The 140,730-nt window shown below is 34.6% G+C and overlaps 16 protein-coding genes and 1 pseudogene across 21 annotated transcripts in view; 16 read left to right on the top strand and 1 right to left on the bottom strand.

Annotated features, from left to right (window-relative positions):
* LOC135841683 (probable cytochrome P450 6a13) overlaps positions 1-1,712 on the top strand; it is a 3,233-nt gene extending 1,521 nt beyond the window's left edge. The window contains exons 4-6 of the mRNA XM_065358791.1: positions 67-288; positions 869-1,120; positions 1,195-1,712. Coding sequence (XP_065214863.1) covers positions 67-288; positions 869-1,120; positions 1,195-1,355 — 635 coding nt within the window. The 3' untranslated portion in view covers positions 1,356-1,712. The remainder of the gene's footprint in view (positions 1-66; positions 289-868; positions 1,121-1,194) is intronic.
* Positions 1,713-10,225: 8,513 nt separating this feature from the next.
* On the top strand, positions 10,226-14,733 carry LOC135836053 (cytochrome P450 6k1-like). The gene is made up of 7 exons (XM_065350637.1): positions 10,226-10,836; positions 10,920-11,024; positions 12,783-13,034; positions 13,358-13,647; positions 13,756-13,977; positions 14,150-14,401; positions 14,497-14,733. Exons 1-7 carry the CDS (start codon positions 10,478-10,480, stop codon positions 14,655-14,657), a joined length of 1,641 nt encoding a protein of 546 aa, XP_065206709.1. The 5' UTR covers positions 10,226-10,477; the 3' UTR covers positions 14,658-14,733.
* A 4,083-nt stretch (positions 14,734-18,816) lies between these two features.
* LOC135841627 (probable cytochrome P450 6a21) lies at positions 18,817-22,477 on the top strand. Its single transcript, XM_065358673.1, has 6 exons — positions 18,817-19,283; positions 19,396-19,669; positions 20,837-21,126; positions 21,215-21,436; positions 21,871-22,122; positions 22,199-22,477. The coding sequence occupies exons 1-6, from the start codon at positions 18,911-18,913 to the stop codon at positions 22,357-22,359; spliced, it is 1,572 nt and encodes a 523-aa protein (XP_065214745.1). The 5' UTR covers positions 18,817-18,910; the 3' UTR covers positions 22,360-22,477.
* Positions 22,478-25,403: 2,926 nt separating this feature from the next.
* LOC135841635 (probable cytochrome P450 6a13) lies at positions 25,404-30,212 on the top strand. Its single transcript, XM_065358702.1, has 6 exons — positions 25,404-25,873; positions 25,975-26,248; positions 26,518-26,807; positions 26,905-27,126; positions 29,644-29,895; positions 29,960-30,212. Exons 1-6 carry the CDS (start codon positions 25,501-25,503, stop codon positions 30,118-30,120), a joined length of 1,572 nt encoding a protein of 523 aa, XP_065214774.1. The 5' UTR covers positions 25,404-25,500; the 3' UTR covers positions 30,121-30,212.
* Positions 30,187-33,767, top strand: LOC135841668 (probable cytochrome P450 6a13). 3 transcript variants are annotated; one of them, XR_010557971.1, is made up of 7 exons: positions 30,187-30,327; positions 30,442-30,928; positions 31,030-31,303; positions 32,316-32,605; positions 32,693-32,914; positions 33,131-33,425; positions 33,514-33,653. XR_010557971.1 is itself a non-coding variant. In XM_065358767.1 (7 exons), the coding sequence occupies exons 2-7, from the start codon at positions 30,556-30,558 to the stop codon at positions 33,672-33,674; spliced, it is 1,572 nt and encodes a 523-aa protein (XP_065214839.1). In that variant the 5' UTR covers positions 30,187-30,327; positions 30,442-30,555; the 3' UTR covers positions 33,675-33,767. The 3 variants fall into 3 exon arrangements, 2 of the variants coding, with proteins under 2 accessions (XP_065214839.1, XP_065214850.1); XM_065358767.1 differs by having other exon boundaries at positions 33,174-33,425; positions 33,514-33,767; XM_065358778.1 differs by lacking the exon at positions 30,187-30,327 and having other exon boundaries at positions 30,370-30,614; positions 30,697-30,928; positions 33,174-33,425; positions 33,514-33,767.
* Positions 33,768-36,716: 2,949 nt separating this feature from the next.
* Positions 36,717-46,193, top strand: LOC135836046 (uncharacterized). The gene is made up of 12 exons (XM_065350624.1): positions 36,717-37,164; positions 37,266-37,539; positions 37,609-37,898; positions 37,987-38,208; positions 39,797-40,051; positions 40,129-40,286; positions 41,882-42,302; positions 42,415-42,688; positions 44,183-44,469; positions 45,178-45,399; positions 45,478-45,729; positions 45,846-46,193. The coding sequence occupies exons 1-12, from the start codon at positions 36,792-36,794 to the stop codon at positions 46,004-46,006; spliced, it is 3,189 nt and encodes a 1,062-aa protein (XP_065206696.1). The 5' UTR covers positions 36,717-36,791; the 3' UTR covers positions 46,007-46,193.
* Positions 46,194-49,832: 3,639 nt separating this feature from the next.
* Positions 49,833-52,630, top strand: LOC135841696 (probable cytochrome P450 6a13). Its single transcript, XM_065358816.1, has 6 exons — positions 49,833-50,870; positions 50,984-51,257; positions 51,364-51,650; positions 51,715-51,936; positions 52,017-52,268; positions 52,365-52,630. Exons 1-6 carry the CDS (start codon positions 50,498-50,500, stop codon positions 52,523-52,525), a joined length of 1,569 nt encoding a protein of 522 aa, XP_065214888.1. The 5' UTR covers positions 49,833-50,497; the 3' UTR covers positions 52,526-52,630.
* Positions 52,631-55,562: 2,932 nt separating this feature from the next.
* On the top strand, positions 55,563-60,323 carry LOC135841688 (probable cytochrome P450 6a21). The gene is made up of 6 exons (XM_065358804.1): positions 55,563-56,039; positions 56,177-56,450; positions 58,537-58,826; positions 58,923-59,144; positions 59,617-59,868; positions 59,958-60,323. Exons 1-6 carry the CDS (start codon positions 55,667-55,669, stop codon positions 60,113-60,115), a joined length of 1,569 nt encoding a protein of 522 aa, XP_065214876.1. The 5' UTR covers positions 55,563-55,666; the 3' UTR covers positions 60,116-60,323.
* A 2,454-nt stretch (positions 60,324-62,777) lies between these two features.
* On the top strand, positions 62,778-65,359 carry LOC135841632 (probable cytochrome P450 6a13). Its single transcript, XM_065358687.1, has 6 exons — positions 62,778-63,286; positions 63,393-63,666; positions 63,785-64,071; positions 64,162-64,383; positions 64,468-64,719; positions 64,838-65,359. The coding sequence occupies exons 1-6, from the start codon at positions 62,911-62,913 to the stop codon at positions 64,996-64,998; spliced, it is 1,572 nt and encodes a 523-aa protein (XP_065214759.1). The 5' UTR covers positions 62,778-62,910; the 3' UTR covers positions 64,999-65,359.
* Positions 65,360-69,025: 3,666 nt separating this feature from the next.
* On the top strand, positions 69,026-70,985 carry LOC135841782 (cytochrome P450 6k1-like). The gene is made up of 5 exons (XM_065358969.1): positions 69,026-69,524; positions 69,632-69,905; positions 69,999-70,285; positions 70,377-70,598; positions 70,672-70,985. Exons 1-5 carry the CDS (start codon positions 69,149-69,151, stop codon positions 70,899-70,901), a joined length of 1,389 nt encoding a protein of 462 aa, XP_065215041.1. The 5' UTR covers positions 69,026-69,148; the 3' UTR covers positions 70,902-70,985.
* A 5,203-nt stretch (positions 70,986-76,188) lies between these two features.
* LOC135841608 (probable cytochrome P450 6a13) lies at positions 76,189-80,618 on the top strand. The gene is made up of 6 exons (XM_065358642.1): positions 76,189-77,006; positions 77,093-77,366; positions 77,458-77,744; positions 77,821-78,042; positions 78,507-78,761; positions 78,860-80,618. Exons 1-6 carry the CDS (start codon positions 76,628-76,630, stop codon positions 79,018-79,020), a joined length of 1,578 nt encoding a protein of 525 aa, XP_065214714.1. The 5' UTR covers positions 76,189-76,627; the 3' UTR covers positions 79,021-80,618.
* Positions 80,619-81,301: 683 nt separating this feature from the next.
* Positions 81,302-140,395, bottom strand: LOC135841419 (multidrug resistance-associated protein 1-like). 2 transcript variants are annotated; one of them, XR_010557920.1, is made up of 32 exons: positions 140,208-140,395; positions 139,113-139,289; positions 137,625-137,741; positions 137,373-137,510; positions 136,893-137,018; positions 136,610-136,803; positions 135,653-135,865; positions 135,353-135,527; positions 135,107-135,275; positions 134,854-135,005; positions 134,579-134,716; positions 134,355-134,501; positions 134,159-134,240; positions 133,879-134,075; positions 133,604-133,780; positions 133,360-133,527; positions 133,098-133,275; positions 132,869-132,980; positions 132,666-132,774; positions 132,342-132,564; positions 132,027-132,247; positions 131,845-131,934; positions 131,677-131,767; positions 131,453-131,561; positions 131,220-131,346; positions 130,197-130,448; positions 129,918-130,076; positions 129,550-129,716; positions 129,257-129,451; positions 128,960-129,160; positions 94,120-94,225; positions 81,302-81,423 (listed from the first exon to the last, which is right to left on the bottom strand). XR_010557920.1 is itself a non-coding variant. In XM_065358371.1 (30 exons), the coding sequence occupies exons 1-30, from the start codon at positions 140,274-140,276 to the stop codon at positions 129,049-129,051; spliced, it is 4,584 nt and encodes a 1,527-aa protein (XP_065214443.1). In that variant the 5' UTR covers positions 140,277-140,395; the 3' UTR covers positions 128,804-129,048. The 2 variants fall into 2 exon arrangements, 1 of the variants encoding a protein (XP_065214443.1); XM_065358371.1 differs by lacking the exons at positions 81,302-81,423; positions 94,120-94,225 and having other exon boundaries at positions 128,804-129,160.
* LOC135841469 (esterase FE4-like) lies at positions 81,388-89,035 on the top strand. The gene is made up of 10 exons (XM_065358442.1): positions 81,388-81,525; positions 86,452-86,592; positions 86,774-86,930; positions 87,018-87,203; positions 87,291-87,496; positions 87,669-87,831; positions 87,928-88,097; positions 88,173-88,326; positions 88,477-88,609; positions 88,750-89,035. Exons 1-10 carry the CDS (start codon positions 81,388-81,390, stop codon positions 88,913-88,915), a joined length of 1,614 nt encoding a protein of 537 aa, XP_065214514.1. The 3' UTR covers positions 88,916-89,035.
* On the top strand, positions 94,190-98,888 carry LOC135841488 (esterase FE4-like). The gene is made up of 10 exons (XM_065358465.1): positions 94,190-94,327; positions 95,771-95,911; positions 96,013-96,169; positions 96,302-96,487; positions 96,589-96,794; positions 96,909-97,071; positions 97,180-97,346; positions 97,430-97,580; positions 98,377-98,509; positions 98,652-98,888. Exons 1-10 carry the CDS (start codon positions 94,190-94,192, stop codon positions 98,812-98,814), a joined length of 1,605 nt encoding a protein of 534 aa, XP_065214537.1. The 3' UTR covers positions 98,815-98,888.
* On the top strand, positions 100,665-128,711 carry LOC135841654 (probable cytochrome P450 6a13). 3 transcript variants are annotated; one of them, XM_065358757.1, is made up of 6 exons: positions 100,665-101,154; positions 127,065-127,338; positions 127,408-127,610; positions 127,678-127,899; positions 127,973-128,223; positions 128,299-128,656. In XM_065358757.1, the coding sequence occupies exons 1-6, from the start codon at positions 100,779-100,781 to the stop codon at positions 128,347-128,349; spliced, it is 1,377 nt and encodes a 458-aa protein (XP_065214829.1). In that variant the 5' UTR covers positions 100,665-100,778; the 3' UTR covers positions 128,350-128,656. The 3 variants fall into 3 exon arrangements, with proteins under 3 accessions (XP_065214829.1, XP_065214810.1, XP_065214819.1); XM_065358738.1 differs by lacking the exons at positions 127,065-127,338; positions 127,408-127,610; positions 127,678-127,899; positions 127,973-128,223; positions 128,299-128,656 and adding exons at positions 101,258-101,531; positions 101,619-101,905; positions 102,478-102,699; positions 102,779-103,030; positions 105,953-106,228 and having other exon boundaries at positions 100,708-101,154; XM_065358747.1 differs by lacking the exon at positions 100,665-101,154 and adding an exon at positions 126,355-126,921 and having other exon boundaries at positions 128,299-128,711.
* LOC135843053 (uncharacterized) lies at positions 110,069-117,336 on the top strand (annotated as a pseudogene).
* LOC135843031 (uncharacterized) lies at positions 118,366-126,052 on the top strand. Its single transcript, XM_065360762.1, has 12 exons — positions 118,366-118,840; positions 119,263-119,536; positions 119,607-119,893; positions 119,964-120,185; positions 120,268-120,519; positions 120,620-120,780; positions 122,953-123,496; positions 123,860-124,133; positions 124,216-124,502; positions 124,578-124,799; positions 124,869-125,120; positions 125,761-126,052. Exons 1-12 carry the CDS (start codon positions 118,468-118,470, stop codon positions 125,922-125,924), a joined length of 3,312 nt encoding a protein of 1,103 aa, XP_065216834.1. The 5' UTR covers positions 118,366-118,467; the 3' UTR covers positions 125,925-126,052.
* Positions 140,396-140,730: the final 335 nt, after the last annotated feature.

The raw sequence follows: 140,730 nt of genomic DNA, 5'->3' as shown, positions 1-140,730 counted from the left end.
AGGTGGCCTTTTTCATCTAGGTACGTATTTCGACGCAGTTTTTAAAGATAATTCTACCGTTTTCAGAAATGTCCACCGAATTAATGGCCGCTCAGTGCTTCATATTTTTCCTGGGAGGATTTGAAAGCGCCTCGAGCATAATAATGTTCAATTTGTTTTGGCTAGCTGAAAATCCACATATTCAAAATAAACTCCGCCAAGAAATATTATCTGCATTGGAAACCAACGGCGGTGAACTCTCCTACGAGATGATGAGAAATATTCCATACTTAAATATGGTTATGGATGGTAAGAAATTCCTTCACGATGATCTTTTTGGTGTGGACATTAATACATAATATTATTATCTTCATGATACAACGCATGTAGTTCTTCAAGAGAATTCTACTATTTTTAGAATAATGTTCGTCTTGGTGGGAGGCAGAGTTGAACGCTATAAAAATTATAAAAATAAATATTTTTTCGGCCCAAAACCCAGAAAGTACTTGAATAGTGAACCTCTAATAATAATTTCAACTTTAAGGAGCCCATTCAAGTAAATTAATGTGCAACAAAATTTGCTTCACATAGATCATTTTTTTGGTTGAAAAATTAACATTGATGAGACCTAAATTATTGAACAAATTATAGGTCATTTAGGTATACTCCCTTCCCCAGCCCAATCCAAGGATTTGGCGGATGAAAATTTGATGCAAAAACAACAAAAAGCAGCGATTTTTTTCTTTTTCATGTTCAGGATGAAGTATTTTTTTGAAAAGTACATAGTTAACTCAAACTCGTTCAGGAGTAAATTTTGGCAACAGGCCAGATAATTCATCAAAGAATATTAAGAACCAAAATCGTATAACGGAACGAATTTTCATTTCAGAAACCTTCAGAAAGATCCCGATAGGAACAGTTCTTTCTCGCTCATGTACCGAAACCTACAAAATACCGGAATCGAATGCGGTGATTAAAAAAGGTACTCAAGTAATAATTCCTGTCCTGGCATTACACAGCGATAGAAAATACTTCGAAAAACCAGAGGAATTTTATCCCGAGCATTTCTCTACGGAAGCAAAACTCAATCGACATCATTTCGCATTTCTGCCATTCGGCGAAGGCCCTCGAATTTGTATAGGTAAGAATGTTTCCCGATTATACCAGCAGCTTGACGTTTGAATAAAGAATTAATCTTAAATTCTTCCCTAACAGCTGAAAGATTTGGAAGAATGCAAGTCATCGTGGGATTAATTTACTTATTGAAGGATTTCTTCTTTGAGCTTTCCCCAAAGACAAAGGTTCCATTGGAGATTGAAAATGCAGGAGTACTAAAAATAAAAGGAGGAGTGTGGTTAAAATGTCGACCATTATGATTCACCGGGTGTCCAAAGAATAAGGGGTTTTGATGTTCTGATGAACCAAAATGGTGAAAAAATTTACCCAAGTAATAATTGAAAAGATGAATAACAATCTGAAAAAATGTGCTTTTGAATTATTGTTTCGATGAAAAATGAAATATTCTTTCGTGTTTCATTGAAACAATCACTCAAACGCCCATTTTTAAAATCATTAATTCAATTTTCTAATTTTCAAGTAGGGAATTTTCTCTCCTTTTTGATAACATTAAAATCTCGTATTCTTGGACACCCGGTACGAGTATAAACCTTATCATGTTTTTCATCTTTTATTTTTGCAATTTTTATTGAAATACATGAAATATCATAGACAAAGAGTGTTTTATTTTCTTGAAATTTTGATTATGTAGGTACATGGTTCTCTCATTTTCTACAGGCCCTTTAGAAGAATTTATACATAGGTACTAAGCATTCGTATGTATTTCTTTAGAGGAAAAAAAATTCAAACAGGGGTCTCAATCAAAATTCAAAATGGAAACTTGGTAAATACATTGTGTTGTGCAATTTCTAATGACCATTTCTTCCTTATTATTCAAACAAAACCTGCGATTTTGTATACAGTATGACACAAAAGTAGTGTTCGGTGGCTTTTATTTCTAAGTGGAAAGAGCTAGTGAGATTAATGAAGCGGCGTTGAGTAGGGAAAAATAAGGGCTTTCAAAAACAGCCTTGAAAATTTCAGGCCCATGCACAGGGTGTCCACAAATTGTAAAACCGGTTTGGTCAAAAAATTCAAACTGGTTTTTATTGGCGCAATGTATTCTACACACTAAGGCGACAAAAACGTGATATGAATTTTTTGAAACCGGTTCATTAATTTGCAACCAGTCAACAAAAAATACCCAAAAATTGTAGATAGATACAAAAACTTGAAACAAAAGTTGTACATAGAGCGTGAAAAATTACACAATTCTGTCCAATCATATTTTGAAACCGGTTCACTGGTTCGCATTTAGCAACCAGTTTTTGAAAATCAACTAAAAATTAGAGATAGAGAAAAAGCTTGAAACATAAGTTGTAGGGCGTGAAAAATTGAACTACAATACGTATTTCCGCCAATCAGATTTTGAAACCAGTTCATTAATTAGCAACCAGTCATCAAAAATTACCTGGTTGCAAATTAATTAGCCATTTTCAAAATCTGATCTGCAAAAATAGTTCAATTTTTCACACTCTACAACTTTTGTTTCAATTTTTTTTCTCTATCTCCAATTTTTAGGTGTTTGTTAAAAACATGCTTGCTAAATGCGAACCAATGAACCGGTTTCAAAATGTGATTACACAGAATTGTGTCATTTTTCACACTCTACAACTTTTGTTTCAAGCTTTTTTCAATATCCGTAATTTTTTTGAAATTTTCAATGACTCGCTGCAAATTAGTGAACCGGTTTCCAAATCCAATCAGCAAAAATAGTTCAATTTTTCGCGCTCTAGAACTTTTGTTTCAAGTTTTTTTCTTTATCTTCAATTTTTAGATGATTGTCAAATATTGGTTGCTAAATGCGAACCAGTGAACCGGTTTCAAAATGTGACTGAACAGATTTGTGTCATTTTTCACACTCTACAACTTTTTTTTCAAGCTTTTTTCTCAATCTCCAATTTTTAGGTAATTTTTGATAACTGGTTGCTATAGACACTGGACTTGTCCGCTCTGCGGAGTAAGACAACCAACTGACAGCCTGGCAGCCATCTTGCCAAAAAAAACCTGTGTAGGGAAAATTTCTCCCGCTGAGTGCTCTTGCACGGAAAAAAATTTTAACATAAATTACCTGTTAAAAAATAATAAATGTCCGCCAAAAAATATATTTTACCCAAAATTAGGTAGAATTTACAAACCTCATAGTAAAATTTACTAATCTCATAGTAAAAATCACTCAACGTGTGGTTCAATTCGTGATGAAAGTAAAAATTACATTTCTGTATAGTATTTTTTCCCACAAAATTCAATGTAATTTTTACTATTTACGGATGGTAAATTTTTACTATTCTGTTCTGGTAAAAAATAAAATTGTATGATTGAATAAAAAGTACTGCACCAGGTGGTATTATCTGTTGCGATTGTAACGGTAATTTTTACTATTCACGGATAGTAAAGTTTCACTATTCTGCCCAAGTAAAAATTACTCAGTTATAAAAGTAATTTTTACTATTATTTCTAAGTAAATATCACGCATTGTGAGAGTAATTCTTACTACATGGAAAACAAGAATTACTATGTCAATATTAATAGTCCGGCATATGACAATAGGAGTAATTGCACCCCCCCCCCCCTCCGCCGATCCTCCGGGACAGCTTTTTTCTTAAAGGGGACATCCTGAAGAACATTTTAAAGCAAACTTGCCAAAAAAAAAGTTGGCCTTACTTACAAAATGGCGGCAATTTTGATTGACAGGTCAGCCGAAATCGCAGATTTTGCGTTTTAACATAGGACTTGCACGAACTTTTTCAAACTTTACAAAGGTAGATCGAAAGATCATGCAAAAATTTATCACCTGTCAAAATTTCAAGGTCTAAAGTGCGTTTTTCGATTTTTGGTGAATTTTTGAAAACCGAATTTAGGCTAAAACTGAGGGAAAAAATCAAAATTTCACCAAATTGACCAAGAAAGCTGAAATTTGGAATATACCCTATTTTCGACATGCCAAATCGATTGGAAACGGTTTCAAGCCGTTTTGAGCAGTTCTGAAGCCTCCAGCAGATTTTTGAAACTTTAAATTTTCACAAAATTTCATCAAATGGAGATGTAAAGCTGAAATTTACTCTACACTCCAATTTTAACACCCTCTGAAGACGACTTCAGGTGGGTTCAAGTAATTTTAGGGCATCCAGCGACTTTTTTGAAAATTACTGGAACCTCCAGTAGATTTTTGGAACTTGAAATTTCCCCAACATTAAATTATCAAATAGAGTTGGCAAGCTGAAATTTACTTCGCAGATTACATGATGGTTTCAAATGGTTTTGAAATTTCAATTTTCCAAAAAAACGTCATACAACCTTTCAAAAAGTTGCTGGAGGCTCCAAAACGACTTGAAATTCACCAGCAGTCAACTTCGTAGCGCATTGAAATTAGTTTGCAGAATGAATTTCGACTCTCCATCTTGGTTTGATGAAATTATGGGAAAATTTCAATCTTCAAAAATCTACTGGAGGCTCCAGTAATGTTCAAAACAGTCGTTGGAGGCTCTAAAATGACTTGAAATTCACCAGCAGTCAACTTCGTAGCGTATTGAAATTAGTTTGCAGAATGAATTTCGACTCTCCATCTTGGTTTGATAAAATTTTGAGGAAATTTCAAGTTTAAAAAATGTACTGGAGGCTCCAGTAATGTTAAAAAAAGTCGTTGGAGGCTGTAAAATGACTTGAAATCCACCAGAAGTCGTTTTCAGAGGGTGTTAAAATTGGAGTGTAGAGTAAATTTCAGCTTTCCATCTCTATTTTTGATGAAATTTTGTGAAAATTTAAAGTTTCAAAAATCTGCTGGAGGCTTCAGGAATTTTCAAACAGTTGCTGGAGGATCCAAAACGACTTGAAATTCACCTGCAGTACTTCGTAGCGTATTGAAATTAGTTTTTAGAATAAATTTTAGCTTTACAAACCAATTTGATGGAACTTTGTTGGGAATTTCGAGTTTCAAAAACCTGCTGGAGGCTCCAGAACTGCTCAAAATGGGTTGAAACCGTCTCCAATCGATTTGGCATGTCGAAAATAGGGTATATCCTAAATTTCAGCTTTCTTGGTCAATTTGGTAAAATTTTGATTTTTTCTCTCACTTTTGGCCTAAATTCGATTTTCAAAAATTCACCAAAAATCGAAAAACGCACTTTAGACCTTGAAATTTTATACGATATACCGGCAACACAGAAAATACACACACAAACATGTGAAAAAGTGCTATCCAATCAAACTGCACGTAATAAACAGTAACGTGATTTGAAATAGCACCACGCGTTTGCAAACAAATATATTCTTTTAATCCTCGTTTTTTAGTAGCGTGGTCATAGCCGAGTAGTTAAGTTAGGTAGTTAGGAAAACGTAAGGTACCAGGTTCGATTCACTAATTACTAGAGACTAAGGATACTTTTCGGCATCGTGTGCTGTCGAGTGCTTTCGGCTACGCTCGTTTGACTTTATTCTTTGTAATGATTCAAGTTCCCTGTTCCTGACGTTCCTGTTGATGAGATTTTTAATTTTAATTAAAAATTAATTATAATATTCGAATATTACATTATCTTTTACGTATTCTTCATTGTATTTCTTGTAGAATGCAATTTGGGTTAAATGCCTTGTGAGCAGTTGGAAATTTGATAAGATTTTTTCGATTTTGACTTTGACTGATGTGATATCAATCTTCTTTTGAAAAACTTCCAAGTTCCAAATGTTTGTACAACAACGTCACTTCTGTTAAAGTTTTACATTTTCTTCAAATTGAATCCGAAAGTGTCTATATAGACTAGTATCATCACAGCTGTTTTTTCTTTTTATTTGCCATTTGGTAATGTTCGGATCGGAAACCAAGTTGTCTAACAAGAGTACAAGACTGTCGACGAAATAATGAAACAGATTTAAATTCAAAAGAAACGGGACTAACACGAGTTTTATCATTAAAATACGTACAATATTCGTATGAATATGATTATGAAAAAGAAAGATTTGTACAAAAAGGAAACAGGAGTTTCATCTTTGATAAGGAGAATATTTCATTTTCATGGAGACAAGTCAAACGAGCGTAGCCGAAAGCACTCGACAGCACACGATGCCGAAAAGTATCCTTAGTCTCTAGTAATTAGTGGTTCGATTCCCCGTTAGGTTATTAGGTTAGGAAATTTTCGTAAGAGATTAAAATTGTCAAAAATCCTCCACATCGAGTAGAATTCAACGGTGCAAAAAAAATTCAAAATTGCACATCCCTTCCCCTTTATTTTAATTTTTTAAAATTTCATTTTGAAAATTTATATCATTGCTCAAAAGTAAAAATTACCTCACCACAAGTACTTTTTATTTATCAAACAGTAAAAATTATCTCAAAACGAGCATTTTTTACTTCAACGCCTAATAATCTTTGCACAATTGGTTCGAGTATTTTTTACTATTGAAATATAGTAAAAATTATTACGATAGAATAATTTTTACTTTTCAAATAGTAAAAATTACTTCAAGTGGAGTATTTTCTTTCTTCACCACACATTAATTTTTACATTATTGGTTCGTGTAATTTTTACTATCATGGTACAGTAAAAGTCATTATGGAGGAATAATTTTTACCATGCCATCACATTAAAAATAATTTTGTGTGACCAGTTGAAAATACCAAGTTCTAAAATAAATTCTACTGTATTTTCGAATGGGATCCGGTTATTGTGCTAAAATAATAAAAATTACCTATACTTTTTTTTTTCCGTGTGGCTGCGCTGCTGTCGATTTCAACTATGTAAGTACATGCAAAATACAGCGCAGCCAAGAGCACTCAGCGGGAGAAATTGACTCTACACAAAATATCACTACCATCCCTTTCCCCCGTTGCCTGCAGATTGAGGTACAGCGCAGCCAAGAGCACTCAGCGGCATAAATTTTCCCTACACAAACGGTCTTTACCGTTTCCGTTCCCCTCAGCCTGCAGTTGGTTGTCTTACTCCGCAGGTCCAGTGTCTATACTGATTGCTAATTAATGAACCGATTTCAAAATCCAATCGGCGAAAATGGTTCAATTTTTCACGCCCTACAACTTATGTTTCAAGCTTTTTTCTCTATCTCTAATTTTTAGTTGATTGTCAAAAACTGGTTGCTAAATGCGAACCAGTGAACCGGGTTCAAAATGTGATTAGACAGAATTGTGTAATTTTTCACGCTCTATGTACAACTTTTGTTTCAAGTTTTTGTATCTATCTACAATTTTTGGGTATTTTTTGTTGACTGGTTGCAAATTAATGAACCGGGTTCAAAAAATTTATATCACGTTTTTGTCGCCTCAGTGTGTAGAATACATTGCGCCAATAAAAACCAGTTTGAATTTTTTGACCAAACCAGTTTTATAATTTGTGGACACCCTGTGCATGGGCCTGAAATTTTCAAGGCCGTTTTTGAAAGCCCTTATTTTTCCCTACTCAACTTCGATTCATTCATCTCGCTAGCTCTTTCCACTTAGAAATAAAAGCCACCGAACACTTTTTTTGTGTCATACTGTATAGTGATAAATAGAGATGGATTGAAAATCAAACAACAAGTGCACTGAATTTTGATGAAATTTGTAGGGAAAAGTTCAATTTTAAATTGAATTGTTTCATCAAAACTTCTAGCCTCTAATCTTAATCAATGTTGCACCACAAACACTCGAATTTCAAACTCGAATTCGCAGAAAATTCCTCAAACTGAAAATTCATGGAACTTTTCAAAAGGACCAAGTTTTATGATCCGATTCCATTCACGTACCTAATTTTTGTAAAATACTCGCAAGTTCCTCTGCTTCCTTCAACCAACAAAAAATTAAAATTCGACGTTGTATCTTTTCAAACGATTCCAAAATAAATCAAGAACAACAAATCGCGTAGCAGCCTAGATTTTTAGGCACGAAAAATCGACATTTGAGATAATTTTTTGAAAACTCTCAACTCTGTATAATGTATGATTATTTCATGAAATGGTTGCTTAAACGAAAATTTTCAAGAAACGAAAAAAAGAATCATTTTTGCACACTACAGTTACTTTAATACAGTATGTAATAGGTATTTCATTCACAACGGAGAGGACGGCCCCATTCACCCCTCCGCCATTGAGAACATACGCGAACAATAACATGTTGCGAATTCTAATGCAATACATAGGTATTTTCACCACATTCGCACACATTATTATCATAATTAATTACGTAAGTACATACAGTAAGTACCCACTTCGCTCCAATTTCACAATGTTACTTAAACGTGACAAATATCAGAAATCAATGAAATAACCTAAGAACTCATAATTATTCAAAGATATAAAGACGAATTACTCACCCATAATTTTCAGCTTATGGCATTTTCTGCACTGGTGATCATACTGGATTTGACAGCAAAGACCCAAATCGACGCAGGATCTCCAAAATCAATCACATTAGAACTGCGTCATATTTTTCCTAAAATAAGATTGGGTGATTAAAATAAGAAAAATCACGAACAAATTCATAGAAAAGATGAGACAAAACGGTAAAAAATTATGTTTTTCGACCGGACGGCCGGATGTGGCCAATGATGGTATGAGTCAATCGGGTATCTAAAAATACTGTCTTTGGCCAAAAGAGCTCCTGAAGTTGATACGCTAGAGATATGGATATTTGCAGATATCTCAATTGAATTTTAAAAAAACTAGACAGCTTAAAAGTGTGCGTAGCTAGCTGCCTTTTCTACAGCTATAACCGCTATTACATACATATCTAGGTAGTGCATAAGTGACTCAACCATGTCACAGTGATGAGAAATAATAATATTTTCGAAACTCTGATTGCTTCAAAATAATAATTGTTTTTCAGTGTTTTCATATCTTCCAAATTACAATATTTCAGAATAATTTCTAGGCTTGCATTGCTTCTAAATTAAGAAATTTCTAGTTTACAAAATTTTAAATTAATTTCCCAAATTCCCCATTGCTACAATTTCATAAAGTTTTCAATAAATTTTCAGAATTTTGCATTGCTGCTGAGTTAGGAAACTTCCAATCTATTTTTAGAATTCACATTGCCTCTAAATCACCAAATTTTGAATAATTTTTCAGAATTCTTATTGTCTTCAAATTCTGTACTCCAATGCAAAAAGGATGGAAGTCCTATGACCTGGCATAAGGAAAGGAGGTTAGTGTGTTCAGTGCAGTTTTGAGAAACAGGAATTTTAAATTTTGAACTAAAAAGTTTAAAATCCCTGTATCAAACTGCACTGAACACACTAACCTCCTTTCATTATGCCAGGTCATAGGACTTCCATCCTTTTTGGATTGCAGTACAGAATTACAAAATTTCAAATTCAATTTTCAAGTTCATATTGTCCATAAATTGCAAAACGTTTACTTAAATTTTTGGAATTCACATTGGCTATAATTTTTCAGAATTCTCATTATCTTAATAAATATTACAAGTTACATATAACTCATATCATTTTCAAGTTCACATTATCTACAACTTACAGAACTTTTAATCAATTTTTGGAATTCTCAGTGTCTCTTAATCCAAATGACAAATTTTCATATAGGCGAAATCTGAGTGCACCATTCGATTTCTCGTGAAAAAGTAAGTCGGAATCGTCAATAAAAAAAAAACATCGAATCACCACAAGGGCCCATATCGCAAAACGCCTCCCATTTATTTAATTTTTAGAGGTTTAAACCCCTCTTCACCTGTGTTATCTGAATGTTACTCAAGTAACAGATTGAATAAATATTACTACTACTACTACTACTACTACTACTACTACTACTACTACTATTTTACTGTACTTTTTTGTTTCCACTTCTACGCAATTTTTTCTCTTTTTTATAGGTACATACAATTATAATTTTTTTCATGACGAGGGAAAATCATAAAAATAAGGACCTAAAAAGGACTTTCTGAGAAAAAAGGACTTTTAAGGACTATGATTGAAAATGAAATAGTCAAACACTGCCCACCAAGTACACATAATTATTTTGGACAAGTTGGAAATCAAGGATACCGACGTATTTGTACTTCCAGGAATAATATTATTATAGGTACTCAACGCTATTTATTTTTTTGTAAGTTCAATTCACTTCAAGTACGAGTATTACGCCATACACCAATATTTTCACTTTTTAAGCATATCGTCGAAAACATAGCAATTAGTGTTATACGTAAGCGTCAAATCGTTTAACGCGAGTTGCAACAGTAGTTCAATACAATTTCACTCTAACAAACGTTCCCGTGCCGGTTCTATCACAATTCACAAGGTATATCCTAAATACGCTAATTTTGCTCTCCATTTCCGTGCTACTGTACGTTTACTGGTTCTTAAAAAAATCCCATAAGTTTTTCGATCAATATAACATACCGTATGCTAAACCGCATTGGCTTTTCGGTCACGCCAAGGATCTGGCCTTGATGAAGAAACCATTATGGGACTTGTACAAAGACATATACGAGAAACATGCTTCGAACCGATTCGTCGGAATGTACAACATACATAAACCCACGGTGCTGATACGAGATCCGGAATTGTTCAAAATGATATTAGTTAAAGATTTTTCCTATTTTCAAGATCGTGGAATTTCTCTTAATAAAGAGGCCGATCCGATGTCAACGAATTTATTCAACTCATCAGGTAAACATGTTTATACACTTCGCGGCCCAACCCCCGGCGGAGAGCTTCGCTCACCCCCTTCATTGTACACTTGCTCATCATTTAAAGAGCATTATTGGACATATTTTTTTGGCTCGAGCTTTCATAATGAAATTCATCTGTAATGTATTCTTGTATCTGTCATACTTTGTGAGGTAGTAAAATGGACCACGACAATAATTCCTATTTTTTGATTTGATTTAGGCAATTGCGAAGTAATTTGATGCAATCTTCTCAAACTAGGCATATTTACCTATCATTTAAGCCCTCGATGACCAATAATGGTCAATTTGGTGAAAACTGTGAAAAGTAATCACAAAAATAAAAAAAGCTAAGGTGCTCTATTGTTCTACCATTCAAGTGTTTTCATGCATTTTTCAAGTTTTTTTTTGCTGTGGTCCATTTTACTACCCCACAAAGTCAGACCCCTTTTTTTGATACCTTCGCTAAAATGAAAATTGTTCCACCTGTACATAAATTGTGAGGTAGTTTTATTAAATACTCGTATTATTAAACTAGACAGACACATGTATCTATCATTTAAGCCCTCAATGACCAAAAATGGTCAATTTGGTGAAAAGTAATCTCAAAAAGGCTGAGGTGGTCCGTTTTACTACCACTTACTCTACTCATTAGCTATTAGCTATTGGCTTGAGCTAAATTTTTTCATTAGCTAGCGATTAGCTGGCTGTTGGCTAATTTTGACCAAAGTGAAATGACCCCCTCAAAAAGCTCGTAATGAAACTCACATCATGTTTTCAACATCTAAAACTTGTTCCAGTAACAATTATGGAAGCTGTGCAAATAAATTATAAAATTATTCCAACAAATGAAAAATGTCACGTTACTAAAAAGCTCACTGAAGTATTTTTATTTGTTTGGATCATTTTTTATTTTTTATTTATTCATCAAAAAAAACAAAAAACATCAAAAAAAAATTTGTTTTACTCAATAAATTGAAACTAGCTAATCCATTAGCTAGTTGAATTTTCATTGGCTTAAAGCTAGCTATTGGCTGGCTACTCGTCGCATTAGCTGGCTATTAGCTATTAGCTGAAATAGCATTGGCTAGCGTTGGCTAATTGGCTGTTGGCTATTAGCTATGTGTGCGCATGTGGAAGTGTGCATGAGTATGGAAATGTCCCCCTTTCAGCACGTCAACATGTATTTCATGCATTCTACCACCAGAGTGCAACACTTGTTCGTCAACTCCGAATTAGAGATGTGCACTTTTCAGAAAAGTAATTTTGGTGAAATGAAAAGTGAAAAGTTCATTGAAAAGTGTGAAAAGTTGTGAAAAGTGTGAAAAGTAAATCGTGCGAATCTCATATTAAAGCTCTCTGTAAGAGCTTCAAATTGATGTATTTTTTGACTATCTAAAACACACGAAAAAACAAAATCATTTTTTTCACCTACTTAATCAAATAGTGGTAGTTTTGAGCCTTTCTAGAGCCTCTGACATTTTTGGGTTTTTCAGTTTTGAAAAAATGTTGTGAAAAATATCAAAAATGGGCGCTAAATTGCGAAGGTGGAGGAGTGGAGAGAGATGAAACTTGATATTTGACCTCATCAATGAGGTCAGTGATCTCTGATGAGTAAATTGATTGGTCACTCGCTTTTTTTTCAAGTGAAAACTGAAAAGTGTAATGAAAAGTAGGAACTTTTCTTTTCAACTTTTCATTGAAAGAAAAGTACTTTTCACTTTTCACTTTTCACACTGCACATCTCTACTCCGAATCAACTTAATTTGAATTTTGATTGAATCAAAATAATGTTAGTATTGGCAAGTCCGCTACCAAAGTACGCGCTCTACAGATCTTGGTTGCAGGCTGTTGGTTATGGGATGATTTTACAATAAATATTAGGATTACAATGGGTTTATTGTAAAAGTTGGCATACATCTCGAGAACGGAGCCTCCTAGGACTAACTGATAACCTTAATCTGAAAGGGAATTTTATCTTCTACAATTTTGTTCCTTACCATTTTTTCCCTGGGATACACCATTCGTCAGGAAAGTCAACTTTTATGTCAAAAAACATGAATTTCACAAAAAAAGAACAATGTTGAATCAGGGGTGCTAACCGTAACCGCAAAAAACCGATGAAATTGATGTTTCCTTTGCTGAAAAAATGCGCCGAAGACATTAAACCAGCATTAATGAAATACTACGAACAAGGCGAGGATTTCGAGGCGAAAGACCTCAGTGCAAGATTCGGAACAGACGTTATAGGCAGTTGTGCATTTGGAGTAGACACTCATTCGTTACTGGATCCCGAATCTGAATTTCGCAATGTAGGCCGATTGATGACCAAACCGAGGTAAAATCAATTGCCATGTGTTATTTATGAATTTATTCGTGGTAAAAAATGAGGGACTTCATGGAAAAGGGGCCTTAGACCATTTTTTTTCACTGATTTTTACAAGTTCAAATGGACTTAAACATTTTTTCTACAAGTAAACATTTTCCAATTTGTTTTTTTTTCATGGAAAACAACTTCCATATCACTGAATATGGTGAAATTAATTTTAAAAAAATTTTTAATACATTCAAAATTGTAAAAGAAAAAAAATGACGAAGGCCCTTTTTCCATGGAACCACTCAATTCATCAGCAATTTTTTTGTGTGAAAAAACAACTACAGATGGCAGCTCATATTTCGGATGCTTTTTCCAAACCTACCAACAAAGGTAATAAAACTCTTCAAGCTATTCTTTTTCAATGAAGAGATGTGCAATTACTTTGAAAAAATCGTCAAAGACTTGGTCAAGTACAGAGAAGAAAACAACGTCACTCGAGGTGATTTTCTCGACATACTAATTGCCTTGAAAAACCAAAAGGAACGAGAAAAACTCGAAGATCAACAAGCCGAGGCCGATTTGGCCAAATTTATGGCTCAAATAGGCAATAAAAAAACAATCAAGAGTGATGTCGGTAAGTCACAGCGGACATGCGACACATTCCTGTCCACTTTTACTACGGATGTTATTAATGTACCTTCATTCAAGGCAGTTCTTCACAAGAGAATTTTACCATTTTCAGAAATGTCCATCGAATTGATGGCCGCTCAGTGCTTCATATTTTTCGTGGCAGGATTCGAAGGCTCCTCAAACACAATAATGTTTGCTTTGTTTTACCTAGCTGAAAATCCACACATTCAAAATAAACTCCGCCAAGAAATATTATCCGCACTGGAAACCAACGGGGGTGAACTCTCCTATGAGATGATGAGAAATATTCCATACTTGAATATGGTCATCGAAGGTAAGAAATTCCTTTACGATTATCTCGTAGTTCCTCGAGACAATTCCACCGCTTTTAGAAATGTTCATCGAGACTTACGTGCCACCCTCAAGAGGAAATTTTGGCCAAAGGCCACATAATGCCTCATGAGATAAGAACCAAAATCGCATAACGAAACAAATTTTCATTTCAGAAACCTTCAGAAAGATTCCGGCAGGAGCAGTTCTTTTTCGCTCATGCACCGAAAACTACAAAATACCGGAATCGAATGCGGTGATAAAAAAAGGCACTCAAGTAATAATTCCTCTCCTAGCACTACACAACGATAGAAAATACTTCGAGAAACCAGAGGAATTCTATCCCGAGCATTTCTCTTCGGAGGCAAAACTCAATCGACATAATTTCGCGTTTCTACCATTCGGTGAAGGCCCTCGAGTTTGTATTGGTAAGCATTTTCGTATCTAGGTAATCATATTTTCAGCTATGTATACTTAACAGTAAGGTTACAGAAAAATCAACTTTGAATTTTTTTTCTGATAGCTGAAAGATTTGGCAGAATGCAAGTTATCGTTGGATTAATTTACTTATTGAAGGATTTCTCCTTTGAGCTATCCCCAAAGACAAAGGTCCCATTGGAGTTAGAAACTACAGGAGGCGTAGCAGTAAAAGGAGGAATGTGGATGAAATGTCGACCATTGTAATTTATTACGCGAGTTTTACAAGTTTTCGTCTTTCATTTTTGCAATTTTCGTTGAAATACATGAAACACATCATAAACAGTGTTTTATTTTCTTTAAATTTTGATTATGTATGTAGGCAGTGGGTCCTCATTTTCTCAAGGCCTTTTAGCTGAATTTATAGCAAGCATTCAAATGTATTTTTCTTTTTTTGGGAGAGGGAGGGGGATTCAAACAAAGGTTTAATCAAAATTCAAAATGGAGACATTATCCCAACAGAACCTGCAATTTTGAAAAGTGATAGACGGATTGAAAATCAAACAACAAGTGTACTGAATTTTGATCAAATTTGCTGGGAAAAGTTCAATTTACTCGTAAAATATAAAAATTCTCCCACCAAAACTTTTAGCCTCTAATCGTAATCAATGATGCACCACAAACACTCGAATTTCAAACTCAAATTCGCAGAAAATTCCTCAAACTGAAAATTATTGGAACTTTTAAAGTACCTACAGAAAGCTTTATGATTCGATTTCAATTAGTAAGTACCTACTTCGCTCTAATTTCACAATCTAGCAGAAAATGCGACTTTCAGGAAATTAATAATTGGCATTTCTAACAATTTTAACAAAAACAGTACGTTTTTTTTTTTTAGCGATTTCTAAGGCAAAAACAGGGGTTTTGGACAGTTTCGAAAAAAATGGGACTTTCTGTCCATTTTGGCAAAAAAATGAAATTTTCCGACGATTCTGACAGTTGATTTTTTCCTTTCCCCTTCACGATCAATTTTAGTCAAATGACCTCATTAGGATCACATGATGTACACAGACAATACCGATGCGCAATATGAGCTCGTATAAGAAGCTTGGTGGCCGTTTTTTGCGAAATAAACAGTAGCAATTCTCTTTGGCGGACATAAAGAACGAGTTTTAGCCCTTTCAAAGCCTTGAGGTGAATCCGAAGATGGTTTCTTGGAAGTATTTTACTGCTTGCTTACAGTGGCCTTATTAGGAACACACGCTCAAATTAATATGTCTAATTTATTTATCTCTTCAAAAACAATTACAAAATATCAATTTTTTTTAAAAAACTGAATACACCATTGGAAAAAGGATAAAATGTGCGACCAAATTCCCTTAACTGATGACATTTTTGCATCAACTTCTTATGACTTGTTTTCTTCACTTCATAAAAAAAACCATATCGCTCAACTCGACAATCGTATTCTTTGAATACAGGACTAAAACTCAAATAATTTCTGATTAAATGTTTCTACAAAAGTAAAATCACAGAAGGGAGGTTAGATTAGAATGGTCTTTCGTCAACTAACGCTTTTTTGCGGTTTGAGCACGTTACCGTGGAGAACCCGGGTGATGGCCTTATTAGGACAATACTCGTATATGTCTTATTTCAAGTATCCAGGCACCACATTATGAAACATTCATTCCGTTCACATCAAAAAGATATCATTTTTGAACAAATATTTCCCATTCTGGTGCAATATATTTACAATATTTTATCAGGTGTCAGTTAAAGTATTATTAGTTCCTCTAAACTGATAAAATTATAAACCGAAATACAGGTATACTTGAACGAGAATTCAACTCGAAAAAGGTAACCGAAATTTCTTAGAAAACCGTACTTCACGCAAATGATACACTCGAGTAAATCCATTTTGATAAAGAAGATCATACACGAGTATCTGATAAAACAAAATATTTCAAAATTAAAAACATGAATTATCTATAGCACAACAAGCAACAAGCATGCTAACAATCTACATACAATAAACTATGTACATATATATCGATCTTGCTGATGATCCGAGGCCCGCGTAGAGGTCTTATGAGTATCGATATTTATTGATAATATCGATACTTCCCAGTATCGAAAAGTATCGATACTATTCTGTATATTTACGTTGTTACGTTCTTATCTCTATTATTCACCTTTTTAGCCAAATTTTTGTAAAAAATGATGGCTATTGCGGTAGGCCCAACTTTGGATAAAAAGGTCGGGGGTCAAAAATTTTGATAATTCTCGACGTCTTGAGCTCAAACTAGACAATTCCTGGTGTGTCAGTTTTTATATATATAGGCTATATATTTATTTATAAGTTTCAGCACGATGGCAATTTTTACAATTTATGACCTCTAATTGATCAAATAAGGTCTAACTCGGGAAATGGGATTCTTTTGGGAGGTGAAGTTGACCCCTGCAGTGGGGAGGGTGGAAGTTGAAAATTACAGAAAAGGCATTTTTTGGAGCGGCATAAAATGACCCCAAATGAACAAAAAGGATCAAAAATCATACCATTGGTCAGTACCTCCATTGTGATCAACATATCCAAATTTCAGCTTCGTAGGTCATCCCCACCCCATCTTAGGTGAGAAAAACCACCTTTTACCCTTTTTTTTGACCCCCCTCACCCTTCAAATCGATCTAGGGGGTCCAAATTTTCAGCATGCAATGAGAGAGTGCCTTATGAGTACTTATTGCAGGTTTAAACCTTTCAATCCCATTTGACCCCTCTCCAGGATCAAAAAAGTGGATTTTTGCATGTTTTTTGACGTTTAGCCAAACCTACAGCCCCTCCAAATTGACTAGAGGGTCAAAATGTTCACAGTACAATGAGAAGATGTACTCGAAGTGCCTTTTGCAGGTTCTTCCAACCCCATTTGATCCCTTTCCAGGGTTAAAAAAGTGGATTTTTTCCTCAATTTTACGTGTTTTTTGAAAATTTTGACGTTTAGGAAAGCCTACAGTCCCTCCAAATTGACTTAGAGGGTCCAAATTTTCACAGTACAATGGGAGGATATACCCGAAGTGCTTTTTGCAGGTTTCAACCTTCCAACCCTATTTGACCCCTCTCCAGGGTCAAAAAGTGGATTTTTGATCTTTTTTATGTTTTTTGACGTTTAGGAAAGCCTACAGTCCCTCCAAATTGACCTAGAGGGTCCAAATTTTCACAGTACAATGGGAGGATGTACCTAAAGTGCCTTTCGCCGGTTTCAACCTTCCAACCCCATTTGACCCGTTTCTGGGTCAAGACTGGTTTGTTACCATAGCGAAGCGAGGGTACGAGTAGTTCAAGAGCTCTCAATGTTTCTGGCACAAAAATTTGTCTCTTACGTAGCGGCAGACTGCTACGACTCTTTTTGGTTTGTAATTTGTACTTGAGCATTAATTTTTGGTGTCAATAATGTAATTTCTGTTGACACTTGAAAAAATTTTAAAGAATTCCTGGTAAATTCGTTCGCGCATGCGCCTTAATAGCGGCTAGAGACGTTTTGGTGCGATCTCCAACGGGTGATGTTTACAAGAATGGCGTGAGTGTGAAGTTTCTGTGTGGGGTGATGTAATGGTAAGCTGTATAAACTGAAGGCATGATACCTACTTATTTGTCTATAGCATCCCTAAGGTGAGTACATCATAAAAATATAGTTTTTAATAGGGAAACGTTCCGCGGGTCTCGGATAGTCGATGTCACTTCCAGAAACGGGCCTGTATAAGCTGGAGCGTATCTGTATTGGTAGTTCTAGATGCTCTTTAGTCTTGACAGCCGTTTCAAAAGGCACAATCAAAATCAGTTAATGATTTTCTACATGAATTCTATCGCATTATTAACCTACATGAAATCAAAATCAAGAAATAACATTGGCATTCTTAGGAAACCAAATCGCCCGTCCAATGTTCACAATTATGAAGGTGGTTTTGTACATCGCATCTGATTAGAGTAAAATTTTGCAACTCGACATTCAAACAATGCCCAGCAAGACGTATTACTTGATTACTGTACCTTCAACGTTTAATTGAAAATTAATCCCTCCATCAGAATTTTTTAGCAAAGACGATTTGGTGATTTGACCATTAACCTTAATTATGAAGTAGGTACTTATTGTAAGAAAAAACATCGCAGCTGAAATAATCTCTCATCATCACAATTTACTAGTCGGAGTTCGACTACTTACTACCTTGAAATTTTTTTAGCACCACTTCACAAATAAAGTTGGACGTATAATTTTGAGCATGTTATAAGTCAACGACACCGAATATTCGTACTTCAGAAAAGATATTATAGGTACTCATCGGTACTTATTTTTTTGCAAGTTCAATTCACTTCGAGTATTACGCCATACACCAACATATTTTTTACTTTTTAAACATCATCGCAAACATAGCAATTAGATGTGTAAGCGTCGATTCGCCAAACGAGATGCAACAGTAGTTCAAAACAACTTCGCGTCAACAAACGTTCCCGTGCCGGTTCTATCACAATGTACATCCTAAATACGTTAATTTTACTCTCCATTTCCGCGGTTCTCTACGTTTACTGGTACTTTAAAAAAGCACATAAGTTTTTCGATCAATGCAATGTGCCTTATCCCAAACCACATTGGTTTTTCGGTAACATGAAAGATATGATCACGAAGAAAAAAACAATATGGGATGCCTACGGAGATGTATATGAAAAACACCCTTCGGACAGATTCTTCGGCGTGTACACCTTACACAGGCCAGCTGTTGTTATACGAGATCCGGAATTAATTAAGGCTGTTTTAGTGAAAGATTTTTCCCATTTTCACGATCGAGGATTTCCTGTAAATAAGGAGGCCGAACCGATGTCCATGAATTTATTCAACATGGCAGGTAAAAATTATACTATCACGTGCATAAATTTTTTCCATCATCTATTTAGATTTCATTTCATTTCATGCAATTATTTTTCTCTTCACTGATACATTTCTGATTTGCGTTTCAGGTGACGAATGGAGAAATCTAAGAATAAAGCTGACAAGTACTTTTACCAGCGGTAAAATGAAAATGATGTTTCCGTTGTTGAAAAAATGTGCCGAAGATATCAAACCGATGCTGACCAAACACTACCAAGATGGCGAGGATTTCGAGGCGAAAGACTTCTGTGCAAGATTCGCGACAGACGTAATAGGCAGTTGTGCTTTTGGAGTAGACACACATTCGATAAAAAATCCTAACTCGGAATTTCGCCAAGTGGGCAGAAGTGTTTTCAAACAAAGGTAAATTCACTCAATAAATTGCATCGATCATTTATGCTGGGAATGTGTGATTGTGTACTGGGTATTCACTGTTCGATTGGGGTTGTCGAAGCAGTCGCCTGATTAATACACCAACCCAAACTATGCGAGTGTTGATTGGTCTATCGACTCTAAAAATTGAAGGGGCAAGGTGACTGGGTACTCCGTATTCATTCATTCGAGGTTGCATATCACGGTTCGCCAACTTTCTCGTTTTTTTTTTGAAAAATTGGAGAGAGATTCTATAAAAAGTTGTTGCAGGAAAAACTTTGGGAAACCTTCACTTTTCTACCGAGTTTCAAATTTTAAAAAATTCACATTGCAATCAAAAAAATGTTTTCGAAAAATTTTTCCTGATGATGGTTGATTAATTGATTATAAATTTATAATACTTACAAATGAGACACATATCCACTTGGAAGTGAGAACGCCATTTTTGATTTTTTTTTGTTTTACTCTTTTAGACATCTTTTGAATATAGATTTAAAATCGTATATTTTGGTAAGTCATGCAGAACCCCTGGAAAGTAGAAAAAAATTCAAAAACTGTTTTTTTTTTTACTTCATGGGTGGATATAATAATAAGATCAATTATTATCACGGATAAAAATACAAAAAATCATTTTTTTAAATTTATTTTTAATGTGAATTTTGAAATTTGAAGCCATGGTAGACAAGTGATGGTTCAAGACGGGGATTCGAAAATCTGTCGAACCATCTTTGAAAGTACCACTCAACAACTTGAAAAAAAAAGGAAGGTTGAATCATCATCATCATCACACCATTATGGTTATGCCCGAAATTAAAGACCTTAGAGCACGTGACATTAAACTTGAATTATAAAGGACTTCGCATTTGACCTATTTAAAAAAATTCGAGGCGTAATGAATCTACCAAACACCCAATAACTTTAAGACTCTAACAAGTACACATTATACATAATTATTTTTAAAATTCGGTAAATAAATCTACACGGACGCAATTTATGATGTGACACTACCATGGCAATTGTTTAACGCATTAATGGAACATCCGGAGTTCCAATAATTGATACCATAGCAGCGTATTCTATTCTTACTAGGTACTAAATTACAAGTTATTATTAATTTACCTACTTTTTTTGTAAAAAAAAAAACAAAAAAAATCACAGGTGGCAGACCTTATTTCGTATGTTTTTCCCCAACATTCCGACATCCATGATAAAACGCTTGAAATTACAATTTTTCGACGAGGGAATTTGTAATTACTTCGAGAAAATCGTCAAAGACATGGTCAAGTACAGAGAAGAAAACAACATCACTCGAGGCGACTTCCTGGACATACTCATTGCTATGAAAAACCACAAAGAACTGGAAAAACTCAAAGATCAGCAAGCCGAAGCAGACTTGGCAAAATTTATGGCTCAAATAGGCAATAAAAAAACAATCAAAAATGATGTGGGTAAGTTGGTGGAGATGTGGAAATAACAAATATCCCCTGTATTACCTCAATTCGACGTATTTTTTAAAAAGAATTTTACGGTTTTCAGAAATGTCCATCGAATTAATCGCCGCTCAGTGCTTTATATTTTTCGTTGGAGGATTTGAAGGTGCCTCCAATACATTGATGTTTACTTTATTCGCGTTAGCTGAAAATCCACATATTCAAAGTAAACTGCGTGAAGAAATATTGTCCGCTTTAGAAAGTAACGGAGGCGAACTCACCTACGAGATGATGAAAAATATCCCCTATTTGGAAATGGTTATCGATGGTAAGAAATACTTCTTGGACAATTTTTTTATACGTACAATTGTACATCCTCATCATGGTTCTCTCAGGTCAAAACAAATGAGTGAATATACATGACGGGGAAGGGGGGGGGGGGTTAAGTCAATTTTTCATATTTGCTTCAGGAGCTTCAGATTTACTAAAAGTGATTAAAGTTGGCGTTTATAAGTTACAATTTGATCAGGAAACAAAATTTCAACACGAAAATTCTCCTGAATAAAATTTATATTCAAAAGTTTTGAAATTACTCATTGCAAAGATTCGGCGTTTGTTCGAAAAGGCACAGGACAATTTGACTGGCTCTAATTTTAAAATTTCAACTGACACTTTCATTTTCTGGTACACGATTCGTGTGATGAAAAAAATCAATTTTGGCACACCGAAATCAAAACCAACAGCAAAACATTCTCATTTCAGAAACATTGAGAAAATTTCCCTCTGGAGCACTTTTGTTTCGCACATGTACCGAAAATTACAAAATACCAGATTCGGATGCAGTAATACAAAAAGGAACCCAAGTAATAATTCCTACAATAGCACTACACGCTGATAAAAAATATTACGAAAAACCAGACGAATTCTATCCCGAGCATTTCTCTGCCGAAGCGAAACTGAATCGTCATCATTTTGTGTTCCTACCTTTTGGCGAAGGGCCTCGAGTTTGTATTGGTAAGATTATTCCTAATATTATACCAGCAGCTTGACGTTTGAACGAAAAATTAATCTCAAATTGTTCCCCAAATAGCTGAAAGATTTGGAAGAATGCAAGTTATCGTGGGATTAATTTACCTATTGAAGGATTTCTCGTTCGAATCATCTCCCAAGACAAAGGTACCATTAGAATACGAACCTACAGGATCAATATCCATAAAACGAGGAATTTGGTTGAAATGTCGACCACTGTAATCTTCGAGCAGACTTTCGAATTGTTTATTTATTTCCCTTTCACCATTTTTGTACTTTTCGTTGAAATATATATTACTACACCTACACTTGAAATATATATTACTACACCTACACAAAATGTTGAGTACATCATTTAACAAGAGAAATATATTGGTCTACCTATCTATACCTATCCATTCGTTCAAACTATCGAATGATTAAATAAAAGTTACATACTTACATATCTATATGATACATTTTCAAGGACAACAGAAAGATGACGCAAGTACAGATTACATAGATGAGCAACCCTTTATAAGCTAAATGTTTTTTTTCTGGCAATTTTTTTCATGAAGTTTGAATTGCAAGATTATTACACCCGCGAAAAAAGAGTTTTAGAATTAGTTTACCTATCAGATTGATGTTGTTTAATAGACTTGTAAGGTGGCATTATGGCCTCACTGTCCTCTCAGTGCATCTTGTAATGATTCTTAAGTTGGTGAAGATCCTATAGGACTTGGTTATTCCATCCTTTTGGTCTTGACAACTTAGGGATCGTTTGATTTTTTAAGGTAAGATGTAGGTACTCGCGAATTCGAAGTATTATCGAATATCAGCGGGGGTCCGTGCTAATATTATTATATCAGCAGGGGGTTCGCATTGTTACATCTTTAATACTATTGGTTATTATATTTCCCACATCTTTTGGTAAAAGTAGCAGAACTTTTAGGTACAGTAAAAATCGCTTAATGTTATAACTATTGTACCAGCCCATTTTAATAACATTAAGCGGCTTATAACACAAACCGATTGAACAAAAAAGTGATTTTTTTCAAAAATTTTCATATGGTTGATGTTTTTACTAAATACAGGGGACGGCATAAGTTGGTATTCCGATTTGTACAAACGAAAAAATTTTTCAAATGAAAATGAATTTTTTTTCTGAAGTGACATAGCGGGGAAAAAACTATTATTACCAAAGTATTGGTGGGACTTCCACGAACACAACGCACTACCTACAAGACATTCTATCTACTCATTACACACAACAGGGTGTTAAAAAGAACGCATCAGTTTTTGAATACAAATAAGTACTAGTAGTCATTGAACTAAAATTTCGCAAAAATTGTGAGAAAAAGTGTTGAAAATAGGTTGAAACTTCAAAAACTGATGAAAAAAGTATCAAAAAATGATGTCAATCAGAAAAAAGTCTGAAATTTCAAAAAAATTAGGCAAAAACTGGGTGAAAAAGTGTTACAAACATTTTAAAATTACATAAAAATGCGAAAAGCGCTTAAAAATCACTTGAAAATTATACTTAACATTATCCGATGTTCTAAGTACAATAACCGATGGAATTTCAATGTAATGACGTAATGAGATATATGTAAAAGATCGGGACCGGACAATCATAAAGCGATTTATAACATTGACCGTTATAATAATAAGCGATTTTTACTGCACAACTTTAGTTAGGTTCGATCTCGAAATCACTTCTTGTTCGTCCATTATGGTAGATATGTGAGTTTAGTACAGACCCGTACTTGGGCGATCTATGAATCGTTGGACTTGAGCATTTAGTCAGCTTTCCTTCAACTTAATTGTTTGAAAATGTATTTTTATACTCTGTTTGCCCTTATTAGGGATTGGTGAATTTATACTTAACTAAACAGTCAAGCATTATAATATTCTTAATTTCCCTGTAGTGCCACTGCTTTAATTAAGTCTTCATTGGTGGATTTGAACATGATTAGGCGGTCGAGCATAGTGTCTCTGTTCTAATTACGGTATTTGGTGAATTTGTACATTATAAATGGTGAAAGTATACATTTGTGAAAAACCTTATATTTAAGAGAATGTTATTTGATTTCAACGATTACATTGAAGTAACTAAGGAATGTGTTATTATTTCACAAAAGTGAGCCTAATTAATACATTGGTTGGTTTATTATGTTGACGTATCCGACACTAAAGTGGTATCCACAGAGCTAGCGACAAAGAGTCGTATAAGGCTACTGGTAATCTTTCACTCGCTAAGGAATATTTCTCATCCTCTACACTATCACATTACTGCTTGTATACAGTCTAACAGGCTTATGAATTTTTAGATTTCAGTAAGGCTGTCTGGAATTCACAGAGCTGGTACTGAATCCCCCCCTCCCTTGGAAAAGGTGGCTCAAGTAACCAAAAAAGTTACAAGATGTTGGCTAAACATTTTTGGCAAAAAATTTAGCAAATTCTGGAAAAAGTGAAACCTTTTTCAAAAATCTCTCATCACTATTTACTGGTAGGAATTGGAATGATCCCTTGAAAATTTTTTAGCACCACTTCAATACAAATACCAAGTGATGGTATAATGAAGAAAATCCTTCCTTTGCACCTCAGATCGCCAGCATAGATCACGTTACCCCTTTCCCTTTCTAAGTAATGAGTATCATAGCAACCACCTCAAGGATTTATTCTCCCAATAACCCCTAAGGCGGTCAGGGCATAACTGCTCCTTACAAATTCATAATAAAGACTTTTGTGGTTGTTATTAAAATCCAAGAAAGATTCATGGTATCACTTGATATGTTGTAATGGGGATGCCGTTCTCGTTATATTGCGCAGAACCAACCCCGGCAAGCTATGTTGCGGTTCCTGCTACGCTGTCGTGGGAAGTATTGTGCTTGCCCGCACTCGCAACTCTCAACATTCAACGCTTGTGCGCCACCTCTAATTAATATGAATATTTTTCAACAAAAATTGTATGGTGTCATTTTTTCTATCAAAGGGAACGACTTTAGCGGGTAAGACCTTAAGATTTCAAAAAAAAAAAGTTACCTGAGGCACCCTTAAGTTCACGTTCATGTTATGTGAACGTTACCTTCATTTACCAATCAAACCCGTAAACGTTGTCAACACTGCCATAGACATTGAATATATTTTGTTTGTTCAAACTTCAGAAAATTTATTATAGATTAGGTACTCATTGCCACTTATTTTTTTGCAAGTTCAATTCACTTGAAGTATTACGACATACACCAACATATTTCTACTTTATATAAACATCGTCGCAAACATAGCAATTCATTAGTAAGCGTCAAATCGCGTAATACGAGATGTAACAGTAGTTTATTTCAACTCCGCGTCAACAAACGTTCCCGTGTCGGTTCAATCACAATGTACGTCCTAAATACGTTAATTTTACTCTCCGTTTCCGTAGTTCTTTATGTTTACTGGTACTTCAAAAAAGCACATAAGTTTTTCAAGCAATACAATGTTCCAAATCCTAAACCACATTGGTTTTTCGGTAACATGAAAGATATAGTTATGAAGAAAAAAACAATATGGGATGCTTACAAGGATGTATATGAAAAACATCCTTCGGAAAGATTCGTCGGAGTGTACACCTTACACAGACCAGCTGTTCTGATACGAGATCCGGAATTAATTAAGTCTGTTTTAGTGAAAGATTTTTCCCATTTTCACGATCGAGGATTTCCTGTAAATAAGGAGGCCGAACCGATGTCGATGAATTTATTCAACATGGCAGGTAAATCTTGCATCAATTGCACACATTTTCCAATATTCATTTATTCAGATTCCATGCAAATATTCTTTTCTCTGCCGATACTCATAAATTGCTTTCTGTAGGTGACGAATGGAGAAATCTAAGAATAAAGTTGACAAGTACTTTTACCAGTGGAAAAATGAAAATGATGTTTCCGTTGTTAAAAAAATGCGCCGATGACATCAAACCGATGCTGACCAAGCACTACCAAAACGGCGAGGATTTCGATGCGAAAGACTTTTGCGCAAGATACGCGACAGATGTGATAGGAAGTTGTGCTTTTGGAGTAGATACAAATTCGATAAAAGATCCTAACTCAGAATTTCGCCAAGTGGGCAGAAGTGTTTTCAAACAAAGGTATGAATTCACTCAATAAATTGCATCGATCATTCGTGCTAGGGGATGCGTGATAATTATACTGGATGTTCCATCGGGCACCTACCTATCTAAATTATGTGAGTCACAATACATATGGGTTTGTCGGCTCTGAACTTCCAACAATTTCGGCGGAGCTTATTTTTAGCTTCGACATATCAAATAACGCAGATTTAGTTTGGCTTATTACGAAGAATAGGAATAATTTTACTTATTTTTTTCGTTGAAAAAAAAATTGAAAACAATTACAGATGGCAGCTCTTATTTCGCATGTTTTTCCCGAACATTTCAACTTCGATGATAAAACGCTTTAAATTACAATTTTTCGACGAGGGAGTCTGTAATTACTTCGGGAAAATCGTCAAAGACATGGTCAAGTACAGAGAAGAAAACAACATCACTCGAGGTGATTTTCTAGACATACTCATTGCCATGAAAAACCACAAAGAACTGGAAAAACTCAAAGATCAGCAAGACGAAGCCGACTTGGCCAAATTTATGGCTCAAATAGGCAATAAAAAAACAATCAAAAGTGAAGTCGGTAAGTTGAAGTGGACGTTGAAATACATATTATCAAATACTTATCCCGTATTATAAATTCGATGCATAGTTTTTCACTAGAATTTTACGATTTTCAGAAATGTCTATCGAATTAATGGCTGCTCAATGTTTTATATTTTTTGTCGGAGGATTCGAAGGAGCCTCAAACACGTTAATGTTTACTTTATTTGCGTTAGCTCAAAATCCACATATTCAAAGTAAACTCCGTAAAGAAATATTATCCGCGTTAGAAAATAATGGAGGTGAACTCTCGTACGAGATGATGAAAAATATCCCATATTTGGAAATGGTTATCGATGGTAAGAAATTCTTTCATATACCTATATATATAGGCATCGCGGTAGGCTTATGAGCCAATTTTTCAAAATTTCAAAATTTTTAAAATCATTTTCAATTTTTGTTCTAATTAACTAATCGAAATTCTAATTGCACAGTCATTGAAATATATAATTTATCTGTATCAAGAAACAGAATAAAAAATTTTTGGAGAAAATTTTTTCAAAAAAATTTAAAAATTTTTTGAACTATATTGAATTTTGTGAAAATTGCTTGGTTGTCAAAAAGTCTGAACCACATCAAAATTTTTGGTACCAACAGTATTCCCATAGAGCAATAAAATGCAGAAAAATCATTAGTCAAATTTATCATCGTGCATACCCAATTTCAACAGGGCTTTGGGTATGCCGACCAGTACTTCCTATTCTATAGGCCTCATGTTAGTACTACATCTAGCGAACATCTCTGAGAAACATTTGGTGCGCGCAGCTAACTTTGACAAAACTAGTTTGAAACAGGTGGCTCACTTGTTATGTAACTTTAGCCTTTACGAAGTGAGCCAGGCTGGTAAACCTACTGGTTCACTTCTTATGCAAGATTAACCCATACATGGGTTCATAAGTGTGCTGTCGTGAACATGTACATATGTACTTAATTATCAATATCCATCGCCTTATCACGATTTCCTCACACCTAAACAAATGAGTGAATGTATGTCATGAAGGGGGGGGGGGGGAAGCGTGATGTCAACTATTCATCAAACTTGGTGTTCAGTTGTCACGATTGATCAGGAAACAGAATTTCATCAGAAACATTTTCCTGAAATAATTGAAATTCGAATGTTTAAAAAAAATGCTCATCAAGTAGTGTCCGTTGGCTTTCAAGTGGAAAGAGCAGGAGAAATGAATGAAGCGGCGTTGGTGTTGGTATAAAAAATAAGGGCTTTCAAAAGCGACCTTAATAATTTCAGGCTGTACTCAGGGTGTCCACAAATTGAGAAACCGGTTTTTACTGGCGCAATGTAATCTACACACTAAGGCGACAAAAACGTGATATGAATTATTTGAAACCGGTTCATTATTTTGCAACCAGTTACCTGTCAAAAAGAACCCAAAATTCAGAGATAGAGAAAAAAGCTGGAAACAAAAGTTGTAGGGCATAAAAAATTACACAATTTTCTAATCACATTTTGAAACCAGTTCAGTGGTTCGCCATTAGCAAACAGTTTTGACAATCACCTAACAATTGAAGATAGAGAAAAAAACTTGAAACAAAAATTTTAAAGCATGAAAAGGTGAACTATTTTCCGTAATCAGTTTTCGAAACCGGTTCATTAATTTGCAACCAGTTATCAAAAACAACCCCAAATTGGAGATGGAGAAAAAACTTGAAACATAAGTTGTAGGGCATGAAAATCAAATAAAACAATTCTGTCTAACCACATTTTGAAACCAGTTCTTTGAGGACGCATTTAGCAACCAGTTTTGAAGATCACCTAAAAATTGGAGATAGAGAAAAAAACTTGAAACAAAAGTTGTAAAGAGTGAAAAATTGAACTATTTTCGCTCATCGGATTTGGAAACCGGTTCATTAGTAAAATTTCAGATGAAGAAAAGAGCTTGAAACAACAGTTGTAGAGCGTGAAAAACTGAACTACTTTTTCCTAATCGAATTTGGAAACTAGTTCGTCAATTTGAAACTAGTTATCGAAGATTACGTGGTTGAACCGGTTTCAAAATCCAATTAGCAAAAATATGTAGTTCGAATTTGCACGCTCCACAACTTTTGTTTCGAGGTTTTTTCCATATTTCAAATTTTTAGGTAATTTTTGAAAACAGGTTCCAAATTTACGAACAAAATGGTTCAATTTTTCAAGCTCTCTAACTTTTGTTTAAGTTTTTTTCTCCATCTTTAATTTTGGGTTGTTTTTGATAACTGGTTGCAAATAAATGAACCGGTTTCAAAAACTGATTACGGAAAATAATTCAATTTTTCACGCTATACAACTTTTGTTCCAAGTTTTTTTCTCTATCTCCAATTTTTAGGATATCGTCAAAACTGGTTGCTAAATGCGAACCAATGAGATCTGGTTTCAAAATGTGATTAGACAGAATTGTGTAATTTTTCATGCCCTACAAGTTTTGTTTTGAGCTTTTTTTCTCTATCTCTGAATTTTGGGTTATTTTTGATAACTGGTTGTAAAATAATGAACCGGTTTCAATATCACGTTTTTGTCGCCTTAGTGTGTAGATTACATTGCGCAAGTAAAAACCGGTTTGAAATTTTGGACCAAACCGGTTCCTCAATTTTTGGACACCCTGAGCACAGGCCTGAAATTCTCAAGGTCGCTTTTGAGAGTCCTTATTTTTTCCTACCAACGCCGCTTCATTCATTTCTCTAGCTTTTCCCACTTAGAAATTAAAGCCACCGAGCACTACTTTCTTGACATACCTATACTGTATAACATTAAACTGAAATCAATTCCAACTCTTCTCAGCCACACAGATCTGTTTATCTCATGGCAAAAAATATCATTTCAGAAACTTTAAGAAAATTTCCATCCGGAGCGCTCCTGTTCCGCACATGTACCGAAAACTATAAAATCCCTGATTCGGAAGCGGTAATCACAAAAGGAACCCAAGTTATAATTCCTACATCAGCACTACACACTGATAAAGAATATTACGAAAAACCAGACGAATTCTATCCCGAGCATTTCTCTACCCAAGCGAAACTAAATCGTCATCATTTTGCCTTTCTGCCGTTTGGCGAAGGCCCTCGAGTTTGCATTGGTAAAAATTTCTTGTAATTACTAGTATACCAGCAGCTTGAACTAATCAATTTGTTCCCCAATAGCTGAAAGATTTGGAAGAATGCAAGTTATCGTGGGATTAATTTACTTATTGAAAGATTTCTCGTTCGAGGTATCCCCCAAGACAAAGGTGCCTTTAGAATTCGAAACTGCAGGATCAGTAGCCGTAAAAGGAGGACTTTGGTTGAAATGTCGGCCACTGTAATATTTTATCAGACTTTCAAACTGTTCATTTTTTAATTTATTTTGACCACTTTTGTAATTTTTCGTTGAAATATATACCACACCTACATAAAATGTTGAGTATAAGTATTCTTTAACAAGACAAATGTTGGTCTGAATAATTTACCAATGAACGCAGTACGAGTTTATCAATGTGGCCAACACTGTTAAACACACCGAATATTCATATGTAAGTACTACAGATATGATAATACTTATTAGGTACTCTCCGCCACTCATTTTTTTGCAAGTTCAATTCACTCAAACTATTACGCCATACAGCAACATATTTTTATTATTAAAGATCATAGCGAACAAAGCAATTATTTATATGTGAGCGTCGAATCTCTTAACAAGATGCAACAGTAGCTCGAAACAACTTCGCGTCAACACACGTTTCCGTGCCGGTTCAATCACAATGTACATCCTAAATACGTTAATTTTACTCTCCATTTCCGCGGTTCTATACATTTACTGGTACTTTAAAAAAGCACATAAGTTTTTCGATCAATGTAATGTACCACATTCTAAACCCCATTGGTTTTTCGGTAACATGAAGGATATAATCACGAGGAAAAAAACAATATGGGATGCCTATGGAGATGTATATGAAAAACACTCTTCGGACAGATTCTTCGGAGTGTACACCTTACACAGACCAGCTGTTGTGATACGAGATCCCGAATTAATTAAGGCTGTTTTGGTGAAAGATTTTTCCCATTTTCACGATCGAGGATTTCCTGTAAATAAGGAGGCCGAACCGATGTCGATGAATTTATTCAACATGCCAGGTAAAACTCATATCAATTACATAAATTTTTCCAAGTTTATTTACTAAGATTCCACGTAATTATTCTTCTCTTCGCCGATACATTTATAATTTGCTCTCCAGGTGACGAATGGAGAAATCTAAGAATAAAGCTGACAAGTACTTTTACCAGTGGAAAAATGAAAATGATGTTCCCTTTGTTGAAAAAATGTGCCGAAGACATCAAACCAGTGCTGATCAAACACTATCAGGATGGTCAGGATTTTGAGGCGAAAGACTTTTGCGCAAGATACACTACTGACGTGATAGGAAGTTGTGCTTTTGGAATAGATATACATTCGATAAGAGATCCTAACTCTGAATTCCGCCAAGTGGGCAGAAATGTTTTCAAATCAAGGTAAATTTACTCAACAAATTACAGTGATGTATGACATTTAGCTGGAGCTGGGATTTTTATGCTTTGCATATATTCTTCTATGGACTAGAAAAAGATGCATGCCTATTTGATAAGAGCTCCGCGAATTATGAAATTTTCTGACGAATGAGCCAACATTATTTTGCATATTTCAGACCAAATTGCATATATTTGCATATTTTCGGAGCAAACCTGCATATATCTAAATATTTGAGCTTTTTCTGATTTTTTTCAATTTTATTTTTTTATATTTACCTACTAAAATTTTGAAAAAAATTGAGATTTTTAAAACATGTTTTGTTCAAAAAATCACAATATTGCTAAAATATCACCAACATCCCCCCCCCCTCCTTCCCAAAACATTGAAATATTTCATTTTTACTGGCGCACTTTTTCGGATATTTTTTCCATAATTGTCAAAATTTCTCGATTCTAAATTCCAATTTTTTTTCTTTTGTTTTTTGATTTTAGGAAGTATGAAAATCACTTTCTTTGCCACTTTCGAAATGAAAAATGTATTTTTTGATCACTGGATTTATTTTGTTTTGAATTAAAAGTTTTCATGTTTTTCATCTCAAAAAATCATTTTCAGGAATACGCCACTCGAACCTGAAATTTTTGCATATTTTTGCACAATTTGGGTGAAAAAATTGCATAAAATATCGCATAAAATCATCATATTTCTGCATAAAAATCCAAGCTCTAATGATAATTATACCGTTTGTTCCATTGGGGTACTTGAATCATTCGCCTAATAAATGGGCTACACAAACCTGAACTATGAAAGGAACAATTTGTTTTGTCGACTCTATGAAACTGAAGGGGCAAGGTGATATTTATACCGAACACCTAACAACTTTGAAGGCGCTTATTTTCAGGATTAACACAGATTCATTTTGGCTTAAATGGAACATCCGGTATACCCGCACCAATTACGAGGAGGAAGGATAATCTTCCTTATATTCTGTGAAAGTAAAAATGAATACAATTACAGATGGCAGATGTACTTGAGAATGTTTTTCCCAAACATTTCGACATCGATGATAAAACGCTTGAAATTACATTTTTTCGACGAGGGAACTTGTAATTACTTTCAAAAAATCGTTAAAGACATGGTTAAGTACAGGGAAGAAAACAACATCACTCGAGGCGATTTCTTAGACATACTCATTGCCATGAAAAACCACAAAGAACTAGAAAAACTCAAAGATCAGCAAGACGAAGCCGACTTAGCTAAATTTATGGCTCAAATAGGCAACAAAAAAACAATCAAAAATGATGTGGGTAAGTTGGTGGAGATGTGGAAATATCACATAAATCACCTATACCTTAATTCGACGTATTTTTTAACAAGAATTTTACGATTTTCAGAGATGTCCATCGAATTATTGGCCGCTCAATGTTTTATATTTTTCTTGGGAGGTTTCGAAGGCGGCTCAAGTACGATAATGTTGACTTTATTCGCATTGGCTGAAAATCCACATATTCAAAGTAAACTCCGTGAAGAAATATTATCCGCGTTAGAAATTAATGGAGGTGAACTCTCATACCAGACGATGAAAAAGATCCCATATTTAGAAATGGTTATCGATGGTAAGAAATTCTTTCATGATAACTTTTAAAAATATATTCTAATTAATAGTCATTGCCTCATCATGGTTTCCGCAGACCAAAGCAAATGAGGGAATGGCGCTTCAGATTTACTTAAAGCGATTAAATTTGATGTTTAAAAGTCACAATTCAACACAAAACCAAATTTCATCAAAAAAAATTTCCTGAAAAAAATTTTATTTCAACTTTTTGTTACAGCCAAGAATTATCTGGTTCTCACAGCAAAAAATTTTCATTTCAGAAACTTTGAGAAAATATCCAATCGGAGCAGTCCTGTTTCGTACATGTACCGAAAACTACAAAATACCAGATTCGAACGCGGTGATCAAAAAAGGAACCCAAGTAATAATTCCTACAGCTGCACTACATACTGACAAAGAATATTTCGAAAAACCACACGAATTCTATCCCGAGCATTTCTCTGCCGAAGCGAAATTGAATCGTCATCATTTTGCATTTCTACCGTTTGGTGAAGGGCCTCGAGTTTGTATTGGTAAGAATTCCTCCTAATTACGAGTATACCAGCAGCTTGAGTGCTTGACGTTTGAATGAAGAATTAATCATTAATTGTTCCCTAACAGCTGAAAGATTTGCAAGAATGCAAGTTATCGTGGGATTGATTTACCTATTGAAGGAATTCTCGTTCGAATTATCCCCGAAGACTAAGGTACCATTAGAATACGAACCAACAGGATCAATAATCGTAAAAGGAGGAATTTGGTTGAAATGTCAACCACTGTAATCTTCGAGTTGATTTCTAAACTGTTCATTTAATTTCCTTTGGCCATTTTTGTAATTTTCGTTGAAATAATAAATGTACCACACCTACCTAAAATTTTGAGTACTACATTATTTAACACGAGAAATATATCGGTCCACATCGACATCCGTTGGTTCAAACTAAATGAATGAATCAATAAAAGTTACACATCTATGTACATTTTTAAGGACAACAGAAAAATGACGAAAGTGCAGACTACAAAGAGCATCCTTTTATAAGCTAAATGTTTTTTTTTCTGCCAATTTTTTTTCAGGGCGTTTGAATTGCAAGATTATTACATCCCACGAAAAGAGGGTTTAAGATTTGGTTTATCACATTGATGTTGTTTAGTGGGCTTATGAATTCATGGATTTCAGAAGAATGTTCTGGAATCTACAGAGCTGGTACTCACTCCCCCTCCCCCTCCAAAAAATGGCTCAAGTCACCAAAAAAGTTATGTACAAGACGCGGGCTGAACATTTTTGGCAAAAAATTAAGTAAATTATGGAAAAAGTGAAACCTTTTTCAAAAATCTTTCATCGTCACTATTTACTGGCCAGAATTTAACTGATGCCTAGAAAAATTTCTACACACTTCACACATAAAGTTGTAGGTATAAATTTGGACATGTTAGACGTCAAATATCAGTGTTGGCAACCTTCACGAAAAAAAAACGCCTTCACAAAGCGCTCTCACGCTTTTTGAATTTTAAACCTCAATAATAATATGCAGTTTATTCGATTTTTTTTGCAATTTCAAGCAGTTTTTCATCAATTTTTGAGAATTTTCACTCAATTTTCATGGATTTTCAAACAATTTTTACGTAATTTCACGTTCATGTTCACTCCGAACTTCATTCACGTCCACCAGGGTGCTTCAAATAACAATGGAAAAAACTTTTGGTTATAATATTGGTAGCTTACTCCCCAAAAGTGTTACTTACATTTAGTCAGAAAACACCACACATAGAATTTCAGGTCAAAAAAATGATATTTAAAGGTCGCGCACGAGATTTAAATGTTGAGAAAGTACGAGCGCGTCGAGCGAAAACTTCCCACGGTTGCGCGGCGGGGAATGCAGCGTAGCACTCCCTCATAAGATCGAAGTAGTTTTACAAAACGTTATCCTCTCTACGATGCATGAGTAAACGTAAGCCTAGTCATTGGTGGGATTTTAAAGATGTTATTAATGAACATTAAAAATGAGGTACTAAGTAAATTTCATTTCAACAACTCAATTGGGTAAAATGTCGTGGAAGTTTCAATTTTCAAAAATCTGCTGGGGTGCTCCAGAACAACCACTGAAAATAGTTCGAAACCGTTTCCAATCGATTTCGAGGGTCGAAAACAGAGCACACGCCAAATTCCAGCTCTCTCGGTCTACTTGGTAAAATTTTGATTTTTTTTCCATTTTTGACACAAGTTTGATTTTTTAAAAATTCATTAAAAATCAAAATCGTTTGTGAACTCAGAAGTTTGATCTACTGTTTCCAAATTTGTATTCAGAAAATCAGATCACCTCAAATCAAACCTGAAGGACAATTTTTCAAATTTCGTGATTTTAGAATTTTTGTTGATTTTCCATTGAAAATAAAAGGTTACAGGTGTAGAAGTGATTTACATAACTTTTCTCAAAAGGATTATAAAATTACTTACTTATTCTCATATACGTGAGTTCATATTCTATCATTTTTGGAAGGAAATTTGTACTCGCCTGAAACAAAAAAAAAATTAAGGCGGATTAGTTATTTATAAAATTATTGATCAATCAACAGATATATGAAATAATAGTGGTCGAATGCCAAAGTAAAAATTCTGACGATCTACAAGTTTGATAAAGAGTCAGAAATGAATATTCACAAAGAATGTAAGTATCATAAAAATTTTTAAATCGATTGTGAAAATCACTCAAAAATATCAAAAATTAATGGACCACCAAAAACGACAAAAATTTGAGAAAATGTCTCGTTTGGGTAAAATTTTGCACAAACTGCTTAGATTATTGAAAAGTTCCAAAAATTCAATTCTCAACATTTAATGATGATTTGTCAAAACTACAGAATATACTGAAATGAAATTCGTCGAACTGAATCCCTCTCCCTCTCCCCCCCCGCCCCCCAATAATTGACAATTACCAGAAGTTGATCATGGTATGTAGTGACGGATTTTTTTTTTTTTTTTGGAAAAATCATTACCTACTTTTTTCACTACCTTTTCCAAACAAATTTTCAGAAAGCTCTCCACTCGACCTCCCCCCCCCTCTCAAACACACAAGAAAAAAATCTACAAAGTGAAATTTTTACAGGAAAATTGTCAAAAAAATTGAAATTGGAAGAAAATTTGTACATAAAGTATTTCATAATTTCAATCGAAATTATTTTTTAAAAACAATAGAAATGAACGCATTAGTGAACTTTTTCATTTTTTCACTACCTTTTAGACTTAGTTCACTACTTTTTCACTACTTTCACGATCCATTTTTAAAATCACTACTTTCACTGCCTGTTAGATACTCTGTTAATAAGTTGAAGTGGGGATGGCGCCCTCTTTATAGTTGCCCAGGATCAACCCCGGCAAGCTTCGTTGCGTTTCCTGCGGCGCTGTCGTGGGAAGTATTGTGCTTGCCCGCGAACATTAAATATTGATATTTTTCAACAAAAATTTTATGGTGTCATTTTTTCATCAAAAGGAAAAATTTTAGCCGATAAGATCTTGAAATTTCAACAAAAAAAATGTTACCTGAGGCACCCTAACGTTCACGTTCATACTTATTGTGAACGTACAGTACGTACCACACACCTTCATGTACGTACCAATTAAGGCCGTAAACGTCGCCAACACTCCAAAGACATCGAATATTTTGTTTGTACCAACTTCAGAAATTTTATTATATTAGGTACTCATCGCCACCTATTTATTTGCAAGTTCAATTCACTTAAAGTATTACGCCATACACCATCATATTTTTAATTTTTAAAGATCATCGCAAACATGGCAATAATTTTTATGAGAGCGACGAATCTCCCAACAAGATGCAACAGTAGTTCAAAACAACTTCGCGTCAACAAACGTTCAACGTTCCCGTGCCGGTTCTATCACAATGTATATCTTAAATACGTTAATTTTACTCTCTATTTCTGCGGTTCTTTATGTTTATTGGTTCTTCAAAAAAGCACATAAGTTATTCGATCAATGCAATATCCCAAATCCTAAACCGCATTGGTTTTTCGGTAACATGAAAGATGTAGTCATGAAGAAAAAAACAATATGGGATGCTTACAGGGATGTATACGAACAACACCCTTCGGATAGATTCTTCGGAGTGTACAGTTTACACACACCAACTGTTGTGATACGAGATCCGGAATTAATTAAGACTGTTTTAGTGAAAGATTTTTCCCATTTTCACGATCGAGGATTACCTGTAGATACGGAGGCCGAACCGATGTCGAGGCATTTACTTAACATGGCAGGTAAAACTCATATAAATTACATAAATTTTCCTACGTTTATTTATTAAGATTCCACGCAATTATTCTTCTCCTCGCCGATACATTTATGAATTGCTTTCTAGGTGACGAATGGAAAAATCTAAGAATTAAGCTGACAAGTACTTTTACCAGTGGAAAAATGAAAATGATGTTTCCGTTGTTGAAAAAATGTGCCGAAGATATCAAACCGGTGCTGACCAAATGCTACCAAGATGGCGAGGATTTCGAGGCGAAAGACTTCTTCGCAAGATACGCGACAGACGTGATAGGCAGTTGTGCTTTTGGAGTAGATACACATTCGATAAAAGATCCTCACTCAGAATTCCGCCAAGTGGGCAAAAGTATTTTCAAAATGAGGTAAATTCACACAACAAATTGCATCGATCAAAGAGAAAGAATAAAAAAAAAAAATGAAAACAATTACAGATGGCAGGCATTATTGCGAATGTTTTTCCCGAAGATTCCAACATCGATGATAAAACGCTTGAAATTACAATTTCTCGATGAAGGAACCTGTCAATACTTCCAAAAAATCGTCAGAGACATGGTCAAGTGCAGAGAAGAAAACAACATCACTCGAGGTGATTTCCTAGACATACTCATTGCCATGAAAAACCACACAGAACTGGAGAAACTCAAAGATCAGCAAGCCGAAGCAGACTTGGCAAAATTTATGGCTCAAATAGGCAATAAAGAAACAATCAAAAGTGACGTGGGTAAGTTAATGTAGATGTGGAAATATCAAATATCCTCTATTATTCATCAATTCGACGTCTTTTTTAACAAGAATTTTACGGTTTTCAGAAATGTCCATCGAATTAATGGCCGCTCAATGCTTTATATTTTTCGTGGCAGGATTCGAGGGAGCCTCAAATTTATTAATGTTTTCTTTATTCTCGTTAGCTGAAAATCCGCATATTCAAATTAAACTGCGCAAAGAAATATTATCCGCTTTAGAAAGTAATGGAGGTGAACTCTCATACGAGATTATGAAAAATATCCCATATTTGGACATGGTGATCGACGGTAAGAAATTCTTTCTTGACGATTTTTTTTATATGTATAATGTATTATAATCAGTAGCCATCGCCAGGAGTGAAGTCAAATTTTCATCGTTTATCAGGTTTATTACTCGTAGCATTAGGGGCTTCAGATTGACTAAAAGTGATTAAATTTGGTGTTTAAAAGTCACGATTGATCGGAAAGCTGCCCCCCCCGTTTTTGAGAAACCCCCCTTTTCTTAAATTACAATAAAAAAATTTTCTCATCCCCATGTGAACCGATTTTTTTAATTTTTTAGTAAGTTTGTTGTAAACATTCATAAGAGGTATCCCCACAAAAATTGTCACCTCCCTCCCCCGCATTTTTAAGTGTGTTCTTGACCCCTGAAAAACATATATTTTTTTCAAAAAAAAATGTTGGTGGGTCGTGGTCATGGTCAAAAATTGAAAAAACTTACAGAGGGGGTAAAATGGATTCTGACGTAAATGATTTTTTTTTGGTAAACGAGGTGTCGTTTCCATATAAATCGAACCCCCCGAACACGAATATGATGTCCAATTTAATGTTACCCTCATCCACGCCCCTCCAGTGCCTCTGCCCCCACCTCAATTTTCACCATATTGAAAATTGAGATATTTTCGTAAGTATTAAGGATGGGCTATACTGAACTTAACCGTAAACTTATTCCCTTAACTTAAGAATAAGACTGGTTTATACTGAACTTAATGTACATTAACATAAAAGTTGCCTTTGTTCAACTTCTAGGGTTAAGTTTAAGGTTACGGTTAAATTCAGTATAGCACCGCCTTTATAATGTTGGTGTCGTTTCCATTCCATATGAATCGAACCCCGGCCTGCGCGAACACGAATATATGAAAATGACACCAACATTATGAAAATACCTCAACTTTCAATATGGTGAAAATTGAGGTGAGGGCAGAGGCACTGGAGGGGTGTGGATGAGGGTAACATTAAATTGGACGTCATATTCGTGTTCGGGGGGATTCGATTCATACGGAAACGACACCTCGTTTACCAAAAAAAAAACATTTACGTCAGAATCCATTTTTACCCCCTCTGTAAGTTTTTTCAATTTTTAACCATGACCACGACCCACCAAAAAAAATGTTTTGAAAAAAAAAATGTGTTTTTTAGGGGTCAAAAACACACTTAAAAATGAAAAAAAACTCCATTTGTAGGGGAAAATATGGGGGGGGAGGGAGGTGACAATTTTTGTGGGGATACCTCTTATGGATGTTTACAACATACTAAAAAATTGAAAAAATCGAAAAAAGTGGGGTTTTTCAAAAACGGGGGGGGGGGTCGGCCGGCGCGGCGGGTCTGAAACTTTCCTGACGGAAGTTGCTCAAGGGTATTCACCTCCCATGTAAATATCAACCCTGAAGTCCTGGGGGGCAAATTCACCATACTTATCCACCTATAGTCTTTTAATTCGAGGAATTTTCATTTTCCAGTACACGATTCGTGTGATGAAAAATTTAATTTTGATTCAATTTCGGCACATAACATTAAACTGAAATAAAAACCAACCCTTCGGCCTTCGCAGCTAAACAGATATGTTTCTCACAGCAGCATAAAATTCTCATTTCAGAAACGTTTAGAAAATTTCCATCCGGAGGATCGCTCCTCTTTCGCACATGTACCGAAAATTATAAAATACCGGATTCAAACGCCGTGATCAAAAAAGGAACCCAAGTAATAATTCCTGCAGCTGCACTACAAACTGACAAAAAATATTTCGAAAAACCAGACGAATTCTACCCCGAGCATTTTTCTGCCGAAGCGAAAAAGAATCGTCATCATTTTGCCTTTCTACCGTTTGGTGAAGGGCCTCGAGTTTGTATTGGTATGCATTTTTTCCAATTATGCTTGCAGCTAGACGTTTGAATGAAGAATTAATCTTTAATTTTTGTTCCCCAATAGCTGAAAGATTTGCAAGAATGCAAGTTATCGTTGGATTAATTTACTTATTGAAGGATTTCTCGTTCGAATTATCCCCTAAGACAAAGGTACCATTAGAATACGATACTACAGGAGCAATAGCCGTAAAAGGAGGAATTTGGTTGAAATGTCGACCACTGTAATCTTTGAGCAGACTTTCAAACTGTTCATTTAATTTTTTTTGACCATTTTTGTAATTTTCGCTGAAATGTACACCACGCTTACATAAAATACTGAGTATATTCATTAAAAAGAGAAATTGGCCTAAAAAAATGAATGAACACATGAATAAAAAAATATATATGTTTAATTATTATAAATTCTTAAAGACCACAGAAAGATGACAGAAGTGCAGACTACAAAGACAGCCAATATTTTATAGGCTGAATGTGTGGTTTTTTTTACGAAATTAATTCACAGGGTCGGTAGCTACTCAATTCTTTCTCCTCTCCTTCCCCCAAAAGAAGAAGTGGGTTACATCAATGAAAAATGTATTTGTCAAAAGAAAGAATCTTAAAAAATTTTAGTGACAAAATAATTACGAAAAAAAACTATCAAAAAAAAAAATTTATAAAAATGAGAAATTTTACAAACGCTTTGGGAACTTTTTTTTGTTTGAAATTCACTATTCAGGTACAGTTATTTGAAAACTATTTGGCTGATCCTATTTCTTTTTTCTTTTTTTGAATTAGGTACGGGTACCGATACATGTCTTGACACAGGAAATAAAGCTTATAGCAACAAATAGGTATGGAGTCCTTTTTCTTTGTCTGATGGAAACAACTTTCGGCATTGACACTTTAAAATAAAAAAAATGAACCACGAAATGAAAACAAAAACGAAAAAAAATATGTAAGCGGTACTTTTAAAAAAATAATAAAACACAAAATTAACAAAATTAGAAAGAAAAATTGACTAAAAAATACGCGAAGGGCACTAAACATACAACACAAAATTAACAATTACCTAAACAGAAAAATTAACTCAAATTCGCGAAATTCTTTGACACATTCGAACTCATTCACGTCACTGGCGTAGCATAAAAAATATTGTAAACAATTCTGCTCAATTCGCCTTCTATTCGCCGGCGAATCGCATTCGGTGTGTTTGGTACCGGCCTACCGGGTCTCAACTCAATATGAAGGTCTCCACTGAATTTGTACATTGATGCAACTAACTACAAAAAGGTGTAAGATGTTCTTTTATAGGTAGGTACCTTATCCGTCTTCTACTTCTTCTAACCTACCAACCAACCCGCGAATCAAAAACTCAAAGTTGCGTCATTTTACAAGCTATTAATTCATATTAAAACCATTACGAATTCTGATGCAATATTTTCTAAATCAAATGTACACAAATCATGATATCTAAGCAAGTACATGTACAATGTTGACAATGTTATTAAAAAGTGACAATTACCAAGAATCAGAATACTTACTTAAACTACCATTTGAAAAAATGAAATGCTGGAAAAGAAAACTTTGAAACGGAATTCAAGTACTCATGACTCCTCGACATGAATACCGCCAATTACCGGCTCAAAGCTTATCTTTGTAAACCTCAATTTTCGCAAATAAATTTTCATTAATCCTCAAAATCTACACACTTATAGATCGCGCCACACCAAAACGTAAATGTTACAACTACGTTGTAACTAATTACATCATTCACACTTCGATTAGACCAAGTTTAAGTATGACGAGTGTCCGCTAATAAACATCAGTAGTTGTAAACACTTGCGCGTGATTTACACTCGTCTCGTGCTGGTACTCCTATCATAATGTATATTACATTAAGCACGTTATTTTTAATCATCGTAACCGGATTATTATACATTTATTGGTTTTTAAAACAATCACATAAGTTTTTCGATCAATATGGTATCCCATATCCTAAACCTCACTGGTTATTTGGTAACATGAAAGATATGATCTTATGTAAAAAAGTAGCATGGCTCGTCTACAAAGACTTGTACGACAAACACGTGTATGACAGATTCATCGGAGTATACACTTTGCACAAACCCACTGTCATGATACGAGATCCTGAATTGATCAAGTCGATTTTGGTGAAAGATTTTTCTCATTTTCGTGATCGTGGTTTCCCTGTGAATAAAGAAGCTGAACCGCTGGGTGATAACTTATTCAGCATGACAGGTAACTTTGAACAACTTCTATCTACCGGTACTTTTTCATCGAAATCTCAAGATCCACTCAGGCCTGAAAACTATTTGTTATTTTACAATTCTTTGGAATTGAATTTCAATAGGAGACGAATGGAAAAACTTGCGAATAAAACTGACCAGTACATTTAGCAGTGGAAAAATGAAAATGATGTTTCCATTGTTGAAAAGATGCGCTGAAGACATCGAACCAGCTTTGAAAAAGTACATAGAAGATGGTCAGGATTTCGAGGCGAAAGATCTCGCAGCGAGATACGCAACAGACGTGATAGGTAGTTGTGCTTTTGGAATAGACATTCACTCGTTACAAAATCCCGAATCAGAGTTCCGAAAAATAGGAAAAACAATTTTCAAATTAAGGTAATTCAACATAAAATCTACCAAATGAGTATCTACGTACCTACTGACAAGGGAACCTCTTCAGGTGTCACACTCCGATTTGAACGAGACCACAATTTTTGGAAAGAGCATAGTCTAAAACCCCCAAAACCAAATTTTCAGCTGCCCAAGTTCATTTTTCGATTTTTGGCGAATTTTTGAAAATTCAAAATTGACTTGTTTTTGGCGATTTATGCTTTTTTTTAAAAAGTACGTACTTGATCAATAAAAATGGTCAAAATAAGTCCCAAAACTAATAATAATTACCCAACTCCAAATTTCACCATTTCCAGGCATTCTGGAGCCTCCAGCCCGATTTTTCAATTTCTCCAGAATTTTGAATTTGCTCCAGAAGGCGTGAATATGAAGTTAGGCAGCTAAAAATCGAGTTGTGTATGTATTATATGTACTTGACCTGTTTAACGAGTTTATCTACATTTCAGCCGATTTTGGGAGTGACACCTCAAGACCAGCTTTTTTCAAAATTGAAAAATCAAAAAAATCAGAAGATAACCGTTTGTGAGAAAATTTTTGAAATTTGCGCGAATCGCTATATTTCTTCAAGAACTAACCCCCGGAGCGCAAATTCTACCTTTTCCAGCCGTTTTGGAGCGAGAGTGACACCTCAAAAAACCAATCTTGAGGCGTCACTCTCAAAATCGCGTCGGCTCAAATGTGGATAAACTCGTTAAACAGGTCGAGTGTAATATACAACTCGATTTTTAGCTGCCTAACTTCATATTCACGCCTTCTGGAGCAAATTCAAAACTCTGGAGAAATTGAAAATTGCGCTGGAGGCTCCAGAATGGCTGGAAACTGTGAAATTTTGATTTTTGAGGGGTTAGTTACGGACAAAATACAGCGATTCGCGCCAATTTCAAAAATTTCCTCACAAACGGGAAACTTTTGATTCTTTGGATTTTTTAATTTTGAAAAAAACTGGTCAAAAAGCTCTTTTGAGGTGTCACTCTCAAAATCGGCTCAAATGTGGATAAACTCGTTAAACAGGTCGAGTATAATACACAACTCGAGTTTTAGCTGCCCAACTTCATATTCACGCCTTCTGGAGCAAATTCAAATTTCTGGAGAAATTGAAAAATTGCGCTGGAGGCTCCAGAATGGCTGGAAATGGTGAAATTTGGATTTGGGTGATTAATATTATTTTGGTACTTATTTTGACCATTTTCATTGGTCAAGTACGTACTTTTTTTTTAAAAAATCATAAATCGCCAAAAACAATCAATTTTGAATTTTCAAAAATTCGCCAAAAATCGAAAAATGAACTTGGACAGCTGAAAATTTGGTTTTGGTGGTTTTAGACCATGCTATTTCCAAAAACCGCGGTCCCGTTCAAATCGGAGTGTGACACCTCAAAAGATTCCCTTGTGAGATGCAAAATTACGAAAAATTTTATGTGGTCAAAAAAAATTATTGCTTTTTGTGCAGTATTATTTAAGATAAAATATCATTCAATAGGTGGCAATTATTTGCACGCGCATTATTTCCAAAACTGCCAACCTCTGTGATAAAATACTTCAAATTACAAGCTTTCTCGATGGAAACGTGCGATTACTTTTCAAAGCTCGTCACAGACGTTGTTAAATATCGAGAAGAGAACAACGTTACTCGAGGCGATTTCCTCGATATTCTTATAGCCATGAAAAATCACAAAGATCTGGAAAAACTCAAAGACCAGCAGGATGAAGCCGATTTGGACAAATTCATGGCTCAAATTGGTCTGAAAACTATAAAAAGCGACGTTGGTAAGGCAAAAATATACATGGGTCATTCCACGCCAAATCGGGGGATTTTTGCACGAGAGGTCTTCAATTTTTTTCAATATCATATCATGTTTCGAGGTCATCAAACGATGACAAATGATGCTAACCGGACATTTTTTCGATTTTTTTTGGCGGAGCTGTGGGGCTTCAAAGTTCTCCATCAAAATGGCCAAAAATGGAAAATTTCAGTTGCAAATTGCTCAGGTTAATTGTAAGTGGTATAGAATTTTGAACTTTTTTTCAAATTATAGTACTTTGAGAGGGTGATTGACGAATGATGTCGAAATCAGTGTTGCCACTTTCAAAAACCTGACATCATTTATTTAAAAACTTATATTTTAAATACAACCACGATATCCGCGAGTAAAAATTCTGAAAAATTCTCAGTTTTAGTCCTTTTCATAAAGAATAACATATCAAAAAATTGGACTGGTATTTTTTTCAACTGAAATTTTCCCTTTTCGGCCATTTTGACGAACATTAAAGCCCCATAGCTCCACCAAAAAAATCGAAAAAATGTCCGGTTTGCGTCATTCGTCATTGTTTGATGACCTCTAAACATGATCTGATTTTTTTTTTTAAATCGAAGACCCCTCGTGCAGAAATTCGCCGATTTGGCATGGAATGACCCTATGTGGATACGTAAGTATTTCCAGAGACATATTTTTCAAGGCGAAATTTCATTTTCAGAAATGACCATCGAACTAATGGTTGCCCAATGTTTCTTATTTTTCATCGGAGGTTTCGATGGCGCGTCTACTACTTTAATGTTACTGTTGTTCGAAATGGCACAAAACCCTGATATTCAAACCAAACTGCGCCAAGAGATAATATCAACTATCGAAAGCAACGGAGGCGAATTAACATACGATATGATGAAGAAAATGCCCTACTTGGAAATGGTCTTGTCAGGTACAAAAATGAACCATTATTATTGCGGTTCTTAATAACGAACATTTTTTACCCACTGAAAAACAAAATATCCCACAGAGGTCTGGAGAAAACACCCTGCCGGTCCGATTATTATCCGCGAATGCACAGAGAACTACAGAATACCCGGCACAGATGCAGTCATCAAAAAAGGAATTCCTGTACTAATACCTAGTCTAGCACTGCAATTGGATAAAAAATATTTTGAAAAACCAGACCAATTCTACCCTGAGCATTTCACCGTGGAAGCGAAACGTGGACGTCATCCGTTCGTATATTTGCCTTTTGGAGAAGGTCCTCGTGTTTGCATTGGTAAGGTTATTCATTTTTCATAAATGATAACGATAAAGAAGCAGGTTTTGTTGATAACAATTTTCACCAATAATGTACTGAATATTATATGCCAATTTTTTTTTATCATTGAATAGCCGAACGTTTTGCGAGAATGCAAGTTTTTGTAGGAGCAGTCTATTTACTGAAAGATTTCGCCTTCGAATTATCATCCAAGACAAAGGTACCATTGGAATTCGCACCCGGAGGACCAATAATTGTAAAAGGAGGAGTTTGGTTAAAATGTCGAACTTTATAATCAACGAATTTTTGCCAAAGTTTTTACATTTTTACAGCACTTTGATTACCTACGTTTTTTGTTAAATTTTTACAACAGTATAAAAAATTTCAAAAAAATTGTACCAAAATAGGCGTTTATTTTGTAGGTAGGTATGTGATAAAACGATTATTCCATAAATACATTGTAATGAAAAATTGTTTGAATATTTAGGTTGGAAATACTGTTTTTTCAAAACACAATCGAAGCATCTAACCCTAACCTAATAAACCTCGAGTCAGGTCAATTTTAAACTTTTTCTAAAATTTTATAAAACTCAAAAAACTGTAACGGAAGCAATTACTTACATTAAAAATATGGGACAAACATTTGAAATAATCAATCCAAACTGATCGTTTTCATTAATTTAACGTTATCTAACACATTGAAGGAAGAAAATCCACACCCTCTTTCAAAAAAGTACTCGTAAATTGAATCATGCAATTTTTAGATCTTCAATACTCACGAAGCACGTCGAACGTCGCCCACAGTTTTTTGAAAGGTACATACCTATCTTACCTACCTATGTACTCGTAGTTGCGAATTCAGCAAAAATAACAACGACTACCTCTAGCAACATATCGAGATGATGACAGAGGACTATCTTTTTTCACCTCCTATATATAGGACGCCAAAATTGTTGTTAAAGTTGGAAAAGTCCAAGCTGTTCTTGGATATTGTTACGCAGTGGTTCTTATTGAAACAACACATTTTTTTTTCGAGCACGTTTTTCATGAATGAAAAATTAATCTCAAATTATTCCCTCGTTCAAAGTATTTCCTAAGACAAAAGGTACCATTGGAATTCGTAGGTACCTGGAGGATCAATAGCCGTAAAAGGTGGACTTTGGTTGAAATGTCGACCACTGTAATATTCGAGCAGACTTTCAAACTACTCGTAATTAGGTATTTAATATTCCTCGATCATTTTTGTAATTTTTGTCAAAAAACTTAAGTATATAAAATAAAATATTGAGATCGACATTCTTTAACAAGAGAAAAATATTTGTTTAAAAATTCACATCTGTTCGCTAGAAAAAATCTACACTAATTTTGAATTTCATTGTGACCAATAAATGAATTTCTAAAATATCACAAGTGGCTTATCCGTTCACGTCAGTTATGGAATTTCAATTATTCGAAAAAGTCCTTTTGCCACTTTTGATCACTATAGGTAGGTGTACCAGTACCTACATGCAAGTGAAAAATATATCTTTTAAAAAGCAAATTCCCAGAATTCTTTTCTCATTTACCTATTCAAAATAATTTGAAGCACGCATCAAAAAACAATTTCCTATTTTAGGAACCAGAAAAAAGGTTGAATTGTTTTTTAGCCTTTATTATTGCCTGTTTCTCGCACCGGCCACGTTCAATTAAATCACCATGCTTCGATATTGCACCATTTTATAAGCTTTAAAATTGTATCAAAATTATCAAACACTATAACGAATTACGAATTACGAGAACGCAATATTTCCCTCATATTTACACAACTCATTAAAAAGCAGACACCTATTTCGGTTGAAGTTGACAAGGTTATTAAAAAATGACAAGTAGATGCCAACTAAGTCTTGTTTTCGAAGCCTGATTTTTCTGTTTTAACTTTTTTGGCTGATCCTTGCTTTGCTTAGAACACCATCTTTGCCTCTTTCGAGTGACTGTCACTTTTGGAGTTGGACATATTTCCATACACGGTTTCAACTTGAACGTTTCCTATCCACTTGGACCGCCCCTACACCCATAGGATAAACTCATCCGTGGAGAGCTCCGACATTTCAAATTGATTTTTATTACCTCACGGAGCTCGCCTTTGCGTCCAAAAAATGTATCGAAGTTCACCTACAATTACGAGTATATAAGAAAACAGAACCGAAATAGGCAAACATCCACTTCTTTGTAGCTGGAGAGCCGTCGGAAGGGGTTAAAAGGTTGAAAATACCTAAATGCATACCATATTTATTAAGAGCGCGCTTCAGATACCCTATACATGCCCAACTTCTTGGTAAAAAATGATTTTTTTTTGAAAACTGTTAACAATAATCAGTTTTGACAAAAAATCAAGACTTTTTCGCAATTTTTCGAAACAAAACGAAGCTCGTATACACGTCAATTTTAGAGGAATAAGTGAGACATTTAAAAATTTTTCCAAAGAAGCGACACAAATTAAAAAACTCGTAAGTTGCACCGTTTTCAGAGTGTCTACCGGAATTTTTTGACCAAAAATCACTACCTTTTCCACTACCTTTCAAAAAAAAATCACTGCCTTCCAAAATATTTACACCCCCCCCCCCCCCGAAAAGATTTCCAATTTTTTTTTTCGTTTGAACTTCGTAATTTTTTACATTGAAGTAAGTAAGTACACTTTTTCATCAATTATTTGAAATAAATTCAATGATTTTATAACCATTGCTACATTATTCAAGTTGTTACAATTTATCACGTGTTCATGTTAAAAATACAAAATGAGCGAACCCGAAAAATTAACAAATCAACTATTTCGAGAGTAAAATGGTTTCAAATATGTACCTATGAAAGATGAAGGACTTTTTTTTAAACAGTGATCTTTCTGGGTGTCTAGTCCAACAAAATTTCAAAATAAAAAAGCAGGACAGGACATTTTTTAAAGATTTGGGATTTTTCAAAAGAGGGAGGGGATGGACGAGGCAAAATTTTACATTACAATTTTTCGCTTTTCCAATGTCTTCAAACATCCCAAGATTTATTTCAAGCAAGCGGAAGTCGAAAATATAATTTTGTCATTTCAACTTTTGATTTCATTTTCACCTTTAAAGTTCTTGTTACCTGCTGTAATGAAATTGGACAAACAAAGAACTTTTTTCAAAATAAAAAATTAATGGAAAATTTAAACAACATTTTAAAAAAAAATATACGCACCAATTTTTCGAAAAAGCTATCAAAAATTAGTATTTTGAGGGATATAAAAACGTTGTTTTCTTGGGTACCTAATGAATGAAGAAGTTATTTATCATTTTTGCTTCAAAATTTCAAAACTTGAGTGATCATTTTAAAAAAAAATCAAACATGGAAAAAAAGCCCGAGTGAAGCGAGGCCAAGAAAGCTTTCAAAAATTCACGTTTCAAGAAGTAAAAAAAAAAGAGTCATTTTTATGGAGGTAAGAGCGTATTTTTCTCATTGAAACTTCGAACATTTCTTGAATTTGAACAATAAGTTTTTTATATTGAAAAAGAAGAGCACATAGCTCGAGCGAAGCGAGGGTAAAAGCATTCAAAAATATGTAATTCATAAAAAAGTTAACAAATGAGCCATTTTCTACAAAATTTTTCTCGTGTACGTTTTTTTTTCATTTTTCACTGCCTTTTAAGCAAAATTGCTGAACATCACTACTTTTTCACTACTTTTACTACCTGGTAGATACCCTGATTTATAAGCATTAAAATCATATTAAAACTATTAATTGCGGATTCTAATGCAATATTCTTTTAATCAAACTTACACAACTCATAAATATATTTCGTGCAAGTAAAAAGCTGACAATGACATCAAGAAGTGATAAGTATGCCAACCATCAGAATAATTGAGCTATCATTTAGAAAAATAAAATACCCAAAAATAGAACTTTGAATTGGAATTCAAGTACCTACTCTTGCCTCTTCGACATGAATATTCGATATAACACAAATTTTCAGCTTACATAAAGCATTTCTAATACTTAATTATTGGCAAATAAATTTTCATCAATCCTCAAAATCTACACACGGTACTAGTTAGATTGCGCCACACCACAGCATAATGTTACAATTACGCCGCAACTGATAACACGTTCACATTTCGATATGACCAAGTTTAGTAAGACGCGACCAGTACCTATCCGTTAACCCTTAAATGCCACTATAAAAAATTGATATTTTTTCAAGAATTTCCTGCGCTATACTGACGAGTCACATGATATTATAGCTCCCTGATACATGTGCGTAAATGTTCACCCTTTCATTTGACGTGTTTGACTCATTGCCTACTTTCGTATTTTAAGGGGCAGAATTTTTTGAAAAAATTCCATTTTTTTCATATTTTTTGACAATTTTTTGTAGCCGATCGAAAGCGGCTGGAATGAAACTACCACCTGGTAAATATTTATGCATCCATGCTCCACCAATTTATATACAACAACTTGCCTATCTTTCTCATTTAAGGGGCAAAAAAAATGCAAACATTCAAAAATAATTTTTATTTCACTCGTCTTAAAAAAATTCTGCCCCTTAAAATAAAAAAGTATGCAATATGCTCAACAGCGGAATTGAAGCGCAAGACATACACACACATGTACCAATAGTCGTTACCACCTGAGCACTCTTTCCTTCTAGCGTAACGCACGAAAAACTCGTGTGGTGAAATTCACCACATAGTGGCATTTAAGGGTTAACTAAAAATCAGTTATAAACAATTGCGCGTAATTCACACTCGTCCCTCGTCCCGTGCCGGTAATACAATTATAATGTATATATTAAGCACGTTATTTTTAGTCATCGTTACCGGATTATTATACATTTATTGGTTTTTCAAAGAATCGCATAAGTTTTTCGATCAATATGGCATCCCATATCCTAAACCTCATTGGTTATTTGGTAACATGAAAGATGTGGTTTTGTGGAAAAAAGCAATATGGTTCGTTTACAAGGATTTGTACGACAAACACGTGTCCGATAGATTCGTCGGAGTATACACTTTGCATAGACCTGGCATCATGGTACGAGATCCTGAATTGATCAAGTCGATTTTGGTCAAAGATTTTTCCCATTTTCGTGATCGGGGATTCCCTCTGGATAAAGAAGCTGAACCGCTGGCTGTAAACTTATTCAGTATGACAGGTAACTTTGAACAACTTCAGTAATTTTCCAATACATATTTTTTCATCTAAATCTCAAGATCCGCTCGAGGCTGAAAATTACCTCCAATTCATTCGAATTAAATTTCAATATAGGAGACGAATGGAAAAACATGCGAATAAAACTGACCAGTACATTTAGCAGTGGAAAAATGAAAATGATGTTTCCATTGTTGAAAAGATGCGCTGAAGACATCCAACCAGCTTTAAAAAAGTACATGGAAGAGGGTCAGGATTTCGAGGCGAAAGATCTCGCAGCGAGATACGCAACAGATGTGATAGGCAGTTGTGCTTTTGGAATAGACATTCACTCGTTACAAAATCCCGAATCAGAGTTTCTAAAAGTAGGAAGAACAGTTTTCGCATCAAGGTAATTCAGCACAAATTCTAATAAGTACAGGGCAAAAAAATTTTAAGGAAAAAAAATATTGCATTTTGTGCACTTTGCTTTAAAAAAAATCATCATTTCAATACAGGTGGCAACAAATTGTCCGCGGATTGAATCCAAAACTGCCAACCTCTGTGATAAAATACTTCAAATTACAATTTTTCCCGGTGCAAGCGTGCGATTACTTTTTAAAACTCGTCACGGACATGGTTAAATATCGAGAAGAGAACAACGTTACTCGAGGCGATTTCCTCGACATTCTTATAGCCATGAAAAATCACAAAGATCTGGAAAAACTCAAAGACCAGCAGGATGAAGGCGATTTGGCCAAATTTATGGCTCAAATTGGCCAGAAAACTATAAAAAGCGACGTTGGTAAGGCAAAAATATATAGCTCTACTTGCAGAGACATATTTTTCAAGGCGAAATTTCATTTCAGAAATGACCATTGAAGTAATGGCTGCCCAAAGTTTTTTATTTTTCATCGGCGGTTTCGAAGGGGCGTCTACTACTTTAATGTTACTGCTGTTTGAAATGGCTCAAAACCCCGATGTTCAAAACAAGCTGCGCCAAGAAATAATTTCTACACTCGAGAGCAACGGAGGCGAATTCACCTACGATATGATGAAGAAAATGCCCTATCTGGAGATGGTTTTGTCAGGTACAAAAAAACATCATTTTACAATTTACAGTTCGCAATAACGAACATCAAATTTTACCCACTGAAAAAAAAATCCACAGAGGTGTGGAGAAGATGTCCTACTGTTCCGTTTCTTATGCGCGAATGCACTGAGAACTACAGAATACCCAGCACAGATGCGGTCATTAAAAAAGGAATTCCTGTAATAATACCAACTTTGGGACTGCAAATGGATAAAAAATATTTTGAAAAGCCAGACGAATTCTACCCAGAGCATTTCACCGAGGAAGCAAAACGTGAACGTCATCCGTTCGTATATTTGCCTTTTGGAGAAGGTCCTCGTGTTTGCATAGGTAAGGTTGCCTACAAATTATAATCTGATTCTGTTTATAATAATTTTCACCAATGTACTGAATGTACTTATCCTAATTTTTTTTATCCTCGAATAGCCGAACGTTTTGCGAGAATGCAAGTTATTGTAGGAGCAGTCTATTTACTGAAAGATTTCTTCTTCGAATTATCACCCAAGACAAAGGTACCATTGGAATTCGCACCTGGAGGAGCAGTAATTGTGAAAGGAGGAGTTTGGTTGAAATGTCGAACTTTATAATCAACAAATTTTTGCCAAAGTTTTTACATTTTTACAGCATTTTGATTGCGTATTTTCTCAAATTATTACAATAAATATGAAAAATCTAATAAAAAGTTGTACCAAAATTATGAAGCATTTTTATGATATGTGATAAAAGTTGTTCTAAATAAGTACATTGTAACGAAAAATCATTCAAATATTAGGTTTGTAATGCGAAATACATACACAGACCTGGTACTCAATTCCCCTCCTTCCAAACCCCTAAAAAGTAACTCAAGTAACCGAAAAAGTTCAAAAAATGTAATCGAAAAATTACAAGACTCGAACAAAACATTTTTGGCCAAAAAGGTGATACTTTTAAGCAAATTTTGGAAAAAGTGAAACTTCCTAGCCATTTCCTTGGTAATTTATGGTATTTTTAGGTAACAAAGCAAGATTTTTTTGTAGCAATTAGGCAAAAAGCAATACTTTTTGGACATTATTTGCAGAAACTGATGTGTACTTTTCTGAAATTTTTGTCGAAAAAGTGAAACTTCCTAGCAGCTTTCTGGTAAAAAATGATTTTTTTTGGAAGTTGTTCACAAAAAGCAGCTCGATGACAGTTTTGACAAAAAAAAATCAAGGCTATTTCCATTCGGGGTATCTAACGGAATTTTTCGAACGAAAATCACAACTTTTCCACTACCTTTTCACGGCTAATTTTAAAAAACATTTCCAAACAATTTTGTCCCCCCCCCCCTCAACAAATTTTTCCAACTTTTTTGGTTTCATTCAGAGAATGTCACCTTTAAAAATACTAATGTGGAATTTTTCAATTTCAAAGCAATCAAGAACGCCGAACGAAGCGAGGGAAAAAGCTCTCCAGAATTCAGACAAATTCAAAAAACAAATACCAAACTCAACAAAATTATTAATTTTTAATGTTAGAAGTTGATTTTGTTGGCACTCGCATGCTTCAAACTTGAAAATTATTTTTTTTATAAATTTCAATTTTGAAATGTAACCCCCCCCCTCCTTACGGGTGTAATACTCTTGTAATTATAAACACTCCCCCCTCCCCCCCCCCAAAAAAGAGAAAAATGGCCACACAGTAATTTCGGAATAATTTCAGAAAAAAAAAAGTATAAGAGCGATCGAAGCGTGCGCAAAGAATTTTTAAAATTAGGTACGTAAAACAAGAATTTTATATGTAGAAATTCAAGTTTTGGAATAAAAAAAAACCGACCTGAGCCCAGTGAGGCAGAAAGTTGGGGAAAAGTATGGGATTCGAGAAGTGAAACGACCTTTTTTTTTAAAAAGAAAAATCAGGTTTTTTTGACTTAGTTTTGATTTTTTTTGAATTTGAGTAAGAAACCTCATTTTTAAATTATACGAGTACATACCTAAAATAATTTGAAAAGGAAGAAAATGAAGGCCGAGCGAAGCGAGGGTGAAATTTTTGAAAATTTACAATTCGAGTAGGTAGTTGAAAGGAAAAGGGTTCCAGACGTAGGTATTCAAAATTGAAATTGTATTTTCCAAATTTTCACAATCTTTTTAGTTAGAAACTACTACTTTTTCACTACTTTCACTACCTGTTAGATACATATACCCTGCAACAGAGTTTTTGTGTGAAAAAATGACTACTTTTTCACTACTTTTTTTACTACCTTTTTTCTAACAAATTTCTAGAAAGCTCGCCACTCAACTCCCCCCCCCCTCCTCACGGCTCTCGCACACACAAAAAAAAATCAACGAAGTCAAATTTTCCACATAAAAATTTTCAAATAGGTAAATTGAAATCGGAAAAAAATTGTATACGAAGTATTTTTTAAATTTCAATCAAATTTATAAAAACTAACAAAACAAATGACCGTACATAAGTATAATGAATTTTTTCATATTTTTTCACTACACGTTTCTAAATTCGCCACTTTTATTAACGAAGTCAAATTTTTCACAGGAAAATTTTTAAATAAATTGAAATTATTGTGAGCAAAAATTTCAGTAAAACGTGTTGGTTTTAAACACGATGAAACCCATTAAAAATGACCAACAGTCGATGAAACACCTAATTGATCAGGAAACGAAATTTCAGCAAAAAAAATAATCAGGGATCAGTATCTTTTGCTCACAATCAGCAATGATACTCGCGATGATGATTTTTTCAAATTAAAAAACACCCAAAAGGCCACATTTGTTCAGAAATGATCAAGAATTTTTTGACGACACGGACTAAATTTTCCATACTTAAAATAAATTAGATATTATAAAAAAATGTACTTACAAGACTGTTGATTCTACATTTATGCTTCGAGTTGAATTCAAACTCCATCCAGGATTTTATAGGACCAGGATTGCATTCTGAAATAAAATTAAAAACACATCAATTATTGTATACGTATGCAAAATAGCAAATGAACTTGAAATGGTTGTAATCCGCATGGTGGACATTTAACACAACGAATCATTGAAGTTGATAAAAAAAAATACCCAAGCAAATTAATTATCGTTGCCTGGACATAGTCGCATGAAATCGATTGCAAAAGTTCAATGAAATTGGATACTAATACATATTACATAAATACCTAAGTCAATTTAAGTAACGAAGAAACTAAGAAAGTCGTACAAGAGGAATATGACAACATTAGGTAGAGAATATCAACTCGGTGGTGACCAAATACTATTGAATTTGCACATTACTGGGTTTTCTTTAAGGTACTCTCCTCTAAGTCGAATCCATATTTACTCTCCCGTTATTTTTCAAACTTTTCTACATCTCAGACTCATATTTCTTATTATTCGAATATTCTTTTTCCAAAAATTTCTATCCCAGCTTTAACATCTCCATGTCCCACAATTCTTAAAACGTAATACACCACACAGCACTTCACGCATAAAGTAAGACACACGATTTTGGACATGTTAGAAGTCAAGGACACCGAATATTCCTACTCGGTACTTCAGACATGATATTTGGTACTCGATACTCATCGCCACTTATTTTTTTACAAGTTCAATTCACTTCAAATATTACGCCGTACACCAATATACTTAGTTTTATTTTTAAAGATCGTTGCAATCAAACCTGGGATGTAAGCGTCGAATCGCTAAACGAGACGCAACAGTAGTTCATTACAACTTCGCGATAACAAACGTTCCCGCGCCGGTTCTATCAAAATGTACATCCTAAATACGTTAATTTTACTCTCCATTTCCGCCGTTCTTTATGTTTACTGGTACTTTAAAAAAGCGCATAAGTTTTTCGATCAATATAATATTCCATATCCTAAACCACATTGGTTTTTTGGCAACATGAAAGATATGATCATGAGGAAAAGAACAATGTGGGATGCCTATACAGATGTATATAACGAACACCCATCGGACAGATTCGTCGGAGTGTACACCTTACACAGACCAGGTGTTCTGATACGAGATCCAGAATTAGTTAAGGCTGTTTTAGTGAAAGATTTTTCACATTTTCACGATCGAGGATTTCCTGTAAATAAGGAGGCCGAACCGATGTCGATGAATTTACTTAACATGGCAGGTAACAATTGACTACCTATACCTACCTATCACTTGCATCAATTTTGAAATGATTGTATATTCCTAAATTCCATACACTCATTTTCCTCTTCACCTAATTTGTGTAAATATTAAATAAGTTATATTTTTGATTCATAGGTGACGAATGGAGAAATCTAAGAATAAAGCTGACAAGTACTTTTACCAGTGGTAAAATGAAATTGATGTTTCCGTTGTTGAAAAAATGTGCCGAAGACATCAAACCGGTGCTGACCAAACACTACCAAGATCGCGAGGATTTCGAGGCGAAAGACTTCTGCGCAAGATACGCGACAGACGTGATAGGCTGTTGTGCTTTTGGAGTAGATACACATTCGGTAAAAGATCCTAACTCAGAATTTCGCCAAGTGGGCAGACGTATTTTCAAACCAAGGTACAGTACAAAAGTACAATTATCATGCTTGAGAAAAAATTTTCAAGACACGAATTTATCCAAAAATAAGCGATTTGCAAAATAGAACCCTGAAAGAGGTCTCGAATTTTGACGACCGTACAGTATTAGCATGGATCGACACAAAACAGGGTGTCCAGTCACAGGTCCTTATCCGAAATTCGCAATTGATCGATTTGTCAAAATTCCAGGGATTTTTCGTGAAAATTACGAAATTCCCCGACTTTTTCAGACCGACCAAATTCCCTGACTTTTCCAGGTTTTCCAGGAGAGTGGACACCATGCAAAATCGGGCATATACAAACTCGGCACAAGATGAGTAAGCACACCAGGGGGGGGGGTCAGTAATGACGCATACAAACTCGGCACACTGATAGAAATCATCCCTTAAATGGCATATACAAATTCGGCACATGAGTCTGAGAAAAAATGAACAAAAAGAGCCATACAAATTCGGCACATTCGAAAATGATTTGAAGCTGAACCAGCAGAAAATGTTTTATACGGTCCAAACCCCTTGTGGTGAAAATTTTAGATCGCCAAAAATCACCTCTGATCCCTTCAAAAGGGGAAAGGGGTGAAATTGCTATTTCAGTTTAAAATTTCTAACTGTGGCATGTTTTTAACCGATTTTTTTGAAACTTGCACAAATATTATAGAGACGATTAATATAAGGGTTCTTTATGGAAATTTTTTGAAATTTTTTTAAGCATATCTTCTGGGAAAACGCGCATTTTCAGCTCTTGAAGCTATTTTTAAGGAACTTTTGGTCATTTCATTCAAAAGTGCTGATGTATCTCATCCAGATTACGAAATATTATTTTTTCAGAATATGTTTATGGGGGTGGAAGATTTTCAAAAAAGAAAAAAATTTCTCCTTTTTCACGGAGTTTCTCACATAAATCGATCATAATTCCTGAAACCCCTTACGGATCACCCAATTGGCCAAAACTTTTGTCTAAACTAATAATTATGAACTCAAAATACATGATTATTATTTTTCAATTTCAGAGAAATTACAATTTTTCGTCTCACTTTTATCAAAATCTGGTTATTTTGATTTTGAAAAACGGTCTCAGTCTAGACAAAAATTTTGGCCATTCGGGTGATTCTGGAAAGTGGTTCACTTATCAGTTATGAGAGCTTAAAAGTATGTACATATACCTACTTTATCGAGTAACGTATGTTCATGGGTACCTATTCAAATTGTCTTGAATTACATTAATTTTCAAAATGAGTAGGTAAACGTATTGTTTTACCATTAACTAAAGAACACCACTAGAGAAGTACAGATAGGAAGTGCTCTGTAAACCTAAAAATCGCGGCGAGAAATGTGCAGAATTACAAAGAGCCAGAAGAACATACGTTCCTCTCCTTCTCTCTTTAATTTATAGAGAGGAACGTAGTGAAAGAGAGTTGATTCCATGTGCTGAATTTGTGTGCTTTCTTTTCGTTCATTTTTTCTTATGTGCCGAATTTGTACATATATGTCATTAAGGGGCGATTTCCAACAGTGTGCCGATTTTGTATGCAAAAAGTGAGAATGTGCCGAATTTGTATTTATTCGCAAAATCTCAAGTACATACATAACTTGAGACTGGGTCATTTTTCTCGAAACAGATTGAATAGCAACAGAAGTGAAAAAGCCACGATTTCGTCGAAAATTCCTCCTCTTTGAGAGCCCAATTTTTCCCTCCAGGAACGCTTCCGGAGCTAAAAATTTTTTTGAGTAAACGTTAACTGAAAACGACTGTTTTTTCTGCTTAATTCGGTCAAAATATTTTTTTGGGCGATTAGCCCACAGGGTGTTCCATTGGAGTTGTCGTAGCATTCGCCTGATTAATAGACTACACTAACCAAAATTAAGAGAGTGTCGATTGGTTTGTAAACTCAAGAAACTGAAGGGGTAAAGTGAAATTTACACTGAACACCCAACAACTTTGGAGCTTATTTTTCGGTTTGGAAAATCAATTAACACAGATTTCGAAATAATTGATACAAATTACGAGGAGTAGAATTAATCTTTCTTATTTTTTCGTGAAATGAATGAAATCACCCAATATTACAGATGGCAGATGTTTCTTAGAATGTTTTTCCCAAACATTCCGACATCGATAATAAAACGCTTGAAATTACAATTTTTCGACGAGGGAACTAGTCATTATTTCGGGAAAATCGTCAAAGACATGGTCAAGTACAGAGAAGAAAACAACATCACTCGAGGTGATTTCCTAGACTTACTCATTGCCATGAAAAATCACAAAAAACTGGAAAAACTCAAAGATCAGCAAGCCGAAGCTGACTTGGCTAAATTTATGGCTCAAATAGGCAACAAAAAAACAATCAAAAGTGATGTGGGTAAGTTGATGTGTACATGGAAATATCAAATATCCCGTATTATACGATAATTTGACGTACTTAGTTTTTTTTTACAAGAATTATGACGGTTTTCAGAAATGTCCATCGAATTAATGGCCGCTCAATGTTTCATATTTTTCCTGGCAGGATTCGAAGGTGCTTCTAATACATTAATGTTCACTTTATTCGCGTTAGCTCAAAATCCACATATTCAAAGTAAACTCCGTAAAGAAATACTATCCGCTTTAGAAAGTAACGGAGGCGAATTCTCATACGAGATGATGAAAAACATCCCGTACCTGGAAATGATTATCGATGGTAAGAAATTCTTTCATTACGACGTTTTTCTATCCACATAATACCTAGTATACATAAAATTCATCATCTCATCACGCTTTCCTTTGGCCAACATGAATCAACGTTTTCAAAGTCAATTTTTCACAGTCTCTAGACAATAGGGGCTTCAGATTGGCTAAAAGTTGTTAAATTTGGTGCTCAAATGTTACGATTATCGAGAAACAAAAATTCATCCAAAAATATTCTGCAAAAAATTTCATTTCGAAGATTTTAGAAAATGGTTATTGCAAAGATTCGACTTTGATTCAAATTGGGATAGGATAATTTAAGACAGTTTTTTTGAATTGGAATTTTCATGTTTCAATACACGGTTCGTGTGATACCGAATAAAAAAATTAATAATTTGAGCTGAAAAAAAAACCAACCTCTTCGTATTATACGAGTATGTACCTACACTAGACCTGTTTTTCAACAACAAAAAATTTTATTTCAGAAACTTTAAGAAAATTTTCTCCCGGATCGCTCCTGTTTCGGACATGTACAGAAAATTACAAAATCCCTGATTCGAATGCGGTAATCAAAAAAGGAACCCAAGTAATAATTCCTACAGCAGCACTACACACTGATAAAGAATATTTCGAAAAACCACACGAATTCTATCCCGAGCATTTCTCCGCCGAAGCGAAACTCAATCGTCATCATTTTGCATTTCTACCGTTTGGCGAAGGCCCTCGAGTTTGCATTGGTAAGAATTTGTTGTAATTATCTACTCGTATAGGGTACCATCAGCCTGATGATTGAATGAAAAATTAATCTCAAATTGTTCCTCAATAGCTGAAAGATTTGGAAGAATGCAAATTATCGTGGGATTAATTTACTTATTGAAGGATTTCTCGTTCCATCTATCGCCTAAGACAAAGATACCATTAGAATATGAAACTGGAACAATGGCCATAAAAGGAGGAATTTGGTTGAAATGTCAGCCATTGTAATCTTTGAGCAGATTTTCAGACTGTTTATTTAATTTTCTTTGATCATTTATGTAATCATTTTTGTAATTTTTGTCAAAATGTATTGCACCTAAGTACAAGTAAGTACTTATATAAAATATTGGTCTAACCTTAAATATTTTTTATTCGTTCAATTACGGAAAGTCAATTATTGCCAGGTACCCTTTTAAAAAATAAATTCTCAGAATTATGTTCTTAATTCTTATTTATCCGTTCCTGCTACCGGCCATGTTAAATGAACTTAACAACTTCAATATTGCGCCATTTTACAAGCTTTAAAATTATATCAAAATAATTATCAAACACGTACGAATTGCGGATTTTAACGCAATATATTTTTATCATCTTTACACTTCACAACTCGTAACTAAAAAAGCAAGCACTTTATATCGATCAAAGTTGACAAAGTTATTAAAAAATGATAAGCAGGTGCCAACTAAGGGAATCAGCTCAAGCTAATTTTTTTTCGTGTTGTTTTTCAAACCTGATTTTCCCGTGAACGTCTTGGGTCGATCCACTCCCCCCCCCCCCCCTCAAAGGATAACTCATCCCTGGAAGGCTCCGACTTTTCAAATCGATTTTTATTCCCCTCCGCAGCTCGCCTTTGCGTCCGAAGATGTATTGGAACTCTATCTCACTTTGTTTAAATTGGTCGTTCTTTAGAGGTTGAAAGGTTGAAACTACTAAAAGGTATACTGAGAGTACGCTCCAGATGCCAAATCTCAGCTTCCCCAACCTCAATTTAGACGAGCTTTCAAACGACGACATAACATTGAAAACCGTTTAAAAAAACGTGAAAGTTCACTTCTTTGAAATTGGATGGCAGTTTTGACAAAAAAATCAAGACTATTTCCATGCAGAGTATCTAACGGAATTTCTCAGACGAAAATCACAACTCTTTTACTACCTCTTCACTTCAATTTTGAAAAAAACATTTCCAAACAATTTTGCCACCCCCCCCCCCACCAACAGTTTCCAAGTTTTTTGGTGTCATTCAGAGAATGTCGCCTTCGCATGAATATCGATGTGGCATTTTTTAATTTCAAAGCAATCAAGAACGTCGAACGAAGCGAGGGAAAAAGCTCTCCGGAATTCAGACAAATTCAAAAAAACAAATGGCCAACTCAACAAAATTATTAATTTTTGATGTCAGAAGTTGATTGTTGGCACTGGCATGTTTCAAATTTGAAAACTACTTTTTTATAAATTTTAATTTTGAACTAGAAAAAAATTGGTTCAACAGTAATTTTGGAATAATATTTTTGATGTGATAGTTTATTTTTTCAGCTCTGACTCCGACATTTTTAAAATTACGTAGAACAAGAATTTTTTAGAAATTTATATTCTGGAATAAAAAATAAACTCGAACCTGAGCCCTGCGAGGCAAAAACTTTAGAAAATGTGGGATTCGAGAAGTAAAACGACGTTTTCATGAAAAAAAAAATCAGTTTTTTTGGGCTATCTTTGATATTTCTAAAATTTATGTCAGAAGTCTCATTTTTAAATTACACCCAAAGTAATCTGAAAGGAGAAACCTAGGTATTCAAAGATGAAATTATATGTTCCAAATTTTCACTGATTTTTCACTCAGAAATCACTACTTTCACTAGGAACCGATTTTCAAAATCATTACTTTTTCACCACTTTCACTACCTGTCAGAACCCTGCGATGGTATTTAATGGAATTTTTGTTTGAAAAAATAACTACTTTTTCATTACTATTTTTTCAACCAAATTTTTGGAAAGCTCTGCACTCAACCGCCCCCCCCCCAATTCGTCCCCACCCTCATACACACAAAAAATTACGAAGTCAGATTTTTCACAGGGAAATTTCCAAATAAATTGAAATTGGGAGAAAATTTAAGTACCTACTTACGAAATATTTTCTAATTTCAATCAAAATTATTTTTTAAAAAATACAAATGAACGCATTAATGAATTTTGTTATACCTATATTTTGTTACTATGTACCTTTATGACTAAATTCATCACTTATTCACTTTTTTCACTATCTCTATGTATTTTTAAAATCACTACTTTCACTACATTCACTACCTGTTAGACACCCTGATTTCGTAATTTTTCGAAACAAAACGAGACCTGTGGGCAATTTTGGTGGGAAAAGTGAGACATTGGAAAATTTTAGCAACGAACTGGACAGTTTTCAGCACTCCAAGGCAAGAAACGACATTTTTTGCAATTTTGACAAAAGCCGAAAAAATCAAACATCTACCCACCCCCAAAATTAAAAAAGCTCAAAGTTGCGTCATTTTACAAGACTTAAATTCATATTAGTTTTAATTGCAAATTCTAATGCAATATGCTTTTAATCAAACTTACACAACTGATAAATACTTGAGTAAGTAGCAAAAAGTTGACAATGATATTAAAAATTGACAAGTACCAAGTATTATAATAATTAAACTACCTTTTGAAAAAATAAAATGCTGAGATAGAAAACTTCGAAATAAAATTCAAGTACTCTCGACCCCTCGACATGAATACTCGATGTAACACCAATTTCCGGCTTAAAACATTTCTAATCTTTTTAAGAACAATCTTCAATTATTCGCAAATAAATGTTCATCAATTCTCAAAATCTACACACTTAGATCGCGCCACACCACAGCATAAACGTTTCAACTACGTCGTAACTATAATTACACGTTCACATTTCGATTAGACCAAGTTCAGTATGACGAGTGTCCGCTAATAAACATCAGTTGTAAACAATTGCGCGTAATTTACACTCGTCCGGTGCCGGTACTTCTATCATAATGTATATTATATTAAGCTCGTTATTTTTAATCATCGTAACCGGATTATTATACATTTATTGGTTTTTAAAAGAATCACATAAGTTTTTCGATCAATATGGCATCCCGTATCCTAAACCTCATTGGTTCTTTGGTAACGTGAAAGATGTGGTTTTATGGAGAAAAGCAATATGGTTCATCTACAAGGACTTGTACGACCAACATGCGTCTGACAGATTCGTCGGAGTATATACTTTGCACAGACCAGGGGTCATGGTACGAGATCCTGAATTGATCAAGTCGATCTTGATCAAAGATTTTTCTCATTTTCGTGATCGTGGGTTCCCTCTGGATAAAGATGCTGAACCGCTGGCTGAAAGCCTAATCAACATGTCAGGTAACTTTGAACAACTTCTATTCGCTATTATTTTTTCATCTACATCTCGAGATCCACTCGAGGCTGAAAATTATTTGCAATTCATTCGAATTAAATTTCAATACAGGAGACGAATGGAAAAACTTGCGAATAAAACTGACCAGTACATTTAGCAGTGGAAAAATGAAAATGATGTTTCCATTGTTGAAAAGATGCGCAGAAGGTATCCAACCAGCGTTGAAAAAGTACATGGAAGAGGGCCAGGATTTCGAAGCGAAAGATCTCGCAGCGAGATACGCAACAGATGTGATAGGTAGTTGTGCTTTTGGAATAGATATTGACTCCTTACAAAATCCCGAATCAGAATTCCGAACAGTAGGAAAAACAATTTTCACATTGAGGTAATTTCAACATAAAATCTAATGAGTAATGATCGAGCTGCAAAATTCCGAAAAATTTCAATGTAGAAAAAAATTATTGCATTTTATGCATTTTAACTAAAAAAAATCATTTCAATAGGTGGCGAGCAATTGTACGCGGATTATTTCCAAAACTGCCAACCTCGGTGATAAAATACTTCAAATTACATTTTTTCCCGGTGGAATCGTGCGATTACTTTTTAAAACTCGTCAGAGACATGGTTAAATATCGGGAAGAGAATAACGTTACTCGAGGCGATTTCCTCGATATTCTTATAGCCATGAAAAATCAAAAAGATCTGGAAAAACTCAAAGACCAGCAGGATGATGCTGATTTGGCCAAATTCATGGCTCAAATCGGCCAGAAAACAGTAAAAAGCGACGTTGGTAAGCCAAAAATATGTGGATTTTCGCATTTGCAGGGACATATGCATTTCTCAAGGCCACATTCATTTGCATCGTATGTATAATTTTCAGAAATGACCATCGAATTAATGGCTGCCCAAAGTTTCCTGTTTTACATCGGAGGTTTTGAAGGCGCGTCTACTACTTTAATGTTACTATTGTTTGAAATGGCTCAAAATCCCGATATTCAAACCAAACTGCGCCAAGAGATAGTATCCACCCTCGAAAGCAACGAGGGCGAATTAACATACGATATGATGAAGAAAATGCCCTATCTGGATATGGTCTTGTCAGGTACAAAAATAAACCATCATTATTTTGGTTCACTTTAATAAACTCTAAAATATTTTACCAAATGAAAAAAAATATATTCCACAGAGGTCTGGAGAAGATACCCTTCCGGTCCCATTCTTATGCGCGAATGTACCGAGAACTACAAAATACCCGGAACAGATGCAGTTATCAAAAAAGGAGTTCCTGTAGTAATACCAACTATGGGACTGCAAATGGATAAAGAATATTTTGAGAAACCAGACGAATTCTACCCTGAGCATTTCACTGAGGAAGCGAAACGTGAGCGTCATCCGTTTGTATATTTGCCTTTTGGAGAAGGTCCTCGTGTTTGCATAGGTGAGGTTATTCCTATTTTTCATAAATGATAATGGCGAAGAAGCTGGTTTTGTTGAGAGTAATTTTCACTAATCTACTGAATATAAATACTTATCACAATTTTTTTATCCTCGAATAGCCGAACGATTCGCGAGAATGCAAGTTATTGTAGGAGCAGTCTATTTACTGAAAGATTTCTTCTTCGAATTATCCCCTAAGACAACGGTACCATTGGAATTCGCACCCGGAGGAGCAGTAGTTGTAAAAGGAGGAGTTTGGGTAAAATGTCGAACTTTATAATCTTCAAATTTTTGGCAGAGTTTTTACTTTGTTTACGTATTTTCTCACATTATTACTCGTACAACAAACACTTACCTACTGTATAAAAAATCATATAAGTAAAATTTTTTACCAAAGCTTGCATTAATTTGATATGTGATAAAATTTGTTCTAAATATTATATTGTAATAAAAAACTGTTCAAATATTTAGGTTGGAAATAATTGTTTTTTCAAAACACAACTGAAACATCTACCCTGAACCTCAGGTCGATTTTCAACTTTTTACAAAATTTTATAGGACCCAAAAAACTGTACCTAGAGAATAAATTACATTTACATACATAAAAATACTCGACAAAAATAAAAAATGGTTAATTCAAAGTTATTTTTTTCAGTTATCAAATGTTATCTAATGAGTACATTGAAGAAGAAAAACCCACTCCCTCTTCCAAAAAAGTAAATTAAAACCTGCACTTCCTAGACTTTCATTAAGCACATAGAACAGCGCCCACAGCTTTTTGAAAGGTACCTGTATTTACCTACCTTGCTTGTACCTACATTCTGGTTGCGAATTCAGCAAAATGATCACGACCCCTTCTAACGACATATCGAGAGGATGACAGAAGACAACCTCCTCCTCCCCCCCCCCAAGACGCCAAAATTGCGTTTTAAATTGGAAAAGTTCAAGTTGTTCTCGAATATTCTAACGCAGAGATTTTTGCAAAAGCACAATATTTTTCGAGCACGTTTTTCAAGAACTTGAAACATTCGAATGGATACATCAAAATCAAACAAATCCATTTTCCACACTTTTTGAATCGGTTTTTTCATCGCGTAAATTTTTTTCATCCAGTGAAATCAATTTTGGCAAATTCGATTTTTTCTCAACACAATTTTTTTGGGTTACACGCACGTAAAATTTTTTTTCATTCGCAGGTTATCTGATAAATTTTTCAAAACTCAAATGCATGCATGACTTCTCCACGACTTTCTGCATGGCATTGTACGCCCTCTCCATTTCTCTTGACAAATGATAAGACACCGAAGTTGAAGCACATTTGACCACTCCCCCTACACCAAAATAAAAAATTAAAATTGAAAGGTTTCATTTTCTTGAATTTTAAAAAAAATATATAGGTTTATATGTATTGTGCCGAAATTTTGAACAAAATTATAACATTACAAGCAAATATTACCCGTCCTACGGACGGGTCACCCATAACACTTCATTTTAAATAAAAAAAATAATGAAAAATTGCAATGCAAAGTTTCATGCCTAAGTGCTATTTTTTTTTGTTTTTGGTATTTTCAACGTGAAAATTACTATTAGCATGAAGAATGCGCGAGAATAGGAAAATACCACGTGTCATTAGTACCTTGGCTTGAAAGTAAAAACATTTAAAAAAATTTCCCTCGCTTTCCTCTTTTACTAAAATTTCCATTTTCATATATTTATGAAAGGCTAGGGATCCAACCATCCAGAAAATTAAATTCAGCATCCTAAAAAACCAATACATTCATACCCATGTTGAATTTTTATCCCCCCCCCCTTTGAAGGCTCTTTTAATTTTAAGAAACTGCAGCCTTTTGAACTGAAATGTTAGTTCACTCATAAACACTTTTTTTTGCTCAAAATTGTTATATTTCCACTTTAAACGCTTCCCTTTTCTTCCTATACATAGGCTGAAAATTTTATAGTGAGTCCACCCTGGAGTGTCTATACATACATAGGATGTGTCATCGTTACCGTCACTGCGTCCTTCTCCGTTTTCCACAAAAAAAAATTCACTCAAAAATGCTATATTTCTACTTTTAACGCCCCCCTCCTCTCATATGCTTAAAAAATGTTATCGTAAGTCTGTCTTGAGGTGTACTACAATACATCATTATCACCACACCCTTCTCCGTTTCTCATATTACATTCCTGAGCTTCCTCCCCCCACAGTTGTTAATAAATCTTGGAAACGTTTTGCCAGACTCAACTAACTCGTTGAGTTTTGTAAATTTTTAGTGTTAATACCTAAAGGAATTTATTTACCAGAAAAAAAAATGTTTTTTTCACTTCTTGGAATACAAAATTTTGAGAGCTTTTTTTCCCCTAAATTTGATTGGGTGTTTTTGCTTATGTATTTTGAAACTGGAATTTCTACATTTTGAAATTATCAAGCCAACAAATTGAATTCTTTCTATTAAAAAAACATCGTTCTCGTAATCTTAATTATCAAAATGAAAATTTTTTATAAGTCATAATAGGCTATGAATTTACCTACATGGATGTATCAAGTATCAATTTTTAGTCTTAATAAAGGGATTAAATTGCTGAATTTTTTTGAGCTTCAAGCACATTTTTGGCTCAGGCCTGTGTTTTTTTTTCAAAATCTTTTCTAAAAATCTATTATTTATTCAAATTTTAAAAAATAGGTAAATCAACTTCTCACATAGAAATTTTTTTTTTACTTCTTGAATTACAAAATTCTGAGAGCATTTCCCCTCACTTCGTTTGAGTCTTTTTGTTTTTGTTTTTTAGAACTGAAATTTCTACAATAAATCACTTACATTTTGAAATTTTCAAGCCAAAAAAAATCAGATGAGTTACACGTTAGAGAAGTGATTAACAGTTACTGAATTTTAAAATTATTGCTCCTTTTTGATGTTTTACTAATATATTTGGCGAAAAATGTATTTCTATGACGAGTTTTTTACATAAAAAACATCAGAAATGATCAGTAGTTGTTTTTTTATTCATTTTAGGGAGTTTGAAAAAAAAAAATTTTTCAACATTTTTTCACTCCCCTAAAGATTTTTTTGGGAAGTGAAAAAGTTAACAAATTTTTTACCGAATCAAGATCACGATCGAATACATCAAAAAATAGCAAATGACACGTATAATACAGTGAGTGTGTTGAAAATTCGAAAAAATGAAAAAAATATCGCTCACTTTTGCATTGCAAAAGTCGATTTTCTAATTTTAAAATAGCAATTTTTTCCACGATTTGTAGACCAAATTGTACCAAGATTTTACCATTGATAGAGAACCCCCTGAAGTATAAGTGAGATAAATTTCAGTTTCATCCGTGCAATAGTCTTCTCACAGCGCCCTCTCAAAGTGTCACTAATCAAATAGTGCTTCGCAATTATCCCACTCGAATATCATTGAAATGCTTTCGGCTGAGATGACTTTAGTAATTAGGTAAAAAGGAAATATCAGACAGTTCAGACAATCATTAAAGACAGGAGAAACCAGAAAGATGACGGAAATGCAGACTACAAAGAGAAAACTTTCGTAACTGAATGTTTTCTATGTTTTGCGAAATAAATTCACAGAGCTGGTACGCTGGTACATACTCGATTCCCTCACTCAAGTAACCGAAAAAGTTCAAAAAAAAAACAAAAAAGTGACAAGACGCAAGCAAAACATTTTTGGCAAAAAAGCGACACTTTTAAGCAGATTTTGGAAAAAGTAGAAACATTCAAGCAATTTTTAGCAAAAAAATCGTATTTTTTGGTAAGTTTTGGCATTTTTAGGTAAAAAAGCAATTTGTTTAGCAATCAGACAAAAAGCGATACATTCTGGAAATTGATGGGTTTTTCTGCAATTTTTGTCAAAAAAGTGAACCTTTTTATTTTGACAAAAAATCAAGCCCATTTCGCAATTTTTCGAAACAAAACTAGGCTTGTGGGCAATTTTGGTGGGAAAAGTGAGACATTGGAAAATTTTTGCGATGAAACGACATTTTCATGCAATTTTGAAAAAAAAAACGAAAAAATCTATGTTGCGTCATTTAACAAGCTCTAAATTCATATTAAAACCCTTTAATTGAAATTCTAAGGCAATATCATTTTACAAGCTTTAAATTCATATTGAAACCATCAATTGCGAATTCTAATGCAATATTCTTTAAATCAAACATACACAACTCATAAATACTTGAGCAAGTACAAAGTTGACAATGATATTAAAAAGTGACAAGTACCAACCAACAGAATAACCTATGTAATCCTCAAAATCTACACACTTAGATCGCGCCGCGACACCCCCCCGAAAGGTCACAACTACGCCGCGCCGGCGCAAATAATTACACGATTTGACCAAGTTAAGAATGACGAGTATACGTTAACAAAAATCAGTTACCTATTAACAATCGCGCGTAATTTACACTCGAAATCATAATGTATGGTATACTAAGCACGTTATTTTTAATCATCGTAACCGGATTATTATACATTTATTGGTTTTTCAAACAATCGCATAAGTTTTTCGATCAATACGGCATCCCGTATTCGAAACCTCATTGGTTCTTTGGTCACCTGAAAGATGTGGTTTTATGGAAAAAAACAATTTGGTCCATCTACAAGGACTTGTACGACAAACACCCGTCAGATAGATTCGTCGGAGTATACACTTTGCATAGACCAGGGGTCATGGTACGAGATCCTGAATTGATCAAATCGATTATGGTGAAAGATTTTTCTCATTTTCACGATCGTGGTTTCCCTGTGAATAAAGAAGCTGAACCGTTTGCTGAAAGCTTAATCAACATGACAGGTAACTTTGAACAACTTCTACGTGCAAATATTTTCTCATCGAAGTCTCGAGATCCACTCGAGGCTGAAAATTATTTTCTAATTCATTCGAATTAAATTTCAATACAGGAGACGAATGGAAAAACTTGCGAATTAAACTGACCCGTACATTTAGCAGTGGAAAAATGAAAATGATGTTTCCGTTATTGAAAAGTTGCGCTGAAGGTATCCAACCAGCGTTGAAAAAGTCCATGAAAGAGGGTCAGGATTTCGATGCGAAAGATCTCGTCGCAAGATACGCAACAGATGTGATAGGTAGTTGTGCTTTTGGAATAGACATTCACTCGTTACAAGATCCCGAATCAGAGTTTCGAAAAGTAGGCAGATCAATTTTCACAGCAAGGTAATTCAACATAAAATCAAATGAATAGCCTACTGAGCTTATAAATTACGAAAAATTTCATGAGACCAAAAAAAATTATTGATTTCAATATAGGTGGCGAACAATTGCACGCGGAATATTTCCAAAACTGCCATCCTGTATAGTAAAATACTTCAAATTACATTTATTCCCAGTGAAATCATGCGATTACTTTTCAAAACTCGTCACAGATGTGATTAAATATCGAGAAGAGAATAACGTTACTCGAGGCGATTTCCTCGATATTCTTATAGCCATGAAAAATCACAATGATCTGGAAAAACTCAAAGATCAACACGATGATGGTGATTTGGCCAAATTCATGGCTCAAATTGGCCAAAAAACGATGAAAAGCGACGTTGGTAAGACAAATAAAATATACATAGATACATATTTGCCGAGAAATATTTTTCAAGGCGAAAGATGTTCATTATTGCATCATATAATTTTCAGAAATGACCGTCGAATTAATGGCTGCCCAAAGTTTCCTATTTTTCATCGGAGGTTTTGAAGGTGCGTCTACTACATTAATGTTATTGTTGTTTGAAATGGCTCAAAATCCTGAAATTCAAACCAAACTGCGCCAAGAGATAATATCCACACTCGAAAGTAACGGAGGCGAATTAACATACGATGTGATGAAGAAAATGCCCTACCTGGAAATGGTTATGTCAGGTAAGCACAAAATTAAATCATCATAACGAACAGTAAATAAGTTTTACCAACTCAAAAAAAAACAATTCCTCAGAGGTTTGGAGAAGATACCCTACCGGTCCTTTTCTTATGCGCGAATGCACCGAGAACCACAAAATACCTGGCACAGATGCAGTCATCAAAAAAGGAGTTCCTGTAGTAATACCGACTTATGGCCTGCAAATGGATAAAAAATATTTTGAAAAACCAGACCAATTCTACCCCGAGCATTTCACCGTCGAAGCCAAACGTGAACGTCACCCGTTCGTATTTACACCTTTTTAGTCCAGTCAATAAAGAGTTTGACCCAAACAAAATTGCGACAAAAGATTTTTTTGCTTTAAAAGGTCTAGGATGATGTCCTAAACAACATATTCGGAGCCGCCCCCGATCCACCTGGTGCGTTCCCCCCCACAGTGGATTTTAGCCCCCCAAAACACGTTTTTCGCCATTTTCTCCCCCGCATTGCATTTTAGCGAAAAATGTGTGGATAGATTAAAAATCTACGTCAAATTTCCGATCTAATGATGTATCAACTTCCCTTGTTAGTACAAGGGGGGTGGGACTACAACCATTTAAAGAAGGGGGGTTTTCTGAAAAATGCGTAAAGGCAATAGCCGCCTAAGAGGGGTGAAATGGTCTCCGAGAGCGTTTAGATTGATATTATCATGGAAGGTGGGTACCACTGAGAAACTTCCGCGTGGAAAATTTCAGATCCACTGCCCCTCCCCTTTTTGGGGAACCCCCCTTTTCTAAAATTTCAAAACCATTTTTCTCAGCCCCATGTGGACCGATTTTGAAAATTTTTTAGTATGTTGTACACATCCTTTGGAGGTACACCCACAAAAATTTTCAGCCTCCTCCCCTCATATTTGCCCCTCAAAATGATGTAAAAATGTGTCGTAAGGAGGGTTGGGGTAAAATGGGAATTTTGCGGAAAATAACTAAGTATCAATAAATAGGGTGTCGTTTTCGTATGATTCGATACCGCTGAGCACGAATATGACGTCAGCTTTTTTCCTACCCTCATCTAGACCTCTCCAGAGCACTTAGCCCCTTCAAATTTGACTATTGTTAAAAAGCATAAAATAAGTTTGAAACGCCATTTTGAGGGGTTAATATGAGGGGAGGAGGCTGAAAATTTTTGTGGGTGTACCTCCAAAGGATGTGTACAACATACTAAAAAATTTTCAAAATCGGTCCACATGGGGCTGAGAAAAATGGTTTTGAAATTTTAGAAAAGGGGGGTTCCCCAAAAAGGGGAGGGGCAGTGGATCTGAAATTTTCCACGCGGAAGTTTCTCAGTGGTACCCACCTTCCATGATAATATCAATCTAAACGCTCTCGGAGACCATTTCACCCCTCTTAGGCGGCTATTGCCTTTACGCATTTTTCAGAAAACCCCCCTTCTTTAAATGGTTGTAGTCCCACCCCCCTTGTACTAACAAGGGAAGTTGATACATCATTAGATCGGAAATTTGACGTAGATTTTTAATCTATCCACACATTTTTCGCTAAAATGCAATGCGGGGGAGAAAATGGCGAAAAACGTGTTTTGGGGGGCTAAAATCCACTGTGGGGGGGAACGCACAAGGTGGATCGGGGGCGGCTCCGGATATGTTGTTTAGGACATCATCCTAGACCTTTTAAAGCAAAAAAATCTTTTGTCGCAATTTTGTTTGGGTTTACCTCCAAAAAGTGCTTTATTTACTGGACTATTTGGAGAAGGTCCTCGTATTTGCATAGGTAAGGTTTCAACATTTTTCCATAAAAATGATAATGACGAAGAAGCTGGTTTTGTAGAGAATAATTTTTACCAATCTACACTGAATATATTTCCATTTTTTTTATCCTCGAATAGCCGAACGATTTGCGAGAATGCAAATTATTGTAGGAGCAGTGTATTTACTGAAAGATTTCTCCTTCGAATTATCACCCAAGACAAAAGTACCATTGGAATTCGCACCTGGAGGTGCAATAATTGTAAAAGGAGGAGTTTGGTTGAAATGTCAAACTTTATAATCGACAAATTTTTGCCAAAGTTTTTATATTTTTACAGCTTTTTGATTACGTACTTTCTCAAATTATTACAATACTTACCGTAGGTATACAGAATTTTCAAAGAAATTGTGCCAAAAAAATTAGCATTATTATTTTCAATGTGATAAAACTATTGTCCTAAATATACTTTGTACATTTGTAATGAAAAATTGTTCAAATATTTAGGTTGGAATGGAAATACTATTTTTTTCAAAACACAATTGAAGCATCTTCCCTGAACCCCAAGTTAGGTAGAATTTCAATTTTTTCCAAAAATTTATAGAACTGGACCCAAAAAACGGTAGAGAAGCAAATTACACAAAATACGCGACAAAAATTAAAATTGGTTAATATTTTCGATCATTACCTAGTTCTAAATGTTACATTGAAGAAAAAAATCCAATCCCTCTTCCAAAACAGTAAATTAAAACATGTGCACTTTTTAGACTTTCAATACGCACAAAAGTGCTCACAGTTTTTTTGAAAGGTATCTAGTATCTACATATATCAACCTAGGTACAACATGTAGTCGCGAATTCAGCAAAATTACCGTTTCTAACGACATTGAGAGGCCCCCAAAGACGCTAAAATTGCGGTTGAAATTGAAAAAGTTCAATTATTGTAACGCAGAGCCGCAGAGGTTTTTGAAAAAGCACAATATTTTTCGAGCACGTTTTTCAAGAACTTGAAACATTCGAGTGGGTACATCGAAATCGAGCAGATTTTTTTAAAACCATTTTCCACACTTTTTTAGTCAATTTTTTGATCGCGTGAAATTGTTTGCATCTAATGAGGTCAATAATACCTTTTGTGCAGAAATTTCCAACAAAATAAAAAAGTTATTTAATTCAAAGAACGTAAAAAAAATTTGAATAAAAGTGACAATTTTATGGTGAAAAAAATTACTACTTAAGTACTACTTTTTTCTAGTGAATAAGCGACAATTTTGGGGGAACAAAACATGGCCATTTCCACGTACAGAATGAAAAGTCAGGAGAATTTTTCACTTCGGCAGAAAAAAATAATATTTTTAGCAAAAAATGACAACTTCTTGTTCTTGGCAAAAAATTACATTTCGTTAAAAAAAATCGCAGGCAGTTTCAATCTGTTTTGGAGCCTCCAGCAGATTTTTAGAAACTTCTGTTTTTCAAAAAATGACACAAAATCTATCCGAATTAACTTTCGGCTTTCCAGCTACATTTGATGATATTTTGTAGAAATTGCAAGTTTCAAAATTGTACTGGGGGCTCCAGTAATTTCCAAAAATTCGCTGGAGGTTCCAAAACGTCTTGAAATCTACATGTAGTCGACTCCCTAGCGTATTAAAATAAGTTTACTGATTGAATTTCGGCTTTTCAACTCCATTTGATGAAATTTTTTCAAGTTTCAAAAATCTACATGGAGGCTCCAAGAATTTTCAAAAAGTTGCTGGTGGCCACAAAATGACTCAAACCCACCAGCAGTCGACTTGATAGTGTGTTTAAATAGGATTGCAGCGTAAACTTCCGCTTTCCAACTTCATTTTTGATGAAATTTTGTGGGAATTTCAAGTTTCAAAAATGTGCTGGAGGCTCCAGAACTGCTCAAAACGGTTTGAAATCGTTTCCAATCGATTTGGCATGTCGAAAATAGGGTATATCTCAAATTTCAGATTTATAGTTCAATTTGGCGAAATTTTGATTTTTTTCTCATTTTTGGCTTAAATTTGATTTTCAAAAATTCACCAAAAATTGAAAAATATATTTTAACTGAACTGGTCATACTTATGGAAAATTTAGCGTGCAACAATAATTTTTGTTTGAACATTTTTCCTCTCGGGCCCTGCACATTTCGGCGGTACAGCCGAAAAAAACTGTATCGACAAAGGTTAATGACCTCTTGCGGGGGTAGCGGTCAAGTTGCGGAGTGCAACTTTTGATGGGTTGTTTTAGAGACCAATCTGAACAAATAATGTGAAATTCAGCTTTCCCCCAATTTTTCCGAGGTTCGACTAAAAATTTTGCTAAAATGACTGGACTAAAAATTCAGAAAATTCAACAATGTATATGTTAGGTACCAAGTCCGAAATTGTACAATTCGGGGTCGGTACAGCCAATTTTGTACCATCTCCGAAGTGTCCGGACCAAGCGTGAATATTATTTTTTCATCGGACTTGGTTTGTACCATGCCCGGAGGGTCCGGACAAAGTGTTCAACTTGGTACAATTTGTGTTGTGCAAAGTCCGAAATGTAGTTTTATAATGAATGAATTCGAATATTACATCCCTTTATTCCAAAGGAAATTTAAAGATGACTCTAAAATACACCTCAGCAAAATTTTCGGGTGCTGAAATTCATTTGTTGATTTTTGGGGAATTTTTAAAGATTCAAATATTGCTATGCTCCTTTCTCAAGAAAAAAAAAGCGTATATTATTATATTGGTATTAATTTAAAAGATTTAATAGCAGGCATCAATAAGAATAAAATAAGTTAATGTTGTGGGCCTTGATCGCCTTGGGAATTCTTCTAATTTTAGCTGATATTTTACCTATAAAAATTTCAATTTCCGAAATGAAAAACAATCAGCCCTAGCGAAGCTCTCAAAAATTGAGTGATGCAAAATTTTGAAATGAAAAACGATTAGCCCAGGTAAAGCGAGGGCAAAACCTATCAAAAATTTATAATTCTCAATTTTCTGGGATTAAATATAATTTTTTTAGTCTTGTTCCCTGAAGAAGAAATGTCAATTTCAGAATAATGAAGAAACTGGCCCTAGAGTGAAGTGAGGATAGAAGCTCTCAAAAATTCATATGCAATTCAAAATCTAAATAATAGGCCTAGGTATCTTTGTAAATATAATTTTTCTGGTTTCAACATTTTAAAAATTTATAATTCTAAGATTAAAAAATAATTTCTTTAGTCTTGTTCTCTGAAGAAAAAATGTCAACTTCAGAATAGTGAAGAAACTTCGGCCTTAGTGCGAAGCGAGGGCAAAAGCTCTCGAAAATTCCTAATTTAAGAACTAAATAATTGGCTTGTCCCTAATTCCCTATAGGTACCTTATTTTTAGATGCAAAATGATAATTTTTCTGGTTTTAAGATTTGAAAAATTTGAAAAATAAATGTCAAAACATTTCAGTTTTGGAATAAAAAAATAGGTAAATGCGTTTGCAAAAGCTCTTGAAAATTTATAAATCAAAAAATACAACTCTTTCGTTTTGTACTTGAATAAAATGTCAAGGTTTGAATTTTTAAATAAATGCATGGAAATCGAATTCCTTCATTATAAAACTTTATATCGGACTTTGCACAACACAAATTGTACCAAGTCGAACACATTGTCCGGACCCTCCGGGCATGGTACAAACCAAGTCCGATGAAAAAGTAATATTCACGCTTGCTCCGGACACTTCGGAGATGGTACAAAATTGGCTGTACCGACCCCGAATTGTACAATTTCGGACTTGGTACCTAACATATACATAGAAGAACCTCACTTTCTCTTCTTCCTAAACATTCAAAACCTTTGAATCAAATTGATACTTATTCAAAATCGAATTATCGCACAAATATATCCTTAGAACTTCAAGAATCGCTGACAAAATTATTTTTACAAACAATTCTTTCAATTCGAAATAATTCGACCTTGAATTCGCACCTGCATGTGTAAAAATACTTCGTACGATGGCCATCATCGGTACCACGGTACGATCAATACAGAAACTTTAAGCTGCGTTGCATCACAAAATTAAAACTATTGACACTGACAAACCACTTCAAATCATCGAATTCGCGAATGACGCTATCTTTGTATTAACAAGTTGGGTTCGGTAAAAAACACGTCTCGCTTCACGAATGGGTTCTCTTTCATCATCGTACAACTAGAGATACTGCCAAATTTAAACACAGGTTCAATCAGCGTAATACACACAGTATAGTTTGACGAACAATCGCGATCGCATCCGTTTTAGTGCTCTTATCACAACGCAATAATGTTCGCGTACATCCTAAGCACGTTATCGCTACTGATCGTAACGTTGTTTTTATGCGTTTGCTACTATTTTAAAAAATCGCACGAATTTTTCAGCCAGTATGGGATTCCGCATCTCAAACCTCATTGGCTTTTTGGCAACATGAAAGACGTTGTTTTGATGAAAAAAGCGCTATGGTTGGGTATGAAGGAAATGTACCAAAAATTACCGTCAGAAAAATTCGCCGGAGTGTATACGTTATACACGCCATCGGTCATGATACGCGATCCTGAATTAATCAAGGTGATTTTAATTAAGGACTTTTCCTATTTTCAAGATCGAGGTATTCCTACATACAGGGAGGTCGAACCGATGTCTGATAATTTATTCACATTGACAGGTCTGCCTATACCTACTTATTTCCATTTTCAATAAAATATTTTCAAAAAATTAAAACCATAATATCGAGTACTGCTGCTTCCACAGGAGACGACTGGAAAAACCTCAGAATAAAACTGACCAGCACGTACACCAGTTTAAAAATGAAAATGATGTTTCCTTTGGTGAAGAAATGCGCCGAAGATATCAGACCAGCATTGGACAAATACTTCGAAAGTGGTCAAGATTTCGAAGGCAAAGATCTCGCGGCCAGATTCATGACAGATGTAATAGGCAGCTGCGCTTTTGGAGTAGACACACACTCATTAGAAGACCCAGACTCTGAATTTCGAAAAATGGGCCGAAATATTTTCGTACCCAGGTATCTATCTAAGTGATATTCATCCTCAATTTGGAACAATTTTAGTCTCATTTTATTTTCAAAAAGCTCAAATTTTCATTTTAAAAAACAGATGGCAAGCAATTCTACGTCTCCTGGTACCAGCTATTCCTGCATCTTTCGTAAAACACTTCAAGTTACAATTTTTCGCCTTAGAAATATGCGATTATTTCATGAAAATCGTCAAAGACATGGTGAAATACAGAGCAGAAAATCAAGTCACTCGAGGCGATTTTCTCGACTTACTTATCGAGATGAAAAACAGCAAAGATTCGGAGAAAGTTAAAGATGAACAGACAGAGGCTGACTTGTCCAAATTCATGTCTCAAATAGGCAAGCAGATGGTTAAAAAAGACGTAGGTAATGCAACTTTGAAGACTAGTAGGATAAAGTGTCACAGACTTTATTGCTGAAAATCCTCTGTTCAATTTTTCAGATTTGACAATCGAACTAATGGCAGCTCAATGCTTCATATTTTTCGTGGGAGGATTCGAAGGAGGTGCCAGTACAATAATGTACATGTTGTTCGAATTGGCTCAACATCCCGAGATACAAGATAAAGTCAGACAAGAAATATTATCAACGCTTGAGAGTAACGAAGGTGAACTCACGTACGAGATGATGAAATCGATGACTTATTTAAACATGGTTATCGACGGTGAGTGAAACAAATTTTCCACTATTGGGATTTTATTTTCAAAATTACGTACCCACAGATACCAATGTGAATTTCCGAAGCCAAAAAAGAAGCAGACAAAATCAGGAAGTCAAATTGATGTTGATTATAGTGATGAATGATGATGAAATATTGTCCTCTGAAAATCATTTCGATCCCCCTCCCTCCCCCCCCCCCCAAAAATTGGATATGTAAAAAAAAAACTTTTTCGTACATAATTTTTACAAATTTTTTTCTTCAAAATATGCAGTTTTTTGAATTATGGTTTTCAATGCATTTTTTTAATGATCAAAATATCTACTTTGAAAATGAGTCAACATGATCCATAATTTTCCATTTCCTCTTTGGAAATAAGAAAACCATTTCGAGTATTTTTCGGATTCAAAGTGAGAATTGAGGAGACTTCTGACCTCTCTGTCAAAAAACTAAACCACTAATTTTTACAGAAACCTTGAGAAGATACCCAGTCGGAGGAGCTTTGCTACTCCGCGAATGCAGAGAGAACTATAAGATCCCCGATTCAAATGCCATTATCAAAAAAGGAACTCGAGTGATAATTCCTGCCATAGGATTGCATTACGATGAAAAATACTACGAAAAACCAGACGAATTTTATCCGGAACATTTCAGCGAAGAGGCAAAATCGAAACGACATCACTTCGCTTACATGCCATTTGGAGAAGGTCCCAGAATTTGTATTGGTAAGAATTTCCCCCATAAACTGTAAACATACCTAATTAATTACCAGATTCGTCAAATGCTACATAATTTCGAGTTTTCGTTTTCAAATACTATACAGGTCAACGCTTTGCCAAGATGCAACTTATCGTAGGAGCAATTTATTTACTGAAGGATTTTGCATTTGAATTATCGCCCAAGACAAAGGTGCCATTGGAGTATTCATTTGGAGGATTGATGCTGGTGAAAGATGGAATTTGGTTGAGATGTCAACCTTTATGATTCAACTTCAATCATATTTAAAATTATGTAACATAATTCGGAGGGCGAACTGTGGACCTAATATGCTTTCAGAAATCAGCAAATAAGAAAATTTCGAAATGTCAGCGCAACAAATTTCAAAAATAAGAAACTTGAAAATCCATTAATTTTTCAAATAGATATAATTCTTCAAAATGTAGCAGATATTTTCTTAATTTTCAAAATCATCCACGACGCCCTTTTAAACTACATCAGTTTTCCAAAAGAGAGAAAAAAAAATAAAAAAGGAATTTAGGTAATTTGGCACACTTTTCAGCTTTTGCTACCTATTTCATTGGTTATCCGTGATTTACAGTATTTTTAATGCATTTTTTTACTTGTACTTATTTGACGTTATTTCAACGATATACTTATTCAGGAATGTTTTATGTTTAATACAACTCTATTGTTTCATCATTTATTTTAACGATTTCCATATTTTTTAGTGTTTTATGATTTATTTTTATTTGAATGAATTTCAGCTATTTCAATACATTTTTTCATTCTTTTAATGCAATTTTTGCTATATTTCACTAAAATTACTTAAGTTTTAGTTGATTTAGAGCATTTTTAATGCTTACACTTGTGTACAGAAGACGCGACGTTTCAACGAAGTTTTATCTAATATTTGCAAAATTGTTTCAACTCTCACCGTAATTTTGGTAACTTTCAGTGATTTAAGTGTGTTTTTTTTTCCTCTTTTGGCTTTGCTTTATGCATCAGTTTAATGGGGTTTCAATACTGTTTTATGCAATTTTTACAAAGTTTTATCAAAATTTAAAGCACATTGTGCCATTGTTTGTAGATTTGAAATTATTTTATTGCCTTTCATTGTGTTTTTGTCTCATTTTGACGAGTTTCTGATACATTAGAAGCAATTTTTGCCAACGTTTTACTGAAAATTCACAAGTTTTGGCCGATCTACAGTATTTTAATTCTTATATCTAAGTTCAGAAGAAGTTTCAAGGGTTTTCACAAAATTTTGCAAAATTTTCTATTTCACTGAAATTTTATTCAGGGTGTCTGATAAAACTCCCAGACAAAAAAATCATAATTTTTTTCATGACCTTTTTTCACATTTTTACCTCACGAAAATACCCCCCCCCCCCCCCCCTCTAAAGTAATAACTTGAAACTGCGAGGACAATTTTTTTGATTTGTAAACAAGCAAGTATTTCAATTTTTTCATTTTTCTAATTTTTTGAAAAAATTTTTCATTTTTTTCATTTTATTTTAGGGGCTTTAAAAAAAATTTCAAGTATGTTTCGAGAAAAATTCATGACTTTTTCATAACTTTTCACAACTTTCATGACCACCTATCAGAATTTATGACTTTTTCATGACTTTCATGGCCGTTAGACACCCTTGTCATTGCTTTTTTGTAATTGTCAGTGATTTTGATGTCTTTTTTTAAAGGTTGCTAATTATTATTTTATGCAATTTTTACCAAGTTTTATCAAATTTCATAATATTTTAATCTTTTTTAATTGATATGAAGTGATTTTATTGCTTTTTTTACCAGATTTACTCATTAACGTTGATTTTTTCTTTTTATAGAGTTTAAATATAATTTTAACCGGCTTCTTGGAATATTTTTCATAATTTTTTACTGAATTTTGTAAAATTTACTGTAATTTCGTCATTTTTTTTGTTGATTTGCAGCAATTTGAATGCTGTGTTCATATTTTCGAGTCATTTTAATAAGGATGTTTCCCCATTTTTGCCACATTCCATCATATTTTACTGAAATGTTACTACTTTTTGGGAATTACCATAAACGACTTTTATAGGACCAGGAGCGAAACACCAGCAAAGACGAGGAACTGTTCATTCACCCTCAGGTCACCTCATTCATCTCGGTAACCATCATTCTCAACAAGATATCAAGACACAGCGCAAACATCAGCTCCTACAATACATTTCACATCTCCAAAACGCGTACCACATGAAATTCGACGATTAATAATTAACATCTTCCCTACTCGAGAATTGGGCACTTATTTGACAATCTTTTGTCAATTAATTTAACAACTAGCATCCATTTCTCGACTACTCGTACATTTAAATGCTACGTAGAGGTACACCGAATCACCCATCCATATAAAAATAATTCGATTCAATGCTACTTCGATAAGAACCAACTAACTACACGCTAGGTGCATTTCTAAGCAAATTGAGTATAGATAGCTAGATACATATTATCTAAATACCGCGTTCATAAACATCATACACATGTAATAAACTTACTCGTGTTTCGCGCTCGGTTTTCAGAGTTCTTACATTGTTCGGCGGGTCAGCTGCGGCGGCGGCTTATTATTTCCTCAGTTTTAATTTCGCGACAAAAAAAATAATGTCTCCGTTGATCGTGGAAGTACAGCAAGGCAAACTGCAAGGAATAGAAAACGAATCTATATTAAATGGACAGAAGTATTATTCTTTTTTGGGAATTCCGTACGCTAAACCTCCGATAGGAGATTTACGATTCCAGGTAAATTTTCTACAATTAAGTAAGAATCTCACATACCTACGGAAATATTTCGTTAAGTATTTTAAATTTTAAGCAATAAAAATTTTTCATGAATATTACAGTAACATTTACTCAAAGCTCAGCATGGGAATAAAATAAGAACATTTTGTGCTGCAATATCATTTTTTATTTTCTTATTTTTGGGGAGTCCTGATTTTCATAAAAATAATTAAAATCTCGACATCGAGGAAAAAATTTGAAATAATGTAAATTGTGAGCGTACTTTTTCACCTTCTTATGTACCTTGCCTACATTATTATTTCAAAAAAAAAAAAAAAAAAAAAACATTTAAAGTACGTACCTACTTAGGTAATAATTTTTCATGTTTCATGCCATCTCTTCGTCCATTTTTTTTTTTATTAAGTACTCAAGATAATTCATTTAGAGCCAATTCAACATAAATAGGCATGGGATCATGAAACTCCCCTCCCCCCCAAATAAGATAGCCTAATACAAGCACAAACACGCCATCGAAATAGATTCGTCAAAAAATTTGGAAAAATCATAGATATGAAAAACAGCCACCGACTTTTTAGGAACTCGAATAGCACATTATTTGAAATTTTTTGCCCTCGCTTCGCTCGAGCTGAATGCAGTTGTTCTATTTCTGAATTTTTGCACCTGGAAAATATCTACTTGATCTACATACATAGGTAGAGGTACCTAACTTCTAAGAATGTCGAATGTAATGAAGGGGTTCTTATAAGAAAATAATAATTCATTAGGCACTTGGATTATAAATTTTCGAAAACTTTAGCCCTCACTTCGCTCAGGGCTGTTGGCTTTTCTTTTTCAAAATCAAATTTTCTAAAAATCTATTATTCAAACTCAGAAAGACATTCTCACATTAAAAAAAAAATGTTTTTTTACTTCTCGAAATGCGAAATGTTACTCACTTGGTCACCCCCCCTCCCCCGGGAGAATTGCTCAGTTTCCACCCTGCGAGTAGGCCTACTTAAACGCAAACAATAAAAACATTCCTCGCGAAATTGGCAATTAAGTTTTCATAAGGGAAAAAAACCGTTGCTGATAAATTGTTGGTACACGCAATTCTCACGCAAAGACAAGGTTATAACACATACATAAACATTATCTAATTTTTCAAGCAAAGCTATAATTAAGTTCAACTGCATCTACATGGCAGTAGAATTCCATAAGTTTTTAAAATCAGTTAATGCTCGGTCGAGGGCATGCGTACTAAAAAATTCATCAAAAAAGTCAAAACGCACAACAGAAAACTGTTTTCTAATCACTCGCGTTGAAATCTTCGGCTCTGTATAGTAAACTAAACGCAAACGAAACGTGGCTTTTTACGAAAAACGTCGAAAAAAATTCTTGCATAAGTATGCGATGGAACGCACGAATAATTAGGGAGATAAAATAAAATTAGCCAACCGACACAAAATGACTAATGATAATTCAATATTAATGATAAAGACTCATGAAAATACCGCATATCTGTAGCTATTAAAAAAATTTTAAAGAGAGTGAACAAGTTGCTTTTTATATAAAAAAAAAAAGAGAAACGAAATTCGAATATCTCCCTCGCCACTCAACATTCGAGGAAAGTGATGGGTATAACATCCTAAAACCTGGCCAAATTCCTCAATCCGCCTCCCTCCACCTGAAAAAATTTACCTACACCTGGTGTCAATTGAATCAGAAAAACAGAATTTCGGAATAGCTTAGCTGCAAAGTGTGCGTAGCTAGCTGCCTTTCAACAGCTATAACCGTTATTACATAGGTAGGTAGTGCATAAGTGACTCAACCATGTCACAGTGATGAGAAATAATAATTTTCGAAACTCTTGTTGCTTCTAAATAATAATTGTTTTTCAGTTTTTCATAAATCTTCCAAATTACAAAATTTCAGAATAATTTCTAAGCTTGCATTGCCTCTAAATTGAGAAATTTTTAGTTGTTTTTCATAGTTTGCATTATTTTAAAAATTACAAAATTTCTAATAAATTTCCCGAATTCCGCATTGCTACAATTTCTCAAAGTTTTCAATGAATTTTCAGAATTCGTATCGTCTCAAAATAACAAAATTTTAATTTAAATAACTTTTCAGAATTTTGTATTGCTGCTGAGTTATGAAATTTTGAATCAATTTATAGAATTCACATTGCCTCTAAATGACCAAATTTTGAATAATTTTTCAGAATTCTTATTGTCTTCATATTAACATATTTCTTATAAGTTTTCAAGTTCACATTATCCACAAATTACAGAACTTTTAATCAATTTTTTGAATTCTCAGTGTCTCTAAGAGACAAAATTTTATATATTTTTTAAAAATTTCTATTGTCTTTAAATTTACAAAATTTCAAATCAATTTTCAGAATTTACCATTCATTCTAAAATTATTAAATCTTCAAATAATTATGTTAAGAATTCCCATTGCCTCTAAATTACACAAAAAAAATAATATGTGTAATTTTTACAAAAATTTCAACTATTTTAGTACAATAACCAGATCCCATTCAAAAATACATAACGATGGTGTTGTGGAAGAAGGGCCAAACTGAATTTTTCAAGATTTTTTTCTCTCGGAGAAACACTGCTCTAACAACCGGAGACTATCGCACAGCTAAACTGAATGATGCAGCTTGGCTCTGAAACAGTTTGGCCCTTTTTATCTGTCCAACTCTGGCTGTTATAGCACTGTTCCCCTGAGCGAAAAAAATCTTGAAAAATGCAGTTTGGCCCTTCTTCCACAACACCATCGATAATATGATGAAATTTGTTTCAAAACTCAGTATTTCTAACTGTTCAGTTACAATAATAATTTTTACTGTAATCTTATAGTACAAATTATCACTTCAATAAATTTTGCTATAGGTACCAATAGTAAAAACCATTTTGTTTTAATAATTTTTACTAAAGCATGATAGTAAAAATTACATAAACCAATTGTGTAAAGATTACTCATTTTAAAGTAGTTTTTATATCATTAAAGGCGAAAATTACTCATGTCAAGGTAATTTTTACTAATGATATTATCATATTTTCATAACTCAATTTTAAAAAATTAAAATGAGAGGGTAAGAGAGGGTTCAATCTTTTTTTTTTTGTGCACCATCATCATGTACCCACTCCGAAGCATATAAGTACCTAATTACTTAGCCAATATTTCCAATGAAAAATCTGTCACCTACCTACCTACCTACCTACCTACCTACCAGAGCTGAAAACGGTTACACTACCCGCTAACTGGTATCTGGTGAAAATACCGGCTAAACCAGCTAGTGGCTGGTATTGAGTTGATTCGGGTGTAGATAGTAGCGTACAGCGAGCACAACCTGATTGATTTTGAACTTATTCTGCACACGCACCCCAAAACTTGATAATGCGTAAGTGGGAGGAGTTACGCTTTGACACCTGTCGTTTGTATGTGTGATTGACATTTGATAGTGTTTGACGACAATGATGACGTCATGCCAGTACACTGGCAACACATTCAACTCGCTACAAGTTATAATGTGAACCTGTGTGAAATTTTTTCAACTCGCTATCAGCTACTAGTGAGAAGCGAGAATTTATGGTACAGGTACAGTAGTTATCCACTATAATTCTTAACAACGAATCACCGACTTTCTCCAGGATAAGAATGGTTGATGGTGGTGTGATGGTGCAGGACTTGCAGGAGTCTTCGCCTGACTTGTCCTTGGTGTCATCATCACTGTTGCAGTGCGTTGGCTCTTGGGCAGTGTTGAAACAGGAATCTGCTTCCCATCACATTTACATCTTCTTTACAGTCTCTTGGAAAATTAATTCTTCTGCAGCTAGCAAATTCTTTCGTAAAATCAACTATAAAGGTGGACCAGGTTATTGGGGATGAAAATTTCCCCTTCTCAAAACTACTTGTTCTGACAATGATATTGACCTGTACATTAATCGACTGACAACTCGTCTCGTCCAGTTACAGGAAGCATGTACAACTCAGCGTCCCAAACCCTTACATCCTTGGTGGAACAATAAGTTGGAAAAAATGAGGACAGCTCTGGGTAATCTGCGTAACATACTCCATCAAAAACGTAACAAGGCTTCCAAGCAGGTTATTTTGGTTCTGTATAAGTGTCTGAAAAAGCATTACCATTATATGCTCGACAAGACTAGGGAAAACTCATGGAGGGTCTTTTGTAGTCCAACCCGCCTGTGGGGACCAGTGTACAACTGGGCCCGCGCAAGAGGTTCTTCTTCTGAGATCCCCAAATTAGTTGATAATATAGGAAACACGTACTCTGGTAGATCGAAATACAAACATCTTCTCGAATAAAAGTTTCCTAGGGAACCAGGTCAAATTACTGAAGATCAGAACAGGCTCTGTGAAGAATTTGTGAATCATGTAGGGACTTCAGCGGAGCATAATGAGTATGTAACCTATGATTCCTTAAATGGTATTATCTGTAAGTTGAAAAGAAAAAAAGCGGTAGACTGGGGGTATAGCAGGGTACTTGAAACACAGCTGTTGGTGTTGGAATAGGACAGGGGTATTGCAAGGGTACAATGAGCGGCAGGTGTTTTGCAAGTCCCCTTTACCATTTTTTAGGAATTTATGCATTAAAATACAAGTGAACTAAAATTGCAATTACTCAGCAATTACCCATCCGAATTGAATGAAAAATAATCTATACCCTCCGCCTTAATGATTCTCACATTCTATCCAGTGCGTACAAAAAACGGTCGGATAGTTTAAGAGAACATTCATTTCCAATGAAATTTCAATTCTCAAAGCGAAACCAATAGTGTGCTATGCACACTAAAAAGTAACTAAAAGTAACTTTCATTGGTTACCACTTAAAAAATAGCCGAGTAGGAACCCTTCCTCCGCCAAAATTATACAAAAAAAATTGTAAAAATTTATGTACCTATGTATTATTTCTAGGCTCCACAGCCAAGTGAAAAATGGGTCGGAGTGTACGAAGCAACGTTTGAAAAAGCTGTCTGCGCACAGAGGGATTTCTTTCCGCCGAATCTTTTCATAGGAAGCGAAAATTGTTTATATCTCAACATCGATGTTCCTCAGGTACGACAATCTATTCAGAACTACATTGCATTACAGAATCATCAACGAACTTTAGTAAAAAAAAAACGAATTTATATGTGTATTTGCAAAAAATTCAAAAAACTCAATAAATAAAATTGACATCTTTGCTTGTTGCAAATTTATATAAAATGAAATGAAATGTGTATTTATTTCTGCTCAGGTGCCTTCTGAGGTCAAAGTTCCTAAAGCTGTTATGGTTTTTCTTCACGGAGGCGGTTTCGCTTGCGGATATGCAACGCAAGAATTCTACTCGCCTGATTATCTAATCACACGCGATGTTATTTTGGTTCGAGTTGCATACAGATTACACGTTTTCGGTAAAAACAAATCGACACGGATCTTCGATTAATATTATTGATCGAGAAAACATCGAAGTATACATAAATCATTTCATGTTCACCCAGGATTTCTAAATCTGGGACTACCAGACTGTGCCGGAAACGCTGGCCTCAAAGATCAAACTCTGGCCATCAAGTGGGTAAAAGAAAACATCGCTAGTTTCGGAGGCGATCCAAATAATATAACAGTTTTTGGTGAAAGTGCTGGAGGATCGGCAGTTCACCTGCAAACCATATCTCCACTAGCCAAAGGTAATCGAGATTATTATTTTATGATAAAAAAGAATCCAAGAAATCAATCACTCGAATTTCACCCTTGATCGCGTATTTTGTTCGAAGGTTTATTCCACAAAGCCATCATGCAAAGTGGCTCCAGCCTGGTTCCTTGGTCAATGACAGTAAATCCCAAAGCTATGGCTGAAGAACTTGGAGAACGAATGGATTTCGATGGAGACACTACTCTGGAGCTGTTGCAATTCTTGAGGAAACAAAATGCCGAAGATCTGACACGTCACGCATCCGAAATGGCCGATGATTTGAAGAAGGTAAATCTCCATTTAGGCTGCTACGATGATAATCAAGAAAACTTCTTTATCTATCAGCTTTTCAAGTTATATTTTCCGTCAAAAAGGCCGCTGTAATTGCTTGCGACTTGAAAGCTGAATTATTGATGAATTAATATCTAATTATCTAACATGTAGCTTCAAAAAATTGCAGAAATATCCAGGAGTATGTACACTTACTCCATTTATGCCATCTGTGGAAGAAATAAAAGAAGGCGCATTTTTACCCGATTCACCTGAAAATCTCATCAAGACAGCTGATCCACTACCTATAATTTATGGACTTAACGATAAAGAAGGAATCATCGCCATTTTCAGTAATCATTTTTTTTTTCAATACCTATGCATACGAATACGCGTCGATCACTTTTTTTGTTTCCAAAATCTAATTCAATTTATTTTTCATTTTTCAGTTAATTTCAAAAATATATGGGAACTGCTTAAAAACGATTTCAGCACTGTTTTAAAAAATAATTTCAAAATCGATCAAAATGTTTTGCCAGAAATAAGTGCCAAGGTTTTGAAATACTACTTCGGCGATGAAGAAAAAATAGGCCCTGATGCTATCGATCAACTGATCAACGTACGCTTCTTTCTGGTACCTACATCATTTTCAAGTTTTTATTCATTCATTGAAAAATTATTCTTTGTGCTGTAGTTATTTTCGGACATATGTTTTTATCAACTATACGAACCCGTGGAATTCGCCATCAAGTCATCGACTCCTCCGTTTGTGTACGAATTTGCTTACGATGGTACCTCAAATATGTGTAAGCTATTCGTAAACGCAGTACTAAAAAGGAACATGAGTGGTACGTATGCCTACCTCAATTTTAATGCCAATTAAATCGTGTTTTTAATCGCAACAAAATTTATTGCTTTCGCTGCATAGAACATAGTTCCTATACGAAGATTTACATTTTTTTTAAAAATTGTTCGTCATAATTTCATATCTTACACAGGAGCACTTCATGGAGACGAACTGGGGTATATTTTTCACACGCCACGTTATGTTTCAAACCCGGTGTTGGAAGGCGAAAATTTAAAAGTTATTCAAAACATGATCGAAATGTGGACGAATTTCGCAAAAACTGGGTAAGCGAGTTCTGTCAAAAATTGCTTTCAGAAATACTATTCTACAAAAACTGACAATACTCTAACACAGAATTATACCTACGTACACGACGTATAATCATGATAATTCAAAAACGTGATATTCGATGTTTAATTTACAGCGTGCCTGCAGACGAGTCAATATGGAAACCTTCAACTTCGAGTCAGCCTCGTTATTTGAGAATCGACCATACATTGCAGTTGGTTGAAGGCGAAATATTTGAAGAAAGATTACGATTTTTGAAAAACGTATTGGGTCCTGCAGCCAAACCACATCATGTGTTTTAATAACTCGAATGCCGGAATTCTCACCCAACGGTTATCCCTCCTTTATAAATCTGCGCATATTTAGATGGCGTACGATCGAACTTATATTATATTACTTTAAAATTATACTCGAACAGAAAATTCAAAGTATTATTTCGTTCATTTCAGGGCCGGCGGAAGCCTATGTGCAAGCGAGCGCTTGCACTGGGCGAAGATTTTCACCCAGTGCAACGCACCGGGCGAAAATTTCAAAAAATAAACCTATTTTTTGTATCAAAACAGATAAAAATCCCTCAAATTTAAAAAATATTTCAATTAACAAAAAAAAAAAAAAAATAGCAACACATTTCCAAAAATAACCCTGTTTCTTGCATAAAAATTTCAAAACAAATCAAAATTCACCCCTCAAATTGAAATTATTTCAATTTTTTTTTTTAAATGGAAGTTTCATTTTTGTTGCATAGATTGCATAGCTGTCCACTCTGTCATGTAAAGGAGTAGGTAAAAAGAAAAATATTATCCTGAATTTTGACGAAAAATTCGCGACGAAATTTACGGAGTGGGAAATTACTCAGAAAATGAAGTCCTTTGTGTAAAAAAAAATACACTAGTTTTTATACAAACCCCTCCCCAAAAAAAAGGCCCAAAACAGATAAGGTGCACCGGGGCAAGTCAGAATGATTTTTCGCAATTTCAACTTTGACCAGCTGTTACTCCCCTTCTAATGAACCAAAATGGATCAAATTTATTATGTAGGTTCCCATAAGGGTTCTTAACCTATGGTGAAAATTTGAGCGCGATTGACACAGTAGCTTTCGCTCAGTGGAATAAAATATAAACTGTCCTGACTTACCCCAATTGGGGGAAGTCAGAACAGGCTAAACTTTGCAGAGGCGTAGATCACAAACCGAGCGTCCTAGAAAAATTGTATAGAGACAAAATTGTAGAGAATTTAATTCTCTTTGAGATCACTCTCATCAGATTTTCACTAGGACGCACGGTTCGTCCGCTATATGCGAAAAACTAAGAAATAGAAAGTCTGTATTTTAGACCAAATTCAAAATAAGTTCAAAACAACAACAAAATACGAGGTCTGGCAACTAAGTTCCGGGAAGCCATTCTGAGAGGTAGAAGATGCAACCCTGGAGTGTTCGCGAACACGTTGTCCAGTAGATTGGACCTTCCTTTAGTAATGTTCAAAGTTTCAATGCCGCAGGTTGTTCAGTTTTTTTTCTGTGAGTATTTTTCCAAAGTAACTTTTGGTACCTCGTCGTGAAAAGGAGGGTTGCAAATTACTTCTTGGAGGATTGGTCACCTCCTCAAGACATCTTAGTGTCTCCTCACTATTTCTACACCCCAGATTTGATTCCTAGGGACCTGTACTTCATTCTCAGTTGGTTTTTACCTGAGAATCAACATCCATTGCATTTTTGAGGAGGACTCAAAAACATCCACTCAAATTTTGAAAAATTCACCTCTAAGGGACACAAAACAGGTTTCTAAATGGGAGCATTGAGTAAAAATATGATGCTTTGAGTTGAAGGAAGACCACAATAACAACTTATGAGGTCAATCTCCTTTGAAAATTTTTTTTTACTCACCTCAGAGGACATTTCCTCACAGCCACTTGGCAACAAAAATCTCATGGCCTACTTTTTGTGAGGTTTTGATCACCTGATCTTCCTCAAACATTTCCTTAATTTTTTTAAACATCGCGTTTGACCTTTCAAGACATTTACCTCTCCCCCAACTCAAAATCTGATCTCCCTGACTCAAGCATCCTCCTCAAGTCACCCCTTAAAGTTTTGCGACGTGACCTTGAAAGTTGTTCACTTTAAACAGCCATAGATCCCGCAAAATTCACCCGATCGACTTGAAACTTATAACAGTATTAAAGGAAGGTCTAATCTACACAACAATGTGTTTGCGAGCACACCAGTGTTGTATCTCTACCTCTCAGAAGCACTTCCCGGAACTTAATTGCCAGACCTCGTACAATTGAACCAAAGACATCTAAAATGAAACTGAATCGCGAAAATTTTTATGCCGCGATGAAGTAGGGGTAGTACCCTCAAGTCATCTTTAGTGGCACTTCGCCAGATAAAAACCTCTAGGCGCTAGAGCAAGTTTTCTAACTTACCCCAAATTCCAACTTCCCCCGGTGCACCTTATGATGATTCGAATTATACTTTTTTGATTACGTAGTTAAATGCCCCTGTGTTTTCAAAAATTTGTTTTTTCTTCAAAATAATAAAATTTTTAACATTTTGGCGCTTTAAAAGTGATGGCGAGAGAAGGTATAGATCACAATACTTTTTCGGAGTTCCAATTTTCATCATTCTCTTCTTCTAAAAATCATTCAATTCTTGTTGAAAATTGACCCTGAATTTTTTCGAACTTGGAAAAACCTTTTGAATGAAATCTAAAATCTAATCGATTATGTAATTTTTTATATTTTTGAAACGTGCCTCATGCATACTTCAAAAAGTTGTGAAAAAATTGGGCCGATCTCAAAAACCAATTTTGGAAGATGGGGAGTTTGAAGCTATATTTTGTATTAAATAATTCCAAAGTGGAAAAAACTTCATAAAAAAAAAACAAAACAAAAAGCAGTTGATTAATGATCCAGAATATGTATGGAATATGCTTCCAAAAACCTGATCATTTTCAGATCTTTCGAAAATTCATTAAAAATTAAGGGATCAATCGATTTTTTTCAGCTCAAAAAGAAATCTGAAGTTTAATTCGAAATTTTGTTCCTGCAATCTCACCTCCTTTCCTTTCATCACAGCTAATTCAAAATTTTTGTGCTTTTTGTTTACCCCCCTCCACCCCTACAAAAAGTGATTCACACTTTTCACAAAATTATGAACATTTAGAGTTTGCACCGGGCGGGAAAATGAAAAAGTGCCGGCTCTGGTTCATTTAACCAATATTATTGACGACCGCATCCTTGAAATTTCAATAATCGCTGCCTGCTTATGAAGGAGCAAATACATCAAAATACATGACAACTTCTATCAAATTTAAAAATTCTGAAACTTCTGATACAACAAGAAAAAAAACTATTCCTAAAGACTCTCCGGTTCTTCTGAACATTTAATTTCACCATGAACTCTCTCTCAAACAGGGCGTCTAACAAAATTTCAAAATGATAAAGGACTTCAGCAGGATTTTTGAACATCACATTTTCAAAAACTTGGGATTTCTAAAAACGAGGGGAGGGAGGGGGTGGGCGATGCAAATTTTTTTTTTTTCACTTTTCTAAAGTCTTTAAACATCTTAAGATTTTTTTCAAACAAGTGGATGACGAATAAAAAACTTTTTTCAATATGACAAATTTTTAAAAAATTTTAAAAAATTCAATGAAAAATTTAGACGACATTTTTTCAAAAAAAATATAGCAATTTTTCGAAATAAAACCGCGAGTGTAAAATAAGTAAGAGATAAAATAACAATTTTGTCATTTGATGGGTATACTTACTTAATTTTGCATACAAATTTTCATTTCTCCTTCAAGTTTGGAATTTTTTAATAACGGAAAAGAGAACGAACTGGCCCTGACGAAGTGAGGACAAAAGCTCTCGAAAATCTGTATTTCGAGAGGTATAAAAATACAAGTTCTTTGTGTGATGAGTTACTTACGAGTACCTACTACCTACTTATAGAATTTCATTACTTACATATTTTGCTTCAAAATTTCAAAATTCGAATGATGATTTTTTTTTGAAAAATTCAAAATGGAAAAAGTACGTATTTCAAGAGGTAATAAAAACGATTATTTTTGCTTCAAAATTTTAAAATTTGAATAATGTTTTTTTTTTTAATATGTATTAAACCAACTTGAAAGAGAAAAGCAAACGAGCCCGAATGAAGCGAGGCCAAAAGATTTAAAAATTCATGTTTTGAAAAAAAAAAAAGTTTTTTTATGCAAGGAGGAATTTATATTTTTATGATTCAAACTTTGAACATTTCTTTTTGAACAATAAGTTTTCAATCTGGAAAAAGAAGAGCAAAAGCTCTCAAAAATGTGTAATTCAAGTTCTAAAAATGTCGAAAAATGAATTTAATAATTAGAAGTTGGATTGAAAAAAAGCAGGACTTTTTGATGAAAAATGAAAAAATCAGGACAACTGCAGGACTTGCAGGACTCATCGGCGAAAAGCAGGACTTTTGTAGGACTTGAAGGACTCGCAAGACCGTTAGACACTTTGCAAAAGGTAAACAAATAAATTTCAAATTCTACATCAACAAATAACTCGAATACGAACACATCTCAACGACAAGCTTCAATCATCCGTATCATATGAGGTCAACTTTTGAGATATTCAGCTCAAAAATTTTGCCATATTTCAACAAAAAAATTCAAAAATTCACGTATGTACTTATTATTGAAAAAAAATTTTGAAACCATAATCGATTTTTAAAAATCTGCTCGTTCGTTCTGCCAGATTTTCAAAAGTTAGTCTGGATTCTCAAAAATTTAAAATCGAATGTAAGTATAAGTATAGTTTTTGAAAACGGATTTTGGATTTCAAACTCCTGTACAATCTATCGAAAATAAATTAATTAAAAATGGTACCTAGGTATATACATTACATAGTTTCATAAAATAAAAGATTATTCGGAACTTCATGAAATAGCCAAAAAATTTCTTCATTGAATTTAATAGAACGTACAGTTTTTACAGCAGAAAGTTTACCAGTTAGCACTCACCAAACTCTTCGATAATTTTTTTGAAGAGAAGCCCTGATCCTCCGAAAAAATCATGTTAAAAAAATATCAACTTAGCTGTACCCACTTTTTTCTTCTACACCCCATTTTCAATGATTTCTGTAGAACATTTTCTGCACAACGATCAAAAGAAAGAGTAGGTGAAAATTAAGAAATCTCCAAAAAATAAACCATTTGAGAAATTCCCCTTACAGTTATTCGAGAACTAAGCAAAAATTTCATATTTTTTCTTAATTCTGTTTTAAAACAATAACGAATATCTACACGAGCACGACGCGACGTAACGTATGTACATACTACGAAAGATGTCCACTCATTCACCCATTCATAAAAAAATAATTCGAGTCAAGGTTACTTTGATAAGAACCAATTACACGCCAGGCCGCAGTCGGCACTTGCACATGTACATATCGTATGTAAGTGATCTTCTAAAACAAAACGAGTGAATACGTATTCATTCAAACAATACTCTAAAAAGTTCAGTAACTTACCTACTCGTGTTTCTGTGTTCTCTGCTTTTGAAGTTCTAACCTTCTAACGTTGCTTGATCTCGTGCTCAAAATGTCTTCGTTGATCGTCGAAATACCGCAAGGCAAACTGCAAGGAAAAAAAAGTAAATCTATATTAAATGGACAGAAGTATTATTCTTTCTTGGGGATTCCGTACGCTAAACCTCCGATAGGGGATTTACGATTTCAGGTAAATTTTCTACACAATAAGCATTTTCTCCTATTAATACCTAGTACTGTAGCATTAGTATAGGTATACATATAATAAAAATTCATCTTAAATATTTACTTTGGGTTCACGTTCACTCGAATACAAAGATATAGGGATGAGAAGAATTGTTTTCAAATATTTTTTACATGACTTGAAAAAATTCCCAAAAATAAAAATATAACTTTTGCCTGAAAAAAAATTGTGCCACCAACATAGACTTTTCCCTCGAGATTTTCCTTCAAAATTTAGAAAAATGCCAACAAAAATTGCATGTAATAAAGCTACAAATTCAACAGAACTTAAAAAATGCCGTTCCTCACTCAAAAGAGAGGACCCAACCTCTTTTTAAAACCATTGGTTCAAGGTTCAAGATCATCATTCATTTTCGCCTTTCAGATTCCGTGAAAGTTCCTTCATAGTGGTAATAGATCATTTCTACAGAAAAAACATGAAAATTTTCAAACTTGATTTTGTAGGCTTTTGAGCCCCTGAACTATAGTAAAATAATAACATTTCTTCTGATGATTATTCACTTTGATAAAAAAATTCTTAATTTTATATTTTGTTCACCATGTCTAGATAAAAATTGAAATATTTCAACTTTTACTTGGAAAAATTCCATGGACATTGGACAGTATGAATACATCACTATTTAAACCTATGTATTTAACTTATCTGTGGAACTTTTCCATTGCCACTACGGAGGAATCTTTACGAGATAACAACTGTCCTTGCAACATAATTATACCTACTCATTTTCTCTTCAAAAAACACATCTTGAATAAATTTCGTCGCACAGCTAATAATTGTTACATTCATTTCTGTAATTTTCAAAGTAGAGGAATTTTAGAAAATATGAATGTAGGACTGTAGGTGGAGAGAAGGAGTCGCATAGTTTACAAACCATTTTGATCTTTAACTCTCACTCAAACACCGATGACCGACGTTCAGACACAAAATTGTTCAATTTCATCACTTGGAAAATATTTAGTTTTGTGGAAGAATTTCACTGATGAGGGCGGTATGTTGGTAATAATTATTTTCAATCTCAGCGCGAAATTTTCAACTATTTAAAATTTTTAAGTAGAATTAGTGCATGTTGAATTGAAAGGAAACACATACTTAATCACCATTAAACTGCGATGTTTAGATGAATAATACTGTTCCATTTGTCTTAATCAATTTCAGTTTAAGTTTCAACCGCAAAGAGGAAGGAGGGGGGAGGGGTCAAAATAAAAACTTATAAAGATTTTTAAATTCAGCGAGAAATTTCAGACCATTTTAATAGGTCACCTTTGATAATTCGGAATGAGTATTTCATTCAATCTACTGACTGAGAATTTGTTGACAGGGGCAAACTGAAAAAAAAATCATTTCAAAATTGCAAATTTACGAATTAAACTCAAGCTATGTATCTTTCAGGCTCCACAACCTAGTGAAAAATGGGAGGGAGTATACGATGCTACCTTTGAAAGAGATGTCTGCATGCAAAGGGATTTACTCCCACCTCAGGCTTACTCTGGATCAGAAAACTGTCTATTTCTCAGTGTGGATATTCCTCAGGTAAAACGAATGACTCGTCACCATATTGAATCAAAATACATATTACCTATGTATGTACGTGTAATTTCACCGGAAAATAATTGTACGTAATTCCTGAACAGCTTCCCAATAAAGTTCGAGTACCCAAGGCAGTCATGGTATTCATTCACGGGGGAGGATTTTCTAATGGATCTGCATCGCAAGACGTCTATTCGTCCGATTATTTAATCCAGCATGATATTATCTTAGTTCGATTCAATTTCAGAAAACATGTTTTAGGTAGGTAGGTAGGTACTTGAGACGTAGAAAAATAACCCACTTAATTTCAATCATAAACACTGCCACAAAAGATCGAATTATTTCAAACATTCGAATTAAAAATTAAAAACAATACTTTTTACATGTCCGCAGGATTTTTAAACCTCGGTTTACCCGAATGTCCTGGAAACGCAGGCCTCAAGGATCAAACTCTCGCTATGAAATGGGTTAAAGAAAACATTACACATTTCGGAGGCAATCCAGATAATATCACCCTATTTGGCATCAGTTCCGGAGCGTCGTCCGTTCATTACCATATCTTATCTCCATTGAGTAAAGGTATCCTGAACAAACCTCAGCCACCAGGAAATTCAATTTCCTCGTCCGTAAGCCATCGACCCAACATCGTTGAATCATTTCCCCATACTGAATTTTTTCAGGTCTGTTTGAAAAAGCTATCATACAAAGTGGCTCAGCACTATCAGCTTGGGCCCTGACATTGGATCCTAAAGCCGAGGCTAGAAAACTGGGCGAAACATTTGGATTTGAAAATGGATCTGATCAGGATTTATTGAGTTTCCTGAAAAAACAAACCGCTCAAGAGCTGACTAGTCACGCTATGGAAATGATTGGAAATCTAATGAAGGTAGGTAGTAAAAGTAAGTGTTCCTACTACTCATGCTGACACAGCTGGAAGCTCGTAGGTTCAGATAAAATACATAGACGATAAGTACACATTTAACCAATTCAAAACTTGCAGGAAAATCCGGAAAAAGGTATGATCAGTCCTTTTGCACCATCGGTCGAAGAAATCAAAGAAGGTGCGTTCTTACTCGATTTACCACATAAACTACTAAAAACTCCAGATCCACTGCCTATTATTTATGGAGTTGATGAAAAAGAAGGAATCATGGCGTTTTTCAGTAAGTGTGCTCACTTCCACACAATATGCGATTAAAGGCTTTCAAAAAAAAAAAAAAAAAAAAAACAACTCAGAATGTAAATTGCATTTCATCTCGTTTTTTTTCTAGTCCACGAGAATAAAATATGGGACTTACTCAAAACGGATTTCAGCATCGTTTTAAAACAGTATTTCAACATTGACTGCGCTCGACTGCCCGAAGTCAGCGCCAAAGTCAAACAGTTATATTTCGGTGATAAAGAAATTGGCCCTGATACAGCGGATCAATTAATTGATGTAGGTAAATTTGATCCCCTTTCTTCCACTGTAAGCTATAATTATTCATTTGGATGAAAAAATCTCTTCTTGTTTGTTCTCAGTTATTCTCAGACATATTTTTTTACCAACTGTACGAACCAATTGAATTCGTCATCGACTCCTCAACGCCTCCATATGTGTATGAATTTACCTACAGCGGTGGACTGAACTTTGCCAAACACATGCTATCTGCGTTCCTTAAACTAGACAAAGGTAGATACCTATTTACATACATATTCCTTTTCTAATTTGAAAATAGAAATAGTAAATCTAGAAAATGAAATTTTGAAAATTTTCGTAGAAATAAAATTACAATTTTTGCAGAAAAAAAAGCAAGTCAATATTTATGTTGGAAATTGGCAAATTTCCAAAGAGAAATCCAAACAAGGAGTCAAAAATCATAAATATTCAGTGTAAAAATAAAAATCTTCGTCACCCCAATAAAATGTAAAAATCTCCAGTATCAGAATATATTCTAAGCTGAAAAATTATTTCGGGATCATTATTATCATTAAACTCAATTGCATTATGATGAGTCTGTGAAAATAAATTTTGTTATTTTTTAGAAATTTATTTTTGGGATTTGATTTTTAAAGTGTAATGAGAAGTCTTGACTTATGCCAAAATATTGTTTCACCATCAAATTCCAAAATTGTCAAAACAGTCAAATTAAATGTTTGGAAAACCGACGCACCTGAATATGAACTGGTCAAAGCAATTCTTTCGTACCTTTACACCAAGTTGTACATAATTTATAGAATGTGTATTCAATTCAATTCAAGTTCAATTTATTGCTACAATACACATGTACTTTTACGAACTTATTATCTATATTTTAAGATAAGTCCTGTATCAATTTTGGCTTCAACCGTCTATTCACAATAGGTAAAAGAACACAATGTAAATTAGGTAATTTTCACATGTTACAATATGTAGGTACTTATTCATACTTAAAATATTACAGCATGAGTATATAGATCGACTATATTTAATTCTGTATTCGAAACAGGCGCGTGCCATGCAGATGAACAAGGATACCTTTTCTACAGTCCAAAAATGTTCCCAAATCCGACGTTGGAAGGCGACGACCTAGCAGTGATACAAAACATTACCGAGCTATGGACAAATTTTGCTAAAACTGGGTGAGTTTTACACCATTTTCTCTTCACAAATGGAGAAATTCGAGATTTTTAATTCAAAGTTTGGTCAAACTAACTTTCTATATTTGAGAACTCGCGAAGTCACGCCGAAAGACTTAATTTTCATTGGGATCATTTCTTACAGAAAACCAAGCGACGAGTCAATTTGGGCACCTTCCACTCCGAATCAACCACGATACTTGAACATAAATTGTACTCTTGAACTAGAGGAAGGTAACGTGTACGGAACACGACTCAAATGTTTAAGAAATCTACTAGAATCAGTAGCTAAGCCCTACAATACTTAGATAGCAATTCAATTTTGTTGTTGTGTTTGTTTTTTTTTCACAAGTTTACCAATAAAATATGATTTTGGGAGTAATTATTTGCACTGGTTCATTTTGTTTGGGGAAAAATATGAGTAAAAGTTGAAAAATCGCCATAAGAACAATTGTACTGATTGGGATTGCACCTGCAGCTTCCATCATAAGTGGGAGATATGTACCTGTGGGGGCTGTGGGAAGTGGCTGTGCTGTGATGTAGTAGTTTTCCACTACAGGCAAGGGTTTCCGAGCCACTTCCAAGTTGGGTAGAAGACACCTCTTTGGTTATGATTAATGATTTCGTTGTAGATTAGTTCGCACGTAATTGTATACTCATGGTTAGGGATTAGTTTTATTTCTGTATTAATCATGTCTAGTCTTTAATTAATCTTGTGTAGCTTGTCATAACAAGAGTGGTTACCTGACCCTCAATCACCTTGGATTTGGGGTCCTGAGGTGGTCTCCTTTCGATCTAGCTTTGATTCGTTCATTTTCGTTTCTGCCGGTTCAGGTAGTTCCCTTGTTAGAGTCAAACCCAGAATTCTCCAAATTTTTCAAAAATGAGGTTATGATTGTTTTGGGTACAGTTAGTAGGTACGCATCGATTGCCATTCTCCGTTTTTACCTATCTGACATAATGACGCAGTCAGGGGTGTCCAAAGTACCAGGTCCGAGTCAAACTCCGAAAAATGTCCAAAAATGAGATTATGGTCGTTTTGGGTACAGTTAGTTGTTACGCATCAATTGCCATTCTTCATTTTACCCCATTCGATACCATGATGGTTAGGGGGTCCAAAGTACCGAGTTCAAGTCAAACTTTGAAAAAAATGCTGCAAACAATTTTTTTTCATTTCAGTCAACTGTAAACAACCTTGAATACTTCTAGACTTATCCCTCATTTTATTATGCATTTTCGTGTATTTTCGACATTTTTTACGGACTTTGAGTCAAAACCAGAATTCTCCAAAATGGTATCATGAATTATTATTATTTTTTTTTTGTCAATTCGATTGTTACCCTAAGCACTATAAACTAGACGGATATGATTTATTTATGCCTTCATTGGTAGGTATACAAAATTTCATCCAAAAGCGTATATTTCTCGTATTTTTAATGAATTTTTATTGGAAAGTCGAAATTTTGGAAGAGGAGGGGGGTGGGGTGAGCCCAAAATTAGCGCTTGGGGGGATTGGGGAGTTGCATATTTTTCATCTACTACACCAAAACAGTACCCAAAAATGCGATTTCTCCACACATTCCTCGAATGATTTGCGGATCCCAAATTGGCTACATTTGGGCCCTAATTTCGAAAATAAGCGGGTCCAGCGCTGGGAAAACTGCATTTTTACTTTTTAGCAAGAGCTCATCCGTAAGCCTATTTTCCGTGCAAAACATTTCACTTCCCCGATTTGATTTACAGGATCGTTTTTTTTTTTTTTTTTTTTTTTTAGGGTTAGAATGTAATCTAAAAGCCGAAATAATCAAACATCTACCCACCCGCAAGATAAAACACTCAAAGTTGCGTCATTTTACGAGCATTAAATCCATATCAAAACTATTAACTGCGAATTCTAATGCAATATTTTTTTAATCAAACTTACACAATTCGTAAATACTTGAGCAAATAGAAAGTTGATAAAATTCTGAGAAAGAAAACTTCGAAATGGAATTCAAGTACCCCTGACTCCTTGATACATATGAATACTCGATGTAATACCAATTTCCGTCTTGAGGCTTTTCTTTGAAAGAACTATCCTAATTTTTTTGCAAATACATTTTTATCAATCCTCAAAATCTATAGGTACACACTTAGATCGCGCCACACCACACCATAAATGTTACAACTACGTCGTAACTACAACAAAAAGTTTAGTACGACGAGTACCAAAAATCAGTTATAAACGATTGCGCGTATCTTACACTCGTCCCGTGCCGGTACTCCTATCATAATGTATATTATATTAAGCACGTTATTTTTAATCATCGTAACCGGATTATTATACGTTTATTGGATTTTAAAAGAATCGCATAAGTTTTTCGATCAATATGGCATCCCATATCCAAAACCTCATTGGTTCTTTGGTAACATGAAAGATGTGGTTTTATGGAAAAAGGCAATATGGTTCATCTACAAGGACTTGTACGACAAACATGTATCTAATAGATTCATCGGAGTATACACTTTGCACACACCCACTGTCATGGTACGAGATCCTGAATTGATCAAGTCGATCTTAGTCAAAGATTTTTCTCATTTTCGTAATCGTGGTTTCCCTTTGGATAAAGATGCTGAACCACTGGCTGAAAACTTAATCAACATGTCAGGTAACTTTGAATAACTAATTGCCATTATTTTTTCATCGAAATCTCAAAACCCACTCGAGACTGGAAATTACTTCCAATTCATTCGAAATAAATTTCAATATAGGAGACGAATGGAAAAACTTGCGAATAAAACTGACCAGTACATTTAGCAGTGGAAAAATGAAAATGATGTTTCCATTGTTGAAAAGATGCGCTGAAGGTATCCAACCAGCGTTGAAAAAGTACATAGAAGAGGGACAGGATTTCGAGGCGAAAGATCTCGCAGGGAGATACGCAACAGACGTGATAGGTAGTTGTGCTTTTGGAATAGACATTCACTCGTTACAAAATGCCGATTCGGAGTTCCTAAGAGTAGGAAAAACAATTTTTACATTGAGGTAATTTAGCATATAAAATCTAATGAGTACTGATCGAGCTGCGAAATTACGAAAAATTTCAATGTAGAAAAAAAATTATTGCAATAGGTTGCGATCAATTATACGCGGATTATTTCCAAAACTGCCAACATCTGTAATAAAATACTTCAAATTACACGTTTTCCCGGTGGAATCGTGCGATTACTTTTTAAAACTCGTCACAGACATGGTTAAATATCGAGAAGAGAACAACGTGACTCGAGGGGATTTCCTTGATATTCTTATAGCCATGAAAAATCAGAAGGATCTGGAAAAACTCAAAGATCAACAGGATGATGCTGATTTGGCCAAATTCGTGGCTCAAATTAGCCTAAAAACTGTAAAAAGCGACGTTGGTAAGGCAAAAATACGTAGCTAGCTACGTACAGTAGACTCCCGATTATCCGACCTAATCGGGGGGGGGGGGGGGGGGTAAGGTAGGTCGGATACCAAAAAAGTCGGATAATCCGAAATGGATGTTTTTAGCGTAGAAATTGAGTGCATAAGCTTAAGAAGACAATTTTTTATTCAGAAAATCAAGTTTTGGCTCAAAGCAGGAACAAAAAATCAAAAAAATGATGAATAAACAAAAATAATGTACTTTTGTACATACAAGACAATGAAATACTGACTCAAATTATAATTTTTTGAGATAAGTTGGATCAATTTCAAGGAAAATAACACCGTTAGAATACAAAATGCTGCATACTGCATCATTATTTACACTCCAAAATCAAAAATTAGGGGTTTTTTTGGATTATCCGACCTTGGTGGGTCGGATAATGCGAAATGTAAGTCGGATAAATTCGTATCGGATAACCCGAAAGTCGGATAATTCGGAGTCGGATAATTGGGAGTCTACTGTACTCGTATTTGCAGAAACATACGTTTCAAAACGAAATTTCATTCGGATCATATTAATTTTCAGAAATGACAATCGAATTAATGGCTGCCCAATGTTTCCTATTTTTCATCGGAGGATTCGAAGGCGCGTCTACTACTTTAATGTTACTGTTGTTTGAAATGGCTCATAATCCTGATATTCAAACCAAACTGCGTCAAGAGATAATATCCACACTCGAAAGTAACGGCGGCGAATTAACGTACGAAATGATGAAGAAAATGCCCTACCTGGATATGGTCTTGTCAGGTACAAAATTAAACCATCATTATTGCGGTTCGCTTCAATGAACATAAAATTTTACCCACTCAAGAAAAAAAATCCACAGAGGTCTGGAGAAGATACCCTACTGGTCCGATTCTAATGCGCGAATGTACCGAAAACTACAAAATACCCGGAACAGATGCAGTCATCAAGAAAGGAGTTCCTGTAGTAGTACCAACTATGGGACTGCAAATGGATAAAAAATATTTTGAAAAACCAGACCAATTCTACCCTGAGCATTTCACCGAGGAAGCGAAACGTGAGCGTCATCCGTTCGTATATTTGCCTTTTGGAGAAGGTCCTCGTGTTTGCATAGGTAAGGCTGTCCATTTCTCATAAATGATAATGTTAACCTATAAAGGCCTGAACCAAACTGGAAGTGATCAGAAAAAATGTTTTCAATTTGTTGAATAGGACTTACTCGTACATGAATATCACTTTAATGTGTACCTGCTATGCCCCCCTGTCCCTCAAAATCATTTCGTAAATGAGGGGGGTCAATTTTTTCAAATTTTTGTAAATTACGAAACAGCAAAATACCTAATTGGCCCAAATTTGAGGTTATCTTATATAATCGCATTCCACGAACCGGATTATTGAAAGCAAATCCTTGATGAGCCGCGTCCCATTTTGGTTTCGTAAAAGTGAATGAAACATGAGACGCGAGTACATCAAGTACTGCATATGATAATACACTTCACATACCTAAGTAAAAAGTTACAAAAATTATAAAATGTATATACAAGCATGCCTGAGCTTTTTCACAACTTTTCACTGTCAGTTGCACAAATACCTAAAGCTCATCTGAATAAATTTTACACATTATTCGCAATTTGGATGAAGTGAAATTTTTCCGATGATGCAGTTTACACGACTACAAGATTAGTTATGAAAATTAATAACTGTATAAACAAGAATACCTGAACTTTTTTAGAACTTTAGGCTCACTGCTACTCACACCTCTAATGCACATCTGTATACATTTCTCACATCATTCATAATTATTCGGATAGTGAAATTTTTGTGTGATGATGCATTTTACTCGACCACAAGATTGGACACACATAAAGGAATCATGATTAGTTACGAAAATTAATAACCATATAGACAAGAATGCCTCAGCTTTTTCGTAACTTTAAGCTGTCAGCTACTCATATGTACCTCTAAAGCACTTCTATATAAATTTTACACATCACTTGTAATTAATTTGGATAGCGAAATTTTTGTACGCTGACGCAATTTCCTCCACCACACGGTTGGGCACATCATTATCAATTAATCATACAGAAATTTCACTATCCAAATTGATTACGAATGATGTGTGAAATTTATATATTTTTGTGACTGATCACGATTCCCTTATGATGTCCAATGTTGTTGTCAAGTAAACTGCATCATTATACCAAAATTACACTCTGCCCTAATTAATTACGACTTATATGTGAAATTTATATAGATGAGCTTTATAAATCTTTAAATCTGGCAGCTCAAAGTTCTGAAAAAGCTGAGGCATTCTTGTCTGTATGGTTATTAATTTTCGGGAAATATTTAATCGAACGACAAAAAAGGTGGTTTGAACGACAGGCAAGTCTTACGACAATAAGAGGGGTATTAACGACAAATTAGGTACTAAAAACAGAAGTTTTTAAACGACTAAACAGGTCGTCATCACGACGATTTTTGTTTATGAATCAAAACTAGTTACTTCTCCAGACAGATATAAGTGTTAGAACGACAAAGTATGATTTTCAGCGACAACTACATCTGTACTTGGGTATAGTGTTTGAACTGTACATAATTGGTACAATGGAATATGATAAAGTTGTAATTCAAAACTGTCTACATTTTGCCAATTCTCCAGATGTGTTTTTAAAGGAGTGGATCTCTGGGTATCAATGGGCTGTTCAAAACAAAAAAGTGATTCAAATTCCAGGCGATTCCAGCGCTGCTTCCTTTTTTTTCACCACCTCCAGCACAGCCAAACACTCAATTACTCCCAAATTGATTGAAACCTTCAAATCTGCAGACAAACATTGGAAAACTTTTGACAAATTCCTCAAACTCACGCATGGAATTTGGAAAATCAGCATTGTATCGAACAATTTGGAATTATCAACTTGCTCATGCCCTTATTTCATGAAAAGAACAACATGTAAACATATGTACTTGGAATGCAAAGTTGTCAGAAATGGGTTCGGGCTCCCCCCCCCCCCCCGGAGGCGAAATCCAGTTCCTTCGGCCAAAAACGCAAGTGTGGGAGGCCAGCTAAATCCAAAAGGGCACTATTGGTGCAATAAAACTTTTTTTTTCTATCAATTTGCAAATGTGTAGTCTGAGTAGTTAGTGGAGGCAAATAAGAAAAAATAAAAACATTTTTGGCTACCCAAGATTTTATGATGAAAAATTGTCAAGGGCGGTCCCCTGAATAATTCCTGAGAACTACCACCCCACAGACCCCTAGCTAATTTTTTTATGGGGGGTTGAACCCCCCCAAAATGGGTTTTTTGCACTTTTATCCTCAGGGGTTGATTTTACGTCGAATATAGCTTTATTTTTGAATTCTACGTCAAATTTCCGATCTAGTGATATATCAACTGTCCTTCTAACCCTAAGGGGGGTGGGGCTAGAACCATTCAAATTAGAGGGGTTTTCTAAAAAACACCAAAAGGCTATCGGCGCATAAGAGGGGTGAAATGGCCCTCGAGAGCGTTCGGGTTGATACTAGCATGGAAAGAGGGTACCATCGAGAAACTACCGCGTGAAAAATTTCAGATTCACACCACCTCCCCTCTTTGGGGAACCCCCCTTTTCTGAAATTTTAATAGCACTTTTCTCAGCCCCATATTAACCGATTTTGAAAATTTTTCAGTATGTTATGTATATCCCTAGTAGGTATCCCCTCAAAAATCCGGTTCGTGGAATGCGATTATATAAGATTACCTTAAATTTGGGCCAATTAGGTATTTTGCTCTATCGTAATTTACAAAAATGTGAAAAGATTGACCCCTCATTTACGAAATGATTTTGAGGGACAGGGGGGCATAGTAGGTACACATTAAAGTGATATTCATGTAAGTTCTATTCAACAAATTGAAAACATTTTTTCTGATCAGTTCCAGTTTGGGTCAGGCCTTTAAGGGTTAACATTATCTTTTATGAAAAATGGCCAGGGTTTTGTTGATGATAATTTTCAACGATCTATCCAATACATCCCATTTTTTGTTTTATTTTCGAATAGCCGAGCGTTTTGCGAGAATGCAAGTTATTGTAGGAGCAGTCTATTTACTGAAAGATTTCTCCTTCGAGTTATCACCCAAGACAACGGTGCCATTGGAATTCGCACCCGGAGTAGCAGTACTTGTAAAAGGAGGAGTTTGGGTAAAATGTCGACCTTTATAATCTACCAATTTTAGCCAAAGTTTTAATATTTTTTTTCCAGAGCTTTGATTAAGCATTTTCTCAAATTATTACAACAAATATGTACTTATTTACCGTATAAAAAATTGTACCAAAATTAGCATTTATTTGATACGTGATAAAACTTGTTCTAAATATAAAATATTGTAATGAAAAATTGTTCGAAGATTTAGGTTGGAAATACTGTTTGTTCAAAATACAAGAGAAGCATCCAACCTGAACCCGGATGTTAGGTCGAATTTCAACTTTTGCCAAAAGTTTTTCTTAATACCGTTTTTTCAGGGCTACAGACACGTAAAATAATTTTTTCATTCGCAAATTGTCTATAACAAATTTTTCAAGAACCCAAATGCATAACTTCTGCATTACTTTTTACGAGGCTTTGTACGTGTACGTTTGACCTCCCCCCTCCCTCCCCATCAATAAAAAAAAATGGAAATTGAAATGTTTTGGTTTTTAAATTTAAAAACTATATGTAGGTATTTTGTTGTGCAGAAATTTCCAACAAAATAAAAATACACAATTACTTAATTCAAAGAACGTGAAAGAAATTTCGAATAAAAATTACAATTTTCGGCAAAAAAATTACCACCACCACTTTTCTCTAGTAAAAGAGCGACAATTTTGGGTGAACAAAACATGACCATTTCTAATGAAAATTCAGGAGAACTTTTCATTTCGGCAGAAAAAAAAGGATATTTTTAGCGGAAAATTACAATTTCTTGACAAAAAAAAATTTCAGAAACCAACAACTATCAATTTTTGTAAGTTGTTTTTTTATTGGTGGGAAGAGGGGGATATGACCATCATTATGACAATTTTTTGTGAAAATAACGCACGAGTGATTACTTGACCATGAATGCAACAAATGAATTTTGCACATACGGGATATCAACCCCGCCACCGACAATGTGTTAAAAAGCCACGGTACGATCAATACAGAAACTTTAAGCTGCGTTGCGCAAACCACTTCAAACTTCAAGAATCGCTGACAAAATAATTTTTACAAACAATTCTCTCAATTTGAAATAATTCGACTTTGAATTCGCACCTGCATGTGTAAATAGGTACAATTTATCTGCAAGGCTGTTCGGCTAGAACGAAGAATAGCTATACCATTGCAACTACTCTATTTCTATATACTTAAGTACATTATAATCATTTCATCAGTATTCCAACAACTAGGGTTATCGAAAATTTACTTCATTGTTAGAAATGTTACTTCGTTTGGCGAAACTCGTTAATAAATTTAGATGACGCATTACAGGTACACACAAATACGGACAATTTATCACTTCAACAAAATATTCAAGCATGAAGTGTTCGTAACTTATTTGGTTACTCGAAGTTACGCAAGTCATTCTCATAAACTCGCGATCGTCAAAATATACATTCTCATTAACGATTATTTTACTTCTCATTACGAAATTTTTTTATATGTACATTCATTTGTACCTACTTCAAAAAATGTCATCAATTTTTCGAGCAATGTGGAATTCCGTACATAAAACCTATTAGAACATTAACCAATCTTCGAATAAACCCCAAAACTCTCGTTCAAAAACCAATATCCTACCCTCCATGGCTGCTTAAACCTCCTCAAATTGACTATTATTTGAATAATTATTCAAAGAAAAGTCTTTCCCCATTAGTAATTAATAGGGATAGGATTTTTAAGCGCTATCAAACACATTTTAAGCGCTATAAAAAAGCAATAAAAATCCTACCATGTTACAATTACATAGTTAATCAATGGCGAACAATCATTTTAATTTTTTTGTACTTAATCCTAAAGAATTGACATCAAGGGAGACGACTTGTTTTTTTTTTCTCATTTCAAAATTATTATATTTTGAGCTTTGCAGATACTTTTCATGAATAATTAAATTTATTGTCAAAAAAATGTGTGAAAGGTGAACAGATTTTTTGTTTTCAAATTCTTTATTCAAGAGTGTTTCGTGAAACGATGAGAGTAATAAAATGTGATCATGACTGGTTGCCAATTCTGTAAATTAAAGGAATTGCGCCGAGAGTGTAGGTATTGGCGATGCAAACTAATCGGGGAGCCCATTTAAGGATAAATTGCACCCCCCCCCCCCCCCCCGGTCGATCCTCCGGGGCAACTTTTTTCTTAAAGGGGGAGTTCTAAGGAACATTTCTAGCCCTTGTACTCAAAAAAAAGTGGCCCTACTTACAAAATGGCGGCCATTTTGATTGACAGGTCAGCCGAAATCGCAGATTTTGCATTCCAACGAAGGACTTGCACAAAATAGATCAAACCAAAATTTATCACCTGTCAAAATTTCAAGTGCTAAAAAGCGTTTTCTGATTTTTGGTGAATTTTTGAAAATCAAATTTAGGCCATAAATGAGGGAAAAAATCAAAAGTTTACCAAATTGACCAAGAAAGCTGACATTTGGGATACGCCCTATTTTCGACCCACCAAATCGATTGGAACGTTTTGAGCAGTTCTGGAGCCTCCAGCAGATTTTTAAAACTCGAAATTCCCACAAAAGTTCACCAAAATGAAGTTGGAAAGCCGAAATTTATTCTGCAAACTAATTTCAATGCGCTACGAAGTACTGCAGGTGAATTTCAAGTCGTTTGTAGCCTCCGGCAATTTTTTGATAATTCCAGGATCATCCAGGAGATTTTTGAAACTTTCAATTTTCTAAAAATTTCATCAAATTGCGATAAAAAACTGAAATTTACTCTACACTTCAATTTTAACATCCTCTGAAGACGACTTCGAGTGGGTTCAAATCATTTTGGAGCCTCCAGCGACTTTTTGAAAATTACTGGAGCCTCCAGTACATTTTTGAAACTTGAAATTCCCACAACATTTTACCAAAATGGAGTTGGCAAGCTGAAATTTACTTCGAAAACTAATTTCAATACGATATGAAGTCGACTACATGGTGGTTTCAAATGGTTTTAAATGATTTTGAAGCTTCCAGCTACTTTTTGGAAATTTCAATTTTCCAAAAAACACCACATGACCTATCAAAAAGTCGCTGGAGACTCCAAAACGACTAGAAATCCCCCTGCAGACGACTTCGTAGAGTATTGAAATTAGTTTGTAGAATGATTTTTGAGTTTCCATCTCCGTTTGATGAAATTTTTAGGGAATTTAATGTTTAAAAAATCTCCTGGAGACTCCAGTAATTTTCAAAAAATCACTGGATGCTCCAAAACAACTTGAAATCCCCCTGCAGTTTACTTCGTAAGCGTATTGAAATTAGTTTGCAGAATAAATTTCGGCTTTCCAACTCGCATTTTGGTGAAATTTTGTGGGAATTTCGAGTTTCAAAAATCTGCTGGAGGCTCCAGAACTGCTCAAAACGGTTTCAAACAGTTTCCAATCGATTTGGTGGGTCGAAAATAGGGTGTATCCCAAATTTCAGCTTTCTTGGTCAATTTGATAAAATTTTGATTTTTTCCCTCATTTATGGCCTAAATTTGATTTTCAAAAATTCACCAAAAATCAAAAAACGCACTTCAGCACTTGAAATTTTGACAGGTGATAAATTTTGATTTGATCTTTCGATCTACCCTTGTACAGTTTGAAAAACTCTGTGCAAGTCCTTCGTTGGAACGCAAAATCTGCGATTTCGGCTGACCTGTCAATCAAAATGACCGCCATTTTGTAAGTAGGGCCACTTTTTTTTCGAGTACAAGGGCTAGAAATGTTCCTTAGGACTCCCCTTTAAGAAAAAAGTTGCCCCGAAGGATCGACCGGGGGGGGGGGTGCAATTTATTCTTGAGTAGGCTCTCCGACTATAAATAGATAGGCAACTAATTAGGTATAAAGAAGGGTTTCGTTCCTGTTCAGTTTTGGAAAATTTTTGAAAATCTGTATCCAATGTTTCCATTTATGCAATATTAAAATGTCAACATACCAAGAGAGTTCGATTGTTGCGGGAGGGAAATGGGAAGGGTAGAGGCAAAAGGCAACAAAATTTTCGTGGCAGTTTCAATAAGTACATCATCGACACTTTTGAATATAATTCGACCAATTTGGATCACAAGTAGTTTTCACCACATCAGTGCCTTCGTTTTACTCGTAAATTCGGAAACACTTCCAATAGTGGATGAGAAAAGTACACATAAATTACAGAAAACAAAAACAATGTCTTGAAGTACGCACTCGTAACCCTAAATAGTACACAACGATCAACTTGAAAACCAAGTTCATCTCCAAATAAGGAGAAAATAATCCAAAAACGAAAAATCCGCAATTTATCTGCAAGGCTGTTCTGCTATAATAACGAAGAATAGCTACGATCTTAATTTCTATATTATGATAATTTTATCAATATTCCAACAACTAGGGTTATCGAAAATTCATTTTATTTGTTAGGAATATTACTTCGTATGGCGAAACTCAATAAATTTAAATGACGCACTACAAGTAGGTACACACAAATACGAATAATTTTTCACTTCAAAAAAATATTCAAGCATGAAGTATTCGTAATTTATTTGGTTACTCGAAGTTACGCAAATCATTCGCTCATACACTCGCGATCGTCAAAATGTATATTCTCATAACGATTATCTTACTCCTCATTCCGATCTTTTTATACATTCGTTTATACTTTAAAAAAAGTCATCAATTTTTCGAGCAATGTGGAATCCCCTACATAAAACCACATTGGTTTTTCGGTAACATGAAAGATGTTATTTTGATGAAAAAAGCAATATGGGTCGGATTCAAAGAAATGTACGAAAAATTTCCCTCGGATAAATTCGCCGGAGTATACAGCATGCATAAGCCGATGATAATGATACGTGATCCTGAGCTTTTGCGCAAGATCCTGGTCAAAGATTTCTTTCATTTCAACGATCGCGGATTCACCGTATCCAAAGAGGCTGAACCAGTGGCTTATAATATGTCCAATATGACAGGTAAATCTTATTTTCAATTTTTTTTTTCATTTCCAATCTTCATGGTGTAAAAATGCATACATATTTCCATTTTTTTTAAGGAGACGAATGGAAAAACTTGAGGATGAAATTAACCAGCACATTTACGAGTGGAAAAATGAAAATGATGTTTCCTCTGATGAAAAAATGCGCTGAAGATATTCGACCAGCATTGACCAAAGATGCATTAAAAAATGAAGACATAGATATAAAAGATCTCTGCGCGAGGTTCACCACAGATATAATAGGTAGCTGCGCATTTGGAATTGATACGCATTGTTTACAAGATGCAGAATCTGTTTTTAGGAAAATGGGCAAGAATACTTTCGGATTCAGGTATGTAAAATATCGTCAAAAAATTCAGTCGTTTTTCCTTCTTTAAAATAACACTCGAAACTCGATAATATTTGAAAACATTACATACTCGTAGATGGCAGCAAATTATACGAACGTACTTCCCAAATATACCCGCTTCGTACATAAAAACATTCAAATTGGAGTTTTTCCCCAAACAAGTCACCGACTACTTTATGAAAACGGTCGTAGACATGGTCAAGTACAGAGAAGAGAATAACGTTTCTCGAGGCGACTTTCTCGATCTGCTGATCGCGATGAAAAACCACAGAGATATCGAAAAGCTCAAAGGAGATCAAGCGGACGACGCTGATTTGGCCAAGTTCATGGCTCAAGTGGGAGAAAAATATGTTAAAAATGACGTAGGTGAGTAAAAAAGAGACATACGAGACTTCGACTACCGTAGACACAAGTATTAAGTATACAGGTAGTTATGGAAAAAATCGTTACCATTTCAGAAATGACCATCCAAACGATAGCAGCTCAATGTTTTCTATTTTTCATCGGAGGATTTGAAGGAGCTTCCAGCACACTATCCTTTTTACTTTTTGAATTATCTAGAAATCCTGAAATTCAGCGCAAAGTCAGGGAAGAAATACTATCAACACTCGAACGAAATGCTGGAGAGTTCACGTACGAGATGATGAAACAAATGCCCTATTTAGAAATGGCTCTAGAAGGTAATACTATTTTCATAACTTGAAATTTCAACCTTGAAGATAAAGATTCAATTTTTTACTATTCTCGTACCAAGAGACTTTCAGAAAATACCCACTTGGTGCGATTTTATTACGTAAATGTACTGACAATTACAAGGTTCCTGACACCGAGGTTGTTATTCAGAAAGGTACCTCGGTCGTGGTTCCAGTCTTGGGCTTGCATTTTGATCAAAAATATTTCGAAAAACCGGAAGAATTTTACCCCGAGCATTTCACCAGTGAAGCTAAACTGAGGAGACCTCATTTCACGTATTTACCCTTTGGCGAAGGGCCTCGAGTTTGCATTGGTAGGTAAAAATTCTCTAATAATAACACACTTCATCAAATTAATTTTTCATGGCCATGGACTGAATAAACTGGTGACCTAGATGATGATCTAGATATAATATAATAAAATCGAAGAACCTTCAGAAAATTACTGGGTGTCTCATTCAAAGTGTCGAATAATATTGATTAATGAAGCAACCTGATCTGCATAGGTAAAAATTAATTTGCCAGCCCCAGAAATTGAAGGGGCCAAAATTATCGGGAATTCGGAGCAGATTTTCCGAAGTTGCTAATTCTTTGAATATTGCAGATCAATCGAGGCATCAAACATTGATCTCAAACTAGCTGAAACCTCGAACAGTTAAAATGAATAAAAATATTCAAAATCCATTCACGTTTCACAACACAAATATCGATATGAACAAATCGTAGGCTAAAGCCCGATATTTCAGAGTCAAAAAAACGGGGGGAAGGGGCGTGAACCTAAACATGAAAAATAAATGGCAAAAATTGACTTCTCTCAATTCAAAAGAAAAGTTTTATTGTTTAACACGTGAAAAAAATTATCTGAAATTGCAAAATATTGCTCAATGGTCAATTATTCAGGTCAATCAATTGGCAGTCAGCCTTTTTACAGCCAAACGTGTTCGAAAAATATCAAAAAATATAATTTTCATTTGTATGTTTCAAACAGCTGAACGTTTCGCGAGAATGCAAGTTACAGTTGGAGCCGTTTACTTGATAAAGGATTTCTTTTGGACACTTTCACCCAAGACCAAATTACCACTACAAATATTGCCCTCAGGTGGGGGCTTAAGGGTAAAGGATGGAATCTGGCTGAAATGTCAGCCTGTGTGATCATTTTTCATTTTATTATTCTGCAAACTACCTTATTGGAAATTTGAATACCTACTCTTATCAATTAATTAGTTACGTATTTTTTTCAAATATATAACCATAGATGTCATTTATAGTATTCTTCGATTTGAAAAAAAAATAGCTCAAACAGCTGTTGATGACAGTGGATTAAAAAATCTACACCCACTTTTCTCACACATTCTCCTAATTTGGGATTTTTCCAACTAATTTGTGATAGGCTCTTTTTTGTCAATTCTTTTTAGGACGCACGCTAATTTTCAAAAGTTGTAAGTCCATAATTTTTGTACCTCCCCCTCTCCCTCCTTACCCCAAACATGGAAAAAAATTCATTTTCGTTCTATCTGTTTAAAAAATTCTTCTTTGTTCCAAAATTGTCAAACAAAAGTCATGTTTTTTTTTGCCAAACTTGCTTATACGGTCCTTCTTTTTTTGCCAAATTTGTCCAAGTCAAATAATGTCAATTTTTGAAGGAAAGAAATTTCAAAAAACGTCAAATTTTAGGAAAATAGTTAAGAAGTGTCTCTTTTTGGCACAAATTTTTTGGCGAGTTGACGAAAATATGAGCAATGTTGACGGATTTTTTTTTTTTTTTTTTTAATCCCTACTCTTTTTTATAACAGCTTTTTTCACTACATTTTTTAAACCAAATTTTCAGAAAGCTCTTCACTGGACTCCTCCCCCTTCCCCCACACACACAAAAAAAAAAATAACAAAGCCAAATTTTTCATAGGAAATTCAAAAAAATTGAAATTGGAAGAAAATTTGAATACAAAGTATTTTTTTTATTTCAATCAAAATTATTACAAAAAAACAAAAGAAAAACGAACGCATTATTGATGAACTTTTTCATTTTTTCATTACCTTTTTGACTAAATTCACTACTTTTTCACTTCTTTCACTACTTTCATTTTCTGTTACATATGCCAAAACCTCGAAAAGCATTGATTTTAGTCTTGCCTGCCTAAGAACTCAACCACTTTATATTTTGAAGTTTTTTAAACTAAAATCCTATTTTCACAAAATTTCCTAAAAAGATTTTTTTTGTCAATTGTAATTTTTTTTTCTAAAAATTTTTCATTTTCCCCAGTTTTTAAGGCAATTTTTTGATATTTTTGAAGTTTCTCTTGGGAGTACTTTGCGTGTGCTCTGCTCACAAAGATAGCTCTGACTTGAGAGAATACTAAAAAAAATATATCATCATTACAAAATGTCAGATGGCACAAAAAACTGAAAATTTGGATGAATTTCTTCATCAACAATCAACATTGACGTGAAATTATGAACCATGAGCCTCTGACTGATCAAGTAAATACACAAAATAGCAGTCGAAAATAATCCAATTTTTATCAACATTTCGATTTCGATAATTACTTATCTACACATAATAAAACAGACATCGAGCTATTCGCACGCGTCAGGTAGTACTTGTTAGTTTATTAAACAGCAAAATAATTCGAGATAATTCAAGCATCAAGCCTGAAGATAAGACACCAATAATGTCGAATATAATTTCTCGAATTGAAACTTCATAATATTGATACCAACATGTAATTCAAAATGTACATCCTAAGTGCTTTCGTTCTGCTGCTTTCGAACCTGTTTTTATATACGTATTGGTTTTTCAAAAAATCGCACCAATTTTTCGATCATTATGGAATTCCACACGCAAAACCTCATTGGTTTTTCGGTAACATGAAAGATGTAATATTGATGAAAAAATCACTATGGATTGGATTCAAAGAAGTGTACGAGAATTTCCCGGCCGAAAAATTCGCCGGGGTGTATAATTTACACAGACCTACAGTAATCACACGCGATCCTGAGCTGATCAAAATGATGCTTGTTAAAGATTTTTCTTATTTTCAAGATCGTGGCTTCACTGTGTCTAAAGATATCGAACCGGTTGCTTATAATTTGATCACAATGACAGGTAAACATGACGAATCATTTTTTCACAGGAAACATATTATTGCTTGAGTGATGAAATATCCATTCTTTTCTCGACCATCAGTTCTCTTTCCAAAATTTTGACACTCAAAAATTCTAGAGTACCCTTCACCTTTCAAAAAAAAATACATAAACATAACTTTTGTTACAGAAATAATTTCTAATTTTGGAGCCAAATACGTATTCCAACAAAGTTGCAAATTTTCATTTTTTTTTCAAAAATAAACAATTTCGTACCTTTTCAAATAAGAATTTCGAATCTTCGGGGACTTGAATTTTTTCGACTCCTTTTTTGAAATTTTGACTGAATTTGACACTTTTTTCACTACAATTTTTTCTCTCAAGGAGACGAATGGAAAAACCTGCGAATAAAATTAACCTGCACCTTCAGTAGTGGAAAAATGAAAATGATGTTCTCCCTGATGAAAACATGTGGTAACGACATCAAACCAGTCCTCACTAAATATTTCAAAAATGACATCGCATTCGAAGCGAAAGATATCTGCGCTAGATTCACCACAGACGTCATAGGCAGCTGCGCATTTGGAATAGACACACATTCTTTACTAGATCCACAATCGGAATTCAGAGACATGGGCAGAAGTGTTTTTCAATACAGGTAATAAAAGCACCAAACACACCTCTATAGCAGTGAATTATTCCATCAAAATACGTAATACAAAATATCGTTCGAATATAGATGGCAAGCGATAATCCGAACCATCATTCCAAACATGCCTCTTCGATTGATCAAAATTCTGGGAATGGAATTTTTCCCCAGAAAAGTCAACGCTTATTTCATGAAAGTAGCCAAAGACATGATCGAATACAGAGAACAGAACGAAGTCAGCCGAGGTAATTTTCTCGATTTATTGATAGCGATGAAAAATCATAAAGAATTGGAAAAACTCAAAGATGATCAAGATGACGCTGACTTGGCCAAATTTCTAGCTCAAATTGGAGATAAATTGGTCAAAAACGATGTCGGTTCGTACAGAAAGTAAACCAAAAGTACCACTTTTCGAGGTAAAAATCACAAAATTTTCCTTAACGCCATTTTCATATATTTTAGAAATGAATATTGAAACAATAGCTGCTCAATGTTTTCTATTCTTTGTCGGCGGATTCGATAACGGTTCCAGCGCTCTAGCTTTCATGCTATTTGAACTAGCCCAAAATCCTGAAATGCAGGATAGAGTTCGAGATGAAATATGGTCTATATTGGACACCAATGATGGTGAATTCAACTACGATATGATGAAAAAAATGTCTTATTTGCAAATGGTCATAGCAGGTAAATTCGTATATTTTTGATAAATTATGATCAAACTCAATTTTCACGTTTATCTAATTCACTATTTTCGATATTGGACACCAATGATGGTGAATTCACTTACGATATGATGAAAAAAATGTCTTATTTGCAAATGGTTATAGCAGGTAAATTCATACCACTGATAAATGATGATCAACCTCAATTTTCACGTTTAATTCACTATTTTTACAGAAACCTTTAGAAAATACCCACTTAATGCGATTCTATTTCGGATATGTACCCAAAATTACAAGATTCCTGAAACCGAAGCTATAATCAAAGAAGGTACAGCAGTCGTCATTCCTGTGATAGGATTACACCACGATCCTAAGTATTTCGAGGCTCTAGACGGTTTTGATCCCGAACATTTTCTTCGGAGGCGAAACTGAAAAGACTACATTTTGCGTATCTGCCATTTGGAGAGGGCCCTCGGATGTGTATAGGTAAAAATAGGTCATTTTGGTGAAAAGAATAGGTACATCAGACACATTTAATCAATCATAGGAAATTACTAATTTTATCACCTTATTTTTTCAATACAGCTGAACGATTCGCAAGAATGCAAGTTATCGTGGGGGCAGTTTACTTATTGAAAGATTTTGTCTTCGAATTATCTCCAGAAACGAAATTACCACTGGAAATTTTGCCAACCGGAGGCGGACTGATGGTGAAACATGGAATATGGTTGAAATGTCGACCGAGATGGTTTCAAATTCATTTACCAACGCCATCATCTTCTTTCTCATTGTACAATTCGTCATATTCCATTTGAAAAATAATAATAACAATTCATAAGAAGTTTTTTCAATCATTGCACTGAATTTTTAAGCTCTTATCACTCTGCAACTGACCCTCCTGCAGCAAAAGTTTCAGAAATGAACAATTAATTATACAGAAAAGTGAAAGACAATTACAGCGAGGGTTAAAATTGGTCAAGAATGAGCTGGTGTATGAATTTTTTAGATGATTATATTACAGATTTTTAAGTTGAAAAAAAAAATCAAACGGTTGGATTATACTGAAACATTGTTAAATGAGGCGATTACAAAATATTTGATTAGGTAAGTACCTATGCTAAAGTTGAGTTTTTCAATACTATCACTATGATTTCAAAATCAGGGTGTCTACAGGAATTGGTTGACCGAAAATCATTACCTTTTCACTACTTTTTCATTACCTTTCAAAAATAAAAAAGAAATCACTACCTTCCAAAACATTTTTAACCTCAACCCCTCCCCCAAAAATACAATTTTTTCATCACTTTGAAATTCATGTGTGGAAAATCGGATTTTCTACTTCTCTTTAACTTTTCACTACAATTTCAAGCAAGATCGCTGAAAATCACTACTTTTTCATAACTTTCACGACCGACTTTCAAAATCACTACCTTTTCACTACTTTCACTACCTGAAGATACCCTGAAAATTTCAATTTTAAAAAACCCCATTTCCCACTTTCCCCCATTTTTTGAACTATCAAATTAGAATTTTATTTCCTCAATTTTTCATAATTTCAACGTAAACATCGTAATTTTAGGTATACCAATTTCAGAATATTATTCGAATGCTTTTCCTGTCTGCTGGAAGAAAATCATGCCAAAATTGTAGTTGAAATCAAAACATCAAGAATTCGGAAGCATTTACAGACATAACGATTAAAAATTAAATCTTTTTGGGTATTCCCACATTATCAACACTGATGTGAACTATAGACACCTGTGTAAGTCAAATAACGGTCGAAAACATTTCTCATTTTTACGAACATCTTTGCAATTAGGTAGCTGATAAAACATAATTGAGTAATCTATACACGTAGCATCGTGTTGATTTACCGAACAAAATAATACCAAGACAATTCAATCATTCAGTAGATAAGATATCAATCATATTTTCGGTACCTAACAAATAGTTCGTCAATTTATTATTCAAAATGTGCATCCTAAGTGCTCTCGTGCTCCTAATTACGAGTGTGTTTTTGTACATTTATTGGTTTTTTAAAAAATCGCACCAATTTTTCGATCAATACGGAATTCCATACTCAAAACCACATTGGTTTTTCGGTAACATGAAAGATGTAATATTGATGAAAAAAGCACTATGGGTTGGATTCAAAGAAGCGTATGAAGAATTTCCATCGGAAAGATTCGCCGGGGTGTACAATTTACACAGACCTACAGTCTTAATTCGCGATCCTGATCTCATCAAAACAATGCTTGTGAAAGATTTTTCTCATTTTCAAGATCGCGGATTCACCATTTGCAGAGATATCGAACCGGTTGCTTATAATTTGATCACGATGTCAGGTAGCTATGATTTTTTTTTTTTCATTAATTTTATATTCGCTTTTTCGTATCCATTTCTCGAACTTCACGATACGTCACTCATTCGTCACATCAAATCGTGAAATAAGACATAAAGAGACAATGAAGACCTTAAGGAAAATATGCCATACTTTGCAGGAATCTGAGTTAGGGCTTTACCAACTCGACTAATTTTCTGAAAAACTTCAAAAAGGAAAATGAACGTAGGTAGACGATACGATTATTTTTATAACTTCATGAAGATCTCAATTCGGATACTACTCGTACAAGGTTTCGATGAAACTCTCTAAAAACTTTTACAAGCCATGGTAAAGCAATGTTCTTCGACACAATTCAAACTTCATAATATATAAGAATAAAAATTCTCATAATTTTCTCGATCTCTGTCTTTCTTTCCCTTAAAGGAGACGACTGGAAAAACCTACGAATAAAACTGACTTGCACATTCAGCAGTGGAAAAATGAAATCGATGTTTTCCTTGATGAAAACATGTGGTAATGATATCGAACCAGTCCTGACCAAATATTTCAAAGACGACATCGCATTCGAAGCGAAAGATATCTGCGCCAGATTCGCAACAGACGTCATCGGAAACTGTGCTTTTGGAATTGACACACATTCTCTCCTAGATCCTGAGTCGGATTTCAGGAACATTGGCAAGAGTATTTTTCAATACAGGTATCAACCCAAAATTTCTACCGCAGTAATTTTCTCAGTAAAATGACACAACTTCGTTGGAATATCGTAGATGGCAAGCCATAATCCGAACAATCATCCCAAGTATGCCTATTTGGCTGATAAAAATACTCAAAATGGAGTTCTTCCCTAGAAAAGTCAACGAATACTTCATGAAGTTGGCCAAAGATATGATCGAATACAGAGAAAAACACAATATCAGCCGAGGCGATTTTCTCGATTTGCTAATAGCGATGAAAAATCACAAAGAATTGGAAAAACTCAAAGACGAGCAAGATGACGACGATTTGGCCAAATTTCTAGCTCAAATAGGAGATAAATTCGTCAAAAACGATGTTGGTCAGTACAGAAGGCAAATGAAAGGGGGGAATACTAAAAATGTCATAAATACGCGACTTTTACATTTCAGAAATGAATATCGAAACAATAGCTGCCCAATGTTTCCTATTCTTTGTCGGTGGATTTGATAATGGTTCGAGTGCTCTGGCCTTCATGCTGTTTGAACTAGCTCAACATCCAGAAATGCAAGATAAAGTTCGAGATGAGATATGGTCAATATTGGACACCAACGATGGTGAATTCACTTACGATATGATGAAAAAAATGCCTTATTTAGAAATGATTATAGCAGGTAAGCGTGATCATTGACCATCTACTCATTCAGCTTATTGTATGTATAGGTAATTTACACGTTGAATTCATCATTTTTACAGAAACTTTCAGAAAATATCCATTAGGAGCGATTCTATTTCGCAAATGTACCGAAACTTATAAAATTCCGCAATCCGAAGCCATAATTAAACAAGGAACAACTGTCGTGATTCCTGTACTAGGATTACATCATGACCGAAAATATTTCAAAACTCCTGATAACTTTCATCCTGAACACTTCTCTGCTGAAGCGAAACAGGAACGGCCTCAGTTCACTTATCTGCCATTTGGAGAAGGCCCTCGAATGTGTATTGGTAAGTATATCAGGTTTATGTTGAAATTAAATCATACAATTTCCATTATTAATCAGCCTGCGTATACTTATTTTCACGTGTTAATCATTTTTCAAAATAGCTGAACGATTCGCAAGGATGCAAATTATCGTCGGGGCGGTTCACTTATTGAAAGATTTCGTCTTCGAAGTATCGCCACAGACAAAATTACCATTAGAAATTTTACCAAATGGAGGCGGTTTGATGGTGAAACATGGAATATGGTTAAAATGTCGACCGAGATAACAGTTCCAAATTTACATTCGGAAGATATTTCATATTTTTGTCACCCATTTTTTAAAAAATATTTATCGAATGGAAGCACCTACATAATAAATACATTCAAAATTTAATGTTTTACAGAAATTTTAAGAATATTATCGGTAAATCCAAGTGAAATGATCTCAAAATTACTCCTTGAAAGTTTTTTTTTTTTGGTACGAGATATTTTTAATTATCTTCTCAGCAAAAGCTGCAAGTTTCAAAATTTTCTAGTTTTTTCGAAACGTTGCCAAAAAAATATCAACCTGAACCAAAACATTTCAAACTTTTTTTTAAATTACTCAAACGACTCTGGAAAAAAATCAAGAAGATTTATGGGAGGGGAGATTGATGTAAGGCACATCAAAAATTCAAAAAAGTGAAACGATGAGCTTCAAATACACTCCTTCCTTCACAGTACTGGTTTCAAGGGGGGCGGTTTAAGATGAGAATCCCCTTCCCAGAGTTCGTTTTTTTTTTTTAGAAAAAATTTTTATAGTAAAAAGTAGTAATTTTTCAAGCATTTTTGCACTCTTGTTTCACTGGGATGGAGGTCGATTACAAGCCCATGTCTAGCTTGTTCTAAAATTGTAGAAACTAACTTTGAACTTCTTCAAAATTCCAAGTCTTTCCTTCACTTGAGCACATATCACTTCATTTTTCCATATTTTTTGAGAGGAAGAGGCTTTTTTCTTCTTCTCAAGATCACACTACCTATAGGTATATTCGTACACTATTTACTTTAAATACTACTTTCCGGGCAAATTTCAGTCGCTGAAATCCCTCCTTTCAAAAAAATAAATAAATAAATGACAATATTTATTTGATTTCTGCCCTCCGATAAGCTTGATTTTCCCTTCCCCTACCACCACCACAAAAAACTGAGATGAAAAAATTACTGTTAACCACCTTCATTCCCATTTTTCTACTTCAGAATTGAGAAATCTAAAAATTGGGGTGATTTGTCAAACAATTTGTAGTATAGTCTAGGTCTAAGTACAAATTTATAATAATGATTTTGGACAAATTACCAGTTTTTAAAATTAAAACAAGCTTTTTAATGGTATTTTTCAAACGGTGAAGCTAGGAAACAATATTTTCAAAAATGTTGTGCTCTCGCCTCACTTTTTCGTTGAATAAAGATATAGAAAAAATGCAATAAGAACCAATTTTTCTATGCTTAAGTAGTTTTATTGCATCTTTTTTCTGCACACGACCGAAAAAGAAATGAATGAACGCAAATGAATTAACCCGAGCAAGATGGCAACATTTTTGAAAGATTCTCGTTTTTTTTTTTCAACAGGCACCAAGTTGAATTTACGAGTAGGTACATAAACTCCAAAATTCGCAATTTCAACCATCAATTAATTTTTATGAACACAGTCAACTCCGATTCAGCTGAAATTTGACACACTGAAAGAGCATTGAAGTTGATTTTTCAATTTTTAGCGAATTTTTGAGATTGGTGGAAAAGTTAAATGGAATATTCGTATATCAATTATCTACAAAAAGAGTAAACGAATAGAGATAAAAAGCAGAAAATCACCTTTTCAGATTAAAACCAGCCCCATCTCCCCCCCCCCCCCCGAAACGATTGCCGCCATTTTCGAGCCGATTTGGAGCCTCGAGCGAAAGTTGATTTTTCTTTAGCAACTAGTAAAATCGCTCCAGAAAGCAATGTAATTCACTTACTGCTTAAAATTTAATCTTGTCATTAGTTCTACATCCCGAATACCGAGATTAGTTGGTTGAATCGCAAATTCGAAGAGAGGGATTGAAAGAGTATTTTTTTATTAGTTAGAAATCTTAATTTTGAAACAACTCTAGAAACGCCAAATTCTGCAGCAAACTCAAAATTTTTCTTCATCTATTATTCAAAATTTCCATGGTTCTTATGATTAAAGAAAAATTTTGTTGAAAATTGTCAAAGATGAGAATTGAAAAAAATGGTAACCCCCCCCCCTCCCTCCCAGAATGGCCATGAATGCGGTATCGATCCACAAACTCTATCATGAAGATTAATCTGGACTACAAAGACCAGGTTCTCCTAATTAATTTCAGAATTTTTGCTCAAAATAAATCAACATTTTTATCCAACTATGCTCTTTCATTCACACTCAAGCAAAATATAAGCGTACTCGATTGTAAAAAAATCTTTGCCAATCTCCGCATGAAGCTAATAAAACAAACAATCTACACGTGCAGCTTGATACAAGGTACCTACTTATACGTATTGATATTTATTTCGAGTCAAGTATGAAGATTAGATATACCCACATTTTTGAAAATATTTTCGTTACTTCGAACTTGAATTCGTTACTAAAAATGTACATCCCGAGTGCTCTAGTTCTGCTGCTTACCAGCGCATTTTTGTATATTTATTGGTTTTTTAAAAAATCTCACAAATTTTTCGATCATCATGGGATTCCATACAAAAAACCACATTGGTTTTTTGGTAACATGAAAGATGTTGTATTGATGAAAAAATCACTATGGATTGGGTATAAAGAAGCGTACGAGAATTTTCCGACCGAAAGATTCGCCGGAGTGTATAATTTACACAAACCTAAAATCATAATTCGCGATCCTGAGCTGATCAGGATGATGCTCGTTAAAGATTTTTTTTATTTTCAAGATCGTGGTGTAACTGTTTCTAAAGAAATTGAACCGGTTGCTTATAATTTGATTACGATGTCAGGTAAATATGTGTATAAATTTTGTCTAATATCATAATCACCTCTTATAAGTACGATGACCACCGCCAACAATTGGATGATTACATGAAATGCTACACGGTGACATGGGTTTTGAGAAAAATATTCTTTCCGAGTATGGAATTGAGATTAGACAAATTTTTCACTTCAAAACTTCCTATTTCGACCATTCCAAAAAAAAAAAAAAACAAGATTCACAAAAAACTTTTCCCACAGGCATACTTATCATTGAAAGTCAAGTTGGGAGTAAACATTCCAATTTCCTAGGACCATAATTCTCACCTCAAAAATTGATGCCAAATCTCGCAAATTTTTACCATCTCTATACCAATTTTTCTCCTCTATAGGAGACGAATGGAGAAACCTGCGAGTAAAACTGACTTGCACATTCAGCAGCGGAAAAATGAAAACGATGTTTTGCTTGATGAACGCATGCGCTAATGATATCAAACCAGCTCTCACAAAATACTACAAAGACAACGTAGCTTTCGAGGCAAAAGACATTTGTGCGAGATTCACAACAGACGTAATCGGTAGCTGTACATTTGGAATAGATACACACTCGTTGCTAGATCCAGAATCCGATTTCAGAAACATGGGCAAGAGCATTTTCCAATACAGGTACCTGGTACACCAGGCCAAAAATTTCTGCGACGGAAATTTTTTCAAAATAAAATGACACAATTTCTTTCGAATATCGTAGATGGCAAGCCATAATTCGTACAATCATCCCGAGCATGCCTGTTTGGCTGATTAAAGCCCTCAAAATGGAGTTCTTCCCTAGAAAAGTCAACGATTACTTCATGAAGTTGGCCAAAGATATGATCGAATACAGAGAAAAAAACAATATCAGCCGAGGCGATTTTCTCGATTTGCTAATAGCGATGAAAAATCACAAAGAATTGGAAAAACTCAAAGACGAACAGGATGACGTCGATTTGGCCAAATTTCTAGCTCAAATAGGAGATAAATTCGTCAAAAACGATGTTGGTCAGTAAAGAAGGCGAAATGAGAGGGAGGGGGGAATACTAAAAATATCATAAATACGCAATTTTCACGTTTCAGAAATGAATATCGAAACAATAGCTGCGCAATGTTTCCTGTTTTTTATCGCAGGATTTGATAATAGTTCCAGCGCTCTGGCCTTCATGTTGTTTGGACTAGCCCTACATCCCCAAATGCAGGAAAAAGTCCGAAATGAGATATGGTCAATATTGGACACCAATGATGGTGAATTCACTTACGATATGATGAAAAAGATGCCTTATTTGGAAATGATCATCGCAGGTAAACCCGTATGTTGTTTTACTACAGATTAATCGGGAGATGTGCAAGTTGAGTTTGCTTGTTTCGCAGAAACCTTCAGAAAATATCCACTAAGGGCGATTTTATTTCGCAAATGTACCCAAAATTATAAGATTCCTGAATCTGAAGCCGTCATCAGGGAAGGTACAAATATCGTAATTCCATTACTAGGATTACATCATGATCCAAAATATTACAAAAATCCTGACAAATTTGATCCCGAACACTTCTCTGCAGAAGCGAAACTGATACGACCTCATTTTACGTATTTGCCCTTCGGAGATGGTCCCCGAATGTGCATTGGTAAGAAGAAAACCCTGTACTTTTGCTGACAGGAACTGGATCGTGGAAAAAAATGTTCAGAGGATTTTGATCAAATTCGGCAGAGACTTTAATTTTGATTTGGAAGTAACCCAGAAAATTTGTTTGCTCCGGAGGGGAGATATGAGCTCTTCAACAGGAGGAAAATTTTGAAAATTTGCCAATTTTTTCACTTAAGCTTTGGCCCAACCAGTTTTGAGAGAAACTTGGGTTTTCAAGTATATTTCGATTTAATAATATGTAATAATGACATTAATGACCAACAAATTGGCATCACTGCATTCCAAAATATTGCCCCAATTAAATGATACCGGGTGATCGATAAATTTTAGCCTTTAGGCCTCCAGCACTTTTTTTGAGATTTTGTGACACGAAGACAGGTTGGTTGACATGTAACTCATGTTCAAAAAGCCTAAAATTTTTCGATCGTCCGGTATCTTTTGATTTTCAACCGCTCAATATCCGAAAATGTCTCCTTTTAGAGGGCTCATATCTCTCTTCCGGTGACACTTCCGGGGCCACTTTCAACTCAAGACGAAAGTCTCCACTGAACTGGATCAAAATCCTCCAACATTTTTTTTTCTAGACCTACTAATTTCACCATCAATAATTTTCATTATAGCTGAACGATTCGCAAGGATGCAGGTTTTCGTAGGGGCAGTTTATTTATTGAAAGATTTCATCTTCGAGATATCTTCAGAAACAAAAACACCATTGGAGATCTTACCGACAGGCGGTGGATTGATGGTGAAAGGAGGAATTTGGATGAAATGTCGACCGAGATAATAATTTCAGATTTACATAAATAATATAGCCATAATGTCCACGTTTTCACCCATTTTCGAGATACATTTATACAAATAATATTTCACCACCCATTTATAACGAACCAAATAAAAATTGTTAACTTTCAAGCTTTTAGTAAACAACAAACTCAAATTTTTAAATCTCAGATCAAGAACTTCAAATTTCACTCAAGAAATGGGTACGACTCATAACATAATTACATCAAAATATCGATTATCAAAGTCAGTCGAACTCAATTTCTAATAAAACTATCGAATCACGAAATAAGTTATTAAATTGCGCCTGAATTAACAATAAAAAACACAACTTGAAAAAATTCTCAATTACTGTCTAAGTGTCTACATTGATAAAGCTTGTAGGCAGATACTTGAACTTGTAAAATTTCAAAGATGAGCGACTGAAATCATAAAAATAATCCCTGATTACGTAATCTTATCTAACTCATGAATAAATCAACTACCTACCTATAATATCTTCGCACCAAGAAATACTTCAACTCATCATATCATAAAGCCAAATTAGACACAATCACCCATATACACAAGTAGGCAATTCAGTCATTCGAAACGCTTTCAAGCGATGTTCACGTCCTTTCAAGTCGATATCATGATTTTAAACACGATTCTCTTGCTGATCGTTACATTGATCCTGTACGTTTACTTTTTTCTGAAAAAATCGTACAAATACTTCGATAAACATGCAATTCCGTACATCAAACCACATTGGTTATTTGGTAACATGAAGGAGGTAGTGTTGATGAAAAAGCCAACATGGATGGGATATAAAGACATGTACGAGAAATTAGAACCTCACAGATTCGCCGGAGTATATTTCATGTATAAACCTTACATCATGATACGAGATCCCGAATTGATGAAGACGATTTTAGTGAAAGATTTTTCATATTTCAAAGACAACGAGTTTGTTTCTACCAAGCACACCGAACCGTTCGAAAAACGCCTATTTCATTTGTCAGGTAGGTACCTATAAATAATTGAATTGCAAATCAAAATCAGGAGGTGGGTGTTCATTTCCAAGACATGCGAGTATGATATCACATCTCAATGGGCGAAGAAGTAATCTAGGAAAAGTCAGAATAATATTCTACGTCATTTTCAGGAGACGAATGGAAAAACATGAGAGTTAAATTAACCGGTGCATTTAGCAGTATTAAAATGAAATTGATGTTTCCTTTGATGACATCTTGTGCTGAAAATATTAAACCGGCGTTGATTAATTCAACTTCACATAGGCCAGTTTTCGATGTAAAAGATATCTGCGGAAGACTTATGACTGATATGATAGGCAGTTGTGCCTTTGGAATAGACACTCATTCGTTACAAAATCCAGAATCCGAGTTCATAAAAATGGGCAGAAAGATGTTCAAATTCAGGTAATCGATTCGTAAATCATACGACAAGATCTGTAAGTTATTTAATTCATGGAAAAATTATCGATTCAGGTGGCAAACCTTGATGAGAAGATTCTTTCCAAAAAACCTCCCGCCATGGCTCGTAAGAACCCTCGGCTTGGGATCTATTCCTCGCGATGTGAGTCAATACTTCATGAAAATTGTCGAAGATATGGTCAACTACAGGGAAAAAAATAACATCACTCGAGGCGATTTCCTCGATTTACTCATCACCTTGAGAAATCAAAATGATGGTAAGTCGTTAAACTTTCTCGAAAGCCAGCGAAAAAACTCGTCAATTTCCCACGCACTTTTTTCCAGAAATAACCATTGAAGATATAGCTGCACAATGTTTCACATTCTTAGTCGCCGGCTACGAAGGCGCAGTGAATGGAGTAGCTTTTACACTATTTGAACTAGCTCGTCATCCTGAAATGCAGAATAAACTCAGAGATGAAATACTACGCACCTTGGACAATAACGGAGGCAAATCAACTCACGAGATGATGAAACAAATGCCTTATATGGATATGGTGATTTCAGGTAGATCGCATCAATTCTATAAATTATCGTCAAAATAATTCGTTTCGACTCATCTATCGATCATCGATATCAGAAACTTTGAGGTTATATCCATTTGGAGGAGTGCATTCTCGTAAATGCACTGAAAATTACAAGATACCCAATTCCGGAGTCGTGATTCAAAAAGGAGCTTTACTCGCAATACCTTTCAAATCGTTACATTTAGACAGAAGGTATTTTGAAAAACCAGATGAATACTACCCCGAACATTTCACAGCTGAGGCTAAACTCAAAAGCACCCTTTTGCATATCTGCCCTTTAGCGAAGGTCCGAGACATTGTATTGGTAAGAATTTCCGCAGTGATTTAGACCAACCTTAAGTTGAGAAAATCCTTTACGATGAATTTTTCTCGTTAACAGCTGAACGATTCGCGAAAATGCAAATCTTCGTTGGGCTGGTTTACTTATTAAAAGACTTTCATTTTGAGCCATCGTCAAAAACCAACACAACGCAGCCTATACTACCGAACTCTACTGGAGGAATAAACGTAAAAGGTGGACTTTGGTTGAAATGTCGATCAACATAATTTACACGAGGAATCGCTCGAACATTTACAGTTCTCAAAATTATCCAGAATTAGCCGGTCTAACGCCTAAATATAGGAATCTGAACATTCGAGTCAAGAGACGCCCGGTCGTATATCTTCAAAAATGCAGCCCGTAGTTCATTTTTTTGAGCACAATTTGATAATAAAAATTTTTCGATTATTTCAAAAAATCCAACTCCTATTACGTTTAGGTATACATTTCTAGCAAATTCATTTTCGTCTTCAATAAAACACATGCAAGCTCAACAGCAGATAACACCAATAGTAAGAAATAAGGGTAGAGTACCAACACCAACCACGATTAAAATGAACACATATTATTGTAAGTACAAAACATCATTTATTATTGAAACAAAATCATTATCTGATAAAAAGCGTAACTAGGCCTTCAAATCCATTTCAAAAAAAAGCATCAGCTCATCATTAATCACGTTAGAAATCCCAATTCATGCATGCTCCGACACGAAACTTACCATTTGATACTAACAACGCCGCATCCAAATCGTAGAACTACATTTCCATAGCGGAGAAAATAACCCCGAATACGATTATATACAAGTTCTCAAACCAGACCAGCATCAGCAGCCATTCCATAAAACACCGAATTTTTCGATTTTAATAAAACTTCCGGCGAATCGTATTCTACCACTAGACCTTTGTCGAGGACCATAATTCTGCAAAAAAAAACAAACGTCGATAAATGATTTAAATCAGTACATAGGCCTATAAACAGAAGATTCCATCTACAGGAATAAATTTCAAACACCTACTTATCGTAATCCATGATCGTATTCAATCGATGAGCAATCGTCAACACCGTGCAATCTCTAAATTCACTACGAATGGTGGTCTGAATAAGTTCATCGGTTTCTAAATCAACAGCTGCGGTAGCTTCGTCTAAAATTAATACTTTTGTTTTGCGTAATAAAGCTCGAGCCAAACAGATGAGTTGTCTTTGGCCAACACTGAAACATTTCGATTATAATATTAGGCCCACTTCGGTCAATCAAAACGAACGTGTAGGTAATAAGTATAGACAGAAAATCATGCATCAAACACTAACCTGAAGTTTTCACCTCCTTCGGTAACTTCGTACTCGAGACCGGCGGCTAAACTAGAAACGTATGATTTAAGGTGAGCTAATTCTAACGAACGCCATACACGATCATCGGAATATTCACCGGCTGGATCTAAATTTACACGTAATGAACCCGAAAATAGGACCGGATCCTGAAATGGTAACAAAACAAATCATACATTATCTTTTATTCCAATCACAAATACAAAATCATTTAATCAATATTATCTCTTATCTCCTCGTCCAACAATAGAGAGTTCATTAGATCATTACTTGAAGGAGTTCAACGTCAAGAAACAAAAAAACACTTTCTTAATACAATTAATAATTCAAAGGTGTGATTTAAAACTAACCTGAGGAATAATAGTCAACTTTGCACGAACGGAATGTAAACCGAGAGAAGCAATATCAACACCATCGATAGAGATCTCGCCACCAGCACTTTCAATGATCCTGAACAAACTCAAAGTCAACGATGACTTTCCAGCGCCTGTTCTGCCAACAATACCGACCTTCAGAAGGAAAAGTTACACAATTTCAAGTCAATATGATGTACATATCTATATTTAATGTTTGATGAACTGATCGGAAAAATAATCTAGGTATTACTACAAACAATCAAAACAACATACTTTCTGACCACCGTCAACGTACGCCGTGATTCCTTTCAAAACTAAGTCTAATCCATCTCTATACCGGACTTGGAAATTTTTGAAAACTATATCACCTTTGGATGGCCAATCTTTCGGTACTAATTCGTTGGGTAGTTTCCAACTCGCCTCTTGAGGTGTTTCGCTGCTATATTCTTTGATCCTTTCGACGGATACGATATTGGTTTCTACTTCCGAAGTCATATTTACGACCCAGTTCAGCAATTCAGTAATCTAAAGACGAAAACGAATACGCGAACAAATTACACATGCGATATTATTAATTATGATTATTCAACTAATTATGAAAAATTAACGCGAAAACACGAACGATAGATTAATTCGCGCAACGATTTTTGACTAAAAACAGAAGTAAGGCGTAAGCTGGCGCGTGATAGTACAGTGATTACTCATTCAATTTTGCAGTGTTTACAAAACAAAAAAATCGATTTCCCAATAGGCAATTGGGCAATTTCACGACCTTTTGAATGTTTTGGTTTGAAATTAATTAAGGTGCCAAACAAATAAAAAACGAAACCTGATTTCTGATGAAAACCAGATGATTCCACTTTTGTTTACTTCTGGAGTTTCGGGGCAGGTCATTACGAATTACCTATGTGCTATGATACTGCATTTTTATTACTTATCATTTATGTTCGCTCCTTTTCCTTCCATTTCCTTTTCAAGCTGAACTCAACAGTCAATGATTTGGATTTTCATTTTTGTTAAAATAAAATGTAAAACAAACTTGGAAACGAATGGGATGCCATCGATGAGGTTTGGTCAAATTTTGAATTGATTAACATGACTCAATCATAATTTCATAATTACTATCGAAACAATATTCGAATGAATATATCTACTTGAAATTAGAATATTCACTCGTCGATCGTCAAACCGATCACACTCGCACTTGATTTTTCATCAGTAACTTGGATATCTACATGACCAGTTCGTGTATAGGTACATACGAGTATTAGATACATGTTACAGTTTAATACGTACAGATAAGACCGAAGTGATGGATAAAGCTGCGAGTCCAGGACTAAGAGTATCTTTTCCAAGTACTGCAAGGACCGCAACAAAAAGCATGATGATATTCCCAACAGTTTCTAAACGTACTGAAAGCCATCTAAATAACATAATAAATCATTTTTGTGTAGGTACTCGTTTCATTCATAAAATGCGCTAATGGAATATTCCTTTCTCGTAGGTAGGTAGGCATTCAATTTACGAACCTATTAGACACAAGATTTAAATAGTAGCTTCTCAAATTGAAATCCACTTTGTATTCAGATTGTTTGATAAATTTTTCTTGAAGTCCATAAGCTCGAATTGACTGAGCACCTGAAAAAATTCACAAATAAATTCAACTCCAGTTCCAGTTTCATTTTCTACACCATCTCAGTTCTCACGTAGGTAACCATGCAAACGCGTATCTAATTGAAAATTTAAATCATACCAGAAATTGTTTCGCTGAAATGAGAATATATGGAAGATTGCGATACTGAGTTCAGTCGTTTCAATTGTCTCGTAGTGGCAACGTAGATTCTCTAAGAAAATAAATAATTAAAATAAGTAATAGGTAGGTACCGAAGATTTAATTATTAAGACGTCACACAAATCTCACCTGGATAAAATAATAAAGAAGACCGACAGGTAATATGATCGTAGCAAAAATAGGAGTACTGTAAGTGATTATGTACAAAATTGTCAACAACTGAAAAAAAAAATACGATCCGATACTTCAATATTAATTCGAAAACTGCAGAATTACACAGATACGTCATGCAAATGAAGCGTTTCACTTACTCCAAATGCACTTTCTAACCACCAACGAAGGACCTGAGGCAGGACACTGTCTACGATATCGACATCTTTTCCAAATCGATTGATAATTCTTCCACTAGGAGTCGTATCGAAAAAGCTAAGAGGTGCTCTTAGTATCCGGTTTAACATATTTAGATGTAAATTTCTAGACGCGGCTACCATTCCACTAGCCAAGAATAACCCTTCCAACAATGTCGAAGTTGCTAAACAAATTCAAATAGGTAGGTAAAATATCACATTTGAATGATGAATTGTAATTTAGTGAAGCATTGAGTGAAAATCATTTCAATTACACACCTTGACCTAATCCCAATAACGCGTAAGTCGTGAGATAGAAATTCCTTTTACTGATATCTTGATTCCCTTCGGTAGTGACAGCTTTTGTATCGGTGGACCAACTAGAAAGCAACATACTTGAAGATATGGAAAATACTTGGAACACAACTATCATGAAGAGAATTGCAAATGTCCAGGATAATCCAAACGATTTCAAGTAATACCCGTACACTTTCCATTTAACCTATAAAATCATTGTGTATTTTTAGGAAAACATGATCAGATTTTCTTTACATAAGCGACGGAGATGATAAGTTTCATGAGATATACCTACATATTACCTACCTTTCCACTTTCAGAGTGTTCGACTTCAATTAATTTTTCTCCGGCTACATTTCCTGTAGATGTATTACCATTTCTAAGTGACTCTTTACTTTCATTGGTTGATTTTTGCCTTTAGAGACAGAATTGTGACAGAACATGATAAAATTACGACACAAATAAAACATAATAGGCTCAAGTAAAGGTATGTATGTATGGTTAGGTACCTATTAAATGAAACAACAGAACCGCTCTCGCTAGGTTTTGACTTTCGTTTATTGGGCTGGCCACTGGATATTTTCTCATCACTTGAAACTTTTGTGAATCCATCATCCATATCTGAAATTGAAAGAAGAAAGGCTGGTTTCAAATATGTGACCAACAAAGATGCGAATCTACGTGATGAAATACCACAGGAAGGGGATAAGTGGGTAGGTTTAGATTATCATCACTAACCTTCTTCATCGGATTCAGAACTTTCCCTCAAATAAGTATCCAAGAAAACAGAAAAATCTCCCTTTTTATCCACTAGTTCCTGGAACGAACCGGACTCAGAAATACTACCATCTTTCACAACTACTATGAAGTCAACTTGAGATAAATACGTGATGCTGTGAGTTACCAAGATACGAGTCTGGAAAACACGCAATACCTCATAAATTATTATCCTTGCAAAATTTCTTCAATTACATATAATGAAGCAAATTGATGAACTTACAGTATTTTTCATTAATCCATTCGGACCAATAACATAGTCGAATATGTGTTTTCCAACATGCGAATCTACTGCGCTCAATGGGTCATCCAATAAATACACATCTGCACGATTGTAAACAGCTCTAGCTAAACTGATTCTTTGTTTTTGACCACCGCTCAAGTTTATCCCCTATGAGAAAAATATTTAATAAAATACCTCAGCTGATAAGTTTTCATTTGTGTGATAAAATGGATTTTCCCCTCACCTTTTCGCCAATTTCGGTTGCATCGCCGGCTGGTAATATTTCCAAGTCGGTTTTCAATGCACACGCTTCCAATACTTGGTTGTAGAAGTTATTATTGGCTTGATCTCCAAAAGTAATGTTATTTTTTAACGTTGTATTTTGAATCCAAGCTTGTTGAGGTACATAGGCTATGCTACCCTGTAGAAGAAAAAACCAAAACAATTAACCACCTATTTTCAATACCTATACCTACGTACTTATATATTTTTTAAACGAAAAAAGTCGTAAATATTTACCCTGGTATTGACAAGGCCGGATAATTTGTACATTTCACCGAGAAATGCTGAAATTAATGAACTTTTACCGCAACCAACTGGTCCAACTACAGCGACCAAATTTCCCGGATTAACTTTAATATTTATATCACGCAAAGTAGCAGGTCCATTAGTTCCTTCCCAAGAAAATGAACCATTTTCAATAAGTAAAGCTTCAGCTGAAAAAAAAAACAGATCAATTTTAAATTAATAATAAATAACAACTACTTATTTTATTCTATTCCGAATTTTTGAAACTTACGCCTATTCATTTTAGAAACATCGTCAGGATTCAAATCTTCCGAATTTAAAAATTTGTTTATTCTTTTCACCGAAACACTCGCCTGAAACAAAATCAATAATAATTGGTCAATCAATATCTAAGTACTCGTATTTACATAAACAATCTCTCTCGAGAACAAAAAAAAAAAAATCGAAAAATGGAAGAAAATACCAACTTGAGCTAATTGGGAAATCATCATTGGTAAAGCCATCAAAGGAAACCTCAAAATATTAAATAACGATAAAGATACGAACACAGTTTTAGCATCCAGCACATGTTCTTCGCTCGATAATGCGTAAACTGCAAAGGTAAGTAATGATACCTGTAAAAAGACGTGAAAAAACAATTCAGCAATGTACATTACGAGTTGTAATTTACTCATTCTGGTGATTTACTCACCAGAAATGGAGTAGAATTCCAAATGAACCCAATCAGAGCGTTCATGTAAGCCTGTTTTTTCAATACTCTGTTTTCTTTGTCTCGAATTTTTAAGACTTGGTTTTCAAAACTCGGTTCCCAAGCGTAAAATTTTAGTACCTGAAAAATAGATACATGTTTGTGAAACTCTCGCCAGCTAAAAAATATTGCAATTTTTCAATCCTGTATTATGAATGATATGTAAGTATACATAGCTATACTGTGAAAAACTTGAAATGATTAAATTAGGTGCGTACTTTGATTCCAGATAGAATTTCATTCATCAATTTAACTCGTTTATCCTTTTGTGCCATTTGTTTGAACATCAACTTTTGCAATTTGGATGCGATATAACCGTTAATTGGGATTAAAATTATCATCAAAACAAAACCAGCCAATACACTGGGACCTAGAAATAAAAATAAAATATTCGTTATATTTTTGAGAAAAAGTAACGTGAAAGTAGGTACCTATGTATAAACAAATAAAAAAAAATTACAAAGTAGGTACCTAGAAACTGCCATAAGAAAAATAACGCCAACAAAATCTGCAACGGCGCTGACCACAACATATTCACGTACATCATCAGCTCAACAATTCGTTGAGCATCTACAGACATCAAGTTGACAATTTCACCAACAGTGAATTCCCTTCGAGCACCATTCGATATGCTTAATGCCTGCAGTTGAAAGCACATCAGTGAGTTAATCTCTCATTAAAACCAAAATGGTTCATTTCAGAATAGGTATATTTTACCTTTTTGTAAATAATCGAAATCAGAGATATTCGAAGTTTCAATCCGACGATATTCACTTTATGAAAGTATTGAGATAAGATCACAGTTCGAATGAAGGCCACCGCAAATAATGTGATCGCGTAAAAATATCCTCGCCATAATGGTTCATCGCCACTCATGAAACCGATCAATAAACTGTGGGTAACGTGAAAGCAACACATTCAATTATTTTAAAAGTATTCTAGAGCACCAATTACCTATCGAAAATGTGAGTAGTATTTGTTTCCTATTTACAGAAATTCAAATTTACAATGAATCACCTTAAAATTTGAGGGCTGACAAACACCAAAATATCTTGAATAAGCTTCAGAGTCGTTCCCATCAAAAATGTACTCCAAGTAGTTTGGCATAAAACTGGCACAACTGACACGAACTTCTTCTTTTTACTGATTTTATTCAGATTGTATTCGTCAATTTCATCAAACTCCTCTTTGCCTCTTTTCTGCTCCATTTCAAATTCAAATATGCGATTTCTGAAAAATTAACTCTCCGTTATAAAAATTCATAAAAATTTTCCAAGTTTCATGCTAATTTATTTACAATTAAATGATAATAATGAAAAAAGAAATATTTGCCAATAAGGATTCTATGAACTTGAACCACTACTCGGGGTGAGAGACTTTTACGAGTAATTTGTTGACTAAAACTGACAACGAAAGTCCAATCATAAACTAATTTGCATAGTGCTGATTTTAATCTTTAAAATCATGGGGATAATTCAAATTTCAAATTGGACTCTCGAGTATCCGATCAACACAGGCGTTGATTTTACAATCGCCAGGGTCCTTGAATGCCGAAGAGAGTTCCCCAAATGCCAAAGAGGCTAATTTGGTCTCTGATGAACTTGAAAATTGTTGAATCTAAGAATATGGATCAATCAACACAAAATAAAGTATACCTAAAGGTGAAATTTCCCATCTGGAGAATGTGATTGATTTTTTTCTGAAGAAAGGGAGGATGAGAGGGGGTTTTATTTTGACGATATTTGGAGTGTTCTCATTTTTTGACCTTCTAATTTGCAGAGTATTTACGAAACCACGCTTCAGGGGTCCGCAACAAAGTCTGTCGCTCAGTTCACAGCAGATCACATTTTTTACAACGCCCACCCAGAAAAACAAAGTCTCCAAAAAGCTAGATAATAAATAGGTAGGTTGGTAGGTACACGGGAAAAGTTCTAAAAATTGAAGAATATTCGAACAACATAATCAGCTCCTCACTTTTTCACTTTCTCGCGAGCTTTCGTCCAGTACTTCTCAAATTGAGGCACAACGCCGGCGGATGATTTCGTGTAGTCGAGATTCGGTAAATCTTCATCTTCCAGAGATTTTCTGGCTCCTTTCCAAGCAAACGGATCGTACCAAGCGAATAACAATTGAGACAAAAAGGAAGACTGATTTTCCACACATACATTCTAGGTACGTGCAAATTAAAAACAGAACAAATAAATTGCAGATGCAAAAAATATACAATGAAAATGGCAACATTTTACTCGGTACTTACTTTAATAACCTTATGTTTCACGATTCGTGGACGTGAGTCAGCGAAGCAATTCAGGATAAATACAAATAATACGACTGGGAAGTAAATTACGTAGCTGACAAATTCGACAGTGTTATGGTTTTCTTCCTGGAAAAATAAAAAAATATATTCAAGGTACCTAACTGAATACGAAAGTATTTTTTTCATGAAAATTCCAAGTCCGTTCTGTCCACCTGAGCAATTAAGAGCCCAAATTGGAGGCAAACTCAAAACTCTGGCTCCCACGTTAAATTCAACATCACCTCACAATTTTTCAGCACAGCTCTCCAGAAAAATACAAAAAACAAAAATAACTGAGCTCTAAAAAATTACAGTTTCTTTCCAACAAAAATCCACCCAATTCATAATTTTTCCTGATCCTCTTCCTCGTTCCAGTTTTACGTCCAAATTCGAAGTGTTGGGCAAAAATTTAATTAATAGATGACTGAATAAATTACAGACCTGGATCCATTTTGATCGAAGTTCTGTTCGTAGCTGAGGTGCTCCAAATACAACCAATAACAACGAGAATAAAAACAAAATCGGCGACGATCTTACGCCAAATGTTAAATTAGCATAAGTTAAAAGCAGAAATATTAGCTGAAAAAACCAAATACGCGATAAATTTCATAATTATTGCATAGTAAGATAATTATAATGTAGGTTAGGTATTTTAAATAAGTATGCACAAGAGAAGTATTAAGAGATACTTACGAAAGTGATGAATTTAATTAATGGCGAATAAAAGTCGACCGGAAAACTGTGACTATGAAAAAATACATGATGCACGATATCCGCCAGAGAAAGTGTCGCTAAAATAGCTATTGAAATCTGTAAAATAATTTAATGCGATGTTATCTCAAAAAATTCACCAAAAAATTATGGTATCATAATCGTGTTTAAGACGTTCGATTCTTTCGATAACTACGTCCGTGTTTCCGATCTCCTTTTGTCTGAAATCAAGGGAGTGGGTGCCCATGGACCCAAAATGAGGGTTTCAAAAAGTTGTTTCGTTTTCTTCTGTCTTTAGACATTGGAAGTGGTTTTTTTTTGGTAATGCCATAACACCCCCCCCCCCCTCACAAAAAACACATTTTTTAGAGTTTTTTGAGTTTTTAGTGATGACCCATCTGCAGGAAAAATTTGAAAAAATGCATTGCATAGTACTCGTCTAAACGTAGGTATTTTGAAGAGAAAAACTTTTGTAGACCGCGGAATTGGGTTTGCTTTGGAGATATGACAGTTTAAATTTTTTGTCAATATCCCCCCCCCGAGTTGAAAGAAATCTGAAAACATTTACTTGGCTAGACTTATGTCTCTTCTACGTATTTTCGGTCAAATCAGAATTTTTCATTCAAAATTCGTTAAATTATGATCCCCCCTCCCCCACCAAAAAAAGGATTTATGTCATTGTTGGCAAAGGTAGTGGGGTAGGGAAACTTTTTTTTAGAGCTACACCCAACAATATTCAATCAAAACTTCAAAACTCATAGGAGAGGGGGATTTGAATTACTTTACCCGGGAACACCCTTTCTACAATATCGTCCATAACTAGTTCTTTCAATTTAAAGATAGGCAATTTCACAAAATGAAAAATTTGTTACTCGTTTTGAGAAGTTACTGTGGTACCGTTAGGTACACATGTCGCCGACTCGCAACGTATTTGTAAATATTGGTATGGCGCTCAGGGAAAAATGATGATACGAGTAGGTATTCGCAACATCATCATTTTCCCCTGAGTGTCATACCAATATTTACAAATACGTCGCGAGTCGGCGACATGTGTACCTAACGGTACCACAGTTACACAAAAGTTTATCTGCCTTCAAAGTTGACAAAAGTTCATCTCGAAAAAATTTTGAAGAACTTATTTCAAAAAATCATTTTATTCCCAAAATATAATCGCATTACAACTCCTTTAATTTCACAGATAGACAATTTTTATTAGAAAACCTTTCCTGTTCATTTCAAAAAATGATGCCATTTATGGCCAGAATTATTTTTAAATTACCCTTGCGAATTGGGACATTTGCCCTTCAGTTTTGAGGTGGTCACGAATCAGATAAATCGAATTTCAGGTGATGTTGAGACAAGGGGGTTTGATGAGTTTTGGGCAATTTTTTGAAAATATCGTGTATGTAATCCATATACAATTTCGATTCAAAATAGTGATAGGTTGGAGGGAAAAAATAGGGTACTTACCAATTTCACGACATTATATAAATTTAATGGAATATTAGATGCTTTCGAATGACGAAGGTAATATATCTCCAAAGGTAGACAAATCCATAGAAACGCGCAAGGGATCCACGTTAGAACAGTTTTCTCGAAACATAACGTCAAATCAGGATCAGAAGTATTCCAAACCACATCAGAATCCTGAAATAATAAAAATCATGTAGCCTATAACAATATGAATTGCAGAACTTTTTTCTCGTTACCTAATTAATTTTTTCTCATATTGTGAGAGTAAACGGCTACGTTTGCTCCTTAGATCAAGAAAAATAATTTTTCAAACTCTGAGAAATAGTTACCATACTTGATTTTTTTTTTTTCAATACCAAAAAAAATATTTTCAGAACACGATCTTGTTTCGAGCACTTAAAAAGCTGTAAATTATCAAAAATTAACTAAAATGTGTCTAATTTTTAGTTGGACTATTAACCCTGAACTGTTCAACTGTGCAATTTGTTGCATAGATGCGTAAAAACTACAATAAAATGACCTAATTAAGTTTCCAAAAGAAGGAAGAACATATTGTCAACTCGTAAATCACTCTTGAGCGAAACAAAAAAAAAACAAAAAAAAAACAACTAAATTTCACTTCTCAGCTTTCATTTATTCGAGTAAAAATTACTGCTCACAAGAACTTTGAAATAAATATATCGCCATATGAATAAAATACCTGTTTTTAAGACGATTTTTAAAATTTTTTGCCTTTTAAGAAAACAAAATAAATAAGGAATTTCATGATGAAGGTGGCTCTGTTAGCATTAAGTAAATTTCTTTGAAACATAATTTTCGTCAGAATCAGAAATTAACGTATGTAGTTAGGTATAAATCAGTCATCAGCCAGCAAAAAAAAAAAAACAACTGTAATATTCTTCCTCATTGAATTTTATTTCGACACCTCGCAAAATCGCGTCAAATAATGAATAAATAATTCGAATCGATTTTTGTAACCTATTTTTTCCAACCTCGGTATTTACATTATAATATAGGTACCTAATTCAGAAAACTAATTTGGGTAATCGAAGGTATAGCGAAACATTATCATTTTCATATCGACCTACTCACCCAAAACCGCGAACCACAAAATTCATCCATATTGTCAACTTCACCAGCGCGTATCGATAAACTAAACATTCACGCACAGTTTCACCTAATGAACTAACGCGAGTCGATAAAAATTTTCAAATTTTAATGACTAAGTATCTCCCTTTTATTATGGAACAATCATGCTACATTGCCACGAATTGCGACATTATTTTAACAATTCGCCAAAAAATAATCAAGTCTTATGATAATATTGCATAATGACGCGCAAATTAAGCATTATACCGAACACTTCAGATGTGCAAGTAATGGCAAATATCGATAAGTACTTGAATGTATTCGTGGAAAACAGAGAACCCATTGAGTACATATTCCCATGAAACATATGCTTACCTAATTAGGTAAAAACTACCTACTCTGGAAATTTTTCAAGTATAAAAACGTCTAGGACTAGAGGTGTAGCCAAGGGGGGTTTTGGGAGTCTCGATGAACCCCCCCCCCACCCACCACCCCCTCCAACTTGAGCTCAGGGGAAAAACTTTAA

The sequence above is a fragment of the Planococcus citri genome, chromosome 1 (genome assembly GCF_950023065.1).
Source record: "Planococcus citri chromosome 1, ihPlaCitr1.1, whole genome shotgun sequence".
NCBI lineage: Eukaryota > Metazoa > Arthropoda > Insecta > Hemiptera > Pseudococcidae > Planococcus > Planococcus citri.
This window is presented reverse-complemented; position numbering and strand designations above follow the sequence as displayed.

Excerpts from the sequence above, each read along its gene's own strand:
- LOC135836053 (XM_065350637.1), top strand. The coding sequence starts at position 10,478 with ATGAAGAAACCATTATGGGACTTGTACAAAGACATATACGAGAAACAT. Across the intron at positions 13,035-13,357 it reads CGATTGATGACCAAACCGAG|ATGGCAGCTCATATTTCGGA; the intron begins GTAAAATCAATT and ends AAACAACTACAG. Across the intron at positions 13,978-14,149 it reads CTTGAATATGGTCATCGAAG|AAACCTTCAGAAAGATTCCG; the intron begins GTAAGAAATTCC and ends TTTTCATTTCAG.
- LOC135841627 (XM_065358673.1), top strand. The coding sequence starts at position 18,911 with ATGTACATCCTAAATACGTTAATTTTACTCTCCATTTCCGCGGTTCTC. Across the intron at positions 19,670-20,836 it reads AGAAGTGTTTTCAAACAAAG|GTGGCAGACCTTATTTCGTA; the intron begins GTAAATTCACTC and ends AAAAAATCACAG. Across the intron at positions 22,123-22,198 it reads AGGGCCTCGAGTTTGTATTG|CTGAAAGATTTGGAAGAATG; the intron begins GTAAGATTATTC and ends TTCCCCAAATAG.
- LOC135841635 (XM_065358702.1), top strand. The coding sequence starts at position 25,501 with ATGTACGTCCTAAATACGTTAATTTTACTCTCCGTTTCCGTAGTTCTT. Across the intron at positions 26,808-26,904 it reads AACAATCAAAAGTGAAGTCG|AAATGTCTATCGAATTAATG; the intron begins GTAAGTTGAAGT and ends TACGATTTTCAG. Across the intron at positions 27,127-29,643 it reads TTTGGAAATGGTTATCGATG|AAACTTTAAGAAAATTTCCA; the intron begins GTAAGAAATTCT and ends ATATCATTTCAG.
- LOC135841668 (XM_065358767.1), top strand. The coding sequence starts at position 30,556 with ATGTACATCCTAAATACGTTAATTTTACTCTCCATTTCCGCGGTTCTA. Across the intron at positions 32,606-32,692 it reads AACAATCAAAAATGATGTGG|AGATGTCCATCGAATTATTG; the intron begins GTAAGTTGGTGG and ends TACGATTTTCAG. Across the intron at positions 33,426-33,513 it reads AGGGCCTCGAGTTTGTATTG|CTGAAAGATTTGCAAGAATG; the intron begins GTAAGAATTCCT and ends GTTCCCTAACAG.
- LOC135836046 (XM_065350624.1), top strand. The coding sequence starts at position 36,792 with ATGTATATCTTAAATACGTTAATTTTACTCTCTATTTCTGCGGTTCTT. Across the intron at positions 38,209-39,796 it reads TTTGGACATGGTGATCGACG|AAACGTTTAGAAAATTTCCA; the intron begins GTAAGAAATTCT and ends TTCTCATTTCAG. Across the intron at positions 42,303-42,414 it reads TAACTTATTCAGCATGACAG|GAGACGAATGGAAAAACTTG; the intron begins GTAACTTTGAAC and ends GAATTTCAATAG.
- LOC135841696 (XM_065358816.1), top strand. The coding sequence starts at position 50,498 with ATGTATATATTAAGCACGTTATTTTTAGTCATCGTTACCGGATTATTA. Across the intron at positions 51,258-51,363 it reads AGAACAGTTTTCGCATCAAG|GTGGCAACAAATTGTCCGCG; the intron begins GTAATTCAGCAC and ends ATTTCAATACAG. Across the intron at positions 51,937-52,016 it reads TCTGGAGATGGTTTTGTCAG|AGGTGTGGAGAAGATGTCCT; the intron begins GTACAAAAAAAC and ends AAAAATCCACAG.
- LOC135841688 (XM_065358804.1), top strand. The coding sequence starts at position 55,667 with ATGTACATCCTAAATACGTTAATTTTACTCTCCATTTCCGCCGTTCTT. Across the intron at positions 59,145-59,616 it reads CCTGGAAATGATTATCGATG|AAACTTTAAGAAAATTTTCT; the intron begins GTAAGAAATTCT and ends ATTTTATTTCAG. Across the intron at positions 59,869-59,957 it reads AGGCCCTCGAGTTTGCATTG|CTGAAAGATTTGGAAGAATG; the intron begins GTAAGAATTTGT and ends GTTCCTCAATAG.
- LOC135841632 (XM_065358687.1), top strand. The coding sequence starts at position 62,911 with ATGTATATTATATTAAGCTCGTTATTTTTAATCATCGTAACCGGATTA. Across the intron at positions 63,667-63,784 it reads AAAACAATTTTCACATTGAG|GTGGCGAGCAATTGTACGCG; the intron begins GTAATTTCAACA and ends TCATTTCAATAG. Across the intron at positions 64,384-64,467 it reads TCTGGATATGGTCTTGTCAG|AGGTCTGGAGAAGATACCCT; the intron begins GTACAAAAATAA and ends TATATTCCACAG.
- LOC135841782 (XM_065358969.1), top strand. The coding sequence starts at position 69,149 with ATGTATGGTATACTAAGCACGTTATTTTTAATCATCGTAACCGGATTA. Across the intron at positions 69,525-69,631 it reads AAGCTTAATCAACATGACAG|GAGACGAATGGAAAAACTTG; the intron begins GTAACTTTGAAC and ends ATTTCAATACAG. Across the intron at positions 70,599-70,671 it reads CCTGGAAATGGTTATGTCAG|AGGTTTGGAGAAGATACCCT; the intron begins GTAAGCACAAAA and ends ACAATTCCTCAG.
- LOC135841608 (XM_065358642.1), top strand. The coding sequence starts at position 76,628 with ATGTTCGCGTACATCCTAAGCACGTTATCGCTACTGATCGTAACGTTG. Across the intron at positions 77,745-77,820 it reads GATGGTTAAAAAAGACGTAG|ATTTGACAATCGAACTAATG; the intron begins GTAATGCAACTT and ends TCAATTTTTCAG. Across the intron at positions 78,043-78,506 it reads TTTAAACATGGTTATCGACG|AAACCTTGAGAAGATACCCA; the intron begins GTGAGTGAAACA and ends TAATTTTTACAG.
- LOC135841469 (XM_065358442.1), top strand. The coding sequence starts at position 81,388 with ATGTCTCCGTTGATCGTGGAAGTACAGCAAGGCAAACTGCAAGGAATA. Across the intron at positions 87,204-87,290 it reads CATATCTCCACTAGCCAAAG|GTTTATTCCACAAAGCCATC; the intron begins GTAATCGAGATT and ends TTTTGTTCGAAG. Across the intron at positions 87,832-87,927 it reads AGGAATCATCGCCATTTTCA|TTAATTTCAAAAATATATGG; the intron begins GTAATCATTTTT and ends TTCATTTTTCAG.
- LOC135841488 (XM_065358465.1), top strand. The coding sequence starts at position 94,190 with ATGTCTTCGTTGATCGTCGAAATACCGCAAGGCAAACTGCAAGGAAAA. Across the intron at positions 96,795-96,908 it reads TGATTGGAAATCTAATGAAG|GAAAATCCGGAAAAAGGTAT; the intron begins GTAGGTAGTAAA and ends CAAAACTTGCAG. Across the intron at positions 98,510-98,651 it reads ACAAATTTTGCTAAAACTGG|AAAACCAAGCGACGAGTCAA; the intron begins GTGAGTTTTACA and ends CATTTCTTACAG.
- LOC135841654 (XM_065358738.1), top strand. The coding sequence starts at position 100,779 with ATGTATATTATATTAAGCACGTTATTTTTAATCATCGTAACCGGATTA. Across the intron at positions 101,532-101,618 it reads AAAACAATTTTTACATTGAG|GTTGCGATCAATTATACGCG; the intron begins GTAATTTAGCAT and ends TTATTGCAATAG. Across the intron at positions 102,700-102,778 it reads CCTGGATATGGTCTTGTCAG|AGGTCTGGAGAAGATACCCT; the intron begins GTACAAAATTAA and ends AAAAATCCACAG.
- LOC135843031 (XM_065360762.1), top strand. The coding sequence starts at position 118,468 with ATGTGCATCCTAAGTGCTCTCGTGCTCCTAATTACGAGTGTGTTTTTG. Across the intron at positions 119,894-119,963 it reads ATTCGTCAAAAACGATGTTG|AAATGAATATCGAAACAATA; the intron begins GTCAGTACAGAA and ends TTTACATTTCAG. Across the intron at positions 123,497-123,859 it reads TAATTTGATTACGATGTCAG|GAGACGAATGGAGAAACCTG; the intron begins GTAAATATGTGT and ends TCTCCTCTATAG.
- LOC135841419 (XM_065358371.1), bottom strand. The coding sequence starts at position 140,276 with ATGTTTAGTTTATCGATACGCGCTGGTGAAGTTGACAATATGGATGAA. Across the intron at positions 135,006-135,106 it reads TTTCTTATGGCAGTTTCTAG|GTCCCAGTGTATTGGCTGGT; the intron begins GTACCTACTTTG and ends TTTTATTTCTAG. Across the intron at positions 134,502-134,578 it reads GGAATTCTACTCCATTTCTG|GTATCATTACTTACCTTTGC; the intron begins GTGAGTAAATCA and ends GTCTTTTTACAG.